The following is a 144,179-nucleotide window of genomic DNA, read 5'->3' as shown; positions in this document are numbered from 1 at the left end:
TGTTTTATTTTTTCACTTCTCATCTCTCTAAAGGACTTCCTGTCTCTCAATAGTACAGGAAGAGAAAGTTTAAAGCAGAAAGCTATCATCCCATATGAAAAAATTCCCTTAGGGAAGAGGTGTGAGTGCTAAGAAGAAAAGACCTAACAAGAATTATTGAGCATTGTGTATTTCAATTTGATGATTTTAAAAATTATTGTGATTTGTGAGTTATTTTGAAAATGGTTAAGTTGAATCAAATGATTGATTTTATTGTATTTCTTTTTTAATTATCAAATAATGTTAAGTACAATCACTACCAGAGATGAAGTAAGTTTTTGAATAAAATTTTTAAAAACTAAACTATTTACATTTTAATTAATGGAAATAACAATGACAACTAAAATTCAACAAAATATTATTAATAATAATGCATTTGCTTTGCCTCCTGAATCAAAGCACTTATAGAGCTCTCACCTTTGTTCATGTTTTTATTGCCAATGTGTGTGATAATGCTAAAATAGAGGGGTGAGGGGGAATGAACTTTTTGCTAGGGATGGGTTTATCTAAGGAGGAGTGGTAAGAATTTATTTGCCTAGAATCTTGCAAGGTCAAGGATAGGAATAAGAACAGATGAGAAAAGTACCTGATAGTTCAGTTGCTTCTCTCCAACTTAACATTTAAGGAAAAGCCTAGAGCACTGAGGAGTTTAAATGACTGGCCCAGAATGACACAGCCAATAAGTATCAGAGACAGGACTTGAAATCAGTTCTTTCTGGTTTCAAGGCTGGCTACTTCACCAATATACTACACTGCCTCTATAATACAGCTAATAAAAGAGGTTTTAAAATAAAAGGGAAAAAAGTCAGAGAAAAACAGTCCATATTATCCATAAAGTTTGAGACCATAATTTAATATTATCAGCAGTGCATGGATCTGAGACAACCCCAAGGGACTCACAATGAAAAATACCATCCATAGCCAACATTCATACCATATACTAAAATAAGGTTAAAGTAAACAGATGAGTTAGTAAATTAGAGAAGCTTAGAAAAATTTATCTATTTAATTTATGCATAATGAAAGAGTTTATGACCAAACAAGAGACAGAGGAGGTTATAGAAAGGAAAATAATTTTGATTACATGAAACTAAAAAGCTTTTGCACAAACAAAACTAGTGCAACCAATATTAGAAAGAGAACAAAAAACAAGGGAGAAAACTGCAACAAATTTATCTGTTAAAGCTTCATTTCTCAAACATATAGGGAATTTAGCCAAATTTATAAAAATCAGTCATTCCCCAGTTGAAAAATTCTCAAAGGAGGCGAACTAACAATATTCAGAAGAAGGAATCAAATCTATCAAAAGTTACATGAAATTTTTTTCTAAATCACAACTGACTAGAGAAACACAAATTAAAACAACTCTTGGGGGGCAGCTGGGTAGCTCAGTGGAGTGAGAGTCAGGCCTAGAGACGGGAGGTCCTAGGTTCAAATCCGGCCTCAGCCACTTCCCAGCTGTGTGACCCTGGGCAAGTCACTTGACCCCCATTGCCCACCCTTACCAATCTTCCACCTATGAGACAATACACCGAAGTACAAGGGTTAAAAAAAAAACAAAAACAAAACAAAACTCTTGGATACCACCTTAACATTTATCAAATTGGCAACCAAGACAAAAGGAAAATGACAAATATAGGTGGTAATAAGGAAGAACTGTGACACAAATGCACTATTGGTGGAGTTGTAAACTAGTTCAGTTATTCTGGAGAACAATTTGGAACTATGCCCAAAGCACTATAAAACTATTCATACCTACCCTTTGACTTAGCAATACCACCACTAGGCCTATATTAGAAAGAGTTCAAAGCAAGAGAAAAGGACTTTATCCAAAATTTATTGCTACTCCTGTGTTTTAAAAAACTCACCTGAAACATAATATATTCTGTTCCATCTTCTTATTTTAACTCTATGTAATTATTTTTGTTTTTAATGTGTTTCTTATAAACATGTTGGATTTTTTCTTTTTAATCTAGTCTGCTACCCTCTTCCAGTTTATTTGCGAGGTCATCCTATTAATGTGTATGGTTATGATTGTTAATTGTATATTTTTATCCTATTTCTTCTTTTGTACTTTTTAAAAATGTTTTGCCCTTTCATCACTTTACAATGAAGGACTGAGAGAATATTTTGCCCAATATCTGTGAACTATAAATGACCCAATCTATTTCCATTCCCTTGTCATTCTTCTCTTTCCTTTGATAGGTCTTTATTGTTTCTTTATTTATTTTCAATTTTGTCTTCAAATCCCCTCTTCTCATATTGGAGTTTGTTTTGCTTATGACTACTCTTTCATTTATCCTAATCTCTTTCTTCAACTCTCCTTAAACTATGAGACAATCAGGTGGTACAGTGGATCAATCCTTGGGTCTAGAGTCAAGAAGTTCAAATCTAGCCTCCAACATTTTCTAGTCATACAATCCTGGATAAGTCACTTAATTTCTATCTATCTATCTATCTATCTTCATGTCCTCAATTGTAAAAGAAAGATCATAACTGTACTTGTCTCAAAGGGTTATTATGGAGACAAAATGAGACAGTATTTGTAAAGCACTTAGCATAGCAACTGGCACTTAATAGGCACTTAATAAATGCTTGCCACCTTCCCTTTCCTCTTTGCTGTCTCTCTGTCCCTTCATTTTTCTTGGTTAAATTTAATGTGTTTCTAAATGTGTGTGTGTGTGTGTGTGTGTGTGTGTGTTCTACCTTCACAGGTCCAATTCAAGTAAAAGTGAAATATATGAGATATCTATTTTTCTCCCATCTCTTCCTTCTTGTTTGCTTACTCTTCATCTCATGTACCTCTACTATATGAGATGAGATCCTTTCCTTTCCTCTTCTTTTTATCCCTTCCCTCCCTGCTTCATTATTGTTCCCTAACCCTACCTTTTTTTACTTCTCCTGAGAATCATCAAAATAGAACAAAACCACCACTAGGTCCAGGCCCAAGAATTCTTTCGGGATGCTTTTGGTGGAGTCTTTCAATTTTGACTTTGTTCCCTGATTCTAAGAGATGTGTTTATAATTATTTTATAATTGAGATTTTTATGATGAAGCAATAAATTATTTTTAAGAGTTTATAATTTTTTGAAATGTGATATCCAAATTCTCTTTCATTTTTGGTTCTGATTTTCAGATAATCTTCTGGTCCTTAAATTATTTCTTCTTTCTTTTTTTCAAGATTCCTTATTTTTTTATATTATTCAGTTTATCCTTTTTTCTATTTTTTTAGTCTTTGATTTTTAGTTGTTTTAACATTTCTGGTTGTCAAATGGACATAATCAAGATTTGCTATTTCTTTTTATTTGTCCCATTCTAAGTTTTAGGGAATTCAATTAAGATTTTCTACCATCTCTGCTAAGGTATTATCTCTTTTCCATTTTTTTCTCCCAAGCTATTCTACTTTGTGTGCCATTTCTCATTATTGAGAACTCATTAGTGTAATTGTCATTTCTGACAAGAAAATGGAGAATAGGATGAGTGACAACCAACTGTTTGGAATTTAGAATTTACCCAGATGCCATGAGCCAGGGGGCAAAAGGCAACTACTGCCAGCACTATAAAAGGCAGGAGCTGAATCAAGATTTTCTCTCACTCTTGAGAAGGTGACCCCAGGTGGCTGGGTGGGTAAGCCAATCAACCTGCTTAAGTTACCTGTATCCTGTTTCATTGATTACCACATCATCAACTACAGAATAGAGCTGAGATATATATCAATTACCTGTATATCAAGAAGAACATCATCAAACCTCAATCCACCTGGTCAAAGCCAAAGGTGCCTGGCCTGACCAGGGCCAGAGAGAGAGGAATCTCTCCAGCCAACAGTTACAACCCGATTAGTCATTGACCAAAAAATCTAATCAATTATAGTCTAGCATAGATTCCCAGCACCTTCTTCCTTCAACCCTGAATTCTTCCTCTGATTTCATTACAATTAAATCCTTAAAGCTTATTTAGGTGAAGGCTATTGCTATTCTAAAGATCAGTTTGATATCCTTTACATCTAAGGGGAAAGGAAATACTCAGGCAAAGACAAAGTTGCAGTCACCCCATTAACCACTTATCATTAACATTTATTCACTCATCATCAACATTATCCATCAACTTAACCCCTGGACAAGTAACCAGAGAAGTTGTGTGATTCAATGCACAGCTTCTCACTTAATCATTTAGTCCTGGGCCCTGTTAGGTGGGGTTTGGTGTTCAGCTGAGCTTCTTGAGGGCAGGGACTTGTCTTTGTTTTCATACCTCTAGGGCATTCACACAGAGCACATACTAAAAACTTAATAAATGATTCTTGACCAAGTGTTCAATTTCTTCCAGGAATATTTTTAATCCTTGTGTCCAGGGCATTCTTTTTTTCTGAAGTTCTCCTTGGTCTTGTAGAATTATTCTCTTCTTCTGGATTTTCTATTCTTGGATTTCTTTCATTTCATGATAGTTCTTTTTATGTTTGATGGTGTGTGTGTCTGTTTTACTCTTGTTTCCATTCTCAGTCTTTGAATTGAGAGCTTGCGCATGGCTCAAATTTGGTCCCCATAGTCTTAGAAAGTGTGGGTAGCCTCTCCCTGATCCTGAGTTCAGTGGCAAAGAGTATTTTCTGTTAGTTGGCCTTACCTCCTGCTGGTGTATTTGGTTGGATATGAGCCTCTTGTCTGCTAGAGAATGGGTTGTGTGAAAAATTGATTATCAATTACTGATTCTTGATTTATAATTAAAAGTTTTGCTAATCACAGTAGAGTCCATTGTAATCAGGCTTTATCACTGTGCTACCCTTTAAGACTTTGAGGTTTAGAGTATTATTGTGCAGATCTAGTGCCAACCTTCTCTAAGCAATCAAAACAAGATGCCATTTGAAGAAGATAAGAAAGATGGGTGAAGGATGATTCAACCTGGTCATAAGTTGTTTTCCCATGCTAGATTCCACTGGTACAGGGAGTGATAGATAAGAGAACTTCTGGGGAATGTTCTGGGAAGAAGACTAATTCTATGTCCTTCTCCATAACAACATGAACTCTGGAAAGTCCCTGCTCTGGGAGGGTATTGTGGGGTTACTTCTTACAAGAGAACATTGGCCTAATCTGGATTTTGATGCCAAGAAATGCTGACCTAATTTGGGTTTTCCAGGCACCATGATTGGTGAAGACTCATGGTCAGGTGGTCAAACAGCATAATTGAGAACCAATCACAATCTTAGTTTAGAGGGCATTTCTGGGCCTTATTTAACCACTAAGCTGTATAAAAAGGTATACTAACAGCATCAGAGGTCTTTAGTTATTAAGAGACCATTGACCACTGGATTCTCCTTTGACTTCTGAATACTAATCTGGCCTTCCCTTCTGATGTTGAACCAGGCTGCTTTTTATTTCACCTTCCACATAACCTACCTTATCTATTTCTAGGTTTCTGCAATATTCTAGAGTCTTTTTGTGCAGACCTGGGCTGGATGGAAAAGTATATATATTTTGCTGTTTTGGGTTTTCTTTATCACTGTTCTTTCTGTAACATTTTTATAAATTTTTTGTTGATATCATTCAATGGCTTCAGTTTTGTCTGACTCTCTATGACCTCATTTGGGATTTTATTTCAAAGATATTAAAATGGATTACCATTTCCTTTTCCAGCTCATAGAGCTAATAAGTGTTTGAAGATAGAATTGAACTCAGGTCTTATAATTGTCTCCAAGTAAAGCCAACAACTTTGTGCACTCTGCCTTACTTAAATCCCATTCCTGCACAAGATAAAAGACATCAGCATAACGTCCTTTTGGACCTCTGCAAATAACAAAGGATAACAACCAACCAACCAACCAAAAATTCCCTCTAATATCCAGACTTTTCCCCAACAAACTTCATGGTTCAGTACATTTCGATGAAGAGTAGTGGATGCTGAAATATAGCAGAAGTCATCTTATTATCACAATGTGTGAAGTAGAAATTTAAGAAGATCTTGAAATAACAAGATGTATCCTTTTTAGTCACTATTCAAAATGAGACCAGGGAGAACCATCCATTAAAATTCAGTGCTTTAGGGGGCAGCTGGGTAGCTCAGTGGAGTGAGAGTCAGGCCTAGAGACAGGAGGTCCTAGGTTCAAACCCGGCCTCAGCCACTTCCCAGCTGTGTGACCCTGGGCAAGTCACTTGACCCCCATTGCCCACCCTTACCACTCTTCCACCTATGAGACAATACACCAAAGTACAAGGGTTTAAAAAAAATTCAGTGCTTTATTGGGGGACAGGGATGGAGAGAGGGAGAGAGAGAGAGAAAGAGAGAGAGAGCGCACTGGGGCACTGTCTCAAGTCATAGACCTAAGATAAATGCCCAAAGATCTAAAGAAAAACTCTTAATTTGTAGGAAAACACAATTCTCAGTTTTAAATGACATCATCCTATAGATTTATTTTATATATTCAAGTCTTTCTGAAGGGAGTATCCTTCAAATTAACATTTTTAAGAAATGGTCAGTGGTTGGAGACAGAGGTTTCCATCTACATATAAACCTAGAACAATTTGTGATACACTCTGGGTGCCAGGGCTCTCTGGGACAAGTCACTATGATGCCTTCCCAAACTTTTATCACCTGGGTCTTTTTAGGCAGGCTCCTTTTGAATGCAGATTGAGCAGGCTGGGCTTGGAGTGAGGTTTACTGAAACTGAGGGAAAGGGCAAAACTTATTCACTAAACCAGTGGTTCCCAAACTTTTTTGGCCTACTGCCCCCTTTCCAGAAAAAATATTACTTAGCCCCCTGGAAATTAATTCTTAAAAATTTTAATAGCAATTAATAGGAAAGATAAATGCACCTGTGGCCATCACCACCTCCATGGATCCCTGCAGCACCCACAAGGGGGTGGTAGTCCCCACGTTGGGAATCACTACAGTAAACTAAGCTTTAATATTTTTTAATTAGTGCTGATTCCACTTTACACAACAGTATACTAGAGACCACATGGACAGAAAGATTAAAAATGGTTCACCAGTATGTTATGGGAGTACAATATAGTAGTTATAACTCTCAAGTTCCTCCCACAGATCCCCCTGGCAGAGACCTAGATGAGAGACAATATACATCCTGTTTCTTACTAAGAATAGGATCAAGCGTGGGACACAAGACTCCCCATGCCTACCCTTTTACAATGGAATGATCTGGAGCAAGTCATAATAATTTGACTTTCCTTACTGATAGTTTTTTATCCTTCAAAAGATAGAGAAGTCAATGAGAAGAATTCTATCCATATGATGATAGCAAGAATTAAGGACATAGCCAAATAAAAAAGAAGTGATTTTTAAAAGGAGGAGAGAGAAAAGATAACAATGAGCCACTGGCAGGAACTGGCACTTTTCACGATGACTGTCCTAATAGGACTGAGGTAGCTCTGCAGTTTGCATCCAATGGAGAAATCCCCCTTACCAGAATATATGGAAGCAAAGATGTAAAATAAATGCATGTTCCTGAGAGAGTTAGAGACTGAAAGCAAAGCCACAATACTGCTAAGTTTCAGGCCAGCCTAAAGATAAAGGTGCAGATACAGTTACTGAAAAGGATGTCAGACCAGGTGCTGGGTAAAATGCTGGTCGTTTTCTTTTATTCCTTTCTAATAGTATAGATTATGCTTAGCTATGCCTGGCTAAGACTTATATACTTGCTGAGCAAGAGCTAGAATGAATGAGGAACCTGACTTAAAAAATTATCCCAGAGTGCCCTCTGGCGTTAAGTAATGAATATGGTTGGTGGAGCCGAGCACTTTATTGACAGTACTTTCTAATTAAGAGGATCCAGTATAGGTCATAGAACTATCTATATCCACCCCCTCAGACAGAGACAGAGGATTTCTGTCATTTGGAGCAGGTAATAAAACTGTTGATTTTCCTTACTGATAGCTGCATCCTTCAAAAGACAGAGGAGTCAGTGAAGAGAATTCTAGCCTGAACTTGATTCTTACTTAGAAGGAATTTTTTGTTGTTGTCCTAAATAATATTTTTTAAATTTATTGATATATTTTGTTTTAACATTTCAAGTATTTACAGATCACCATCATTTTCTGAGAATTTTTCAGCAAAATGTAATTGTTAAATAAAAGCATGTGACCTCATCTGAAATGTCATTTGTAACACTTCCCCAACTGTGGCACTACCTCAATTCTGTATTTAAAAAATAATAATAACAGAAATATTTTTTCTCTCCTTCCCACCCCTCCATCTGATTGAAAAAAAAAGAAAGAAAAAATAAATTTCCTGGAATAAATATGCATAGTCAAATATGTACATGCATTTCTTTGCCTTAAATCCACTCTAAAACCTCTCTAAAATGGTTCTTTATTAATTCTTGGAATAGAAAAGGACCTTTTTTCTCTATAGTGTAAATAATGGGAATCCTGGAAGAATTTTAGGGGCAATGACCATTCCATCTTAGAATTTGTTATACAAAAGAAAAGAAGATGGGCATAGTTTAGTATACACCCTTGGTTTAGGAAGATTAAATTTCAGAGTTTAGTCAGTGAATAAATAGGTAGTATACCATGACAGTTATAGCCTCTTCTAAATCTTCTCTTCTCCAGTCTAAACATCTCCTTCTTCAACATATGTTCATTTATTTTGGTTTTGAGAAATCCCATCATGTTGGTTATCCTCTTTTAGAACTATAAAATCTCAGAATCATAAATTTTCACATGGAATGGACTTTTTGGTCATCAAGTAAAATCCCCTCATTTTGTTTATTTTTAACATTCTTTTTAAATTTTGACTTCCAAATTCTTTTGCTCCCTCCCTCCACACTTCTTCTATCTCACTGAGAAGGCAAACAATATAATATTAATTAGGCATGTGAAATCATGACAAATATAGTTCTATGTTAACCATATTGCCAAAAAAACAACAATGAAGAAATCAAGAAAACTGTACTTCAATCTGGATAGCATTTTTTCATTATGAGACCTTTGGAATTGTCTTGGATCTTTGTATTGGTCAAAGTAGCCAAATCTTTCATTGTTGATCATCATTACAATATTGCTGTTACTATGCACAATGATTTTCTGGTTCTTCTCAGTTCACTTTACATCAGTTCATATAGGTTTTGTCATTTTTTTTTCTGAAACCACCATAGTTGTCATTTTTTTTTTATCACAATAGTACAGCATCACACTCATGTACCACAATTTGTTTAGACATTCTCCAATTAACGGGCATCTTCTCATTCTCCAATTCTTTGCCACCACAAAAAAAGAGCTATAAAACTTTTTTACATAGAGGTCCATTTTGTTTTTCCTTGATCTCTTTGTGATACAGAATTAAAAGTGTTATTGCTGAGTAAAAAAGTATTGATATGGGGGGATAGGTTTCCCATATACACCCCAGAACTCCATAAGTGTTCTAGGTCAAAAGGAGTCATAAGAAATTCCTTTCTAGGAGCAAACCCGCCCCCCCCCCTTTGAACTTTCCCCTAGATCTTCAATTAATATAGATATGCACTTCCTGGTTCCACTCTGATTAGCATTGGGTGGTATCTAATCTAATCATTCTTTGAATTCCACAGATCATTCCTTATACCCACAACCTAAACCAATTACCTCATTCCTGAATCACCCCAACCCCCTTTTTTTATCCTGTAATCCCTAATGTCCAAGGGGTATAAAATCCCTATACTCCATTTCCTCTGGGAGGCAGTGTCTACCCTTGCACATTATCTCCCACATTTTCAACATGACTTCTGTAAGAATTAAAATTAAGAGACTGGTCCTTAGAATTTAATAAAGTTTATTAGAATCACTTGGATAGGTAAAAGTTGAGAAATAGATAGAAAGATAAGAATAAAATAGCCTAATCTAGCTCCCACTTAGGTATTCCCATCATGACCTCCAGCAGCAGCTCCCCTTGGCCAGACAAGAGGGACAGAGAGCAAGCACTTCCTTGTTCAAACCTTTTAAACTCTCCTTTCACATTCAGCAAATTCATGTCCTGATCAGGTTCAGAGTCAGGTAACCTATGCTAGATGATGTAACTAGATGACCAACCTTGGTGATGTAAGTGATGTAGCTCCAGGAATGCAGGGATGCAGGCAGGACAGCATCCCATCTGTGATCCTAGGAAAGGATTCCCTTCACACACTTCCAAATTAATACATTTCTCTATTTATTTTTAAGCTAAGTTTTGGAGTGTTGCATTCTTGAAAAGGGTAACCTGTCCCAAACTTGGGGTTTCACCCCAAAGCTCTCCCACAACAGTATGAGCAATTTAAAATTCTTTGGATATATTTCTAAATTTTTCTTCACAATAGTTAGATCAGTTCACAACTCCATCAGGTTGTTTTTCCCTTGTCTCCTCGAACATTTGTCAGTTCTGATTGGTATAAGGTCACCTCAGAATTGTTTAAATGTGCAGTTCTCTAATCAATAACGATTTAGAGCATTTTTTTAATATCACTACAGATGACTTTGATTTCACCTTCTGAAAATGGCCTGTTAATTTCCATTGACCATTTATCAATTTGGAAATGTCTCTTATTTATATAAATTTAACTCAGTTCCCTATATACTTGAGAAGTAAGGCCTTTATCAAAAAACTTACTATAAGTTTTTTCCATATTAGTTTGTTCATGGTTCTTTCTAACAAAATGTAGTTTCCTTGGCTCTCTTTTGAGGTCTACTTATAGTTTTGCTCTCTCTGAAATCATTATTCCTGTCTCTGCCTTTTTTTAAAAATTTCAGTTCAGACACATAAAAGATTCTGTCAGCCTTTTATTTTAACTCTAGTTATATCTTTTCATTTCAAACATTTCTCTTCTAAACATACTAGAGGACTATAGTCTTCATTCTGCTATCTGCTTCCAGTTTATGGATGAACTCATCCCATTCACATTCATAGTTAGGATTACTATTGTATTTTCCTCCATCCTATTTTGTTCCATCTATCCTTTCCCTCTCTCTCTCTCTCTCTCTCTCTCTCTCTCTCTCTCTCTCTCTCTCTCTCTCTTTGCTTCTGACCATTGACTTCCTTAATCTTCCTTCCCTTTTATCACCTTTCATCTTTATTTCTTACTCCTCTCCCCTCCTGTTTCCCTACTGGGTAAGATAAACTTCTATGCCCTCTAAGTGTATATGTATGTGTGTGTGTGTGTGTGTGTGTGTGTGTGTGTATGTGTGTGTATGTGTGTGTGCCCTCTACTATAAAATCTCTTCCTTGTGCACCCTTTTTATATGAGCAATTTTTTCCCATTCTACCTCTCCCTTTTTCCTTCTCCAGTACACCCTCTTTCTTACTCCTTTATTTTTAGAGATCATTCCAACATCGTGGAGTCATTCTTATGCCCTCTGTCTGTATAGACTCTTTCTAACTGCTCTAATAAAGTTCTTTGGATTTAAATATATTATCTTACTATTTAGAAATGTAAACACAAACCTTAAGTCTCTAATGATAACACTTTCATATCTACTTCCCTTGAGTCTTGTGTTTGAATGTTAAATTTTCCATTCAGTTTCATTGATATAATTTCTTCTTTTCTTAGCTCTAATCCAATGATGGTGAAACTTTTAGAGACCAAGTGCCCAAATTGCAACCCTCATGCCACATGTGAGCCCCCCACCTTATCCCAGACAAGAGAGGGAGGAAGTCCTCCCATTGGGCTGCTGGGCAAAGGGGCAAGTGATGCAAGTATGTGGAGAGGGGGAAGGGAGAAGCCCACGCCAGCATTTTCTGGCATGTGTGCCACAGGTTCACCAACATGTCATCTATCCTATTGAAGTAGGAGAAAAGAGGAGAAAATTCAAAAGATGTTTGTTTTGTTTTTGTAATTGTCAGAAATCTAGAATCTGTGGTTACTGACCATTACAATAAAGAAATAATATTTTTGATTATCATGTAGATAATCTTAGTTAAGAAACATGAAAAATAAAGCAAATGCAAATGAAACCACCTGCAGGTATTTAAATTTCAGTTAACCTCAAGTTAACCTAAAATAACCTTCAGTATTGTGTACATTCCTCCTTATCTCACTTCTTTTAGAACTATTTGGGAGGACAAAGAACTCTCCTCTAACTCGGCTATGATGAAATTATAAAGCAGCTATAGAATCTTAGTTCTCTAGGCATTTCCTGGGAAAAAATGCTTCAGAAGCTCACACGTTTTCAGAGCCATCTTGTACTTCTTTGATCTGAAGAACTGTAAAATGCCAAGGTGATCGCAAATATATTCCCATTCTGGCCTGCCATGCTGCCTGAAATTCTCTTCATTTTCTAAATTTAAGGACTTTGTCAACAAGTACATATTTTAACTATATGAAGGTATTGTTATTTAACTGATGCATCTAGGGTAGCAAGGTGATCCAGTAAAGTGCTGGCCCTGGAGTTAGGAGGACTTAAGCTTAAATCCTTCTTTAGACACCTAGTAACAGTGTGACTCTAGGCAATCACTTAACTTTGCCTCAGTTTCCCAATCTGTAAAATGAGTTGGAGAAGGAAATGGCAAACTACTCCATAGTTTTGTTACCAAGAAAATTCCAAATGGTATCACAAAGAGTTGGACATGACTAATCGACTAAATAATAACAACAAAAGGTAACACTTGATAGGATGTCTGACATAAAGCAGGAAAATTTTATTTCAATTCCTGCTTAAATAATTTTTTTCAACCCTTACCTTCCATCTTAGAATCAATACTGTGCATTGTTTCTAAAGCAAAAGAGCAGTAAGGGCTAGGCAATGGGGGTTAAGTGACTTGCCCAGGGTCACACCTTTCTGAGGCTATATTTGAACCTAGGACCTCCCATCTCTAGGTGTGGCTCTCAATCCACTAAACCACCCAACTTCCCGCTTCAATCATTTTTTAGCTATTTGACCCTGGGTAAGGCACTTAATTTTTTCTCAGCCTTTGTATTCTCATCTATCAGGCTGGGATAATAATAGCACCTACTTCAGAATTAGGAGGAGGATCAAATTTATATCATGTACTGTGCAAACTTAAACTGTTATATGTTGGCTATTTTATATATATATATGAAAATACTTACATAGTTTGAGAAAGTTAGCATAGTTTAATTATTTGATTAGCTATCTCCTAACAGAGAATGAGAGAATGAGACTCTGAAGGAGTGGGATACAGGATGGCTAGGTTGTGCTGAAATGGGAGAGGTAAGGAAAATCTATCAATGTTATATGTTGTTCATTCTAGTAAGAGAGCATAAGGAGCTCCAAGAATTCATGGGACAGCTTGAAAGAAGTAGGTTTCTAGGTGATGTTATGCCATGAAAAATCTTTACCTACTTCATAATTTCATTGAAGGTCAGTCTTGTGTGCTGTTAACTTTCCTTTAACATTCATTTAAGAAATATTGATTGTATTCACTATCTTCTTAGAGAGTATGGATAGCTGAGAGGAAAAGAGTCAAGAAGAATTAATGTTGCCCTTGATTTAAATATTCATAAAGAAGAAGGAATTAGTCTAAAAAACAAGAAAGAGGAAGTCTGGTAAAATGGGATCATCATCTGATGAAAACTGGGGGTTTCAGTATGTGAAAGAAGGAAGAGACCATCAAACCTAAGAGAATTTATTTAATGAAAATAAACATCAACAGTATTGAGAAATTATTTTATTGAAAGCCAAATCCCAAATACAAAACTGGTTTATCTGTAATTTATTAAAAAGGTTCTACTCAAATAGAGAGAAAAGTTTAATTCAAGACTTAACCATCAACCAAAGGTATCATTGTAAAGGGTAAAATTATGGTTGGTTGAACTGAATATTTTATAGGGTGGTTGCCAGAAAATTAATTAATTAATTCCAAATGATTTTTTAGTAATTAATTTATAAAATAGAGGGAAAGAGTGAAAGTAGAAAAATGAGAAGAGGACAGAGTAAGAGATCTAGCTTAATGAGCTAGACTATGTACTCAAGCCCTGGCTTACTCTGGCAGGGCTCCTGTAGCCCCAGCTAGAGGGCCTAAGGGTTAATGACAAGGGTTTTAGTTACAAGGCCTCCTCCAGATGAGGGGCCTCTCTAGAGACTAGTACCTCCAGGAAAAAGCCAAGAAAGTGAGTCAGCCTTTTTCACTCACCCATGTGGTAGTTCTAAGGGAAAGCAGTCCTCAGTCCTCAGCCAGAGCTCCTCCAGGATCAAGTTGAAGGAGAAAAAACTCTCTTCACTGGAGTTTCTTGCAATTTATGAAGACCATTCCTTTTGTCACTTCCTGTGCCTTCCTCCCATTTATGTGTACCAATTATAGTTAAAGCTTTGCTTACAATTGATTCTGATTTGTCACTCACTATTGCACACATGGGTCCCAGACCTCCCCCACTTGAAGATGGGGTGTGTACACTTTTGGTGATTAAATCTAAAAATGGGCAGGGTAGAGTTAATCTCTTCTTCACATCATAACATTGTTATTGATGGTTTGTTGGTTTTTAATTAATGCATTTCCTTTCCCCTACTGATGAGGATACTGAACTTCACAGATGTTAAATGACTTATCTCTGAGGAAATTAGAATAATCATTAAAAATAAGACCTATATACCAGACACCATGCTAAGTACTTTTCAGTAATCTCATTTGATCTTCACAACAACCCTGGTAGGCAGGTGGTATCATTTTCACTGTTTCAAAGTTGAGGAAATCAAGGCAGAATCTAAATTACTTGCCCAGGGTCACACAGCTAGTTAGTATTTAAAGCAGAATTTGAAACCAAGTATTTCTGGCCCTAGGCCTGGCAATAGAACCAATGAATGAGCTAGTTGTTTTCACAGGTAAAAGATGGATATATAAACTGGTTACTTACTATATAGTCTAGACTAGAAAGGGGAAAAAATGAGACCAGAGCAGGAGGATGGACAGAGAGAGTAAGAAAAGGAAAAGTGACTTTAGGTAACAGTAATGGAGGATGAAATAGCAGGAGTGAGGGAGGAATAGAAGTATATGATTATAGGTCATGGTAAAGAGGAAGAGAGAAGGATGAGAGAAGGAGTGGAGAGAGAGAGAGAGAGAGAGAGAGAGAGAGAGAGAGAGAGAGAGAGAGAGAGAGAGAGAGAGAGAGAGAAATGGAAGAAGGATTTTTCTTCTAAGTTCTAGATCATCAAATTAGTATAGATTTGGATAAATAAGGTTATTAACAGCCCTATGTGTAACTGAGGTAAAGTAGAGGAGAGCATGTGAATCTAGGTGGAGACATTTATGTAGCACTTTCCATATTTATAAAGTGTTAAATAAATGCTACCTAGTATTACTATGTAGCAATGTATAATGCTACACAATTATCTTTTTTTTTTAAATCCTTACCTTCTGTCTTAGAATCAATATTGTGTATTGGTTCTAAGGCAGAAGAGTGGTAAGGGCTAGGCAATGGAGGTAAAGTGACTTGCCCAGGGTCACACAGCTAGGAAGAGTCTGATGCTGAAGCCAGATTTAAACCCAAGACCTACCGTCATCTCTGGGCCTGGCTCTCAATCCACTGAGTCACCCAGCTGCCCCTTACACAATGATCTTAAAGATCATTTCCCAAAAGCAGGAGACAAACTCTTTCTTCACTCATTCATTTAATCAATAACTATTAAATGCCAAATATATGCAAAAACTATGCTAGATTCTGAGGAAGATCCAAAGATATTTTACTAGGTGATATGATACACACACACACACACACACACACACACACACACACACACACACACGTGCAATTCTATTAAAATAGCTATAATGTAGAATGGAATATAGTACAAGGAAGACACAAAGTTCTTCCAAAGAAGGAAAGGTAATTGTAAATAAATCCATTTTTTAAAAAAACCTAAAAGAGTAGATTTAATATAGATTTCACACTCACATTCTAATAATAATAAGTAAAGATTATGTCGACTGAATTCTTTATTTTCCTCATGCATTTCCTTATACTCTAATGTCCCTTAGTGTTCTCTATGAACACAACATGCTAGCAGGAAGGAAGGTTGGAGCAGAGGAAAGGAAGGATGGAGGAAAGAAGGAAAAAATCATAAATTCTGAGAAGTGAATAGACATTAAATAATCTAGTCTAGTTTTCCTATTTTCTATATGAAAAAAAAAACAACTGATATCTAAAAAGACTAAATGGTATTCTGGAAAGTCAAACAATGGCAGATCTGTGTAAAGAACTCGAACATAGTGACTTTAAAGTCACTATTCTTTTACAATGCTACTGAATTTTGAAGGGGAGCTAATGAAAGAGATGGTCTGCTTTCAAAAAACATCTAAACAACAGCATTAAGTAATAATAATCATATTGTGATTTTTTTTTATTTTACCCATCTCAAAAAACTCAGTTGCTTTAGGGATGACAAGGGGAAATAGGAAGGGAATCAATATTTATATAATAACCTACTATGTGCCAAGTGCTATGCTAAGCACTTTTTACAAATATATTATATGATCTTTATAACAACCCCATAAGTTTGATACTGTTATTCTCCCCATTTTATAATTGAGAAAACTGAGTTAGTCATTGGTTAACCGACTTGTTCAGGATCACACATCTAAGAATTGTCCAAACCTGAATTTGAACACAAGGATTCCTGATTCTAGGCCCATTCTATTCACTTATAAGCAGTTACCTTCAGGGTAGCAGCAAAATGTAGTAGGAAGAACTCTCTATTTTAAAGTGCTAAAATACTTGAGTGCTGGTTGTTGTCCCTGCACTTATTAGTTTTGTGCCTCTTAAGAAATTTAACCAGAATGACTAAACCTCAAGAAGTCTCAGTTTCTCCATCTATATAAACTATAAATAAGAAGCCAGAGTTAATGTCAGAATCACATGAGATCATATACGAATGCATTTCCAAAGCTATAACTAAATGTAACATGGTCATATTGACATGATTTATTTAATAAAAGGAAGGGCTATCAACTTTTCTGGTATTTATCCCTACCTGCCTACCTTCTGTATTTTTCAAACAGCTTAGAGTTGGTCCCAGTTACTGATGATGCAATAAGAAGTACATCATTATAAAATGGCATAATATTTGTGAAGCACTTAGCACACTGCCTAGAGTGGAATAGTCATTTAATAAATACTTGTTCCTTCTCATCTGGAATTGTTTGCCAGGTCTGGACACACTAAAGACAAGTATCTACCATGTACCCATCTCCTAGAACTTAGAAACCTGAAGGCCAAATTGATATAGTAAAGATACAGTTATTTGTAGTCTGTAGAGACGTAGCCCCGACATGTGCTATAAAGCTATCTTTTGCAAGTGTTTTTCTGTGACTAGAATGGAAATATCACTTGATATCTACAATCCAGTGCTTTAGGATACTCTATATTATCCATTGACATTGTTGAATGAAGCCCTACAAGTCTTAGCTGAAACAACCTATGAATAGACAGTGATGAGGTCAGATTTAGGGTTTTTGTTTTCTGGAGAGATATCTATTCTTGACCAGATCCTCATGAAAGACTCATTTCACTAAATTTCTGATAAAATAACCTCCATTCTCATATGAAATGTACTCAGGTTGTCATGAGTGACCAAATAGTCCATATTGGCTAAAGAAAACAGCTCTACCTCTTTGAAGATGTTTTCCTATTGGGGCTCACTGTTCTGCTACTAAAGTCCTTCCAAAAAATTGCTTTGATCTCTGGTATCGTGGTGCTTGGTCTTTCTAGGAAGAGCAATTTTGTCCATTTTTCCATTTCTCAACAAACTTTCCTCAGACTCCTATACTGAAATCTAAGCCATCAGGGTGGTTCTCTCATCTTGCTTCCATGTCCCACACGTGATTGAAATTGTGACAGTTGGTGACTCTTCTTTCTTGGCAAAACTTGTTGATCTTTTAAATTCTGTTGGAAAAAACTCTACTCTTTGCAGCAATTAGTTGCAATTGAATTAGAATGGTTCTAATTAAATCTGTCTAGCTCAAAGTAGAGTGGATAACTGGAGATTTCATGCTATCTTCCCCTTATCATTTTGTCTTAACTTACAAATACCTATCTACATTCACTTCCTCCAGTTTCCCTTATCTCAAATATTCTACAACTCTTAACAATCTGACTTCCAATTTCAACTAAAAGTATTCACTCCAAAATTACCAGTGCCAAAAATGGTCTTACCTGACAAATTTTATGATCTAGTCTCACTCCTCATTTTCTCAACATATCTGTTGAATTTTACACTGTTGATAGTAATCTCCTCTTAGATACCCTCTTCTTCCTGGATTTTTATGGCATTACTTTCTCCTGGTTCACTTCCTACTTATCTGAACGTCCCTTTTCAATCTCCTTTGCTGACTTACTGTCAATATCATTCCCTGTAACTGTGGATGTTCCACAAGGGTCTATCTTAGTCATTCTCTTCTGCCCCTACACTCTTTCTGTGACTTCATCATCCTAAGTTTATCACCTCTTCAGCCATCAATGAATAAATCAATGAACATAATATATTCAGTATCTACTATATGCCAGGATTCTCATATTTATATATGCAGGTACATTTTCTTCTTTAAGTTTAGACCCACATCAGATATTTGTGTGTGTATATACACATACATATACATATGCATGTATGTGATATACATGTGCATGCATGTGCATATATACACATGTATATCTATTTAGGCATATGTAGACAAATATGTTTTATTGAGCCAAAAAAGCATAGCCACACACCCCCAAGTGAGCTTAGTTGTCATCCCAAGTTAAATAATACTACATACATGTGGGGAGATGTGACTCCTGATTATTTGAGAGACTATTTGAAAACAGAAACAAAAAAGAGAGAGGCAAGGTAAGAACACAGGCATGGGTTTTGAATAGGTTTAGAGAGTTTATAGTATAATGGGAAATAGAATGATAAGAAAGTATGGGCATGAAGAAAGTCAGAGTTTTTCATAACATAAGTAGGTACTGTTAAGTGTGGAATTTGGGTAAATCAAGGATCACTAAGCACTCATCTTGGAAGGTGACTGGAAGCCGACCCCATGGAACCCTGAGAGAATTCCATTTGGGAGAGGACAGCAGCAAGAGGAGTCTAGAAGAGAATTCTGAAGGTCCTAACTGTCAAAAATAGACTCCAGAGAAGACTTGGGCTGGTGCTTGGTGGTAAGGGGGTTGGTGAAGAAGGGTGGCTGGGAGGATCTGGGAGAAGTTAGCTTTTCCAAACCTGAAAATACCTGGCATTTTGGTGTCTACAACAGCAAAACTCTTTCTACAGATCTTCATTACCAACCAGAAGGAATCTGTGATACTCGTGCTTCACTTGGCCATAGTGCCAGGACTCCATTTGGGAGCGGGCATCAGGGGACCTATTCTTGATCCAGCTTGTGCCCCTTCCTTTCAAATATTCCCCTTTTGTTAGTTAGAGTTAAGGTTAAGATATTGTTAGGTGAGAGAGAATCAGTTTCTGAGTTCAAGCTACAGAAGAAACCAGAACTGCTCTCTTGTTGGGGAGTTCATAGGTGATAGAGAAGTTATCCTGATTCTTCCTCATATTTCACCAATATCCATTACCCAAATATCCTTGAATTCCCTTGCTTTGCAATAAATTGTTATTAGTTTTAGAGGTAGCTTGGGGTGTGGCTTGGAGGGGAGGAAGACTGATCTGGAGGCTGAGGGGAAGACCATTACCTGACTCCATCTTGATGGATGGGGAAAAGCTAATTTGAACTTAGGAGTGGGGGAGACTTGTCTCAACACAGCTGGCTCTGAGGGTGGGATCCAACCCATTAGGGTCACAACTGAACCTTAACACCTTCCTTCAACATCCCCACTATAGCTTTGCCAGTTTGGGAACCTCTTTGAGTTTATTCTCTCATAGGTCTTCCCTGGGGTGGGGGTGAGTGATTAGCTGCTCTGGCCCATTGAAAGCTAACAAGGGGGGAGTCTAGATACACAACCCCCTACCATCAATACTCACCCTCATACATTTGTGGTGAGCCAAAACCAAACAAAGAACCTGATTTAATCACAAAAAATCATTTTATTGAACAGAATACTAAAAAGTAGTCAGACGGCAGTCATTTTGGATTAGATCCTCCCAAAAGCTATAGAAGCCTCACAAGGACAGAAAGCAAATAATAGCAAAGCAGAAAACTTTACTACCTAAGCAGATACATTGAAACATGGCCTGGGAAATAGGAAGAGCTTTATTTGTGGTACTGAGTAGCTCTGTTATGCTGTATTCTTTTGGAACTATGATGTATGGACTATGGACAGAGACTATACCGAATTACATATTAAACTTCATTCATTTAATAGATTATTACAACTGGTTAAAGATGGAAATAGAAAAACTGATAGCATTTACTCCATCATTTATGGCAGCTATTGCTTCATTCCTACAAATGTACTGGGCACTAAAAAAGCTGATGGGACAGTTATTGGGACACAAGGCTGAGGAACAAGTAACTTTAGCAACCCTAAAAGCTGAATTAGCTAAAATGATACAGGAAGAAAAAGCCAAGATGGGGAAAAGATGGGAGAAATGACAAATGGCAAGGACAATATATTGATAATGACAGAGACTAATAAAGAGAATACAGACAAAGCAGGGCAATGACAATGAAGGCAAAGACACCACAGTAAAAGGGGTAGAAGCAACCATTCTTCTTCTTCCTTTACATGATAAGGCAATTTTAAAGGGAGACCAGGGGATCATCCATTTAAAAATACATACCTCATTTACCAGCAGTGACCTAGACAGTCTAAAAAAGAGAATGGGAGACTGGAACTCACAGTCCTAACAATGCTTAAGAGTTTAGGTGTGCAATCAAAATTTACGATCCATCTTACCAGGATGTGAAGATTCTTCTAGGAGAATTATTTAGCCCATTCCAAGCCCAACAATTTATTAGGGAGATCAGAGAAAATAATCACCTGACATCATGGCCTAAAGTATATGACAATATGGAGTTGGTGAAACCACAAAACCACACTTATTTGAAATTCTGCAGGCAGGATTTAGTGGAGGGAATGGCGAAATTAGCTAAAAGACCAAATGTCTGGACTCAGTTTGAGGCACTGACAGAGAAAGTTGGAGAACATCCCAATACCTTTCTTGATCAGGTCCTTGAAGCTGGGGAACTCATTCTCAGGTTCATTGATTTGGGGGAGCAAAACTTGCAGCACATATGCAGGCAATTCATCAAGGAAAGTGTGGGAAATATAAGTAAGATAATGGGGTCACGGGATATTATAAATTAACTAAGGGGTTTGTGGGAACATACTCTGAGATTTAAGAGAGACTAAAACTGAACATTGAAGACAGCTAAGCCACTCCCAACTGAAAAATCACAGCCAACTGTCACTCTGGCCCGAGGCATTAAATTCAACTGACAAGGTAACAGGATGAAACTAGGTTTAATAAGGAACAACAAAAGGAGGGATAGGAATGTCTACTCTAAAACCTTAACACCTAATAATAAAACCCCACAGGGAAAGGGAAGGACTTATTACTAAACTAATCTAAGTGATCTAAACTAACAGGGCCCAAGGAGCTATAAATGGAGTCTCTGGGTTTCTGCCTAAAACCTGGAACCTGCCAGGCTTGAGTACGGCTAGGGCTTTGTGGCTTTGGGATTCTCCCTACAATCCACTGATGATCTCTGGATGCCAGGAGCTAGGTTGTCTCAGGAACCAAGTTGAGAAGGTTTTGCTTGAAGCACTGTCCACCAGCTCTCAAACTTCTCCTCCTCCCTTGGCTCTGTAGATTTGTCCTTTTGCTAGATGCCACACTCAGGATCCCAGGGGAAAACAGGAAACAGGGTGTCCTTTGCTCTGAGGTCTCCCAGGCTGGCAACAGTTTTTGCCCACCACTAATGGAGTCCTCACTCAGGGCCAAGTCACCTCTTCTGCTCCTTCATTCCAACCTGGAATTCCCAGTTCCAGCTCCTTCCTGCTATGTACTTAATTCCTAATCACTAGCTAATCTAATCTTCCTCACAACAAAAGTAGTTTACCCATCAAGTCTTACTTCCAGACTCAGTGTCCTGGGTGGGAGGAATTGCTTTGGAGAAATTAAGGAAAATAGTAATCTATATCCAGTCAGGATCACAGGGGATAGTAAAGAATAAGCAGAGTGAGAAATCTAAGGACGAAATCATTAGTGACCTTAAGAAGCAACTAAAAGAAACAAAATCTACACTTAAATGAATAAAGATAGAGGAAATGAAAAATTTAGCAACCCTACAAGCTAGGAACAACATGAATAGGTCACAATACCAACCTAGACAGAACACTGACATAAAAAAATGTTATCTTTGTGGGAGAAGAGGCCATTTTGAAGAAATTGTTGGTATAAATAACAAATTAACTTCAACAACCCAAGGAGCACTAATGACCAAAGGAAAATTTACTCCAATAGGTATTCCAATTCAAAATACAATCAAAATAATTCTTATACCAGGAAAAATGATAGATGCTGTGATCATGAATGTGGAAATGCAAGAAATACACACAAAAAATTACCAGACGTGGGTACAATGGAGAGGTACTTATCACAAGGAGCCAAGCCAAAATTTTCAGGTACACAAGCTAGTACATGAAGCCAGGACTCTGTGTTAGCACTCAAAATCATAGGAAAAGAGTGCAAAGGCAAGAAAGGGACAAAAAGTCAATTAGACAAAAGTTGGGATTTTAAAATAGTGGATGGGGATGGTGGAACAATGACTGAAAGCAAAGAAACCTTAGATGAAGAAATGCAGTTACAGAAAGACTTGCAAAGTATAAAAAATGACATTTATGGGACCGAAATAGCAAAGACAATAGAGGAGAATCAAAACAATATACAAACAGACATGTTTACAAACAAAAGACATGGAAAGAGAATACAAGAAACATGATAATGGGGAAAAGCAAAATCAAACACATAAAGAAAATCACAAGAAAAAGCAAAGACAAACCTCAAATCTGCAACACATACAGAAAAAGAATCCATGGACATGCAAAATCAAAACACGACAGAAACTTCACCACAAAAGCAATTATTGACCAATGACCAGTTGGATGTTCTGATCAATTTAAAACACAAACTGCTACAGAAATAGACAAAACAAAACAAATCATGAACTCTGCAAGAAGGACAAGGAATGGGGCTTGTAAGACTAGTGCGGCGATAGCAGAAAAACACATTAACATTGCACAATAGGGAAAATTGCATCCACATTACATAAAACTCATCAAGGAAGAGAATCTACTCGAGAAGCTAGACAACAGGAAATGAAGAAAAGGTAAGTATGTGCATTCATACAACACAAAAAGGGACGTGAAACTCAACACAAACTGATAACTAGCCAACACTGTGCATAAATAAGCAAGTGTCAAAAGACCGGATCGTAAATATAAATGTATAAGAATGTTCATAAATGTGAATAGTTAGCAACTCAGGAAGGTCTTAGCCAAGTACAAGTACTTACAAGTAATGGTAAGATTCAAGGTATAATGATCCTACATGTGGTTGCTTTTAAATGGCGGAATAGGATTTGGATTCTAAGCAAAAGTTATTTCAACATTGTGTGAAGAGAAAAGGATTAATTTGTTCTTCTCAGGGCGGGATTCCATAGATCCCATTAAACAACTTCTCCCGCATTCTGTTATTCTCATAGGCCCAGTGAGCTGAGAGATTTATTATCTCAGAGAACAAACCATTAGAGGATCCTACCTGTATATTTTAAAAATTTGTACCCTGGGGACTTCATTTCTCAGCATCCTTTACTTTTCCCAGGGTTCCCTTGTCTGGGATCCCTGTGTTCTGCCCTAGCGTGGGTTTATTAATAAATTTGCTGAAAATCTGATACTTCGGGGGCTTTTTGAGTTTTTTTCTTTGGCTCCAGTACTGCAGGCTGGGTCTCTAGAGGGCTCTTTGCTCTGCTCACTCAGCTGAAGGAAGCCCTTTCTCTCTCACTTTTGTTATTAAATCCTATAAAATTTAAATACTTGGAGTATTCATTTTTAGTCTTACACTCCTTATCTCCTCTCACCTTTAGAAATTAGAAGAGTCACTCCTTAGGACTTAGCTACCTCTTCATAACCTCCTCACTACCCCCAGCCTGTTGAAACTCATGACGAAGCCCATGCTATATTGGGGCTCCTGCTGTGTAACCTGTCATTTTCTAATTGGCTAGACTTTTGCACCTAGATTATAAATTTGGTCCCCAGATCGTGGGGTATCAAACAGAGAGGGGAGGGTACCTTGCGGCAGGAATCTATAAAGTGCTTGTATCTGCACCCATGTGTTGGGCATCACTATTAGGGCATGACCCCTTTCTCATGAGAAAGATTAAAACTTGCCTCTGCTAACCTAGATGGTCTCTATTATCTTTAAGCCATGTCATCTCATACAACATGAATTTTGAAGTTCCCTGGTATAAGGATTGGTATTAGTGGAGAAGGGAGAAGACAATGAACCATATATTGAACTCTGAGAAAGGAGGAAAAATGACAAGGGATCCAGAAGACAATAGCCATATGATTTGTATTTAGGGGGAAATTTAATAGAATAAACTTCAAAGGACAAGAGGTTGCCGAATGATTGTAACAAAGGCAAAGTCCAGAAGTGGCAAGGAGGAGCAAAGAGTATTCCTTCTTAATTTCCAGGATTGGGATATTAAGGGGATTGGGAGAAGCTATAATGGGTTCCCGAAGAGATGGCCATTGATGCACTTTGTTCTGAAAGAAGCCAGATTCTGCATATGGAAGTAGATAGAAGAGTGAAACATAGAGGTCTAACATGAGAAGTTTTTTCATCATGTAACCAAAATTCTGAAGGGTATAGTGAAAGAGGCAAGCACAGATGAAGTGAGTCAAGAAAGGGGAAGGACTAGGGAAGATGGAAATGAGAGAAACAGTCTTGTGATTAAGGGTTTGTTTGCTTATATGTGTCTCATGAATAAATAACATGGGGATAAAGAAAGGGATAAATTATGGGGTTTTGGCTAATCATAAGAGTTGAAGTGGGTGGTATAAGAATTTAAATCATCAGTCTTCCTGGTTTCTACTCAGGAGTATTGATTTCTTTGCTCATCAGGTAGAGAAGCAATAAGGGCCAGGACTCTGGGTGTTGGGGTGTTGGGCTGGGGCCAAGATACTTGCTTTTGTACCTATGGGCACAGTCTAGGGCAGTTGATGTTGTTGGCAAGGGACAGGGTTGAGAAGTCTTAGTTGGTGAACTGAGCAGTTCTATTTTTTAAAATAATTTCCTAATTATTATAAACTTGACAAATGTAAGCAAAAATGGACAATTTCTTATACAAAAAAAGACCAAGAAAAAAAAGACAGCATTTGAAATTGAATCTCCATTAGTTTATTGCTATTTAAAAATTTTATATGTGATGTGGTGATTCCATTACCTATCTTGTCTTTGCCACTTATGAGTTCCTCTATTCTTCTATTATTTTTAAATGATTTATTGACTATGAAAAATGAAATGAGTAGAACCAAGAGAATATTATATATATCTACAGAGTGAATGTTTGAAGAATAACTTGTGAACGTCCACCTCTGATAAATGGAAACAAGAAAGACATAGTTATATATACAGAGATATGCATATAAATTTTCTAATCAGAAGGTGCCAAATGACTTCTCTATTATGTGTGTGGGGAGAGATAAGGAGGGAGATATCTGGGAATTTTAATGTAACCAACAAATTTTTTTTATAAATAAATGATTCATTGATATTTTTCTGATTTTCCCTTTTTAAAAGTTTTTTTTAAAAATCACTATTCTCTACTCTTTCCCTTTTTGAGTTCCCAAAAATGTTATGAATATTTTAGTCTAATTCTCTCCAGTGTTAATTTTTTTTTGTGAAGTGATATTGCCTCTAATATTCTTGGCTACATTTATGATATTTCACAATTAACTTTATATTTTTATAAATGATTGTTCATTTTAAAACCTATAAGAAATAAAAGAAGCAAAGTGTATACACATATATATACTGATTTATTCATTCTCCATTTTTTACACGCAACTTGTTTGAATGGATCATGTTGTAGTCATCTCATTTTTATTGTTTCTTTTTTAATTGATTTTGACTATTTCTTCAACTCGGTAATTCTCAAGATTTTTCTCAGGATCCCTTTATATTCTTAAAAAGTATTGAGAAACATATAGCTTTTCTTTTGTAAAAATTAAACTAGGTTTTGACTCAATATGAGTTATTAAAGTGGTCCCCATTTATAAAATATTAGCCCTTAAGGAAAAAATGACTGTAAGCAGCTTTTATTTACGATTAGGTAGTGATAGTGAAAGTGGGAAATATAGGAAGTGTAAGGAGTAAAAAGGGGTTTTGGTTGGGTGAATATTAAAAGGTTTGGTTGCCAGGGAATTAAATAATTATCAATCCCCAATTAAAAAATAACCTCAAGTCAAAATGGCTTTTATGGAAGTTTATTTACAAGTTAAAAGAGGAAGAAAAAATAAGAAAATCAGAGAGATAATAGGATAAGTAATGTAACACACTGAGTAATTTGCTCCTGCCCCCTAGTTTAAGCCAGGTAGATCTAATTAGTCCTCAACCAGAGGAGGCTCAGCCTTGAGCTCAAGGCTGGAGGGCCCCAGAGGTGAATGAAGTAGAAGCTTCAGTCACTGAGTCCTTTTGAAAGAACAGTTCCTTTTGAGAAGTCCAAGAAGATTTAGTATTTACACTCACCAGGTGTAATTCCAAAGGAGAAATTAACAGCAGTCTCACTTAACAAGGTCTCAGCCGGGTGTCAGAACTTCTCCAGGTCCTAGTCACCCACCACCAGGAGAATGGAGCAGCCAAGAGCCATTGGGGCAAGTCCAGGAAGTTCTTTCAATTTATTTATGCCATTTCTTTCATCACTTCCTGTGCCTTCCTCTTAGTTTATGTGTCTCATCACAACAGATGCTTTTCTTAGGACTGCCTAGGGGGCAGTCAGTCAATTCTGATTCATCATCCATTCTTGCACAGGTGGGTCACAGACCTCCCCACTTGAGATTTAAGTGGAGTTGTTTACTCTTTTGGTGATTAGATTTGAGAATAGGCAGGGTAGATTTAATCTCATTATCACAAAAGGAGAAAAAGCCTGGTCTAGCCTACCAGCCCTAAGTGCTCCTCTGGTGAAATCCAGCTCAGCCCCTGGCAGTGGCTTCCCCAAGTCCTGATCTCTATGTGGATTTCCTGGTAGTCCTCAGCCGGAAGTCCCAGTGGTGTCTTCAGCCAGAGTTCCATCAATGCAGAATGACTCCAAGGAAAAGCATGTCTCTTCAGCTCTACTCACCAAAGCGGAATCCAAGGGAAGAATCTCTCCAAAAGACAAGGAAGGAAGGAATCCTTCCTCTAGCCCACCTTACCAGTGCAGAGAGAATCCCAGAATGCTTGGGCTGGTTTTCTGGATGTCATTTCCTGTTGTTCCCCTACTTCAAGGGACCCAATCACAGCCTCCCAATTTGCCAAGCACTGCCCCCAGGTAGGGGAGAAGGGAAGTACTTGTGGCCTTTGGAAGTGTGAGCTAATAAATAACTTGTGAACTCTCTTACTTAATGGTTAGCTTGGTGCTAAAAAGGGGTACTTTAAGTTCTTGATTTGATTAATTAAAAATAGACAAAAGGAGAATTAATTCTATCTTCATACTTTATATGGGTGATCTTTGTCAATATCATATTAGAAATTAAAACTGATACAATTTTAAGATATTTATCAATTCAAAAATAATAATAAAATAAAAAATAGCATTATATGATATAACATTTTTAATGAAAAGAATTAAATTTTCCATCAAAAAATTAAGGAGAGGAATTGTTATTGTTTTTAAATAATCTCTTGTACATTTTGAAAAATCTTTTAAATATCTGGTTCAATAGAAAATAAATGGATTCTCATATCTAATTCTGAATTTATTCTATTGTTAGGTGTTATCATGGTTGAAGTGATTGAATAAAATTCAGCCTCACACAAATGTATTTGGAAAAGAGAAAAGCATTTGATAACTGGATATTTTTTTTTTAAACCCTTACCTTCCATCTTGGAGTCAATACTGTGTATTGGCTCCAAGGCAGAAGAGTGGTAAAGATAGGCAATAGGGGTCAAGTGACTTGCCCAGGGTCACACAGCTGGGAAGTGCCTGAGGTCATATTTGAACCTAGGACCTCCCATCTCTAGGTCTGGCTCTCAATCCACTGAGCTACCCAGCTGCCCCCAACTGGATATTTTTTGATGTTACCTCAAAACTCGACAAGTTGTAGTTACAAAGGTAGTGGTAGATGACAAAAGTTAGTTGTGAATCTGAAACATTATATAATATAGGAAGTGTAAGGGGTAAAAAGGGGTTTTGGTTGGGTGAATATTAAAAGGTTTGGTTGCCAGGGAATTGAATAATTATCAATCCCCAATTCATTAATTTCTGAGAAAATGCTATCCAACATGCAAGTCTGAAAAACCAAAGTGTTTCTGATAGTCATGGTTTCCAGTAAAAATGGTGATCTATGAAAAAAGCTGGCAATTCACATGATTGCACAAGTGGTTTTCCTGGAGACAACCATCACCCTTTAGTATGCAACAGAGTGCTTTATGTGTACTTCCCATTTTTGTTACACAGAATATTAAAAAGATATATATTCGAGTGTTGAGATTTAATAAAGTCAAAACCTTCTATTACTTCAACAAGGATGTTTTTAAGTTAAACTGTGTTGTTGTTGTTTTTTTCATTGCAAATGTATGGGGATGATAAATATAATGACTACTAGTACAATATGGAGTCCATCCCTTCATTTATGGTATGATACTAGGAGTTCTACTCAAGATTACTTTTGTACCATCAGCACAAAAGTCAATACAGTTGCTTCTGGATAAGCATAAGATTTTTTTTTTTTTTAATTTAAAACCCTTACCTTCCATCTTGGAGTCAGTACTGTGTATTGGCTCCAGGGCAGAAGAGTGGTAAGGGTAGGCAATGGGGGTCAAGTGACTTGCCCAGGGTCACACAGCTGGGAAGCATAAGATTTTTAAAAAATGATTTAACACTGTGTATTTCAACACCACTTGTGTTTGTTGTCAAGAATTCACATAAAAGTTCTTCAGTGATTTGTTGATCCCAAATGAATAGAAGCAAAACATGGAGCCTAGTCATATTCAGACATTTGTCCAATTGAAAGGCAAAAATGCAATTCTATAGACAAGATTCTCTTCATTATTGCAGCCAACTCTTTATTTCACAAAAATCAATGGAAAATTCTATTGTACACTTGTGAGAGGAAAGTGAAAAAAAGACAAATAACATCTTATTATTATTGTGAAAACAGTTTTGATCATGCAAACCACTTGAAATCTAACTCTAGAACTCCTAGGAATCCTTGGATAATAATTTGAGAATAGCTATTCTAATAAGTTCATGATAAGATTGAACAGACAGCTGTTTTTAAAAATGAATCTGAGATTGTGACCAGTTACTTCCTTTCTAATAAGACACAGTCAGTTTCACAGAATTATAGAACTTGAGAGTTGGAAGGAAGCTCATTGGTCATGTAAAAGTGCTCATCAAAAAAATATTTCCTCTTTTTTTTTTTAAAGAAAGAGTTCCTACCATACAACCATGAAACTTCTGAATAGTCTATAAATATCTGTGCCTTTTGATTTATTATTATACAATATTCTCCCTTATTTTACCATTCCCCCAGGATCTACTTTTGTCTTGAAGTCAGTGAATCAACACTGAGAATTAATCCATAGATATATATTCATTGTTGATATAAAGTGACCTTTCTCTGTCTCTCTCCCCCTTCATCTTCATGCATAATACAATATGTATGTGTGTATTTATGTATATTTCAGCTTCATCTACATCATTTTACAACAAATATTAGTTCATAACTTCCATCTCCATGATGAAAGTTAACAATTAATTAAATTAATTCATTGAATATTAATTTATTGATTAATATTTTGTTTATGCTTGTTATGTGCACTTTAGGACTGGATTCAAGCAGGAAATATTTCTTGTTGCCCCCTTTACTAATAGATGGCCACAAGGAGGTATCAATGGATATGTCTTACCTTCTATGGGGAGAAGCAATCAAAATAGTTTTTCAATCAGGCACAATGAGCCTTTACCCAAGGTCCCAGACAGTGACCTCACTCCTGTAACCTTTCCAAGTTGACCACCTCACCAACTATCTACATTTTATTCACGTCAAGCAAAACATCTATTATCTTTATATTTCAGACAGCATTTCTCAAAAAAAACAAAGCCCTGTCTGACCTACCTGAATTTCCAGGCATTAGGATTAGAAAAAGACTTGCCTATCTCAGGTCATCTAAAGCCTTGGCGACCTGACCTTTTATATCTTTCCAGTCTTCTGACATTTTTCCCCGACTGTTCACTCTGACCCAACTACACAGGACTGCCACTTACGCACAAGTAGCATATTCTATCTTCCATTTCACTGGCTCTCCCCCAAGCTCTGTTCCCTCACTCCTACTTCTTAGTCCACTCCCCCACCTCCTGACCCTTTCCTTCGAGACACCTCAAATTCTGCTTTCTACAGGAGGGCTTTGCCTGTTCCTCGCATTTGCTAATGCAGATTACACTTTCAGATTACAGACACACACGTAGGGAGACACACACATATTTTGTATCTTATATTTACTTAGTTAATTATATGTTTCCTCTTCCTGCCCCACCTCCCTTTAGACTGAGCTTTCTGAGATCAGGAGTTGTTTTTTGGCCTTTGTGTCCCTAGCATCTGGCATTTGGAAAGAATTTAATAAATAAATGTTTATTGGCTATCTTTCTATAGTCACACCATAGATTATTACTTTTCATTTAACCATGCAGTTCGGCTTCTGGGATGGTGCGTGCCCTTACATTTTTCGAGAGAAAACTGAAATCTTAAGTCTCCGTCAGCACAAAGTCAAAAAACAATAGTAGCTGTCTTCCTATTTATAGGAGGAGAAAAATGAGCAGATAGGGCGGGATCTCTGACTCCACCCTGGGCCTCGGCGGCGGCGTTTTCCCTAACTAATGGTGAATTTGTGAATGGAAGTTCTGGATGTTTATTGCCGTAACTACAAGAGGGTCCATGAAAAATAGATATTTTTAGCAATGAAATGCAATTTAGTCACAGCAAGGATTATACAAACAGGTTAGGGCCTTTTGTGTCCTCCAAGGGCGGAGGCTGCTTTCTTTCTGGTAAAGGAGACCGACTGATAACCTTCTTGTTCCTTTTGGCAAATATCTGAACAGCACGCAAGGAGAGAAGGGCTAAAATATGTTCCCTGCACTCGCGCTCAGGTCGCGTACCCTTTGGCTTCGCACAGAAAAAAGGGAGGGCCAGGAGGGAAAGGGAGGATGTCACTCAGCGCTCGGGGCCAATGAGAGAGGCCGAGGCCCCGCCTCTTTTCCTGGGCTCTGCAGCAGGGCGAACGCAGCAGGGAGGCGGCTGCTGTCTGAACCACCGCCCATCAGCTGAGAAATTCAGCCGGGTGCCTTCCGGGACGCATAAGGGTGGCCGCCGGTGGAGGAGAAGGAGGAAAAGGTGGAGGTCTTGGTAAGAGGACATCGGGGGGCCCCTGGACGTCAGTGCGCCCGCGGGGCGGTGCCGATGCCTTTGCGGCCTGCCTGGTGTCTGCGGGGGTCTCTGCGGCGTTCCTCCTGGTTTGGGTAGTGTTGTGTACGTTGACCGCCGCCCTGGGTTTTGCCGCAGCAGCAGGAGCTGATGCGAGAAGGGCTAGCTGAGCCTCCGGGAGTCGCAGCTCCAGAGAGAGCTCCCCTTCTCTCCGCCTCCCTTCCCCCTTCCCGGTTGCTGGGGCGGAGGAGGCCTGAGCTTTTTCTAGCACTATCGGCGCCGAGGGGCGTTCTTTCTTGATCTGACAGAAGGCGGGGTGTGTTGGGGGGGCGCTAGTTCCGCATTCCTGGCGAGCTCAGCTGGCCCCGGGACTGCGGACTCGCCTGCCTCTCCCTCCCCGGGTTAGCCAGCGCTATCCTCAATTATATTCTCAGCGCTCTCTGTGGGTCTCTTTCGGGTTGCCTTCGTATTCCCAAAGCCCTGCCATCTGAACCTGTTGCTCAGAGAGGACGCTAGAGAGCACAGTCAGTGCCCACTAAGGCACCAGGGGAATATGAATATAATCTAACACGCCTATCCCTTCCTGAGCCATCCACATCTATTCTTTCTTAGCTCATCCGGGCATAAGCACCATGCACAAAGACAAGTGCACGCGTGAAATTGGGAGACAAGGAAATAGCTCATGGTGCACTTTCCAGCGATTGAAAGTTCTACTGGGAACCATTGCCATGAATAATAAGATGAACCAGAGATTCATAATCGTGTCCATAAGGGATGGAGTTGATCTCTTCCTCTTTTTAACCCATGTCTTTAATAAACAAGTTTTAAAGTATTCTTTCTCAACAAACAGGAACTGAAAAAAAAATAGAATACTGTACTGAAATAAATGAACCATAGTTTATATTGTCAGGAAGTCACACATAAGTTTATTATTGACTTCGATTGAAAATTTTCATTTTCCATTTTTAAAAGATTAGTTAATTATCAAGTATTTTTTGAACACAAAGAAAATAGCCCTTCACTAAGAGACAGTCACTTTTCCCTTTGTATTTCTTTTCAGTAGAAAAATCCATTGCTCAGCCATAAGTTTTCATATTATTTTAAATTGAAATATACATTCAGTGTATTGAAATTGAACTTATTTGCACTGCTTCCAACACATTCCATCAAGGCTTTTTGAGAACAATTTCCTGACTTTATACAGATTTAAGCAAATCATTTTGCAGGTTTGTGAAATACTTTCCAGTTTGGTAATGTATTTTAAGTTAAGTAGGCAATCCTTCTAGTCTAGCCTATGCCACACCTGTGCAAAGATTGATAATGGATCTGACTTATGTCTTGTGATTTGGAATGAGCCTCAATAGCAGATTGTCTTCTGGAGTTTAGTTGCTTCAGACTTATGACTATAAAATACTCTAGTTTCTTAGTTTCCACATCAATTAATAAGAAACAGTATTAGCTCACTAACTTCCTGTCCCATCTTTTCCCTGTCTCTGGTCATTTTACTTTTACTCTCTTTATGATACAAATCCTATAAAGTCTAGACTTTAGTTTTGTCTAAGTTTCAGATTTGGGTGCACAAAAGTAATATAGTTATTAATAGTTTAAGCAAGTATGAACCTAAATGGAATTTTAGTTGATCCAGAAATTGGGTGTTTGTTGGAGAGTTCAGTGAACATGAAAAAATCCTGTAGTAATATAAACTGGGATGGAATCAGACTTGATGCTAGAAGAATTCCAGAGTGAAGTGAAATTAAACAAAAGTTTTAGAGAGAGGATCCCCAAAGAGTTTGTGGTGGTTTCCATATTGGGAAGCAAATTTGTCAACTACCTATTGTTACTGAATGATAGCAATGAGGGATTAATACTGGAGCTATTGTTTTATTGGTGTAGGGAACTTCTTCTAGGTGTGGAAATTGCTTCTATCAATAGAGATCGGTTTTATAGAGTTGCCTAGAGCAGTGATTGAATTGTTCTGGGTATGTGTATCATAGGTGTGACTTGAACCCAGATCTTCCTGATGCCACGTTCAGCTTTATCCACTATGCCAGGTTGCCACAGTAACAACAGTAATAAATACTAGAAGGACCAGGCACAATTGATGTATTTTTTAAGAAACTTGAAACTTGATAAGGCATAGGTATTTCTACATTATACTTCATGCCCTTTTTTCTGTCTTTATTATGAATGTTCCATAGCATTCTAAAGATTTCAAATTAAGAAACAAAACAAAATAATACCTATCAGAACCAGATGCATCAAATGACATAGTTTGGGGCCTTCTTAAATTCTGATCCTTCTGTTTGTTGTCATTGTTCTGTCTTTCATTCCCTTCCAACTCTGTGACCTTATTTAGAATTTTTTTTGGCAAAGATATTGCCATTTCCTTCTCCAGCTCATTTGTATATATAAGGAAATGAATGCAAATAGAGTTAAGTGACTTGCCCAGGTCAAAATATCTAGTATTTTCTGAAATCAGATTTGAACCCAGGTCTTCCTGATTCTGTGCCTTGCTTCTCTATTCATTGTGCCACCTAGCTTTCCCTTAAAAAAAAAATAACCCTTACTTTCAATAATAAGTATTAGTTCCAAGGCTGAAGAGTGGTAAGGGCTAGACATTTGGAGTTAAGTGACTTGCCTAGGGTCACTTATCTAAGAAGTGTTTGTGTCCATACTTGAAACCAGGACCTCTTGTCCCCAGGCCTAGCTCTCTATCCACTGAGACACCTCGCTGCCCTTTCTCTGTCTTTCTTTAGTTGTTATGAATTCACAGTGCCCTAAAAGGGGATGAGGAACATAAATCCTGCCTTCATTCTGGTTTTGGTGTTCTAATCAATCACCAAACATTTATTATGTGTTAACTGTGACATAAACTGTATTATTATGTGTTAACTGGTCACAAAAAGTTGGACAAGACTAACAATGACTGAAGAACTGGGTGGCAGGCCCTTTAACAACTGCTGGAATACTAAGAAAATGAACAGGCCCCATAGTGCTAGAATCTAATGAATCAGTAAAATTAATTTATTGCCATTGTCTAAACTCCTTTAAGTACATTTGTTTATGTTTGTAAACAAGCACCTAATCTAGTGAACTGTCTGTCCTTCACTACTTAAAAGATCAATAATTAATTGCTCAGAGAATTCCTTCCTCTGTCACTGGTCACAAGTCTTTTATGCCAAGGTAGTCTTCATAAGTTTCTGTAGTCAAATAATTTATCATTCTACCTCCAGTAATTTTGTGACAGCTCTGAAGATTTAAATACAGTGATCCCACCTATTGTGGGAGTTATGTTCCCGGGACCCCCTCGATAACTAAAAATCCAGGAAGTAGCAGTGTTATGTTTATTTTATTATTTATATATATATTTTAAGGCTTTATAAGGCCTTCCCACTCTCCTGTAAACATTTTCCATACTCTTATTAACCTACAGTCACTGAGCCAATCAGCACCCAGGATACAGAACACAGCACTGTGGTTGGTAGCCTTTCATTCTAGTAGACCAAAGTATGCCACGATAAGTGTAACTCTGGAATACAGAATTAGATATATGCATTTTTAAAAATCCAATTCAGTGAAACCTGATAAGTGAACCGCAATAAAAGGAGGGATGATTGTAGTCTTTTTCTCATCCAGCAGACATATAGTCTATGCCCAAATCCATACCAAAAACCTTTTAAGATACTATATTGGCATGGCCTTTAAGAAACTTGGATTATCTTGGTATCATGATGAGAGCTTACTTTAGGCCTCTAATGGGGGAATTCCACATAGTAAACACAATAAATGCTTTTGAATTGGAGTGCCCATGCAGATTTTATACCCCACCATAAATATGCCTGTACCCTAATTTTAAAACTTCATTGTCTAATAACTAAAAGTGCTATTTATATTTTTATTTGAAAAATCTAATTTCAACATACAATATCTTTAAAATGCTCTTTAGAAATGGCTTAAGAAAAAAAAGATCAGGGGGCAGCTGGGTAGCTCAGTGGATTGATAGCCCGGCCTAGAGATGGGAGGTCCTAGGTTCAGATCTGGCCTCAGACACTTCCCAGCTGTGTGACCCTGGGCAAGTCACTTGATCCCCATTGCCTACCCTTACCACTCTTATGCCTTGGAACCAATACACAGAGTTGACTCCAGGATGGAAGGTAAGGGTTTAAAAAAAAAAAAGAAAAAGAAAAAAAGATCAAAGATTGATATTTGTTGCCTGAAAGAAACCTCATTCAGTTTTTTATTCTTTCCCTTGGCATCTTTGTATCCTCAAGTTTGTTTGGAAAAAATGATGAATTTGGAATTAAAGAACCTTAGTTCAAGACTCCAGTTTTTAATTTCAGATTAGGCAAGTCACTTAACTTGTCTAGGATGTTCATTTCTAAAATGAGGAGATAAATTAGTTTTTTTTGTTTTTTGTTTTTTTTTTAGTTTTAAAGCTAGTGTAGGAACTGGGGCTGGACGTTGTTTCCTAAACTGATTAGTTTGTTTGTCATAAGAGAAGAGATCTTGTTTCTAAATAAAATATTTCCAAAAGTTATGACAGAAAAAAAAATCTCTAGGTTTAAATATTTTTCTTTTTTAAATTATTGAGTCCCCAGACAGGTAGGCTCAGTAGATAATCAGGCCCAGAGATTTTTGTGACCTCAGACACTTCCTAGCTTTGTGACCCTGAGCAAATCACTTAACCCCATTTGCCCTGTCTTTACCACTCTTCTGCCTTGGAACTGATACTTAGTATAGATTCTAAAACAGAAGGTAAGGGTTTTTTAAAAGTAATAAAATAATAAAAAAAAAACTTTTTAAAGAAATTAATGAACCTAAGGATTCTTAGGGAGGTGTTTTTTTTTTTTTTAAGGGGGATGATGTTTGAATTTTCTTCTCTCACACACATAATTGGTGCTTAATAAATGTTTTTCCAAGTGAACTTCTTCTACCAGCCATGGCAGATCATTCATTTCATCATAAATCCAAGTAAACAAGAGAAATAATGACTTGTATACATTGATCAGGGGGGTAGTTACTTACAGTGACTTGCAGCAGTGGATAGTGTTGGGTCTGAAGTCAGGAGGACTCATCTTTCTGAGTTTAAATTTGACCCCAAGCACTTACTAGCTGTGTGACCCTGGGCAAGTCATTTAACTATGTTTGCTTCAGATTCTTCATTCATAAAGTGAGCTGGGGAAGGAAACTCCAGTTTCTCTGCCAAGAAAAACTCAAATATGGTCATGAAGAGTTGGATGTGACTGAAAACCACTGAACAACAACAAATACATGAGAACAATCTTTGTTTAAATTATATTTAATCATTTCTTCTCCTTATTGATAATTTTCTGACTGAAATTCTTCCAGCTTTTGGAATTCCTTGTATTCAATTTCCCAGAACTTTGATCTTTTAGATTTTTATCCTCACCTACTTTTTTTCTTTGAGCAGCTGCTTTGTGTAAAAAAAAAAAAAAATTGTTCCTTTTTCTATTTTTGAACATTGTCTCTTTTCCTTCCACCATCACTTACTTATTTTGAGATGATCAGTTCTTTGCTTGTATTCTAAAGACATAGAGAACACTTCAAACAACAGTAGCTAAGGTAGATAACATCCAATAGCTTAACACTATATGCAATACACATTCATTGCATAACTAAAGAAAAATTAGCAGTATTAGTAAAGGAGGAAATGGGGTGAAACTGATGGTGGATGGGTAGCAAATGGCATTTGCATTTATGGTCCATTTTGCTCCATGCTCTGCTGTGTTTCATGAACATTAGCTTAGCACAGTGGGCCCTCAACAAACTGCCCAGTTCCTCATCCTGTTGCTTACCTAGGCAGCCACCCTTGACCTTGAACTGTAGCCAAATGAAAATACAACCTAGTTAAACTGTTTGAGGGGAAATTTGTTCTCAAGCTTTAATAGAACATATTACTAATGTCTCGATTGATTACATCTGTTTTGTTTCTTTTGTCAACTAACTTGGTAACTTTATCTTCTACCAAGTAACAGGCTCTGTCTGATAAGTGCTCCTTATATGATACTTTATTACTTTGGAATTCTGCCTAATATATTAATTCCCTCAGAGCAAAAACTTGGGGATGTTATGGGGCTTACTGATTTTCCATTTAATATGAAAGTTGATAATTTAATTAAAAAATTTTTAATCTAAGAATAAAAGATTCTAAGAGCTTAGAGTTCTTTATTGTTTATGACTGGCTGAAGTGTTAACCAGTTTAGGAGATAATGTGTACTAGAATATGTGAAAAAAATGACTCCTTTTTCCTCTCCACTCTTGTCTGATATGGCCTATCTTATAGGTCTCTAACTTCCTTTTCCCTCTCCTTACCATCTAAATTTTCCACAAAGGAAAAGTGGAAGCATTTTAAATTTAAAAAAAAATGCATTTAGAAGCTATAAATAGACCAGAGTAACTACATAAATGTCCATTCTTTTTTATGAGAAGCTTATAATTACCAATCCTTTTATGTTCTTAAAAAAAAACAACTAGATATGACTGATACTATTTCTTTATTGAAGATGATAGCAACATTAGTTATATAGAATTCTCTCCTTCCCTGGCTCTGTCTCTTTCCCTCCTCTTTTTATTTCCCCCATTTTATCCTCTCATTCCTCTCTTCTCCTCTCCCTCTTCCCCTTTCTTCCCTCCTTTTTGTCTCCGTCTCTGTCCTTTCCTCTATCTTGCTTGCTTCTCTGCCTGTGAATCAGAAAACCCAGGTTCAGATCCTGACTCAGCAACTTATTACCTATGTGACCTTAGGCTGCTAGCTTGTGCCTGAGTGTTCTAATGGGAGTCATAATATTTCTATCACCCATCTCACAGGATTATTGTGAAGGTAAAATGAAAATAATGCATGTAAAATACTTTCAAAACCAAAGAATGCTATATAAGTAAATTTCCATGTATATACACACATATGAAGAAAAGATCATATTTTAAGTGATTATTCTCTGCTAGAACTGTTTCTCTCACATTCTAGTTCCTATAGATTACAAAACACAAACACACACACACCTTTTTGCTTTTTAAAATTTTTTAAATTGCTTCAGTCTTCCTGCTGATAGCTCATTTAGCTTTAAAATATCTCAGGAAGTACTTTTAAGTAGAAATTTCTCTGACCAATCAGTGCATTTTATGGAGTGTGAACTATGCAGACATTCAATAATAGACTGCCATATGATAATGTAAATTTTTATGTCTATTTTTTAATCAGAGAAACAAATATATGAACTTAGTTTAAATGACTTGCCTGGTGTCCTCTAAGCTATCTGTTCTTTTATTCAGTATTACTGCTAGCCATAGATTTGTTCTGAATCCCACTAGTTTTAATTAGCTCCTTGTTTCCTGTTAAGCTTCAAATAACACTTCATAAAAAGGACAGGGTGTAGTATAAGGACCATATAAGGACCAATTCTGGGGTCAAAAATTGAAACTGTATGTTAAAGATGTTGGGGAATCATCATAGGGTTATCAACAAGTGGTCCAGAGGGTCTTGAATTCTCTCTGTATAAAATGAACCTCCCCCCATTATTCTCCGAATTAGACTTTATACTAAAGTAAAAAGAATCCCACTGTCCAAATAACAAACCATACCCAGCTCATGCCCTTTTTAGTTTCTGCTTACTTTCTGTCCTCTGCCTTTCTGAATCCTGCTTATGAAGGCCCATTTTTCAAGAATCCAACTTGAATCATGTTCTCTATGAGGCTCCACCTGTGACTCTCCCAGAAACTTCCAAATTATTATACTTTTCACCACAGCATTAACATTACATTATTTTTTCCCTTTTGTATTCTGTTCATGTTTTATTTCCTCAAGCGAAAAGCAGAATCTTTGAAGTCAGGGACTTTGTTCCCCATAGTTCAGCCCATGTGTGTGCTAAGTAAGGAGCTGTTGGTTAAAGGGCAGGGGGAGAGGTTGGAGAAAATAGTCAGAAGGCTAACCAGCCATGAAGCTTGATGGAGTTTGGTTATGAAGGGACAAAAACCTAGGTTTGTCCTGTCAGCTTGAAAATTAAGAGAAATGCTTTAAGTTTGTAAAATGTAGGTAAAAAAATGAATTCATAGGAAAGAAATATAACTCCAAGTTTATAGACCTAGGATATTGGCATATCTATGTTATCAGTAGTTTGGATGTTAAAAGTGAGAGAAAGGTTCTAAGAAGATATTGATGATGGATGTGTACAAGGCTAAGGGAAGTGAGAGAAGAAAAGATATTGAATCAAGACTGCAGGAAAAGGGGAAGATCTTGAGAGAAGAAAAGATATTGAATCAAGACTGCAGGAAAAATGACTGGGGAGAAATGGGCTTAGGGAAATTATTTGCCCCCATTTTACTAAGAAATGGACCAGCTGAATTCTTCTGAAGGAACCTCAGTAGAGAAGGGAATAAGCAATTTGACCTTCTATGTGTCAGACATTGTACTTAGTGCTTTAGAAATATTATTTCATTTTATCTTCACAACAACCCTTTGAATTTGGTATGATCATTATCCTCATATTACAGTAGAGTCCACTGAGACAGACAAAAGTTAAATGACTTGCCCAAAGTTACATAGCTAAGAAGTAGCTGAGGCTGGATTTGAATTCATGTCTTCAGATTCTAGCCCAGTGCTTAATCCATTTTCATCACTCAACTGCCTCTAAGTGGTTCTGGTTCAGTTTGAAATAGGCCAAGGATACTTGGCAGCTTTTGAATCATTGTTCAATCATTGACCCAATTAACCCTGCTAAGTAGTCACCCTAAATCTCAAAGATAGATCCCATATCAACTTCATTGTGGAGGCCCTTGTGGTGAATTAGCCATCTTGGTACACATTACAACAAAAATTCTACACATTGCAGAACTTTGACCTGTACTGACACTAGCCTAGCCCCATGGAGTCCAAGTAGAAATAGACTTGTCTTGGAGGTTTGGTGGAGTGACACATTTGATCCATTCAACTGCAAATTATTAGTTTTGATTTGTTTAAAGACTGCCTCAAACTTTGTTATTTATTAGATGACTGGTAGATTTGTCCTTAAAAAACCACAATTATGCCTCTAGGACCTAAAGTCATGCGGGATAGAATCTTCTTTTTGCAAATAGCTCTGGACTAGGTTGAATGGAACATGCTTTCATCTTTTTTATATGATTCATATCTTAACACTTTGAACATTTTGTTAATGATCTTGTCTCTGTTGCTTCTTTCTTTTAAAATTTAATCTCTGAAGAAAAATGAATTTCCATAGTGACTATGGAAAATGTTTGTTTCAATGACTTCTTCTTAGGCAAAATTAATGTTTTCTTTTCTAGTCAGAATTTCCAGTGTCTCTGCTCTTTGTGAATCTTAAGACAATCCTCATTTCCTGACATTTTTTTTAGACTTGATTTTTGGGGACAACATCTCTAATGTTTCTCCTAGTAAGGTGTCCTTATGGGTTTCTTTTCTCTCCAGAGTTCATCTGGAAGTGTCTCATAAAATGAGACCTTAGCTCTGTTTTTGTTTTGTTTTTTTTAAACTCTTACCTTCCGTCTTAGAATCAATACTGGCAGAAGAGCTGTAAGGGCTAGGTGGCAAAGGGCGTCAAGTGACTTGCCCGGGGTCGCACAGCTAGGAAATGTTTAAGGCCAGATTTGAACCTAGGGCCTCCTGTCTCTAGGTCTGGCTCTTAATCCACTGAGCTACCTAGCTGCCTCCTTTAACTCTGTTTTTAAATGATTCTACGTATTATTTGCATTCACCCAATTTGATTTCAATTAATCCTGTATATTAAAAGACACTTGGATTTATATCTCCAGTCCTTGATTTTTCATTCTTTCTGTTCTGAACTTCTCATTATATAAGAAAGTCAACCTTTGACTTTCTAGTTGAATCATATACTTACCAAATTAGAGTTTTTAATTTCTTCATCTTATAACTTTTAAATCATTTATAACACTAGTCTTTCCAATGTCATTTATAATCCTTTTACTACTTTGTAAAGTTCTTAACATTAAACAGTATGAGAAGGGGGAAACCCATTTTTTTTTTTATTACAGTATGTCACTGGTAGTTACCTTTGAAATCCTTCCTGAAACTTGTAACCTGCAAAGCTACTCCTCCAGCCTAGAACTATTGCCCTGATTCCTTCTTTCCAGCTGCTTTTAGGGCATTTCTACTTGAACGACTTGTTATAGCCTCTGGCTTATACTGCCAAAAATTACTTTTTTCTAAAACTCGACTTCCCCGTTAGTAACCTGCCTATTCCTATTCATGGCAAAGCTAGTCTTTCTGATCCCTAATCTTTAAATTCATTTTTGACTCCATGCTTTTATTCCCTATTTCAATTTTCCCCATCTTTGCCACCCCCGTAATCTACACTCTTATCCCAACACTTCTTAACATAGGAACACTACATTTAGGAATACCAAGTTAAACTACAAAGGAGCATGGAGAGCAAAATTAGAGTGGCTGAGTGTGTTAAGTACTCTATAAGCAAAAATCTATGTTGATTGAGTGAATTGTGTGGGGTATGAGAAACATGCCATATTTGATGTTTGTGTGTGTGTGTGTGTGTGTGTGTGTGTGTGTGTGTGTGTGTGTGTGTGTTTTCATGTGTCCATTGGTGACCACATTTAGTTAATTTACCCAGAATGGAGGGATTGTATGAGTTTTCTGTTATTAACTAGCAGTCATCTGTCTTGGATACTCTTCTTTTGCAAATGTACGGAATCAGTAACTACATATTAAAGAGACTTTGTCTTCAAACATAATTCATTGGAGGCAGTAGTTTGAAGTGTTTTGCTTAAGATCAAGTATATAAAATCAAACGTTCAAATCAAGCATTTTTAATTTGATTCTTTTCTTTAGATATCAGTTTCCTTTCCTCTTAACATTTTTTTTTTTGCACTTGGGCATACTGTATAGTTTAGATTATTAGCTATTCAGTATTTCTGTATCTTTACACCATGAAGTGATTTGAGGAAATCAATTTCACTTTTCTGATTGATGTTTTTAAAAAAAATCATTTTGTAAAGGAATTTTTTTCCATGTAATCACGCAGCTTGATTTTACTTTTATTCTAGGTAAACATTTAGAGGAAACTTCTAATCTTTCTTCCAACATCTGATGAGATTGGCCAATGAACAGATCAGCTATGTCTTATACTCCAGGAATTGGTGGAGACCCAGCTCAATTAGCTCAGCGCATCTCTTCTAATATTCAGAAGATCACACAATGTTGTAAGTTAGAATTTGGAATATTTTGGGGGGGGGGAATGCATTTGAAACATTTATCCTGACTTAAATATCAAGAAGGAGCATTTTCCTATACACAGTAGAACACAAAAAAGAAGATTCTTCATGAAATCACAAATTTCTATTTCATACTATTTGCAATACAGTAAATTCTATACATTACTTTTGAAATAGTCCTGCTTATCTATTATTTCTTCTAAATTTTCTTCTGCTTTGTGTATTAAATTTTTTTAAATTGTTCTCTCTTTTCTAGTTATTTATTTTTATGAAAAACACTTACCTTCTGTATTAGAACCAATACTGTGTTTTGGTTCTAAGGCAGAAGAGTGGTAATGGCTAGGCAGTGAGGGGTTATGTGACTTGCCAGGGTCAAATAGCTAGGAAGTATTTGAGGCCACATTTTGAACCCAGGACCTCATATCTATAGGATTGTCCCTCTCTCTGTGTTCGCAACACTGTTACTAGCTCACTGAACTCTTAAATCCCTTCTCCTATTCTGATCCAATACAAAACCAAGAAAAAGGCGAAAAAATCCTTGTAAAAATTATTATAGTAAAGCAAAACTGATATACACAATGACTGCAACCTAAAGAAAAATATGTCCTTTTCTGTTTATTTATGAAACATATTTATTGTATTGATAAAAGTGAAATCACAGTGTTGCTTTCTTTATATAAATTGTTGTGCTTACTTGACTTTGCTTCAGTTCCTACCACCCAAGATTCTCTGAAATTTTCTCAGGTCGCTTTTTTATGAGTCAGCAGTATTTCATGCTGAATTTTAAAAATGCTCTCTTTTGTTTTCAGTTCATAACCACATAGGAAGAGATTCAAAGGAGGATAGTAGATAATTGAGAAGATGATAGTATAGAAGAGTATGTGAGAAAATACTAAAATATCCATGACTCAGGCTTAAAAAGTAAAATCTTTAGAAGAGACACAAAAGAGATGCCAATTGTGAAAGGTCTGGCCAGGATGAATATGGAATGTACTTAATATCAGACGTTTCTAATGCTAATCTTCCTCTCAAAAGAGTTAAGTTTAGGATAATGCAACATTTGAAATGTGTCCTACTAAGAATTGTGTGAGCAAAATATATGATGAGTTTGGAGGAACGTTTTGATCGACTCCTGGATCATAGATATATAAGGCTGTTGAAAAAAAGTACATATATTTTTATAATTATGTGCATTTATCACCAATGCAGTTAATGTTATAGGTGACTATAAGGTTCCTCCTAAATCATTGCCTGCCAACATTGTTAGACATAATAATATTAATAATGATAATGATAGCTAACATTTATAGAGCAATGACTATGTGCCAGGCAATGTAATAAGGGCTTTTCAATTATTATCTCACTTGGTCCTTACAATAACCCAGGGAGGCAGGTGCTGTTACCATCTCCATTTTATATTTTATAGATGAGGAAATGGAAACAAATCGAATTTAGTGGCCAGTGTGTCTGAAGCCAGATTTTAAGCCTTCCTGCCATTGGAGTGATCCAATAGAACATTTTGATACTTTTTTTTTAACCCTTACCTTCCATCTTAGAATCAGTATTGTATACTGGTTCTAAGGCAGAAGAGTGAGTGGTAAGGTCTCTAGGCAGTGGGGTTTGAGTGACTTGCCCAGGATCACACAGCTAAGCAGTGTCTGATTCCAAATTTGAAGCCAGGACCTCCTGTTTCTAAGCCTAGCTCTCAATCCACTGAACCACTCAGCTGCCCCCCATTTCAATATTCTTAAAAATAGTTTTTAGTATAATTTTACAGCTCGTGTATATGTGTGTGTGTGTGTGTGTGTGTGTGTGTGTGTGTGTGTGTAAAAGTAAACATGGAAGACTTGAATTTATATCAATGTAGCTAATGAGTGAATTAATATTTAAACCATTGTTCATTTTCATGTTAATATCATTATTGTTATCTCTTATAGATCAGATTCTATTTTCCACTTGAAAAATTTTATTTAATTAATTAATTTAGAATATTTTCCCATGATTACATGATTCATGTTCTTTCCCTCCCCTCCTTCCATTCCCCTCCCATAGCCAACGAGCAATTCCACTGGGTTTTACATGTATCATTGATCAAGACCCATTTATTTCCATATTATTAATATTGGACCAGATTTTTAATGAAATTCAGCAGCCATTAAGAATCTACTATTGTGTTCTGGGGTTATGACATGGTTCCTGTTCTTAAGAAGCCTTTATCCCATCAGGATAAATATGGCACATAAGATAAATACATAATGGAGGTACAAACTAGGTACCCTATAAAGTGAGATCCAAGGGACAGAAGAAATTATCGACAGAAATGGACCATAGGAAAGACTTCCTGTAGGAGATGACTTTTGAATTGGGCTTTAAAGGAGGGGGTTAAAATCAACAAGGGTATTGGAGGAAGGAAGGGCATGGCAAGCATAGAGAATAATGAAAATAGAGCCATAAAGGCAAGGGAGCATGGAGTTCCTACAAGGTATAAAGAGAATTCCTTTTTTCCTGAGAAATACTGTGAAAGAATATTAGATAGATAGGTGGTGTCAGAAGCCTTGAACCCCAGGCTTAAAAAAATGTGACCATTATCCTTTAGGCATCAAGAAGTCATAAGCAAATTTGAATAAAGGAGTGAGTAATGCATTCAGATCTGTTCATAAGGAAGATTAATCAGGAACCCATAAGAAAGATGATTGGAAAGGAGAGAGGACGTATGGATGATTGCCAGTTAGAAAAGTATTATAATAAGCCTGTCATGGTCATAAAGAGGGACTATTTTAGAGTCATGAGAATGGAATAAGCTGGAAGACACAGACATATGGGTTATTGTATAGGAAAAGTCAATGGAAATTGGTAGCAAATGAGGTATGACAGATGAGAAAGAAGGTTTCAAGCAGGATGTCAGTAGGAAATTGAGTAAATGATGTTGCCATTAACACAAATAATGAAGTAAACTTAGGAAAAGAGTGGGTTGAGGGTCAGGGATGTGGAGAAATATGTTCTGTTTTCCCTTGATATTGGAAGTTGTAGTAGAACATCCAGTCGGCAAAATGTCCTGTCAGAAGCTGGAGATCTGAGTTTGGTGCTGCAATAGAGAGGTCAGGATTAGAGCAGTAGTTCAGGTATTAGTTATTTGTAAGGAGGTGATAAATAAAGATGTTGATAAAAGGAGTTTACCAAGGGAGATGGTGAGAATCATTGAATATCAGATTTCAGAAGGACCTCCAAGATCATTTAGTTCAATGAATCACAGAAGTCAAGTCAACAACACCTCCTATATGCCAGGGACTATGCTAAGCGCTGGGAATACAAAGATAGGTGAAAAATGCAATCCTTATTTTCAGTGAGATAAGTGTCTAACAGAAGAGATAATATGAAAACAACTATGTGCAAACAAAAATATAGAGAGACAAATTGGAGATAATTAGAGGGAAGGCAGATGGTTGATTAAGTATTCAGTAAGTGCTTACTATATGCTGGAGACTATGCTAAGCATTCTACAACACTAGCTTTATGAGGGATTAAAAAGGACTTGTATGGGCATTTAGGTGGCTCAGTGGGTGGAGAGTCAAGTCTTGGAGACAGGAGATCTTGGGTTCAAATATGGCCTTGGATACTTCCTAGCTGTGACCTTTGGGCAAGTTTCATAACCCTTACTGCCCTTATGCCTTAGAACCATTTGAATCTAACACAGAAAGTAAGAGTTTTTGTTTTGTTTTGTTTTGTTTTTTAAAGAAGGCTTATAAAGGTAGTGTTTTAGCTGGGACTTGAATTGGAAGGGACCTTGGGGGCCAGCTAGTCTATCCCATACATAAAAAGAATCCCACCAAGTCAGAGAACCTTGGAGAGCAGACATCTGGTGGGGTTAGAAAAAGGAGTCAACAAAGGAGACAAAGAAGTAAGTTAAAGAAATAAGAGAACCTAGATGTTGTGGTCACTTGTGAAAGCCAAGGGAAGAATAAATATCCAGATGGATGGAGTGTTCAACAGTACCAAATGATAGAGAAGCTTATATGAATGAATACTGAAAAGAAGTCCTTGGGTTTGGCAACAATTGGGTCATTAGTAACTAAGATTAAGAGATTAAGGGAGTAATATGGAATGGAGGCACTGTGTGTAGGTAGCTTTTAAGAAGTTTAGATGTATATGGAAAATGGAGGAGCAAGAGATGGGAAGATAACTAAAAAACATTTATAAAGTGCCTATATTGTGCCAGGCCCTAGGTTAAGTGCTGGGGATTCAAAAGGAGGCAAAGGATAGTCCTTCCCTAAGGAGTTTCTGAGCTAATGAGAGAGACCATCTACACAAAGCAAGCTACATACAGGATAAATAAGAAATAATTTTCAGAGGGAGATTTTAAGAATAAAGAAGTTGGAAAAGGTTTCCTATAGAAGATGGGATTTTAGATTAGGATCTTTAGTTAAAAGAAAGCCAGGGAGGTCAATAGCCAGAGCAGAGAAAAGAGAGCACGAAGGAGAGAGCCAAAGAGAAAGGCCAGAGCCTTTCTTATTCTTGGTTGATGGAATAAAAGGGTCAAAATAGGACTTTTTAAGGTTGAAGAGATCTAAACACATTTGTATATCATAAGAAAGAGTAAGTAGAATGGAATAGTCTGAAGATGTCTTAAGAGAAAAGGAATAATTTTTGGAGCAAAGTCCTGGAGCAGATGGGAGGGGATAATCACTTACGTTTTTTAAAAAAATGTATTTATTTATTTAGAATATTTTTCCATGACTACAAAATTTATGTTCTTTCCCTCCCCTGTTCTCTCCCTCCTCCTGGAGCTGATGAGCAATTCCATTGGTTTATACATTGTTCAAAATCTATTTCCATGTTATTCATATTTGCAATAGAGAATCACTCACATTTAAGGATTATATAGCTCTTCAGTAAGCTAATAAGGTTAAAGCCTAACCTTACTGATAAGTAGAGACAGGAGGAACTGCAGGTAATGAGTAGTAAAGAAATTTTCTGGTGTTGCGGAAGGGAATTCAGTTAACTTTTTTATTGGCCTTAATCTTTTTAATGAGCTAGGACATCTGCTTTGGATTTCAGGGTAAGAGTATAGTTTGTTTGTTTTTTAGGGGGTGCAGGGGGTGTTTGCAGCAGGTGGTGCAGCTAGGGCAGAACACTGGCCCTGGAATCAGGAAGACCTGAGTTCAAATCCAACCTTAGTCATTTACTAGCTGTGTGACCTTGGGCAAGTTATTTAACCCTATTCACCCCAGTTTCCTCATCTGTAAAATGAACTGGAGAAGGGAAATAGCAAGAAAACCCGAAATGGAGTCAGACATAACCAAAAAATGACTGAATAACAACATAGTTAAGGGCTTAAATAAGCAGGAAAAAATCTGAATCAGTCTCTGGGCAGTCATTCAGAGGGGGGAGTTAACAAGAAGACTAAATTGGTTTTTGCTAGGAAAATTTGGGGATATAAGTGCTATTTTAATTCCTAGAGATTAAAATAGTATTATTGATTTCCCTAGAATACTCAAATGCTACTCTAGAAGGTGGAAAGTGTTACTACACTGCCTAATTATTTCACTTGCAGGTTTCATATTACCAAAGAATGATTTCTAAAGATGATGACCTTCAACTTGGTCAATAATATTAGCTATCACATGCTTCTGTGATTTAGATAAGATAATGAGTGTCAGTACTTATAATGACTGCACAGATACAAACATAGGCTATTTAGGATCAGGAGGAAAAGACTTGGTCCTAATCAGACCCCTTTTTCACTGTTTTATATATATTCCAGGAAGACCTTCTCTCTCAGTCCTTACTGGTCTCTGTTCTTTTGGTCTCTCTCTCCAATCTCTTCTCTGCAAAGCTGATTAAATAATCTTCCTAAGGATAAGTTTTCCCATATTTTCTTCCTGTCACAAAACTTATATGTGATATTACATATGGGATAAAATGCATCTTCTTATCCTGACATTCAAGACTCCATAATCTTACTCCCTTTTACCTTATTTCAGAGTTATTTCATATTACACCCTGTCCAAACCTTCCTATAAACAAAAGGGACAATTATTTATACCCTCAGTTCCCACCTTTGTGCAATTGCACAAGCCATCCATGATATTTAGTGTTCTCTTTCATCTCTTTCTTCTGAGTAGTTGCCTTCTTTCTGAAACCTTTGTGTATCACCTCAGTTATCTGTGTTCTTTCCTCCTTCAATTTTCATTGTACTATACTTATTTATGACTATGTTATATATCTCTAGCAGAATATAAGGTTATTCATAATGGGAACTCTTTTTTTTCTTATTTTGTGTTCCTAGAACGTAACCTAGTGCATTACATACAACAGGCACTTAATAAATAATCGTGGAACTGAATTTACAGTATGTGTCCTGGCCCTAATCCAATTTTATCTCATCTTCCCAAACTTTGTTCTAGTCTAGTAGATGATAGAGAAATATAATCTTTATACTTTCCAGTCTATTCATTAGCAGTAGAAATAGCTGCTTTGGTAGGTCCTTTATTTTGATGTTAGGGAAAGGAGAATATTTTTGTTATTTAGCTAAAATATGTTTGAATTTAATGGTGAGGTGTCCAGATAAAAGAGGCCAGTTGTCATTCCAAAGTATGTATTTCCTTATTAGTAGAAAAATGGCTATATTAGGAAGAAAAAATCACTTCAGGAATATCCAGAGAGAAAATGTGTCTTCCCCAGGTAAGTATGTTAGGGGGTGAGATTATTGAAGGAGGCTTTTGGTGTGTATGAAATATATTGGAATTGAAACTTATATGGGGGACAGGTCCTAGAAAGGAGGACAATTTGGTATTTTCTCATTAATATTTCATAAGGGAAGGAATTAACTGGGTGGTAACTGTCCCTAGGAAGGTATTTCCCATAGTACTTACTTGTTGATGTAATCACTATATAAGGGGCTTATGATTTCAAAAAGGATAAAGACTCTTGAAATTGAAATGAATTACTATCAACATAAAAGGGATGAAATACTATAGAAACATTCCCACCCTAAGTGATTAGTTTGTAAATATATTCTTGGTAATAAAATTATGGTATCTTCCAGATCTCATAACTTTTAAGATAAGATGTGAACTGCCAGGTGTGATGGGATAAGCCCATAATATTTTTAATTACTGCACCTTGGGAGGCAGAGACTGGTGGGTCCCTTCAGCTCAGTGGTTCAGAGTCAAAGTAGGCCAAAGCCAGTTCGATATCTACACTAAATCAAGCACCACTATGGTGAGCCCCTGAAAGTAGAAGCCAACAAAGAGCTTAAGGAAATGAATGCCTGTCACAGAAACTAAACAGGTCAAAACTCACATCTTTATCATTTTATAAGGAGACCTAATCTCATCTCAGTCATAATCTTAACTAAAATCATACCAGTGATAATTTTCAAGCAGTCTAGAAGAAAGGCAAAGCCTGGATTATAAGGACTGGTCTGGGTGTTTCTAGTATTCTAGTTTCTAGTATCTAGTCCCCAATGGAAAAGGAAATCAGAGAGGGGTGACTTCTTTACACTGAACTACTTGGTAGAAAGAGTGTACTATATTGTTTAGCACCTAAGTATTTACCATTACGTATTTCTAGGTCTACTACTTCCTTCTGACTTTACCTTGGATGAGTAACCTAATCATTGGGAAGCCTTAATTTTCTTTTATATAAAATGAGAGATTGTGACTCAGTGATTCCTAAGGTTTCTGCTAGCTCTAAGACCTATAATTAATTATGTGGGAAGAGCACTTTAATTCTAATGAATAGGATTAGTAATCCAATTAATCTACAAGCCTCTATTAAGCATCTACTATCTGGTGAGGTATTGTGCTATTCCTGGGGGGGATACAAAGACAGGAGTGGGAATAGACACTCTCCTCAAGTTTACATATCTACAAGCCTAGAGTTAGAAGATGACAATTATTAGAAGAAACTCTTCCTTTATGATATTCAGGTCACTTGGTTCTAAATCTGTATTTTCCATGAGTGGACCTGTCCTAGGGACAGGTGCAGCAGATAAATTTTTCAGACTCAGTTTCCTTAATTATAAAATGGGTATGGAGAATAAGAAGTCGTATCTTAGTTTTTATGAGAATGAGCTAACATGCAAAGTGTCATGCCAATCTTAAAGCATTAAGTAAATGTTAATTGTTATCATCTCCCAATTTAAATTGGCATTCTGAGTAATCTATCTTTTATGAGTTGGTTAGCATAATCCACTGCCCCCCACCCCCTCTGGCCTGTTCATTAACTAGTGAACTGGGAAAAAATCAAGTTTCTGACCCTGTGGAGTTGACCAGTTTCAGAACTGTCTTTAAGCCACCAAAACCCAGATATCCTGTAAGGTCCAACCTGATCCACAAGCCAGTTTTCTCTTTTATTTACTGCCTCTCAGTTATAACATGCACCAGAATTGAGTTCATGGGGGAGGCTTAGATAAGTTATTCAGTTATAATTTTTTAAGTGCTATATGCCAGACATTGTGCTATTTGCTGGTATAGAATAAATATTCTAACATGTAGCATAAATTCACTGTTGAAACTTTGTGGAAATGAGAGACAGAAGTGTGAACTTTCACTTCACTTTTTGAGAGGAAAAAAACCACCCACAAAACAAAAAATAAATACCTCAGAACTTTTAAAGTGCCTTCTTCACAAAATCTGTATCTTCTAAGCCCTTTTGAATAAATACTTATAAAAGAAACTTGAAAACGATATGTAGATAATATTTATGCTTATAATGATCTCTTGATAGGAGATGTGAATCAGAGAATTTGAGTGGGAAAGAATCTCTAAAGCCAACCATCCTGTAATGATAAAGAATTCTTCCCACAGTATTCCCAAGTGGTCATCCCACCTCCAAGACATCTGTTGGAGGGGAACCTTCCTCCTTCTGAGGGGGCTTATTCTAACTAATTGTTAGTAAGCTTTTTCTTGAGTCAAACCTGCCTAATTTTGCCTTCTGGGACAGAAAGCCTCTTAATCTTTTAGGTCTCAACTACTAGTTAGTCATTTAAATATTATAATTAGATCAATTAGCTTTTCAAACTGTTTTTAGAAAGCATATGACAACTGATATAATTTTTCTCAGTATAAAACACTGGTTTTATATAGAAGATTAGAAAGTCAGGTTGCATGAAGATAACTTAGGAGAAATTCTATCCAAAAATATTGGATATTTAGGTTTCTTGGACATTGAATCCTGAAGAAATATCATGTATAAATACCCTTTGTGGGCAAAACACAGGGCAAATAATCATATACAAAAAACATATATATATATATATATATATATAATGTGAATAATATTCATATATATGTGCATATATACATAGATATGTATACATGTGTATATTTTAAGTTGAAGATTTTAATTAACCTCTTTTGGGAGTAAAAAAAATCCTACATACATTTGTTTATAAATCATTATTAAATAGGCATTACAATAATGTCATTAAATTATTCGAAATGTTATCTCTAGACAGATTAAGCTTTTTTTTAACAACTGAGAATTTACTTCACACCCAACAAATTGGCAAAGATTGCAAAAGGTAGATGTATTCAATGTTGGAAAAGCTATAAGAAAATATTACTTTTAATGTGACAAGATAACTTTTTAAGGAGAATTTTCTTTAAAGGTTATAAGATGACTATATTAGATATCTGGTTTTATGGCATTTTGAGAGGCTCTTCTATAGATTTTTTTTTTCATTTTTTTTTTTTTTAATTTTAAACCCATAACTTCTGTGTATTGACTTATAGGTGGAAGAGTAGTAAGGGTAGGCAATGGGGGTCAAGTGACTTGCCCAGGGTCCCACAGCTGGGAAGTGTCTAAGGCCGGATTTGAACCTAGGACCTCCCGTCTCTAGGCCAGGCTCTCAGTCCACTGAGCTACCAGCTGCCCCTCTTCTATAGATTTTCACCAAAAACTAAAGAAAATGATTATTCCCAATGGGAGTTAGAGTTCTTTTACCCCAGAAACTCTTATATAACAATAAATATTTAACTTAAGTTCTTAAAACTATATATTTGAGTCTCTAGAAAATGATAACTTGTCTATTTTCCTATAAGTATGGATAATTGACCTAATCAATGTTCTTTTTTTCCATGTAAATTTATGTTAAGTCAAGATTTTACTGAATAAGATAAGGTTTGTAAAAAGTAAAATTTGAAGTGCTTATAAATATTATGCACATGTCCATAATTTGAAAAGTATATGTTGTATAACCCAGATCAGACAGCATACCATCTCCAGGAAGAGTAAGCGACAGGAGTGAGGGAGACAATTTGGATCATATAACTTCAGAACACTTATACGGAAAATTGTCATTGGAAAAATAAAATATCTTTTAAAATGAGTAAAAACATCATATTAGATTTGTACCAATTTTATTGTTCTTTTAAAAAAAAGTGTTGGAGTAAAAAAAAAAGAGAAAATTAAGTGTGCCTATAAGTAGAAATAGGGTCTCCCTCTGAAATGTGGTGTATAAGATTTGACTAAAATGGAAAAAAAATTAGGTTATTGATAATTATCCCTACCAGAGAAACTGTTTATACTTATTGCTGGGGCAGCAGTCAAAATTGAAGTTAAGCCTTGGAGATAAATATACCGATGTGAACTATTCTAACTATGGAATGCTGCCTCTGAGGCAAAATTTCATTCCATCCAAAGGTGCTTGTTATATTGTGTTATTAATCATGTTAATGAGTATTCTAGCATTGAGGCAAGTGAAGTAGAATTTTATTGTAGGAGGAACCCTGGATTTAGGGTGAGAAGAAAGGAGTTTAAATCTTAGCCTGACCATGTAATTCTAATTTGACTTTGGGGATTTAACTTCGCTCCCTGGAACTATTTCCATATCTATAAAGTTGAAGAGAGTGAATTAGAAAAAAAAGTAAAGGAGGAAATCTTTGCATCAAATATATGAGAAAAACCAGATATCCAAATGTGTATATGTATTTAGATATCTGTTTGAGTGTGTATATTTACCTCTATGTTATATATGTGTGTCTGTCTAGCTAGCACTAGCTAGCTACCTATATATATTCGTTGTGAAGAGTCATTCCCCAAAAGATAAGTGATCAAAGGATATGAATAGTTTTCACAAGAATTGCACATTATAAATACCCATATGAAAACATGTTCAAAATCACTAATTTGTAAGAGAAATACAGAACAATTCTGCATTGTGTAGTCTATGACACTTAAGAATTATTTGAAGGAATGAGGTATTTTTAGACTGGATAAGAGAGTTAGGGAGGAAATCATACCTGCCTTCTGGTATATTAAAGGCTGTCATGTGAAGGAGATACTAACAAAATAATTAATTAAAATTAAGCACTTACTATGTGTCAGGCACTGTGCTAAGTGCTGGGGATACAGAAAGAGACCAGTGGTACTCCCTGCCTTCAAGGAACTTACAATTTAATGGGAGAGACCACAAGCAAGCAAATATGTATAATTAAGCTATATACAGGAGAAAGAGAAAAAAATTAGGACAAAGAATCTACTAAAATTAAGAGGGGTTGAGATAGGCTTTTTGTAAAAGATAGGATTTTACTTGGGACTTAAAAGGCAACCAGGTAAGGGAGTAGATAGAGATGAGGAAGGAAAGTATTCCAGGTATAGGAGATAGAGAAAACACCCAGTGCTGAGAGGAATGTCTTCTTTATGGAAAGGTAGGTAGAATGAGGCTAGGTAATGAAGGGTTTTAAACACTGTGGATTTTGTATTTCATCCTGGAGGCCACTTGCTTGTGGAGCCTATGTGTGCAGGCTGGGCCACAGCCTGAAAATACTTCAGCCACTATTTATCTTAGTTACAAATTTCCTATCCATTTATCATCTATAAAGCTACACTACCATTTTTATTATGTTCTCTTTTTTAATGTCGTTGATGAAGTTTTTGAACATTGTGACACTAACTCATTTTTCCCCATAAACTCTGTTGTTTTATTGTGCAATTCTACATAATGTGGAGGTTTGGGGGAATGAATATTATATGTTTACAAATGAATATGTACATCCTATTATCACAACAGCCTATATTTTGTCTCATTACATTCACATAAAACAATAGGAGCATTCAATGTCAGTGGGAAGATAGACTTACTGATATGCTATTTATCAGTAGGGCCATGGGTTGTTCCAACCACTTTAGAAATAAGTTTGGAATTTTATCCTTGGATCTAATGATTCCAGTACTAGTGATGGGTTTGGGAGATTGGATTTATTTTTTATTTTTTCATATCCCCCTCCCCCCCAAGTAATTTTGAAATGGAGACAAAGGGTATCAGATAGTAATGCTTTTTAAAAAATATTCCATGAGAATTGGACTTGATGATATGTTACGTACCTTCTAGCTTTTAATCCTATGTGCTCCTAGTAAATTAAAGTAGGTTTAGAGTTCCTTTTCTTCACTTCCCTCTCTCCTCCCTTTTTCTTTTTCCCTCTTTCTTTCCTCCCTCCCTTCCTTTTTTTTTCCTTTCTTTCTGGGAGAGAGAAAAACAAAGTGCCTATATTTTGGAATTTTTGTGAAGCTAAATTAGAACTGTGGTTATTATTTGTTTGTTTCAGGAGTGAATATAAATGAAAATAATCCTCTTTGAAGAGAGACAATGTCTTTCTTCTGTATTTGACTGCAAAAAAAAAAAAGCTCAGGTTATTAATTCTTATAATATTAAAAAAAGAAATTCCAACCCCATTCACAACGACCCCTATCAAAAAGTTGGGGAGACTGCATATATACATACAGGTTGAGTTATTTATGTTTGAGCAGGTGGGTATTGAAGAGAGGAAGAAAGATGGTTAGATAAAGAAGTTTGAAAAAGGATATGTTTTCCAAAGAACTCACTTTGGACATTAATTCTGAAAAATACTGATTGGATTTTTAAGTCTCCTTGGGAAGCAACAGTAATTCAACAAGCTTCATTGGCTCAATGGGCAGGATTTTCTTCATGACTAATTACAGATGCTGATTTAGATCAATGATAATCATGAAAATGAATTTGTTAACCTAGGGAATATAAACCACTTCCTCTCCCCAACTTTTCCCTTAAAAACCTATTTCAACCTATCCTTCTAGGTTTTTTCCTCCCACAAGAGAAGAAGAGTCTTTAACTCATGAGATTAAAGAGTATCATAAAACTAGAGGTTCAAGGAACCTTGCAGTTCATTTAGTCATACCCTTTCATTGTATAGATAAGAAAGCTGGGACCTAAGGAGGTAAATTGATTTGTCTGACATCATACAAGTAGTCAGAGACAAGATTTAAAGCTGAGTCCTCTGAGGAAATTTGTTGTTAACTGTTAAAAATCATTTGACCTTGAAGATGAAAAAACCTTGGGTTCTTTATCTTTAAAATGAATTTAAGCTAAATGATTTCTAAGCCTTGTACCTCTGAGATTCTGTGCTTCAGTTCACTAAACATTTATTGTCTCTATGTTAAAGGCCTTATACTGAGACAATAGAGGTGGGAACAAGATAATCTTCATCTTCAAGTAGCATTCATTCTACTGGCAGGAAGAGAGAATACAACACACAAATTAATATGAGATAATTTGAGGAAGGAAAAGCAGTCAGAATTGGGCTGACCCCAATCATTTCTGCTCAAGAAAGTATTTAAGTCCATCCTTTTAATGAGGACTAGTAACTGTCATAAAGTATTGAGTTTTCAGAGAGTAGAGTTTTACCTTAGGTTTATAATTTCTCTGAAAATTGAATTAATAATTTTTCCGCTGAGACTTTTGTTATATAGGTGTATATTGCCATACAGAATAGACTTATTCTTTTAAGTTTTATGTTTTTAATTAGCAAAAATACCTATTTTTTCTTCATTCTACCTTTCTCCCCATTAGAGAAAAATAAAGGAAAAACCAAAGCAAAACCTTGTAACAAATATATGTAGCAGAACTAATTATCTCATTTTCAAAGTTCAAGTAGTCTTATGCTTGAATTAAATCATTTCTTAAAAATATTAGCAGATTTTTTTTTATTTAGAAGAATGACAGTTAATTCTTTCACTAAGTTTTTTACTTTGACAGATAAACTATGGAATATATATCCTCATTGTTTTGTAATTCTTGAACTCTTCATCCTCACTATGACCTAAATTCCTACCTGTACTTACCTGTGCTCTTTACTTTGTGTCCGGATTATTGCAAGAACATCCTAATTGGTCTTCTTGATTCCATTCTCTCCTTTCTCTAAGTCATTTTCTACATAACTGCCAGAATGATATTCCCAACCTTTTGTTCCTAAAGCACATGTCATTACCATGTGTAGGAATTTTCAGTTGTTTCCTTTTGCTTCTGGAATAAAACATAAATTCTTCTGTATTTGATTTTTTTTCTCTTTATAACATTTAAAACCAAACTATATTTACTTTTTTCATATGTGTTTCTTCCACCAAGAGTATAAACTCCTTGAGATCAAGGTCAGTTTATCTCTCTTTTTGTATACTTCACACCTAGTATAGTATCTGGAATGCAATAGGTACTTAATAAATATTCCTTGAAGGAATGAAACAAGTAAGCATGAAAAAGGAGGCCTCATTCTCTTGGGGTTCCTTATTACTCTTTCAGTAATGGTGATATTGGTGTTAAAAAATTATGGAAGACATGACGCTAAGAACTAAGTTATTAGATCGTCTACAGTCATTAGTTTAATGTGAAATGTGAAATTTTTGTCTAATGATTAAGGAAATGATTCACCAAGAATCAAGATTAGTAGAATGACATGGACTAGATTAAGAATAAACAGATTGGTAGTATTCTATTTAAGCTGAAAAGAGTATGATGAGATCGAGATTTTATTGATATATTGTCATGTTAACATTTGTGAAATACTCATAAGAGGGAGAGATATACAATTCACATGGAATGCATGATTTTTGTTTATCTGATGTGTTCTTTGTACCTCAGATATAACAGTGAATTGATGACATTCAGTTTGTAGATTTGACTATGGGCCAAAGAGCTCATTTTATACCAAAAGTATAATAGTAGAGTTTGACTTCCAATTATCCTGACTCCCTGTTATTTGCTTAGTTACTTCAATGTTTTTTAATCAGTGCAATACACCTCAAAACAATGGCTCCTATCTTAATTCTGTAAAAAAATTTAAAGGGAAAATGGTGATCTGAATTTTAGCAAATTGGATATTTCATCAAATGACTTAAATGGAGTATTTAACAGTGATTTTCTGTAAATGTGCCTTTTACTTTAGGTTCTCCAGAAATTGCTTACAGCTCAACATTATAAGCTAGTTTTTAATGCAATTTTAATTCCACTGCAGTAATGAGATTTTGTTTTTTAATTTAAAATGCCAGTTACATATTTTCTATGTTGGATTTGCAAGGCAATCTGATTACACATTTCCAGAATGACATCCCTTTTTCTTCTTAAAAAACTATGGGAGAAGTAAGTCTAATTGTACCTCAATCTGGTTTTACATACTGATTTAATTTTCGACTTTTAAAGAAATTTACAACATTCCTGCCCCAGCAAAGAAAAAACAAAATTACCTCTACCTCATCAGAGCTGTTTTCTTATCCTAGCATCCAAATGTGGCAAACCATGCACTTAGTTTCTTTAAAATTTTAGGTTATCTTTTCCCAAGCCATTTTGGCTCTGGAACATTTTTTCAGCTTGAATATATTTACAAGGCTTTTATAAATGCTTGCATATATTTTCAAGACTTACAGATGCTTATTTTAAGAGTGGCATAAAGGGAGTATTGCAGAAAATTTGAAACTATTGAAGAAAGGATTTTTTTTTATGCTAAGGAAAAATGGTACATGCAATGAACACTGATATACACATAATTTCTACAGTTATTATTCTAGAGGAGAAAGATTTTATTTGCAAAGAAGTTTTCTCAATGGAGTTACTATTCATGTTGTTGAGAAACCTCAAAGTTATAGAGTATTGCATTGGGAATGAGGAAAACCTGAGTGCTTCAGGTACTTACTAGTTATGTAAACCTGGACAAATCATTTAAGCTATCACCTTTAGCTTTCTCATCTGGAAAATAGGAATAATAGTCATATTTACTTCATAAGGATATTATTGTTAGGATCAAGTGGGATAATATGTAAAATGTTTTTTAAATCTTAATTTTAAAAAAAAATTATTTATTTGGCTATTGGTTACATTAAAATCTTCAGGAATTTCACCCCTTCCCTCCCCTCTCTGCATTCTAGAAGGCTTCACCCAACCAAAAAAAAATATGTATATATATATATATAAATAAAAATTATGTCTTTCTGTTTATGCCTTTCTTTTTATCAGTTCTTTCTCCGAAGGTACACATTCACAATTATTCTTCAAATGTTAATTCTGTAGACCTATTGATTTTTTATTCTTGCTTTCATAATTTTATGTAGGTCTTCCAAGTTTTAAAAAATTAAAACATTCATCATATCTTACGGTATAGTAATATTCCATCACAATCTTATACCACAACTTGATGAGCCTTTCCCCAATGATGGAAATTCCCTCTTTTTCCAGTTCTTTGCCACCACAAAGTGAGTGGCTATAACTATTTGGGAACATAAAGTTTCTTTTCCTTTTTCCGTGATCTTCAGACCCAACAGTGGAATTGTTGGATCTAAGGGTATATACAGTTTTATAATTCTCTGGACATAATTCCATATTGCTCTCCAAAATGGTTGAATTAGCTCACTGTTCCACCAACAGTTTATTAGTGTTCTTATTGTTCCACATCCCCTCTAACATTTGTCATTTTGCCCTTTTATCATTTTAGCCAGTTTGACAGGAATGACTTTCAGAATTGTTTTGATTTATATTTCTTTACTTAATGATTAATAGCATTTTTTCATGTGACTACATCTGGCTTTGATTTCTTCATTCAAAAGCCATCTGTTCATATATTTTGACTACTTATCAATTTGGGAATGGTTTTTATTTTTATAAATTTGACAAAGATTTTTTTATTTATTTTAGATATGAGACCTCATCCATGAAACTGTGTATAAATCCCACCCCCCAATTTTCTACTTTCCTTCTAATCTTGGCTATATTAGTTTTATTTATACAAAACCTTTTTAATTTATTACAATATAAATTGTCCATTTTATACTTCACAATGCTCTCTCTTGTTTATTCATAAATTCCTCTCTGTCCCATAAATCTAATAAGTAATATATTTTTCTGTTCTTCTAACTTCTTATGCTATCTTCTTTAATTTCTAGGTCATATATCCATTTTTATCTTATCTTAATGAATGTTGTAAGATATTGGTCCATACCTAGTTTCTGCCACATTACTTTTCAGTTGCCCCAGAAATTTTTTGCCAAAAAAGTGAGTTCTTATCCCCAAAACATGGATCTATACTTTTGTCATATATAAGGTGACTGTAATGTATTTTGCAAATCTTAAATCCCTATGTAAATGTTAATTATTATTGTAATTCCTACTAGTGTTCAAAAACATGAGTTTTATAGAATAAAGTTTAGGAAGCATTATCTTTGTGAATTAAAAGAGAACATCCTTTGTCTTGTGATTGGGTCATTGGCTTGGTCATGTATCATGGAATAAAAATTATTATCAGAGTTGATCAGTCATTAGGTAGAGAAACTTAAAAATTATCTGAATTTTTATCACATCATTAATTCTGATCTATAATTCCATGTGAAGTGCCCTTTGGATATACAAACAAATATAATTTTTATTTATTCAGGTTTAAACAACTAAAGGAATCTTTCATTCAAAATAGATTACATATCACATAGTATCACAGGGTCTTTGCGTCATAGATTTAGGAAAGGACCTCAGATGCCATCTAGTCCAAGCCTCTCAATTTACAGGTCAGTAAATTGAGATTTCCAAACAAGGTGCTTCAGTTTTCTCAGATAGCATTAATTTCCAGAGTACCATACTGCCACATGAAGATGATGATAACTTTCATCAAATACATGAAGGCCTGTTTTGTGGAGGAAGGAGTGCACTTGTGCTTGGTTTCAGTGAGCAAAACTGAGACCAGTGAGTGGGAGTTGTTACAGCGACTGATTCAGGCTTAATGCCAGGAAAAACTTCCCATTATAACTATATCCAAAATGGTATCTGTTGCCTTAGGAGGTAATTGGAATATGAGCACATGGTATTCTTGTTCAGGTACAGGTTGGACCAGATGAACTCTTAGGCTCCTTCTAGCTCTTAGATTCTTTAAGCCATGGAAGGCATGGAGAAAGTTATAAGGACATTAAATATTCTGATGCTTGGAGGGAGCAGACAGTATTGAAGAAGAATAGTTAGAGAAAAGGGATATGTGTTATTGGTAGTTGGCCTTGAAGTAGATGGTTGGGAGTTTAGATTTGCTATAGCAGGCAATTATTAAAATTGAAAAAAAAACGGTGATTTAGAAAAATGATTCTTATGAATATAAATAAATTACATTGAAATCCACGGAGATCCAGGAGACATTGTCGGCACGTGGGAGACTGTATAGCTACCTGAGAAAAGTTAGTGTATCCACAATTTAGTTACTAGTGCTTTTCCCTTCATCTCTGATTTATCTTCAATTTTTTTTCCCTCATCTTAGCCTTTTGCCTTCAGATGTCTTGTTTTAAACCTTCCTAGGATCCTGAAACCCCTCAGAGATACTCTTCTCATTTTTTCTTTCACTGAAGTTGCCCTCCTACTTGTCACATCTTCATAGCTACCTATTCTTTAGGATCATTAATGGTTTAGAGCTATTGGTGGTCTTTGAGATTACATAGTAAGCAATCCCTCTTTGATCTGACAGCCTTTCTTACTGCTCTAAATGAACTGCTTTCTCAAAGTTTACCACACACTTTAAACAGGCAACAAAATAACACCTACTGTTTGTCTTACTGTTTTGTTTAGCTTTTGATACCAAACCCTAAAATAACAACCTTCTGTTAGTGGTACCATTGTTTTTTCTGATCTATAGTCTCAAAATTTTGTAGTTATCCTTGATTTTCTCTTCTCATATCCATTCTCCAGAGCTACTTCTCTTTAGGATTCTAAGGTACTCTGAAAAGTTGATATTGGAGTGTCTCTGCCATAGGCTTGAATCTTCACTGGCTTTATTCCCTCCATTTGTTGGGGGCCTGAATTTCTTTTAACCACTTAACACTGGGAAGTTTTTATAAAGGGAGCTTTACTTTAAAACTATATCTAGAAGACATGCATGTTTTCCCCAACACCATCTTGGGATGATAGTGGTGATTGAACACAAAACTTAATTATGTTCTTACGTAGAATTGTTCTCACAAAACGTATGTGTATAAGTGACACCACCGTCAGATGAGTCCTTTTGTTGAGTGAGAAGGAAGGAATGAGGAAGGGAAGAAGAAAGAAGGAGATAGGAAGAGAGAGAGAGAGAGAGCAACAGAGCCAACCAGAGAGAGAGAGGGAAAATTACTTACATTCTCCCTCCCCTCTATGACAAAATATTTTGTTCTATCACCCTTGGGAAAGATAGTGGATAGATTGCTGGGACTGGACTCTGGAAGATCTTAGTTCAGATTTGGTCTCAGACATTCTGTTAACCTAGACAAGTCTCTTTGCCTTAATTCACTAAAGAAGGAAATGGCAAATCACTCCAATAGATTTGCCAGGAGAGCTCCATATGGTTTAAGAAGAGTGAGGCATGACTAAAAGACTAAATTATCATCCTTAATCTTTACCTAAATTCCCTACTAAATCATACATCCTATGCTTCTCATTTTTGGTTAACAGGATTACTTACATGAGTAAACCTTGATATACAGTTCTACTCTACACTGCCCTACTCTCTTTGCCACTTCATGAAATCTTTTGTTTTTAATAAATTATACATTATATTTTTTATCATGGGTCCTGTTTGCCAATGACACCTATGAAGCCAAATTTTCTCCCTTGTATTGCTTACTAACTCAGGTGTATTTTGTACATTCATGTGTGGATAAGTGTGGGACAGCTTTGGGGCACAATGGTTAGAATGCCAAGCCTTGAGTCAGGAAGACCTGAGTTTAAATCTAGCCTGAGACACTTGCTATGTTACTGAGCAAGTCATTTCACCCTATTTGCCTCAGTTTCCTCATCTATAAAATGAGCTGGAGAAGGAACCCCTCCAGTATCTTTGCCAAGAAAACTCCAAATGGGGTCACAAAGAGTTGGCTATGACTGAAATGACTAAACAACAACAAAATGTGTGTTCACAAGTTTTATTGCTTATTTATTTCTTATTTTTATTCTTTTATGAAGTTCTGGGCATTTCTGTTGTTTCTCTTCCAATGTTGTAACTATTTTTGATTGTGTCTTTAGACTGTTACATAGGAAGTTTTCTCCACTCTGTTCCTTTTCCCTCTTTCCTTTGTTATTAGATTCACAAAACTCTTAGCAAGCACATTTTTTTTTTTACCAACTTTTTGCTGAATGCAGCCCAATATTGGCAAGATGGTCATTATCCTACATTTTAAAACCAGATGATCTTCATGCTTCCTTCTAATATAATATCAGTACTATGTGTGTGTAGTACTATAAATGTGTAATATATAGGTCCTATGTTTTCTACCTAAGTGGAGGAATTTATGAGGTAAGAAGTAGAGATAATTTTTTCTTATTGTTAGTATTCAGTTGAGATGGTAATTGATTCCCAGTTGGCAGATTGCAATTCCTTCCTCTGGCAGAAAAATCCATCCGGATTGAGCCTAGAGGTGGCCACATTTAATGGATTGAGTTAAAATAGGCTTCCATCAAGGAAATCAGGGACAAAAAACAGAAGGCTCTTCCAACTATGTCATCCTACCCTATTTATCCTTGAAATCATCTATTTTCTTTTGCTGCAAAGCATTGAGTTGATAACAGTCAACTATTTCCTTTTCTTGGACCCTTCCTCCCCTCTAAGCAATAAATTCCAGAAATTACCCTGAAGTAACTTTAGAATTGGAATATCCATGCTAGGAAGAGGTACAGTTATCGTAAGTAATATCCAAATTGCATGTCTTTAAGTGATTTTTTTCGATGAAAACCTCAATTATCTATAATTTCATGTTCAAACATAGACTTTCTTAGAGACTCAGTCCTGTCATGTTTTACCTGGATTTGTAATTTCATTAATTAAAGAAATTCCCTCTACCATTGCAAATTCTCAATTTATATTTTCAATTTATATTCTTAGAATGTTACTTGGGACAATGGGAGATTAAGTGATTTATTTGCCTGATAAATGAGTCAGGTGTAAAACTTGAATCCAGGGCATTCCCGATTGTTAGACCTGGGAGGCCAACTCTCTATCCACTATGTTATGCTGACTGTTACACGCATAGTAATTTTAAAATTTTTTTAAAAAGTCCTTTTAAGTAACCATTTCCCTTCCTTCCCTCCCCCTCCCCCCCAATTTCTAGAAGGAATCAAGTAACTTTAAACTGGTTGCCTTCTTCTATAACAAAATTTAGTTTGCTTGGGTGGAAAAACAAACAAAAAACCACTGCTTAGATAAGAGTATTGTTTTACTCCAAAGAGTTAGGTGTTTCCTTTTGAGACCTAGCATATAGATAGCAGCCTATAATTCAGTAAATTTGAACACTGGGATTTTGCAATCTTTACTCTCTTCCTTATTCAAGATTACTTTTTTTTTTTTAATCACTAAACAAGTCAGGCCAGTTCTTTGAGATAAAGATGGCAAGTTGTTGCTCCCTGATAGTGTCACAAGACCCGATCATGGGATAGAGATAGTACTGAAGGAATTGCAATTGTTTCAATAGTAAGCTTTCAGATTCTTCAACAAATGTTCCTCTGTTCTTTGAAAGTTTTTCCACTTGTAAAAGGTTTTGAAATAGAATGAATTTCTTTTATATTGATAACCTGAATGAGTTCTGAATTTATCTTTATTATCTTCAGAATATTTAAAAAATTTTAAAATACTAACTTATGGTTTTTTAACTTGATATATTATGATTTTTTATAGAATAGACTGGTCTTAAATTAATTTCAGACATTTATTAAGAATCTATTGCATACAAACTACTATTGCAGGTAATTGGAGATACAAGTACAATGTGGTAGTTTCTTTCTTCAAGAAATTCACATTCTGAGGATTTGGAGAGTAAGGGATACAACATATATACTAAAATAATAGAGAGTAATTCCCAGTGTCAGAATGTACTAAAAAGGGAATGGAAGGAAATAGAGATCAGGGTAGGCTTTTTTGTAGGAGTTGTTGCCAGAGCTGTGCTTTGAAGAAAGCCAGAAATTCTGTGAAGCAGAGGCTAGAAGGGAGTAGACTCCAACAAACCTCTTTATATGTATATTTATGGAAAAAAAAAACATAGTTGACTGTCAAAAACAACCACTACAACAAAAGATAAAAAAAAGGTCATGTCTTTTAACCTTGATATTATAGTACTTCAGAATTTCATTGCCTTTGAAATGCTGATTTTAAGTTGTTGCAGAGCCAGTGTAGATTGATTTCCATTAAAAAATAATAATAGATAGCAACAGTCTCTATTTACTTTCAGTAGGCTATCTAGAAGCAGATAATTTTCTCCTTAGACAGAATACTGGGCCTGGATTCAATCTCAAACATTTATCAGCTGTATAATCCTGCACAAATCCCTTAGGCTCTTCCTCAATTTCCTCTACTGTAAAATGGACATAATAACAGCATCCCTCTTTACATGTTTGTTGTGAGGCTCAAATAAGATTAAGCCCTTAGCAGGTAGGAAGTTAGGGATGTATTTCCTTGCACCCTTCCTTAGATAAAGCCCTCAAGACTTACTCATGAAGTAATTTAGTGTTAGTAAAGTTACTATTTAGAAAGATTTGAATTTTGAGGCCACTGGGTAACACGATGGAGAAAGAAAGCACTGGGACAGAAGTAAGGAAGACCTGAGTTCAAATTTGAGCTTCTTATTCTTCAGTAGTTTCAGACCCGATTGACTCTTCTTAACCTTACAAAGTTTTCTTGGCAAAGATAATGGAATGATTTGCCATTTCCATCTCCAGCTAATTTTACAGATGAGGAAACTGAGGCAAATAGGTTAAAGTGACTTGTCCAGGGCCACCAAGCTAGTAAATATATAAGGAATTGCTTGAATGAGTTTTGAATTTTAACTTTATCATCTCCAGAATATTTTTTAAATTGTTAAATACTGACATGTTTTTTCAACTTAATATATTATGATATATGAGTCTAAATTTGAATTCAGTTCTTCCTGACTCCAAGTCCAGAATTCTATCTACTACACCCACCTGGCTGCTTTTCTTATAGTAAATTATTACTGGCAAGTTTTCTTTGTCAGCAGCCAACGTAGTGTTTCTTTAGTTACGCCACCAGATGGCAGCAGACACACATACAAGGCTTCATTGAACAGTATATTCTTTAAAATACTAACAGTGATAGAATGGCAAAAGAATATTTTTATGGATTATTGTGTATATGAATTTGTGTTAAACTTTTAATCTTAAAATAAGTATTCTTAATTCTGGTAGAACAAAGATGTAACAAAGAAATAATCCACAATGTTCTGAAAAACCTTTAACCCATTAGTTTTAAATTCTTTATAACACAGATGAACATAGACACTACAACATAGCAAAATTGAGAGAATCCATTTGACTGCATATTTCATTTGCCTCACTGTCATTTATTTGATAACTGTGACATAATACTTTGAAAGCTTTTTATTGCTATAGTAAGTGTTCTACATAAAATAATTTATTGATGGGTTTCCCTCCCCCCCCCCCTTCATTTTTCCTAAAAGCTGGGGAAATACAAAGGTCTTTGAATCAACTTGGAACACCACAAGACTCACCTGAATTGAGGCAACAACTGTAAGTTTTTTTTTAACTCTATAACAACCAAAGAAATGCATTTTTGGTGTTATTTAAAATGTAGTATATTATTTGCAGCGTACAGTATTTAGTCCTTAATTTAAGGAAAAAATACACACAAATATGAAATGAAATGCATTAAAGTCCATTATTGATCTTTACTTAATTACATCATTCCTAAATTTGTTAAAATTTTATATTTGGGAAATGTTTTAGGATAAGTAGTCTTACTAACAAGTGATTGTGACACCCATGGACCTTAGTGGACCTTTGCTTTTGGAACAGGTGGTTTCAGGTTCTTATAGTAGAACCACAGGCATCTTGAGTCACCTCCAGGGCAAGTTCTCATCTAGTTCTGGGACTGCTTTGAAGAACCATCTAGAAGACTTCTGGTAGGTTCCAGAGAAACTTGTCATGCCTGAGGGGGCTGAAGGGTGCTCTCTATGTAGGCTGCTACAGGCTTGATGGGGGAGAAATTAGATTCTGGAAAAGGATCTAAAGATCAAAAGACAGCACTCAGAGGAGAATGGAAGTACACGGCTCCCTCCTTTTACTTTCTTCATATCCAAAGTAGTGGTGCTGCTCTTTCACTTTGTTTGGCAAGGGTAGAGGGTAGCTGGGAGCTGTCTTACTAATCACACCCATAAATGTTTCTTTTCATTTACATTTTATTATGATGGTACTATATGACCTTACAACTACCAGATAGGTTTGTTTGCTCTAGCCTAAAATGTTGCTTTTTGACACTAGAAGACACTACATTTTTAATTAGTTAGAAAACATATTCAGTGTTAATAATCCCAAGAGAATTTCTGATTTCATATTATTGGTGTTTTCAAGAAAATGACTTGTTTATAGAACACCATTTGGAATAGATAATAGGAGATTTATTCTCTATATAATATCCCCTTCACACACACACACACACACACACACACACACACACACACACACAAAATTGTTGTCTTTAATACTAAGATAGGAGTAAATCAAATATTGATTTTTTATTTTATATTTGATTCCATTATAATTGCCTGAGCCATGTTTCTTTGTCTCTGAGTTAAGTTTATCAGTCCAGAAATTAACTTTTCTTCTCTAAGTTTAAAAATTATTTCCCTATAAATCATTTTAATCAAAATAAATTTTTATTGCTATACCACTAGCTGCCCTGGTATAATTAGAAGAACTCTGTTTTCCTTGAAGGGTTCAGATGGATGTCAGAGAATCCGGTCTGTTATCTTTGAAACACCCACCGGCTGTCCTTCAAGAAAGTCTGTTCTGTCATTGTTGCAACACTAACTGGTCAAACATGTAGATGCCACCAATGACCTTCCATAGAAATAAGATGGAAGGAGGGGTTGTTGCTAGCCCTGCTTTGGAGTTTTCCATTGTTCTCCATTAGCTATGTTACTTCAGACTTTGTAACCAGTTATATTGTTTTCCACCTGTAATGCTTCCTGTTCTTGTTTGCTTGTACTTTCAAAAACTGTACAAAGGCTAGTAAGTCTCCTTCTACTAACTAGTAAGTCTTGGCTCGCTAAAGAGTCCAGTTCCCATTTTGTTGTTGACAGTTACTAGTTTGACCAATAAAATAAAAAATAAAAACTTTGTTGCCTCAAATAATGTATTTGCCTCAGCAAGTATAAGGTCCTGGAGATTGTCTTCATTGTCATTTTATTTCCAATAGGCACATATTTAGTCACTTAATTCAATATTTGTTGAGTGATTAATGGAATCCAAGTCTGGCAGTCAAGATGCTTGTTCCCTTTCTCTCTTGATAACTCCTTTTGATAAGTCATTTCACTGCTCTAGGCCTTAGTTTTTTATTTGTAAAATGAGAGACCGAATCTCTTACATTCCTTCCCTATTCTACTGCAATTCAAATAAAATGTTTCATAGAATTCAGGTAATTTTAGAAATTATTTTTCAAAGAAATAATCTTAAGTAAACAAAATGGCATTTCATAGTCAAATATAGACAAAGAAGTAAAACTTGTAAGGAAGAGAAAAAAGGAAAGGATAAATTATAAGGCCAAGTGTGATTTGACAGTTTGACTGCTTTGACCCTATCATCCTAAGTAAAGGATGAGTGTTCCAGGGGCTGTATTAGGTGCTGGGATCACAAATACAAAAGCCAAAATAATTCCTGTCGAAAAGGAACTTATACTCTGTTGAAAGAAAACAGTGCATATATAGAAAATTAAATATAATATAAATTTGCAATAGACTCAAAGGTATTTTGAGGTGCAAGTTCAAACAACCGGAGACAATAAAAAGAGTGTGAGGAGAATTTCACTCTGAAGTTTTAGGAGAAAGCTCATGAAAAGAAAGGAAAATTTAATGGGAATGATAAACTTTATGATTAAAATTGTTTCAGTGAAGTAAATAAGGAACTGATGTTGTGAGGTTAGTATTGATCTCCAAGGAATCATTAATAAATTATAGGATTTTACAATTTTGTAACTTTTAAAAATTGAAAGATGATGTCAGAATTTAAATCCAGATTAGACTTTATTCCTTATATTCTATTCATGTCTATGAACCATTTGTGTGTTTATAGATGTATGTGTATGTTGACTGCTAGGGATCATCCAGGGAAACTGCTTTATTTTATAGGAGAGGATACTGAGTAAGATTAAATGCTTTGTCCAAAGTAACAAAGATAACATTTGAGACAAAATCATAACTGGCCTCTTAACTCCAAATCCAAGATTAATTATATCCTACCACTCTCACTAAAAGAGAAGTGGTTTTCCTACAGTTTAATTTTTATCAGGAATTTTAATATGAATAGTGTCTAGGACTGTGTCAGGTCCTAAGGATTAAAATAAAAAACAGTGAATGAAATAATCTCTTACATTCTAATGGAGATGATGATTACATATGAATATATAAAGAGTAAACTCTATATTCTATCTCAAATTTTAAAAATTAAGTGTTTTGTGTACAAGTAAGGGGCAGCTGGGTGGCACAATAGATAGTGCTGGGCCTGGAGTCAGGAAGACTCATCTTTCTGGGTTCAAATCTGGTCTCAGACACTTACTATGAGGCAAGCCACTTAACCTTGTTTACCTCAGTTTTCTCATCTGTAAAAAGAGCTGGAGAAGGAAATGCAAACTTCTGTACTATCCTTGTCAAGAAAACCTTAAAAGGGGTCACGAAGGGTTAGACAGGACTAAAAATAACTGAACAAAAACACAATTAATTCTCTTGAAAGCACTAATATTAAGCCAGCACTTTTCTCAGTATTACTTACATTGAACATATATTCCAACTAATTAAAAATGCATTTACTTCTGCTGTTTAAAACAGCATTTGGGGCTAGATCAAACAAATCTACCAGCTAGCTGTAGGTTGCTGGAGTACCACACAAGTAAAATGTATGCAGGTGACAAGAAACATTTGATGGGATGCTTCTCAGAAGTTGTTTAAGCTATCTTTCATCTCTTTTTCCTGTTGGGCTTTCTTGGCAAGATTGGGAAATGCTAACAAAACTTTAGCAAGTTGATTAACATTTTCATGTAGCAACTCATCAATCACCTTTTTTGTGTTTAGTTTGTATGTGACAATGAGTGGAAATCTTTCCCAAGAATTTCTACCCTGGAGCCTTGAATTTTAATTAAAAAGATTCTAAACTGGAAAAAGGAAGGAGAAAACTATAGAGAAAATTGCAGTCATGATTTCTAGAAATCATAAAAGTAAAATTCCAAAGAAGTTAAATCAATCCCATGAACTTAATTGTTGGTATACAGATACATCTTGACAGAGAGAAAAAAAGAAGAGTTTGGGAAACGGATTACAAGCCCCACTGAAAAACATGATAGAACATTGATCATGGATTTCAGTTGTCTGTTTACTTACTGTACCTCTCACTACCAAAAATAGAATAACTAATAATTACTTGACTTTCTTCAATGATTGTTTTATCTCTCAAAAGAGAGAAGATTGCCTACAAGGAGTAATTCTATTCTGGGTTTGATTCTCAGCAAGGAAGATTATTGGGGTGATGAAAATGAAAATATGGATCGGGAAAAAGAGCATTCTGCTTTACAATTTGTACTAGAGAAAGAGAATATATACAGATATAATATTAACAGATATAGTAAATTTACACACACCCTAGATCAGTGATTCCCAAAATGGGTGCCACCGCCCCCTGGTGGGTGCTGCAGTGATCCAGGGAGGTGGTGATGGCCACAGGTGCATTTGGGGGTGGTGAATAACGCGTCTCAGTATGTGACTGGGGGCGCCAAGTAATATTTTTTCTAGAAAGGAGGTAGGCCAAAAAAGTTTGGGAACCACTGCCCTAGATTATGAGAGATCAGTTTCCAAAATGTTTAAATAGAGGATAGATTGGCTCTTTGTGCTTGAATTTTGCCAGGAATGTTAGTCTAGGAACAATGAGAAAGTCTTAAGAATGAGTTTCTACAGATACAAAAAAAGAAGAAATGAAAAGAAGTATAAAGAGATTTGTGAGGTTGCACTGAGAAATTTTCGGTCATTTTAGGTAATTTTTAGACATATACACAAGATGGAAGCAATTGCAGTTAATGGAAGATGATCACAAAAACGTGAATTGGGCTTGTGATCATAGCAGCAGGTTTAGTAAAAGAATGAGCTATAGCTGGAGGAAACCTTAGGACCAAAAGGTATTTTTAAAAAGCTCTTTTGGGGAAAACAAAGAGACAGGACCATTGCTCAGGATGGATGTGTCAATAACAAGTGACTGACAGAAGGAAAAGCTGCTCCTCTCATACTTTGTTTCTATTTGCTATGGATAACATTTTTAATGTAGCACTTTAAGCTTTACCAATATATTTATTAACTCATTTGATTTTTACACTACCCTAGAAGGAAGGCACCATATTCCCATTTTACAGATAAGGAAACTGAAGCACCAATATTGACTTGCTCAGGGTCTCATACATAGTCAGTGTCTGAGGCCAGATTTGAATTTAGATCTTCTTGGCTTCAAGTTCAGCATTCTAGGTGTGGTGCCACCTAGTTTCTTTGCAAAAAAAAAAAACCAAACAAACAAAAAACTTCTTTACATAGGATATGATAGAATAAAAAACACCGATAGGTCATGAAAGAGAGATAGATGCAGACCTAGATTCCTCTTAATGAGTTTAAGTTGCCTAGTCAAACTCTCCTTTCTAAATTGCCCTTTCTCTTTATTCTCCTAGATTCTTAGCCTTGCCATTATGTTCTCACTTCCCCTGACTATCCAATCAGTAGTTAAATCTTACCATTTCTAACTCCTTAATATCTCTTACATCCAACCCCTTTTCCCTAATGACTTTAGTTTAGGTCTTTTTCATTTCTCACCTAGATTACTGCAGTGATCCCCTAATGTGTCTCTCAGTCTCATCTCTACCTACTCCAGTCCACCTTTGACAAATAACTTCCAAAATGATTTTTCCTTTGTGCAATTTTGGCCATCTCATTTCTCTATTCATTAAACTTCATTGTCTTCTTGTTTACTCAAGGATACAATATAAACTCCTCTGTTTAAGTTTCTAAATCCCTTTAGATTTAGAACTTGGCCTCTACCTATCTTTATAGTCTCTTTGGAAGTTACTTCCCTTTGCCTGGCCAAATATTCCATCTCCCATGTTTTCCCCTTGTACTCATTCACTGTCTCTCATGCCTGGGATACACCTCTTTTTTACATTTGGTTCCTAGAATCTCTCTCTTTCAGCAAGATATAACTTTAACTCACCTTTTACGTAAAACTTTTTCTGTTCCTCTTAACTCCTATTTGTTTTCTTTTCTGATGTTTTTTGATACTAGTGTCTTTCTGTGTTGATTATCCCTGCTCCCAATTTATCCTGTATATATCTTATTTGGATGATGTTTCCCTCATTAGACTCTGAGTTCTTTGAGAATAGAGACAGTATTTTACTTTTTAAAAATATCTTCAGCACTTAACACAGTGTTGCTTAATAAATGGTTGTTGACTGATTGATTAACTGTGTTTATTCTGTGTTTTTGTATGTGTATATTTGTTGCTTCTCTCATTAGAATGTAAATTCCCTGGGAGCATTATTTAATTCATTGTATTTTTATCCCCAATGTCTAACACTATCTCTGGCACACTTAATTAACTATCTTTTTGTTGACTTACTCCTCAAAAATTTCTAGAATATATTATTAAAGGAATGGCTAATGAATTTTTAGAGAAGTTTGGTCTTTTTCAAGAACAATGTAGGTCTACCAACCCCATTCCCCTTCTGATTAGACTTTTAGATTGAAAGATCAGGGGAATCCTATACCTAGGCTTTGGTAAAGCATCTCATAATATCACCACATATTTGTGGAAGAGATGGAGAGATATTGGCAGTTATACCGTTAGATAGATTTGGAATTAGTTGAATGGTGAGATTCAGAAAGTAGTTATTAATGGCTTAAAATCTTCTCACTAGAAAATCCTAAGTGTTGTACCCTGAACTCTAGTAGAATACAACAGCAGTCTCTTCTTGGCCCTGTACTGTTTAGTCATCAGTGAATATGGCATGTTTATATTACTTTCAGATAATTCAAAGCTAGATGGTATAGCAACCACATTAGTGACATTAGTGACAGCATTAGGATCCAGAAAAGAGCTGGCAGGCTGCAACCTAAAGTCAAATATAACAAGATGTGATTTAAAAACAAAGGTCAAATTTTACTCATGTTCAAATTCTCAGTATAATCTCAATCTAATGATATATTTATAGGTATGAGATAGGAAAAGTATCGTATGATACTTCTAGTGAAAAAAAAACTTAAGGGGTTATAATAGACAGTAAGCTCAATAAAACTCAGTAATGTGATAAGGCAGCCAGAAAAGATAAAATATTCTGTATAACACAGGTTTGTATGTGATAGGGAGTTGCCTTGAGAGTATGTCAACTGAAGATTAATTTAAGGAACTAAACATTCTTTAGTTGAAGAATAGAGATAAGAACACAAAGCTGGGATGTGATAGTTGTCTACAAGTATTTAAAGAACTATCAGATGGAAGAGGGACCAGTGGCTTGTCCTTCTTGGCCCCAGGGAACAAGAGTTAGAACAATTAGTTGTAGGAGTTCTAGAGAGAAATATTTCAGTTGCATGTAAAGAAAAGCTTATTAACAGAGCTGTATAAAAGTGGAAGCTGTATAAAATTGTCCTAGAGATAGTAGGCTCACTCATTGGGAAGGGGGTCTTTAAATAAAAATAAAGGATAGCCACTTGTTAGAGGTAACAACATGGTATAGCTTATAAATTGTTGGACTTGGAGTAAGGAAGACCTGTATCCAAATCCTTCCTTTGACATTGTCTGTGGGACCATGAGCAAGTCATTTAAACTCTGAGCCTCAGTTTCTTCATCTGTTTGATGGAGGTATTACCTGTAGTACTACATCCTCCAGGTTTATTGAGATAATGCACACAAAATATTTAACAGACTTAAAAATACATGTCAGCTATCTTCATTATTACCACAAAGTACCCAGCTTTAGCCAACTGGGATAACTTCCTGCCACCATGGACAGCTGCTCAAGTTATAAAGAGATTATACAGGAAATGGGCACCCATGAATGCTATAACTTTGAATATTCTAATATCATCATGGTTTACATTTGAATTAGTATAACTCAAATAATTTAGTTTTTAGAAATGCATAGAAAATTATAGTTCTGAGTTTTCTTATTACCGTAATGGTTCCATTAGGACTACAATCTAAATCAAAATAACTTAGTGTTTAGAAATTCAGTACACTTCCTGAATGTTTTCATTTTGGCAAATTGAAGTATAAGGTCCAAAGATTAGGAGTTGTTGTCTAGCTACAGGAACTACCAGGTACACTCCAAAAAGTTCCCTAAACATGCATTTTTTAACATCAGTCTCCAGCTTTATGGGCTCTTTCCCCCTAATTCTCATCTCCTTACAAGTTATATTTTTCTTTTATCACTGTCAATGAACAGGTATTATAAATGCAATCTTAATTATTGGCAAACATTGCACAAATAAAATAATAACTTAGATAATTCCTCTGAAAGTCAAGTAGAAAAAGGAATTTTGAATCTTGAGATCTAGCTTCAGTACAGGTTTTGCTGCCAACAAGATGCTTGTACTCAGGTAAGTCACTTGTCCTATTTGGCCCATAGTTTCTTTGTCAATAAAATGGCAGAGTTAATCTAGGTGCCACCTCTGATGTTCTTAGGTCACTGACTAGTTTTTATTTCTACTTTGAAGTGGCTACTTCCTATTTATCATGTAATAGACCTAGCAATATGATTTTCTATACTATTTTAGGGCAATCTTTAAACAATTCTGCTGTAGAAAACTATTTATTGGAGTTGGTTTGAGTAGCAGCATTTTAACTTAAATGTGTTTCTGGACTCTAACTTATAGTCAAATATTTTTGTTTTCTCACTAGGCAGCAGAAGCAACAGTATACCAACCAACTTGCCAAAGAAACAGATAAGTACATAAAAGAATTTGGATCTCTGCCCACCACCCCAAGTGAACAGGTATTAAGCTTTTTGATAGATTGGTAATGTATTTAAAACAAAATAAATTATTAAAATGTGTTATGATCGGCTTTAATAGTACATTGGTCTGTGCCATAAGAAACAATAAACAGGTTAATTAAAAAAAAACTTGGAAAGAACTACATGAGATAATGAAGAATGAAATGAGTAGAACTAAGAGAATATTATATACATCTCCAGATTTAATATTTGAAGATTGACTTGTGAACATTCACTTCCAGAGAATGAACTGACATGGAAACACAATAGACATAATTGATACATTCCCAGATGGTGCCTTCTGTGTTGTGGGGAGGAGAGGAAGAGGCTGAGATACCTGGAAATAAATTTTATTAATAATTTTTTAAAAATAATATATCAACCACCATTTAAAAAAAATCTTGTTTGAATTTAGTTCACAAAGAAAAATCTTACTATTAAGCAGTAACCCTGGTCTATAATTAACCATACACTTCATGTTTCCTTTCCTGGTTCTCCAAAAACTGTTATTCAAGCCTTATAGATTAGAGATTCAGTTTTTTGCTTATATTTTTCTCTTTGTATAATGTGGAGTTGGAAGGTATTACCAAGCTAAGATGATTGTGTGTTTGTCTTTTAAGAAAAGGCTCTTAAACCATTTGTAACAATCAAGAAATTCACAGCAGCAACTAGCTTTTACATAGAAAATTTAAGTTTGCAAAGAGTTTTCTATGTCATTTCATTTTATTCTCATAATATATCGGTGAGGTAGGTGCAATTATTATCCTCTTTTCCAGATTAAGGAATAGATGCCTCAGAAGGTTAAGTAACTTAGTCTGAGACAGAATTTGAACTCAAATCTTCCTGACACCAAGTTCAGTTCTTTAATCACTGTGCCACTCAGGGAAGGAGAAAAAGCATTTATAGAGTGCCTACTATGTGTCAGACACTGTGCTAAGTATTTACAGAAATATTATCTCATTTGATCCTCTCACAACAACCTTGTTGTTATTATCCTTATTTTACAGTTGAGGAAACTGAGGCAAACAGAGGTTAAATCACTTGCCCAGAGTCACACAGCTACTAAGTGTCTGAGGTCAGATTTGCACATAGGTCTTCCTGATTCCAGGCCCAGCACTTTATCTACTGTAACATCCACCTACCTAGTAGGCATGAGGTGAGAAATCCAACTTACCTGGAAATGCACAGCACATGGCAATGCTAATAAAACATCATTCATTCATTTCTTCATTCAACAAAAAGTTAAGAAATCCTTTCTACATAAAAAGTAATGTACTAGATGCAAAAGGCATTTCAAAGCTAAATGGTGACCCCATGTTCTTAAGAATTACTCTATATTTTGCCAATGGAAAGTTGCTTCATTAAATGACTAGATATGAACTTGGAAATAATAAAAAACAGAACAAAATCCTAGCACATCTTGTAGACTAGACAGTTCAGTTCTAATAAACTACTTCTCTTTTTTGCAGCGTCAAAGAAAAATACAGAAAGATCGTCTTGTTGCTGAATTCACAACATCACTAACAAACTTCCAGAAGGTCCAAAGACAGGCTGCTGAAAAAGAAAAAGATTTTGTTGCCAGAGTCAGAGCTAGTTCCAGGGTTTCTGTAAGTTTCTGAAAATTCATGACCTTTTCTAATTATTCCTTAGTGCATATAGCAGTCTTTAATCATTTTGTATAGGGGTGAATTTTTTTAAATTCTGGCGTATTCTGCATAAACTAAGTATCTGTTTACAATAACTTCCATAATTTTAGTAAAAAAAAATCCATAACTTTTTTCTTAACTTCCTTTTTTTCTCTTTGGTCTTCTTTTTCCCCCTTCACATTCAATCTTATTAAATCATACAGGGTGGTTTTCCTGAAGATGGTTCTAAAGATGGGAAACTTGTGTCTTGGGAAAGGTAAGTGAGAATCCGTCCATTATGTTAATTAAAAGATTATGTTCAAATTTGTAACTATTGTAGTGAAATGAAACCCTCTGAGTTAAATTAAAACCTTCAATGTAACATCTCATAAAGATGATAATAAATTGAAGCCATATTTTAAGCATTCATTTCTTATAGAAAACTTTTCACAATTATTATCTGTAAAACACTTTAAAAACACTTGGATGTAATGGACTTTGCTAATACAGGACAATCCCAAGGGACCTATGAGAAAGAATGCTATCCACATCAAGAAAAAGAACTGTGGGAGTAGAAACACAAAAGAAAAACAAATGACTTATTTGTTATTTGTTTGTATGGATATATGATTTGGGGTTCTGGTTTCAAAAGATTGCTTGATTGCAAAAATGAATGATAGGGAAATAGGAATGAGTGATAACATTTGTATAACCTAGTGGAAATCGTAGTTGGATGTGGGAGAGGGGAAGGGAAAGGAGAGGGGGAAAAAATCAAATATGGAAATATGGAAAGATATTTTAAAAATAAAAGAAGATGAATCCTGAAAAAAAACAAACACTGGGATGAAAAGCATTTTTGGTTTAGTGGAAATGAATAAGTTCCAAATAAGTTATTGTTGAAGTTACATGGTAACTGTTCCTGTTCCTTTAAATTAAAAGTATTCTAAATCTGTGATGATTTAAATCATTAGGAAATAATCAGTTTTCAAATATACTTATTAGAATTATAAAAATGAAACTTAAATCAATATGAATTGAATTAACATGATGTGTCCATGAAAAGACAGATTAGTTTGGTATATTAAGAAAACTTTTATATATTCTTTATGATAGCTCATGTTTTGCCTATATCAGATTACTGTCTCAGGGAAGAGAAAAGAGAACGGAGTGAGGGAGAGAACTTGGAACTCAAAATGTTAGAAAACAAATGCCAAAAATTGTCTTTTGTTATATGATTGGGGAAAAAATAAAATATTATTAAAGAGTTAAAAAAATGTTCACACAAGTAATTCTCTGACTTTGGCAAAGGAAAAGTTTCTAAACAAGTCAGTCTTCTTACATAAAATGGGAGTCTAATTTATTTTTGTTTTGTTTTTAATCCAAACTGTGTTTTCCCTCCCATTTTTCTGTAGTCAAACTCAAACACAAACTCAACTGCAGGATGAAGACATTACGGAAGATGATCTCCGCCTTATTCATGAGAGGGAATCCTCTATTAGGCAACTTGAAGTAAGTCGTGTTATCTTTTTCACCCATGACAGCCAAATCTACTTGCAGTATTGTCCACACAGGGCTGTTTTATTATCTTAAAGAGTAGTGAGTTAAAAGAGAAAAGGAAGCAAAACAGTATCAGGGAAAAACATAAGCAAGTCACCTTTAAAGTTTAGATGTTAAAATTATTCCTTTTGTTTTTGAAGAAATGCACCATTTTTTGCTTAGAAAAGAAATCTGTACTTAGACAAAAGATATAAAGCCAAAAGAGTATTAATGAAAAAAATTCAAGGGTCAAGTTTCAGATGTTCTTTAGCCAGCTATGTGTAGTAGCTTCTAGTGATTTAGAATCATAAGAAAATAATTGCAAGGAATGCAGAAGAAGAGGATATGGATCCTGGGTGGTTCCTAGTATCACATGCCTCCACTGGATTACTTGGATCTGGAACTATATAAAATACTTCTGTGGCTTCCTTTATGTCCTATATGTATGTATGTATACGTATGTCTGTGTATGTATGTGTATACCTTCATAATGCTATGGTGCTATGGTGTCATATATTTATAACTTAACTAAAGTAAAATAAATGTAAAGTATAATAAAATATAAAATTTTCCAAATGACCTCTAGTTGAATGTATTTTTCTTTTACTAGTAGAAGAAAAGTATTGTTTACAAACACTTTTTAATTGTTTTTCATATAGTGGGTGCTTAAAAAGTGTTTGGAAACAATAATTGGGTCGCTAGTAGAAAAAAATATATTCCTCAAAAATTGTTTCTAAATGTAACTGAAAAAATAATTAAAAAAAGAAAAATACATTCCACTAAAGATCATTTAGAAATTTTAATATTTTGTTATACCATAGTTAAGTTATATATAGTACTGAGTAACATGCAGCATTATGAAGATGTATACATGCTAATCAGGACCTCAGTAAGTACACACACAATCTATCTATCTAAATTGATTATAATCTCAAAAGTAAGTCATTTTCATTAATATAGTTAACATGGATAGATACAGCCCATATTAAGAAAAAGGGGTACTCCAATTTTAAAAGTGTAAAGGGATTCTGGGAACCAAAAAGTTGAGAGCTACTGTTCTAGATATAATGCTTTTATCATTGGAAACAAAGATGGACTTCACTTTTTTTGGCTTCCTTTTTAATATTATTGATTTATGTTGAGCTTTTTGTTGTTCATTTTTAATTATGTCTGATCTGTGACCCCATGTGGGATTTTCTTGGCATTATATTGTATTACATTACATCACATCACATCATATCATATCATATTATATTATATTGGAATGCTTTGCCATTTCCTTCACCAACTCATTTTAGTAATGAGGAAACTGAGGCATATTAAATGACTTGCCCAGGGTCACAGAGCTACTAAGTGTCTGAAGCCAAATTTAAACTCATGGAGATGAGTTTTCTTTATTCCAAATCCAGTGTTCTATCCATTATACCTCCTAGCTGCTCCATATTTAGTTCATAATGCCGCCCCCCCCCCCAAAAAACAAAAAAATGCCCCCTTTTTCACATTAACTATCATCGACCATACTATATACTTTCCCCATCCTTATTGCCCAACTGATTTGTTTTTAACCCAAGTATGTTACACACCATGGTCCAGAAATCCAAATCTTGTTCTCAGACACCACATTCCTAATTAATTGTTCTGATCTTGAAATATGAGTTTGTTTATGAAGCCTCTCTCTTCATTTGGCAGTGATGAAGAAAGCTCCTCCTGTGTGTCCTTATAATCTTGGTTTTTTTGTTCATAACTTTATAATCCCTTAATAGTGCTTTCTGAATTCCTTCTGGCAATATCATTTATCCCCATATGAATCATCAAGTTGGGTACTGGTTATTCCATTTTAGAAGAATCACCATGTTCTTTATTATGCCCCAGATATGTACCCTCTTTGAGCAAGGCTTATAGTCCGAGCCATCTCCGTAGTTGCTGAAATCTATAAGGATGATAGTAGGGGATGTGGTAGAAGTATATTGTGGAGGTCATTTGATCATGAGGCTTTAAAGAGAGTTAATATAAGTATGGCTCAGTGTATAGAGTGCTGGACCTGGAGTCTAGGAAGACCCATCTTCCTCCATTCAAATCTGGCCTCAAAACACTTACTTAGCTGTGTGACCTTGGGCAAATCACCTCACTCTTTTTGCCTCAGTTTCCTTATCTTTAAAATGATATGGATTGCTTCTTGGCTTTTTGCTAAGATCAAGTGGGGAGGAGGAAATGGGAAACCATTTAGTATTTTTGCCAAGAAAACCCGCCATGGGGTCATAAAGAATTGGACAAAATGAAAAAATGACTGAAAAGCAATGTAAGTGTACATGGTTTCCAAAGAGGGTAAAGTTGTTGGATGAGAGTAATAAAACAAGTTCCAAAAGGGGTATAAATAAGGTTAATACTTCTTTATGATAGAGGAAGAGAAAGTATTGGATGGTCAGTGGAGTCCCAAGAATTTCCATCATGGTGGAGTGTTATGAACAAGATGATAAAAAACCACTTTATACCACACCTCAGGAGAACTGGGCTCTGATGATAAGTGGCTTCTCAATTATTCAGTAGTAACTTTTCCCCTGGAATCATCTATGTTATCTTTGGAATTATATATGTTCTGTCCAAATCTATAGATTAAGCATATGTTGATACATGTTCTTTCATGTATTTTTTGTAGAGGTGGGGCAAGAGGATGGGAATGGGGTGGTGTGAGGTCTTCTTTTCTGCTGCTAACCAGCTACTATATCCTTTCCCTTCAGGCTGATATTATGGATATAAATGAAATATTTAAGGATTTAGGAATGATGATTCATGAACAAGGAGATGTGATAGGTAAGTATATGTAATTTAGAAGTGTCAACATAAGGTTGACTTTACAAATGGTTTTTCCCCAACCTTCCTTTTCCTCTCCTTTGGCTCCCTCGGGGAAATATATTCACCCCATTCCTGCACCCTTCCTTTATGATGACTGTGCTGTTTAGATCCTAGACTTTGCTAGGGACAGACTTTGTTTGGGCTTGTATTTGTTGGAGGCACCAGTAATTATTGCCGACAGTAGTGAAGGGCAGCAGTCAGGAGGTTCAGTGAGGGAGCCTTTTCCTGATGTCGCTGTTTCTAAGAGAGCACAGTCTTAACTGCCTTTAAGTAGCCCTAAGTTTGGTTTTCTCAAAGCCCCCTAACATCCATTCCAAGCTCTATTTGAATTAATCTAACAATTAATTTTGTCCTGATCACTCTGACTAAAATTTGACTGGAAACTTGAAATTTGGTGGATTAATCCAGATTTCTTTTGAAAGAAGAAAATTATTTATTTATATTTAAACTACATTTGTCTTTAAAAAAAAATAAACATGATTTCTTATTGACTTAAAATGATTTTTAAATTGTTCATTCTTGTGAAAGTCCTGTAACTGACTTATTTCCATCGTATTTAAAATAGACCAGATAATGTATTAGAGGTAACATGGTACAAAGGGAAGAATCCTGCCTGTACTATTCACCTTAGCAAATCAGCTTTACCTCTTGTGTTTCCTCATTTGTAAAATGAGAAGATTAAATTAAATGAGCTGAGGGGACGTCCCTTCCAGCTCTAATCTGTGATCTGATCTATGATTCAAAAACAGATCCAATTTGTGTTTGATGCCACATTATTCACTTTATAACACTTGCTGTGTGACATACACACTAAGACTGGTCACCGTAGCTCCCTTTCGCTACTTCTGCAGGACCCTAAGAAAAATACTGAGGATTTAAGGCTTAGTCAGAGGCCAATCACCTAGTGAATGACACATTTCTCTCTTCTTTTTATTCTTAACTAATTATTAAGTATCTCTCTACATGAGATTCTATGAGGGGGAATCTGAACAAGCAAATTTTATAGAACATGTCTACTTCAGGGATTTGCCATCAGAAATAGACTACATTTACATGGGCAGATATTTAGTTATTAAAATCAAATAAGATAGTATATGGCACTACATAAATTATAGCTATTATATCTCTCAAATTATAGCTATTATATCTCTCAAAGTCTAAAAGCATTATGTAAATTATAGCTATTATATCTATTATTATTAAAACCAGGTGTGGTCTAGATTCTGCTGTTTGCTGCAATTAAACATTTACATTTGGTGTCCATATTTTCTTTGTCCTGAGTGAGGTGTCATTCTTGGGAGGGATCACATTTCTATTCAGTAAAGTTTTCAATTATGGGAATGATATGGGAATGATTTATTAGATTCCATGTGGTAATAAGCCTTGATATTAATTACCACATTTGGTATTTTATTTTGAGAGAGTTACTAGAGATTGTTAGGAGCCCATTACAAATCTAGGCAATCAGATTTTATTCTTTATTCATTTTATTTAGTATCAGCCTTGAGACATGTAAATGATAAATAATAACCACTAGATTTTCAAAACCAGAAATCAGAACTCCTCAAACTGAGGTCAGCTTTGAATAAAGCTGTTGTTTTTGAAAATCAAAGACCTCGGTGACATTGGTTGAGTGAGGAGGCCACTCTAGGTTTGGAAAATACACAACTGGAGAGTATAATTAATGTATGCTTGTATGTGTTTTTCTAAAGACAGCATAGAAGCCAATGTAGAAAATGCTGAGGTACACATCCAGCAGGCAAACCAGCAGCTGTCAAGAGCTGCAAATTATCAGGTAATGATGCAAATTCATATGTTTCTGTCTGTTATACTGTCTAATATTAATCTAATTATATTTTTGGTTGGTTTCTCTTTTTTAAATCAAATTTTAAATAAAAAACTTACAGAAGAGGGAACTTGGAGGTTTTGAGTTTAATGGAATAGAAAAGAACGGGTAGAGAAGATTGATCAGTGTCATAACATTTCTTTTTATGCCATCAGAGTGGCTGCTGACTGTAGGCATAATTATTTCCATTAAGAGAGGCTCCTTGGAAGTAAAAGCTGAATTGGACAAGTGTAGCTCATTTAACTATAGCAAATACAGATGACACTCCACTACTCCCTATCAATATATCACCATCATTTCTCTTTTCTCTCCTTCTTCTCCATTTTCTTACTTAAAAAACCAAAAACCCTTACTTTCCATCTTAGAATAGACTTGAGTGTAAGTGTTAAAATTAATGGTTTGGCTAAATATGTGAAAATTATAAATCTTTTATTTATAAAAGAGGTGGAAAGAGTGAAAGTACAAAAGGACAGAAAAGACATTAACCTATCTCACTAAATATTATTCCAGTGCTTGGTTCAGCCAGGACTTGTTAACCTTCAATCAGAATTAAACTATCTTCAGAAGACAGGAAGGGAAAACCAGCTATCCACTCACCCAAGACAATGACTGGAGCTGAAGGTGACTCCTGAGGCCTACTTTCTTCTTTGAGCTGACTTCCTTCTTGGGGTTCACTCTGTACTAGCCTCCTTCACCAGCCTGCCTTCATGGCTTTTATGGTGGTTTCCTCTCCCTGCCCCTTTTCACAGCTTCCAAATTGTCCAAGTTCTCACCTTTGGAATCACACCTTTCTGAGGATGTGAACTCTCAAGTTTCTGGCTTGTTCTCACCTAGCATCAAGTAAGGCGTGAACTTACTAAGTGGTTTTCAAGCTTCTCCCACCTAGTTTAAGTTTCTGTCAATTCAAAGTTATTGCCAACAAAAGTGTTAACTGAGCAAAGAGAACAAAAGATTCCCTTTTCACAAGTGTGACCTCAAGGAGAACCAAGAATTCCCTTTTACAATAGAAACCGTATTTGTCTGATAGGAAGTCTTCTCAGTACTAAGTATTGGTGCCAAGGCGGATGAACAATAAGAGCTAGGCAATTGGGGTTAAGTGACTTGCCCAGGGTTGTACACCAGAATTGGCTGAGGCTAGATTTGAACCCAGGTCCTCCTGTCTCCAGGCCTGGCTTTATATCCACTGCACCACCTAGCCTTCTCTCTCCCCTCTTCTTTTGTTTATTTCCTTGGGCATTATAGTGGCACTCATAGCCCTGATTAAAGCCTGAGGAGCCTCTCTTGCTGCTCTCTAACTAGAGTGATTCCTCTGGGTTTTTACATGTACAATGGCAGACAGACGGAAAGATAAGTGGGTAAACTCTGTGGTACCCAAACAAGCATTACTGGTTTGGTCATTGAATAGTGGACATTTTACTCGTTCATATTTTAAATGGGAAAAGACCAGTGTCATTCATATGTAAATGGTAGTACATATTAGATTATTTATGCAAAGAAAAATCACTGCTTCAGGAGGGTTGGAGAAACATGTTAGTCTCTTTCTTTGAATAATTCCAAATTGCTTTCCAGAATGACTGGAAAGATAACTGAACTTAGAATCATAGGAATTGAGTTCAAATTCCAGCTTTGCCTTTTCCTGCCCCACTGGAATTTGAATTTAATTCCTTTTATTCCAAGTCTCTTAAAACCCTGTAGGATTGTCTCAGGTTGGACTAAACTCCTTCCTCTTCCAGCTCTCAGTATATAGTTTTGATTCTTTAAATCAGAGGTATCAGATAAAACCCATTTCTTGAACCTCGGTGTCTCCTAGTATCCCTGTTTCTCTCCTTCTTCTTAAAACAAAATTGAAGGGGGGATGTTAAGGACAAGTTCTTATTCAAGGCTTTAAGTTCTTGTCAAGCATTCCTTGAAATGTTGAGAATCTCTGTCCCCATTCCAACCAGCCAAAAGAACCAAATCACTCCACTTTGATTCAAGAGTTCCAGAGAGGATATAATCAAAAGTGGAATAACAGAACGTCAGTGAATCATTGGAGCAGAGGGGCCTGAATTCTGACTCATACATATGCAAATAACTGTACAGTATTGTAACCTGAGAAATTTGGTCCTAGAGAATTCTTAAAAGTAGCTAGAGAAAAGACCATACTTGTTCGATTGGAACTTTTCTCAGTCAGTGTGCATCTGGTACAATGGGTCACTCAAAGCCCTAGGGTTCAAGCTAGAAGTCCCTTTATTTTAAAAAATTATATATACGTACATATATAATTTTTAATGCCCTCAAATATAAAAGCAGTTTTCTAGGAAGTTAAAAGCAATTCAGGCAGATAAAATAAAAATCATTTTAGGATTTGAAAGAGGTGACAATGGCCAATTGAACTTGGAAGGAGAAGGTTTTTCAATAATTTATTTTTCCTTTAGAGCTCTTGATTTTAAATCCATTCTGCTTTGAATGATCTCTGATGATGTGAAAGTTGCTATAAATCCTCATTACAATAATAGTCAAAAACTTTCCCTAGCGAAGTTAAGAATAAAATAGAAAGCTGTTCACATAGTCATGAACCTTAGTGTAAGTTTAGCATCTGAAAGAAAAACAGACTACATGAGTGCAGATTAAGGATCATTATCTCTTGAAATACTGTTGTTTATTCACAAAGGGTCATTATTTCTCTGATCTTAGCAAATGGTAGCATTTTATTTAAAAAATAACATTTTGGGAAATTTCATTAGATTTAATACATTTGGTTCTTTCAGGTAGAGGGGAGAGGGTTGAATTAATTTTATTTCTGGGATTCTGAAAGTCCTTATAATTTTAAGGCTTATCTTTGGCCTTTGTAGCATTCCCGTTCCCCTTGGAGTAAATTAACATATCTTTCTACTCTTTTTAAAAATAAGAAAAATGACTCCTGCATATTGGTGTGATATTTCAAGACATGGAAGAATGTGAAATCTGTTTCTGAGTCCAGAAGAAATGGAACACAATTTCTAACCTTGGACATGAGAAAGGGCAGCCTCATAGTCTTTTGCTATCTGATGTATCACCTAGGAATTTTTTGTTTTGCACTTTTATTTGTGGGTTACAACGTTTAAGTTGACTTCTGTAGGGTTGATGGGATGGATGTTGACAAACAGTATATTTACATTAGAAAAAATGATTGATTTTGACATTACAGCTCTTTGCCTGTTCATGGGCCAGAATTTAAGAACCTGGATTCTAATGTTTCACTGTGGTTCTTTCATTCCATTCTTTTCTCTGCTCTTTGTGCAAATGCTAATATTTTAAGGAAAAGCACTTTTTTCCCCAAGTAATTTCTTAAGAACATTAAATTTTAAAAGTTAGTAATGAATATTATTAAGGGAGTTTAATGAAAACACTTAAGTTTTTTCTCTTTATAATGAACTTATCTAACAAGCATAAGATACAAAGATGGACAAAATGGATTATACATGAAACCATGAGCTTTTGTTTATGTACATTTTGTTTTTGTATGCATTTTGTATTCATTCACATTTAGTAAGGCAATAATAAAATTATTCTATTTGTCCCTTCCAGAACTTTTTTATGACTTTAAAAAATATTGATTTTTTTTTTCTTTGCAACTCTCTACCACTTCCTACTAATTCATCCCCTTCTCCTAAAAAGAAACCCTCTCTTATAACAAGCATAATCAGACAAATTCCTTTAACACATTGGCTATGTCTAAAAATATATGCCTTGTTCTGAATTTCTAGCCCATCTTATCTCTGCCAAAAAAATGGGAAAAATGCTTCATTACTCATCTTTTGAAGTGGTCATGATTGCTCATGGCATTGATTGGAGTTATGAAATTTTTCAAAGTTGTTTTCCTTTACATACCTCATCTGTTCCATTTATCAACTTTTCTATTTTTGAAGCAGTATTAAGTAGTTCTGATAATTATTTTATTAAAGCATAATTTGAAATCTGATATTAGGATCCCATCATTTCTACTTTTGAAAAAAAATTTCTTCTAGAGATTCTTGATCTTTTATTCTTTCAGATTAATTTGATTATTTTATCTAGTTTTTTAAAGTAACTTATTGGTATTTCACTAAACCTGTGACTTAGGTAATTTTATCTTTTATTATATTAAGATGGTCCAGGCATTTAATTAGTATCTTCTTTATTAAATCTTCTTTTACTTCTATAAGTTTGTAGTTTTATTCATTTAAATCCTAAATTTGTCTTGATAGGTTGACTCTAGGTATTTTAAAGGTTGTATAGCTTATTTTGAATGGATTTTTTTTTTCAATTGCTCCCTGCTGAACTTTGTTAGTAATATACAAAAAAAAGCTACCAATTATTGTGGGGAAGTTGTTGTTTCAGTTAATTTTTTTCATTAAATCTCTAAGGTACTCTAAGTATGCTGTTATATTGCCATCAGATGACAGTAATTTTGTTTCTTCTTTGTGTATGCTTATTCCTTTTGTCTTATCATTATAGCTAACATTTTCATAAAGGTAATCATGGTGATATGAGCATCCTTACGTTATAGGCGGGATATTATTGGGAGAATGTCTAGTATTTCTTCATACAGATAATCTTAATTTGGATTCTAATATTTATCTTAAGCAAATTATGCTTAACTTTAAAAACATAAGTAATTTCAACCCAAGTCTGACACCATTCAAGTGTTTCCTAAATTCTTTTTTTAAAAATTGAGCTCACTTGGTTCTTCTGAGAAGTTTCTTAAATTTGAAGAATTTTTGCAGTGAAAAATCAGAAAGTTGATTTTAATTTTAACTCAGAATATTTTAATAAAGCGATGACAATACAGAAATCAAAGAGGTTTTCTAAATGTTATTTGAAAAGATAGTTAAGTGTAATCATATTGCCTTTTCTCTAAATAAGACAGAATTGGTATCTAAGGTTTATTTTTTTGTTAACTGCAATTAAGGACTGTATTCCAGGTTTACAAAGATAAACCACAAGATGACTGTTTTCATCTTGTGTTTTTGTTTTCTACCTACAGCGCAAGTCCCGAAAAACCCTGTGCATCATCATTTTTATTGTTGTCATTGGACTGGTAATTCTTGGAGTCATCATTTGGGGAGCTTTGAAAAGTAATTAGAAGGACGGCATTGTTCCACTACACCATCTAAATTATGTAGGAAAATTCCTATAATTGTAGTTTTTATCATTGTATAGCTGTTGAGTAAATGATGGTTTCCATCCTTTGTCATTTTTATTTGAGGGAAAGTTTCCTTTGGTTTAAATACAATGTTTTCTAATATTGAAACATTTTCTAAATTTGCTATTGTAGTCTTCAGATGAACAGTTATTGAATTTTGGTCCATATGCAAATTGACCCATTATTTGAGTTGTTGATTCTTAACTTAGTTTTTTTGTTATTAAAAATTCTTCTTCTGTATGTACATCTCTATTGCCATATATACATACTTGTACCTAATTTTCTTTTGGCCCAAGGAAAATATTCAATTTTGTTTTCTTTTCAGAATAGTGAAGAAAATATTATCACACAACTTAAAAAATTGGTTAACATATCTCTGTGCTCCTTAGTTCAAGACATAAGTTGCCAGTATATTCTTTCTTAAATGATACATTCTTTTGATACTTATATTTGACCCTGAAAAACAATATATGGACATGTTGTTAATTTGTCTCATACTTCTGGTGTGTATTTATTAAGCATTTGCAATAGCGTGCCTGGTAAATACCTTTACAGTGAAGGGCAGTGGTGATTACATAGACCATATTTAGCTCTTAAGTCTATTTGGAAAAGTATAATCTTTGTATATGTTTACTGTGCATTTGGAGAAAAACTATGAAAATGCTATAGCTAATAATTTTTGGATTCCAGAGAGCTCAACTTGCTGTATGACTGACTACCCTGAAAACAACCCCCAAGTTTTTTGGTGGGTTCTTATTTATCTTCCCTCATACCTGGCTGGGGTGTGACTATTTTCATGGATCAAAATTGCTGTTGATAAGTAACACACTGACAAGTTTACCCCAGTTTAATTGTTTTGTTTTTTCTTGTTTGTGCCATTTTGTACCATCCTTTTATTAGAATGGGGATTGAGTGTTTTGCCAATGAACCCACTAGCCTTTTTAATCAATGTTGTTTTAGTGCAATTATCTGAAATATTGTAAAGTGAATACTTTCAATTCTGATTCTGTATTTTATAATATTCTTGTACAGCAGTTTAATAGTGAATGCACTGTTTACATGACAAGCTATGAGACTTTAATTGGAAACAAATAAAATTAACTAATTTAGTGAAATGTAACTATGCAGCCAAAATAAATATAATTTAAATTGTGTCTTGGATTCAGTTTTTTTACTCTTTTCTTCTTTAAAAATAAAAGGGATGCAATATAACATTGCTGTTTAATTGTACTTAGAGGCCCAGTTTACCTGGAGTCTCCTCCTGTTCTCTCTTAGTCACATATATAATAATGTATAAATAATAATAATAATAATAATAATAATAACAATAATAATAAAATCACATACTTATATAAACAAGTGGCAAATCACATGCTTTCTTCTGGATTTTTATTTCCACAGTTCTTTCTCTAGATGTGGATAGCTGAATGAATACTGTTGAAGGATTTTAGAATGATTTTCTTAGTTAAAATTTTATCTGAAATGCATTTTACACTAATTTGTTTAGCAAATACTTTTTCAAAGCTGGATCAAAGATCTAGTCTAGGTAGAATATTATTTTTTAGTTAAATGTATTTATTTGTTATGTTAAAATACCCAGTTAGCTTCCTCCTTTTCTACCCTCTCCCTTTAGAGAAGACATCATTTGACAAAAAGATATATAAAACTATGTCTTCCTTATTTCTCTTTATTAGTTCTTTTTTCTGGAATTGGACACAAAAGTCATTCTTTAAGCAATATTTCTGTTGCTGTATATAATAGTCTCTGGATTGTTTGGCTTTCAATATTGGTTGCATTGATTTTGTTTTTGCAGAAGCTTTTAAATTTAATATAGTCAGAGTTATTTATTTTCCCTCTCAGTATGTTATCTACATCTTGCTTACTCTAAATTCTTTCCTTATCCATAGATCTGTCAGGTAAACTATTTTGTTTTCCAATTTGTTTATGGTATCACCCTTTATTTCTAAATCCTATATCCATTTTGACTTCATTTTGATATACAGCATGAGGTGTTGTTCTATGCTTAATATCTGCCATATTACTTTCCAGTTTTCCTAATAGTTTTTGTCATAAAAGAGTTTTTCCAAAAGCTTGTTGGTTGCCTCATTTATTCCTCTGGTCCTCTATTCTAATTCTTAGCCAATACCAGATTGTTTTGATAGTTGCTTCTTTGTAATATAGTAATTTGAGATGTTACAGTTAAGCTACCTTCCTTCAAATTTTCCATTAATACCTTTGATATTCTAGGTCTTTTGTTCTTTCATATGAATTTTATTAATATTTTTTCTTACTATGAAATGATTTTTGGGTAGTTTGATTGACATGGCACTGAAAAGGAAATTAAGTAGAATTGTCATTTTTATTATATTGGTTCGGCCTACCCATGTAGCAGTTAATTGCTTTCCAGTTGTTTAGATCTGACTTTATTTGTGTGAAAAGTGTTTTGTAGTTGTGATCATATAGTTCCTAACTTTGTCTTGGCAGGTCAATTCCCTGGAATTTTATATTGTGGACAATTATTTTAAATGAGATTTCTCTTTCTCTTTCTTGTTATTAGGCTTTATTGGCAGTATAGAGAAATGCTGATGATTTATATGGGTTTATTTTTATATTATACAACTTTGCTAAATTGTTAATTGGTTCAGTTAGTTTTTTTGGGTTTATTTCCTAGGTGTCTCTAAGTATACCATCATGTCATCTTCAAAGAGTAATAGCTTTATTTCCTTGTTGCCTATTCTAATTCCTCTAATTTTCTTCTTTTCTTATTGCTAAACCTAGCATTTCTAGTACAATATCAAATAGTGGTGATAATGGACATTCTTGTATCACCCCTGATCTTATTGACTAGTCTTCAAGCTTATCCCCATTACAGACAGTGTTTGGTGATGGTTTCAGATAAATGCTATTTATCATTTTGAGGAATGTTCCATTTATTCCAATATTCTCTGGTATTTTTAATAGGAATAGGTGTTGTATTTTCCCAAAAGCTTTTTCAGCATCTATTGAAATAATCATATTGTTTATTTTGGTTTTGTTATTGATATTGTCAATAATATTGAACCATCCTGCATTCCTGGTATAAAACCCACCCAGTCATAGTATACGATCCTTGTGACTGAGTGCTGTTATACTTTTGTTCCCAGTTCTACTGTGCAAATACTTAGGTGATTTTGGAAAAGTCCTTGAACCTCTCTGGGTCTCAGTTTTCTCATTCATGAAATAAAGAGGTAGGACTGGTGATCTCTAAGGTATTTTCAGTCCTTGAATCCTATAATTTACCATTATGATCACAGTCACCAATATAGAATTCTAAGGTTTATAGAGCATTTCATCTGTATTTGATCTTTACAACAGCCCTACAAGGTAGGGCCTGGTATTATCCTCATTTTATGGATTAGAAAATTCAATGCAGTTAGGTGATTTCCTTTGAATGCATGAAGTGGAGTGATCCTAAAACATATTCTCTGACCTTTCAACTTTGACTAATTAAAAACCTTCTTTAGTTCAATAATTGTTTTGTGCATGTTATTTTTTTCTCCCAGAAGACTTCTTTTCATTGCATAGGTAATAGTTTTCTCTTTAGAGATTTGTTTTTGTTTTTAATGTCCTCTCCCTATGCTTTGTTAAGTATAGTATCTACAGCAAGGTGTAAAAAAGATGGGGCACTAGGGATGTTAAAATATAACATTGGTGGTGGTGTCTTAGTTATGTAGTCAAAACTAAGAGGTTCTTTAGTTTGAGATCCAAATCAAAACTCAGTTTTCCACTTAAGAAAAATATATTTATGCTTTGAATTTAGGTTTAGCCTGGAGAGTAGAAGAGACTTAGTGGGACATTGTAGAAGTCTTTAAGTATTTGAAGGGTATCATGTGGAAGAAGGATTAGACTTATTTTGCTGGGGCCCTGAGGGCAGAAGTAAGAATGACATGTGAAAGCTAGGAAGAGACAAATTTAGACTTGAAGACTGGAAAACGTTCCTCACCACTAGAGTGACACAAATGTAGAAATGAGGTGCCTTTGGAGGAAATGGATTCCCCCCCTTCAGTGGAAGCTTTAAAACAAAGGCTGGATGATGACTTTGGGGAAATGCTGTAGAGGGTATTGATGTTCTAGTGGGCACTGGCTTAGTTAGGTGGTCTCAGATCCAATACAATGCTGGGTATTTGTGCTTCTTTGAGTCAAGAATCCTTCCCAAAGGGGAATTCATGACTTTAAAGCACTGTGACTTGGGACTTGTTTGGGTGAAAAGTTTTCCTGTGTATACCTCCTTCTAGAAAAAGTTTTAATTCTTTGCATTTGTTGTTGTTCGGGAATTTCATTCGTGTCTGACTCTTCATTGACCCTGTCTGGGATTTTCTTGGTAAAGAGACTGAAGTAGTTTGCCATTTCTTTCACCAGCTCTTTTTATAAATAAGGAGACTAAGGCAAACAGGGTTAAGTGACCTGCTCAGAGTCTTGAAGCTAGTGCCATCTAGCTGCCCCAATTCCCTTCATACAAGAAATCAAAATATAGACATTAACTTGACTTGATTAACTCTTCTTAAAATGAATGATAATTTGTGTGTTAAATCCGGATGCTACCAACTGCAACAGCTGATCCACCACTGAGGCAAAAACAGTTGATGAAGTGGTGAATGAAAAACAATCTGAATGAAGGTAGCTGGAGTGTCCAATCCATACCAACTTGGGGAAAATTAAAGAGTAGGTGGTCCTCTTGAGAAAAGTAATCCCATGGTGTGCAGATGCTAGAGTGGGGGAGTGATGGTGCCAAGCAGCAGAAAATTTTGAGGACAGGCATGAGACACAGGGATGGTGATTTCTTCCCTGTAGTAACTAGCAGGAAGAAACATGATTCCCCTTAGATATTGGAGCTCATAGGCAAAGGGCCATCTCTCCCATACTAACTAGTTTCAGCTCTATCTACAGGCAGTAGCCAAAATTTAGGATTAGAGGATCATAGTGGTTAGCATGTTTACTGAATAAGTCTTCAGAGTGGTAGGTAGAGAATTAGGGACCAGGAATAACCCTGCTACACTGATGTTTGAAACACATGGAAAAAAATGTACAGGCAGAGAAGCTGGAATAAGTTGTTGGCAAAATATGCCTAAAATTATTTTAGCTTCTTTTGGGTAAGATTTAAGATAAATGGATATAATTTCATTTTGCCTAAACAAAATGACTTGAAATAAATACTTGTGATAGTCAATGGCAATTTAATCTTTCTCAAAGTTAAACACTGCATCAATGCAAAACATCCATTTTTTTGGTTTCACTTTTTAAAAAAATGACACTTTTTAAAAAATGACACTTTTCCCACTTTACAATTATAATAGCTCCTACAAGCAACTACTATCTCCATATCAATACTGTTTTCTTCACAAAAATCTTAGCAGTAAATACCAAAAAAACAAAAACAAAAACAAAAAACCCCAACCATATTAGAACTGAATAACTAACACATTGTGCTTTCTTTTTTAAAAAAAAAAAAGAAAGAAAAAAGAAAAACCAGGCACCATTGATCTTGGCAAGCTCTTAAGAGGTTGGTCAGTTAATTAGTGAGAGTTGGCTTCTTGTTGGTTTTGTGTAGGAAAGGCATTTTTTGTGTCAAACGTAAGTGGTGGAAAGTAAACCCAATTTCCTGTGCTCTCTGTATGTGAAGAAAACCTCGATTTGTTTTAGAAGGAGAACTTCTAGGACTAAACTGGGTCTTTAAGTAAATGTTGAAGGGTAGTAATTCCCACTTTGGCCAGCCCTAAGTACAAATTTTTAAGGGTTTACAGTAAATATTGTAAGAAATGTAGTTGCTAGCTCCAAAATCTTTGACTCATCTCTGGAAAATTTAGAAGAGTGATTATTTAAATTACAAGTAAGGCTCTCTAATGCTGATTTCTTTTTCTGTTGTAATGATAAGTTAAGACATCAAATCATTCATATGTATCTTCTGAAGAAAAACATATCCAAAAAAGTGTAGGTAGGTATCCAAAGAGAAGAGTAGGATATAAATTACTATTTTTTGAAGTGGTTTGACCAGCTGAAAGATAGATTATTAAGAATTTTCAAGGCAGCTAGGTGGCTCAGTGGATAGAGTGTGGCAAGCCTACAATCAGGAAGATCTGTGTTCAAATTTGACCTCAGACACTTTCTAGCTGTGAGGTCCTAGGAAAACCACATAATCCTGATTGCATAGCCCTTACCACTCTTCTGCTTTAGAACTGACATTTAGTATCAATTTTAAGACAGAAGATAAAGGGCTTAAAAAAAGGAATTTTAAAGCCACAACAGATACTTTTTGTCAAAACTGACACTTGGAGCAAAAAACCAAAATATAATTCAAGAGCAAGCTGAATACTTCATTTTCTCCCTGCCTAGACCCAGGTGCCATGGTTAGTGATGAATAATTTTAAGGAATTCACACTATGACCACAGCTCATTTACTTTCACATTGCCAAATTAAATTTCTTAATCTCCATGAAAGTTACCCTTATTCTAACATTCATCAGTGTTTTACTGTGAGAGATTTATGGAAGTTTATTAAGATAATTGTATATACACACAAGTATTATAGTATTTTTTTCTATTGATCTTGGTTTCAGTTAAGATTTGGCTTATCCTAAGTCAGAGGTAGTTTTACTTTGTTCAAACCATTTTCTGGTCGCTGCCCAAATCTTTTTCTCAGTAATTTGAGAATCCCCCATGTTGCAACAAACTTTTCCTTAGCCAGGAATACGACCCATGATACTCTTTGTTTTCCTTTGGAATAGTATTGAACCTTTAGAACAAAGGGCTCGTTCTTTATGAAGAAGAGAAAACATTAATAAAATGGATTCCAAAATAATCTAAGGTTTTACTTTTTTCTAGTTCCAAAAGAAGTCTCCCATCATTTTAAAAAAAGAGTAACAACAACAATGACAACAATGATCTGGCCATTGTGAGGGAAACTTAATTGATCTTATTTCATCATTTCTCTCCCTACACTTTATCCCCCAGAGAAGATCCAAATTAATATTCCTAAGCTACTAGTGTATCGTTTTATTTCTCTATTCAAGAAAATTCAGCAGCTTCCCAAGGCTTCTGAAAAAAAAATTGTAAATTCTTCAGTTGGTGATTTAAAGCTCTTCACAATCCAACAGCACCTATCTTTCCAGACTGACCACCTTTCCTACCTCAATCTCTCTTCTCTCTGCTGACCTCTAATCTCACATTTCCAACTGCCTTTCAGACATCTTGAAGTGGTTGTCCAGTAGATATCTTAAATTCAGTTTACCCAAAACAGAACTTATTGTTCCTGCTAATTCTTCCCTTCCTCCTTTTCTTATTACTGTAGATGCCAATACCTCTCTGTCTCTCAGGTTCACAACCTAAGGGTCATCCTAGATTTCTCATTATCTCTCACCCTTATATCCAAATTGTTGCCAAGGTCTTTGCAACATGCCTCCAGTAGCCTTTTCTCCTCTGAAATTGCCAACCACTCCAATGCAAGCCCTCATGGTCCCATACCTTGATTTTTGCAGTGGCCTGCTTGTGGGTTAGTCTTCCTCAAGACTCTGTCTAATCCATCTTCTATTTAGCCACTAAAATTTCCTAAAGCATAGGTTCGATCATGTTACTTCTTTTTAATAAATTCCAGTGACTTCCTATTGACTCCAGGAGCAAAAATGAAATGCTTTGTTTAGCATTTATTCTAGGCATTCAGTCAGAATAAATAAAACGCCCACCTTGCCAGGCTTCTTACACATTATTCCTGATCTGTAACCTGGCAATGGCCAACATGAATAAGAGATTTCATCTCCTGGCTCTGGACATTCCTTATGGCTGTCCCTTTTGCTTGGAACTCTCTCCCTCTTTTCTGACTGCTGACCTCAGCTTCCATTAAGACTTAGCTAAAATCTCACCATCTACAGAAAGTCTTCCCCAGCCCCTCTTAATCCTAGTGCCTTCCCTTTGTTAATTATTTCCTATTTATCCTGTATATAGCTGACTTTGTATATATTTGTTTGCCTATTGTCTTCTCCACTAGATTACAAACTCCTTGAGGGTAGGGACTAGCACATAGTTTAGCAGAATGCCTTGCACATAATAGATGCTTAATAAGTGCTTATTGATTGATTGACTTCATCAGCTCACATGAATTCAGTTATCACCACTATGCAGATGACTACTCTTTCCTGAGCATCAGTGCCATAACACCAACAACCTACTGGACATTTTAAAACATTGTAGAATAGATATCTTTTATTGCTACTTGAGAAAAAGAGACAGATCAAACCTAGAGTGAAACCAATGCCACTCCCTCTCCCCCAAGTCTGAGGTTAGATTTTGATCCCCAGCACAGAGTCACTTACAGTGATCTGAGCCTGTAAGCCATCAGCAGAATCAGGGGTGATTAAATCAGCAGCAGGAGGTGATTTTCAGATCCAGCCCAAAGGCAATCATACCACCTGGGAAGAACTAAAACTTGCAGAAACTCAGAAATAGAACTAAGGGTAGCATGAAGGAAAAACTGAAGTTTAAGAGAATGCCCTCTCTACTCTGAGAACAGAACCCACTTTTAGACTAAAAGTGAAAGTCAAGAAAAAGTCTGGGAAAATGAGCAAACATTAAAATCAAAACACCTAACCATAGGAGAAGGCACAAACAGATCAGGACAGTGAAAGCAAAGCAAACACATGCAAAGCTTAAAAATTAACTCTGAATTGGTCTTTGGCTCTGAAAGAGCTCAGAAAGGATTTCAAAAAACAATAAAAAGAGACAAGGAAAAAATGGGGAAGAGAAATGAAATCAATGCAAGAAGAAAATAAAACCAGAATTGGCCATGGAAGAAAATCATTTCTTAATAATTAGGATAGGATAACTAGAAGCTAATGACTTCATGAGACATCAAGAAAAGCTAAAGCAAAAAATGATCTTATTAAAAGAGGTAAGGAAGGAAATTAAATCTTGCTAAAAGATATTATAGACAATAAAGTAATATCAATTCTAAATATATATGCACTAAATGGTGTGAGCTCCAGATTTTTATTTTTTTATTTTTTAATTTTTTTAAAACTCTTACCTTCCTTCTTAGAGTCATTACTGTGTGTTGGCTCCAAGGCAGAAGAGTGGTAAGGGTAGGCAATGGGGGTCAAGTGACTTGCCCAGGGTCACACAGCTGGGAAGTATCTGAGGTCAGATTTGAATTTAGCACCTCCCATCTCTAGGCCTGGCTCTCAATCCACTGAGCTACCCAGCTGCCCCCCTCCAGATTTTTAACTGAGTAATTAAGTGTGCTTCAGGAGGAAATAGTAAAAATATATTAGTGGGAGTCCTCAACTTCCCTCTTTCAGATCTACATAAATCAAATTAAAAAATAAACAAGAAAGAAGTAAAGGAAATGAATGAAATTTTTAGAAAAGCTAGAACTAATAGATCTCTGGAGAAAATTGAATGAGAATTGAAAGGAATATACCTTCTTTTTAGCAGTGTATGGTTCCTACACAAAAATTGGCCACATATTAGGGCACAAAAACTCCACAACCAAATGCAGAAAAGCAGAAATAAGAAATGCACCTTTTTTAGATTTAATGCATCCTTTTCAAATCATAATGCAATACAAATTATAATCAACAAGGGTCCATGGAAAGACAAATAAAAAATTAACTGGAAACTAAATAATATAATGCTAAAAAATGAGGTGGGTCAAAGAACAAGTTATAAAAAAATTCATTAAAAACAATAATCATGAAAATGATAATAAAGTGTGAGTATACTCTGAGTGACCATCTCACAGCTATCAGATTGGCTAATATGACAGTAAAGGAAAGTCATAAATATTGGAGGGGAGGTTGCAAAATTGGGACATTAATACATTGTTGGAGTTGTGAACTAATCCAACCTCTGTGGAGGCAATTTGGAACTATACCCAAAGGGCTATAAAACTCTGTGTACCCCTTTGATCCTGTAATATCATTACTGGGTCTGCATCTCAAAGCAATCTTAAAAAAAGGAAAGGACCTACTTGTACAAAAATATTTATAGCAGTTTTTTTTTTGTGGTGGCAAAGAAATGGAAATTGAGGGGATATCTAGAAATTGGAGAATGGCTGAAATATTCATGATACATATTGGTGATGGAATACTATTGTGTTTTAAGAAATGATAAGGAAGATGATTTCAGAAAAAGCTGTAAAGATTTGCATGAATGAATGCAGAGCAAAATAAGCAAAACTAGGAGAATATTATACAAAGTAACAGCGATATTGTATGATGACCAATGGTGAAAACTTGACTACACTCAATGATCTGAGACAATCCTGAAAGACTTATGACAGGGAATGCTATCCACCTCCAGAGGAAAAAAACTGTTGGAGTAAGATGGATATGGATCAAAGCATACTATCTTTCACACAAATTTATTTATGGTTTTATTTTGGGTTTTTTGTTTTGGATGAGTGTGCTCTTACAATAATGACCAACATGGAAGTATGTTTTTCAGGATAATAAAAATCAAATTTAAAAAATTATTTGAGACACTAATTACTTTTTTCCTATCTCATCATTAGATAATACTTCAGAGATTGTATCAAGTATTGATTTTTAATGCCTTCAATTTCTTCTGCATTATTAGACAATTTCCCCAGCAGTTTTGGTCTAAATGAGTCCTTATAATATCATTGCACTAAACACTTCTGTTGTTGTTCAGTAATTTTTCAGTCATGACCAACTCTTAGTAGCCTCCTTTGGGGTTTTCTTGGAAAAGATCCTGGGGTGGTTTGTCATTTACTTCTCAGCTCATTTTATAGATGTGGAAACTGAGGTAAACAGGGGTAATTTGCCCAGGGTCACCCAATTAGTAAGAATCTGAGGCTGGATTTAAACTGAGGGAGAGTAGCCTTCCTGATTCCAGAAGTGGCACTTTATCTATTATTGCTATTTATATGTATTAGCTACACTAAACACTGGAAACCCAAAATTTAAAAAAAAAAGTAAAAGAAAAGAATAAAGACTGTTGTCCTCAAAGAGATTATAGTCCACTGAGGGAAGACAATGCAAAAGTAAACTGAGAAGATTGTATCTGGAAAAAGGAAAGAAAGTGGGATAAAGATATTAAAGCTCATTTCAAGTAAAAAAAAAGTAATACAAAATAAAACCAAAAAAAGCCCATTTCATATAATAACTAGTTGATGATATGAGGGATTTTGAATCTAGAGAAAAGAAGAGTTATTAGGAATGTCATAGCCATCTTTAAGAATTTAAGGGCTGTCATGAAGAAGAGGGAATATGCTTGTTTTGAATAAGATTAATAAATGGAAGTTGTGAGAGATAAATTTATTCTTGATATTGGGAATTGGACTTATATCAAGGGGAATGAACTGACTTGGAAGGTAGTAGAATCTCTTTTGCTAAAGTCTTCAAAAAGATCCCTTATGGGCTACATAGTAGAAGAGATTCTTTTTCAGGAGCAGACTAATCTAGATGACCTTTGCACTTCTTTTTAACTCTGAGATCCTATGACACATAATTAAAGATAAAATGATCATATACACTGAATTAATAACTGATATATATGAAGACAATAATTAAATAACAACAATCTGCATACTTTGAATTAATTGACATCTGTAGAACAGTCTTTCTCTTTCCAAAGTATTTCATATACATTTTCTCATTTGAACCTCACAACTGCCCTGTGAATTAGATTAGATAGGTATTATTATCCCTTTTTTACTGATGAGGAAACTGAGGCTTATAGAGGTTAAATTATTTGTGAGCGAATGAGACAAGAGATAAATAAGCATTCAAGCACTTTACAAATATTCTCTCATCCATCCTCATGGCAACACTCTGAGGTAAGTGCTGTTCTTATTCCCATTTTACAAGTGAGGAAACTGAGGCAAACTGAGGTGAAGTGACTTGTCCAGGGTCACACAGCTAGCAAGCATCTGAGTATGGATTTTAACTTAGGTGCTCGTGATTCCAGGACCAATGCTCTACTCACTGTGTCACCTGGCCCCCATGGTCAGCATGGTACAGTGGAATGAGAATTTCTGGATTCAGAGAATCCATGTTCAAATACCATGTCTGAGACACCACCTGTGTGACACTGGACAAGTAGCTTAGCTTTCCTGGCCCTCCATTTCCTGATCTATAAAGCTGTATTAAATGACCTCTAACTCTATGATTCTATGATCCCTATAGGAAAGATTCACACCCAGGTTTTTCTGATTCCAAGTTTAGTTCTTTACCATTTCTTCCCTCTTCTCCACTTCCAGGCACAGTCCCAGTTACATAAGCAAACTGGTAGGAAGAAATGGTGGTGGCTGTGTTCTTTAAACATAAGCAGTGAGTTTTAATTATGATTTTACTAAAGGTCTTAGATCCTGCCAAATAGAACAAGACTGATAGATCTGTGAAAGTGAGGAGGACTAGGTAAGAGTTTGAGGGCAGGGTGTACATACTAGTGACATGAAAATAGGATGTACCTAGCAGAAAAGAGTGCTGGGAAAGAAAGAGGATGGGAAATATGCAATGTCTGATGGGCTTTTCTCCTCCTCTGTTAAGAAGGTTTTGTTCCAATTATCATGAAACCTGAGTGGCTTTAGGAACCCTGCGAACAGAATGTCCAGACAGAATGTTTCCCACAGAAAGAAGAAAGATCAGAGCTAGGCACTACATGATATGATTTCACTGTTTAGTCATTTCAGTTTTGCCCAACTCTTCCTGACCCTGCTTGGATTTTTCTTGATAAAGATACTCAAGTGGTTTGCTATTTCCTTCTCCAACTCATTAGACAGATGAGGAAACTGAGGCAAATGGTGACAAGACAGGATCATAGGGCTAGTATCTGAGGCCAATTTGAACTCAGGTCTTCCTGACTATAAGCTTGGTGCTCTATCTGTTGCACCACTTAGTTGCTCTATTTTCCTCTGTACTATCTTGAGAGATAGTACAGAGTATCCTGTAATGGAAAAAGGCCAAGACTTGGAGTCAGAAGATTTAAGTGGATCTTGGCTCAAATTCACAGTGATCTGATTGGGTCATTTAATTTCTTTAAGACTTGATTTCCTCTTGTGTACAATGGAGATAATAATTTCCCCAACTATGTCAAAGGGATGTTGAGAATATCAACTTCTCAAGAAATACTTCTCAAAGAAGATAATATAACTTCTCAAAATGCTCTATAATCATAAATGACTATTAAATGTAAGCTTTTTATTATCAATGAAGAAACTGAGGCTCAGAGAAGATAAATGGCTTTGCCCAAGGTCATTCATCAAAGTAACAACAAAAATCTTTTGACTTCCAGACCTGTTTTGTTTGTACTCCCTAACCTCTTACTTTGATGTGGTTGAGAGAATAAGGATTAAAGAGAGTTGGAACAAGGAATAGACATAGAGACCGTAGCAGTTATGCTAGTCTAAAGAAAGATGCCATATTATTAAAGATGAATGACTAAAACACTCCTTTAGTGATTTAGATAAGTGAAAATTCTTTTTTTTTTTGCAGTTAGCTACATGTCTTACTGAATATTTCATTTTTATGTGGTGTTCATCACCCAATTAATCCCTTTCCCCTCTGTTACCCAGGGAGTCATATCTTGTAACAATAATTATTTTTTTAAAATGAAGAAAAAAAGAGTTCAGCAAAACTAACCAGCATATCAATTGAATTGTCCAGTTTTACACACATCCAAAGAAGGAAGGGAGATGCATTCTCTGGTCTCTTCTCTTGTGCCAGGCATGGTCATTATAATTATACAGTGTTCAGTATCAATTTTTTAAAAGTAAATTTCCAGTGGTGATTTCAGCAGGAAAACTGAGCTTTTTGCACGTAATCTCAAGTTGGTTGTTAATATTTTCTTGTAAGAGAAAAAACTTTTTTTAACACAAAAGAATAAAACTCTTGAATCATGGTTTAAATATCAACTAAAAGCATTGAATGCAATAGAAATTAAGGAAAATGGTAATAAGAGTAGGATGTAAAAATATTTTGTATGTGGGTAGATTCATGATATAATTTATGTTCAAATGTTTCTTCTATTGATGCAGATTGTGACTCTTCAATATCTCCTCATATTGCATAATTCTTGTATTTTCATATATTTCCAACTCAATATGTGAATACTTTCTTATATTAAAATATTAAAGATACATATGTGTGTTATCCAGATTTTCCATCTATTGTTCATTCTTATTACATATGATATTATATTTTATGCCACATCTCCAATATATTTTACTGTATGTAGCCTGCTTATGTCCACTATGCTTCTTTCTCTGGGTTATTTGCAATTTTGATTTTCCTAAGATCATGATGTCCTGAAATTCATGACCCTTCCTGGAAGAATACTGATAAAAGAGATGAGCTTTTGCAGAAGTATTTTGTATTCATTGAAAGCATCATTCAGTCTCCCAAATGTAATCCAACCTAGCCTTCTCCTTCTCAATTTTGGATCCATTTAAGTCACCTTGACAAGAAATACATACTTATTTTTATTGAAAATAATGCTTATCTATGTTCCATAGACTGAGTAATGTACTTTTTATCCACACTATTTCTCAAGTGTGGAAAACCAACCAATTGACCAACCACCAACAATAAAAATCTTGTATTTTGATGGAATAACATGAGGGCATTCCCTACCTAGGTTGTTATCATTTGGGAGGCATCATGGTATAATGAAAAGAGAGAACTGGCTTGCAACAGTCAGAGAATCTGGGTTCAAATTGTGCTTCTGACCTAATCTTTATTATGTCTCTTAAACCCCCAGTACCTCAATTTCTTCACCTAAAATTTGGAGAGCAGATTCAGTTGCCTTCTTAGGTCCCTTCAAGTACTGGACCAAAAAGTATAAAATTTACTTTCCTAGTAAGGAAAAATTTACTTTCTTTCTAGTGGGATTTAGGTGAAAAGTAGATAAGAGTGCTGGAGTCAGGAAGATCTCAGTTCAAATCTTGCCTGAGAAAGTCATAGAGCAGCTGTCTACCTCAGTTTCCCCCACTGTAAAATTGGGATAATAATTGCATCTACCTCTCAGGATTCTTGTGAGAATATGAAAATCTTTGTGAAGAACTTGACACAGTGCATGGCACATAGTAGGAACTTGGAATTTTCTTTCCTTCCTTCCTTCCTTCCTTCCTTCCTTCCTTCCTTCCTTCCTTCCTTCCTTCCTTCCTTCTTCCTTCCTTCTGTTTTCCACAAATTTTTGTTCTGCCTTTTGGTATAGTCACAAAAGAGCTAGAAATTTTACCAAACCTCATGCATGAATGACTAGATAAGGTTGTGTCTGCTGCCTGGCAAATGCTGCACCCCTCTTCTCCCTCCCACCCCCACCCCAGTACAACAGAAATCAACATTCTGAAAGCAAAGTGAAACCAGGAGCAAATTAGTTTCCAGGTTATGGGCAATTATTTTGGTTGGTTAGAGCTTGGTATTAATGATACTAAAATCACAAGTTGTTTCTCAGTGGTGAAAGTTGGCTTAATGAGGTTTTATGGCCACTTGCACCCTTAACCTTAGCCAATCATCTTACAAATGCGGATGTGGGTTTGGCATTTTGGTGAAATGACAGAAATCCATCATCACCTTTAAAAAAGTAATTAAAAGCATATGATCTTCTTTAGAAAGATCAGTAACATCATCTTTACCTACAAAGGGAAGCATTCAGACTTCTTCCCAAGTTAATTTAATTGCCTCCCACGATCACATGCACACATTGATTCCTTGCCAGAGCATTTGTGTTTTCACTAGCAAGACAACGTTCGTCACATTCCAGTCATGACAATTGCCTTGACATGTTTTTCTCCCCCAGGCACAAGACAGCAATCATCTGAGGACCTGAAAACTCAAATTAAACACTCTTTTAGCTTTGTGTCTTAAAAAAAAGATATGCAAAACAAAAAAATTTCATCTTTCATAGAGATTTTAATATATATGCATCTGCAAACATGTATGTATGTGAATATATAGTTGTATAAGTGTGAATTTATAGCATTGTGAATGTAAAGTATTAATAACTATATTTTCCAAACCTGTATTTGTTTGTTATCTTTTAGGGCTCTCCAAAAGAAAAAATAAATTCATTGTCTTCCTTTTCTATTTTCTAGAATCCTCTGTGTCGTTCATAACAACCTTTTTGGTTATATTTTAAAGAGTTGAAAGCTTCAGTCGACATGTAAATGTTCATGAAGATGTATTTGAAAGACCAAATAATGCAAGTAAGAAAATATGGAGATCAGTCAGGTTTGGGGCTACTCAACACAACCAGATTCAAATGGAGGCTTTGTTGCTAGTATATATACACATTTCAGGTAAAAATAAGAACTTTGATTCCCTTGGCTTCATTTTCAAGACTATCAAAGAATATCTTAATAGCAAACCTACTGTAGCACCCTATGTTCCATTTACATATTATGAGTGCTTCCTAGATAAAATGCTTGAAAGAAGATTTGGGGATGGAGTAAGTTGAAGAAAATATTAAATGACTACCACATGCAAGGCATTGTGCTAACTTCTGTTGATACAAGTTTTAAAGGCCAGGAGGATGAGCCTGGATATCTTAGAGTCTGAAAATCATCTTCATGATGAACTTTGCAGCTAATAGAGCATCTATACTAAGAAGTAAAGAATGATCTTTGGGACCCGACAGAGAGGATTCTTCTAACCACAATGTCATATTTGAACATGAGTTTTATGGGAGCAATGATATATAGAAATTGTGTTAAGTCTGATCTCTAAGGCGGTTTAAATAATTGAACTTGCTTAAGACAAATATACTTATTTCAATAGTTGGTATAAAGTTTATTTTTAAAGATAGAGACCTTTCTTTTAAGCCTCTGGGGAAGAAAACTTGAAAACTTGAATGGTGAGTTAAATTGCCCTTTTCTGGTCATAAATGCTAAATATTTCCTTTCATTTAGGGTCAAAAATCAATATTATCAAACTTGGATTAAACAAAAAATTAGTAAAAGCAAGTATTACAGAAAATATAAAAAGTTTATATTTATGTATATAACTTGGCCACTGAGTTAACATCAGAGAGTTATGAAATACCAAGTTCCTATGATAAAATAAAATAAAAAGAGCCCCCACCCTCTACCAAATGGAAACTTTCAAACTTGTCTTAAAACTCTTTTGAAAGATTATCTTTAATGAAAAGAAGAAATAATGAGAAAGCAGCTGTTGGAGATCGTAGCATGATATTTAGTTCAGAACAACATTTTTCAATGGTAACTGCTAGATCAGAGGGGCCAACTCCCTTTAAATGAGTATGATGACTAAGAGCAACAATTGACATTGGAAAACCAACATTGTTTACATTCAAGAAAATGTACTGTCGATTGTTTAATGGATTTAACAAGACCCACAAATATTTATGTAAACTATAGCCCATGTTCATATTACTTTCCTTCAATTATGAATTTGTTTCCAAAACTCAATAACAATCAGTACCATAAATGAATCCATATGTATAGACTAAGCAAATAGTATCATTCTCGCTCATATTATAATCCAGTTCAGAATTTCCCCCCCAACAAACACACAAATCATAAATTCAGAGCTGATAGGAAACTTACAGGTATTCTAATCTGATAAATCCATTTTATCCATGAAGAAATTAAGGACTAAAGATGTTAGATGACTGACGATTATTAAAGTTAACAAAGATATAAAAAACAAGAACAGTGCGAAAAAGGAACATTTAGAAACTAAGTGGAAATAGCAATGATGCAATATTTTAAAATAAGTTTTGAATGTAGAGACTTGCTAGACTGAAATGGATGACATAAAAAAAAGAAAGCTTAACACTGCTAACTTATAGGAGTAGGAAGTCTACTTACTTGCAGTTTCATTGTTATGGAAAATGTCCATATGATATGTGTCAACTCACTGCTAATTCTCAGTATTAGTTGCTTATTGGCACTAAGTGATTATATGATGTACTCAAGGTCACACAGCTTAAGCAGCTAGGTTCCACAGTGGATAGAGTGTTGGACTTGGAGTCAGGAAATTTTTCAGTCATTTTTTTCAGTCACATCTCACTCTTGTGACCTCATTTGGGGTTTTCTTGGCAGTGATTCTGAAGTGGTTTCCCATTTCCTTTTCAAGGTAATTTTATAGATGAGGAAACTGAGGCAAACAGGATTAAGTGACTTGCTCAGGGTCACACAGTTAGCGTCTGAGGTCAGACTTGAAGTCATGAAAATGAATCTTTCTGGCTTTAGCATGTATCACTTAGTTGTCCAGAAGGCAAGAAGACTTGAGTTTAATTAATATTTTTGCCTAAAAAACCCCAAATGGAGTCACAAAGAGTTAAATATGACTAAAGCACCTGAACAACCAGAAGAACTTGAACTCCCATCTTACTGACTGCTACCTATACTGTTTCTCTTCTAGTTTCATATATAGCCAGCAATTCTAATGATTGGAAAAATAATTTGTAAGTGCAGGAACTGAAGCATTCTGGCCTTTTCTTGGGTTTACGATTTTCCACTTAAGTCAGAATGCAGAATTTGGAGTGGCAATTGAATGTCTGAGGCATGTTTTAACCTGCATCTAGCATATAGCTCTCCATGTGACTACTCTTTCTCCTTTGACTCTTCTGGGTTCACTGACCCTTTTCTTTCTTCTTCCCTGCAAGCTTGAGAGAGGAAAGGAAAAAAAAATCCTCCCTGTCACCCATCCAGAAATCTTCATGGTAGTTAAGAGTTTAAAGTTAGTTATACCCAAAGCAATGAGTGTTAGACTCTTTTGCTTCCTGTCTTGGCTGCTATTATCCAAAAGCTTGGGACTCCTTCATGGGATCAGGCTTTAGAAATGGAACCCTTCTTTACTTCTTGTCACCAAGAACAATGCTTCTAGTACAGTTGTTTTGAGAGCAATAAGAGGAGACAGAGGAAACGGAGGGAATAAGCATTATATAATTTCTTCTTTATACCAGAAACTGTGCTAAGAACTTTTAAAACTATTATCTCATCTGATCCTCACAACAATCCTGTGAAGCAGGTGCTTTTATTATTCTCATCTTACATTTCAGGAAATTGAGGCAAACAGAAGAGATATGACTTGCATAAGGTAACTCAGACAGTAAACGTATGAGGATGGATTTGAACTTTGGTCTTTCTGACTCCCAGTTCAGTGCTTTATCCACCCCACCAAGTAGCCACAACTATGAATAGAATCATGAAGATTCTTAATAGGACAAAATAGATAGTCCATCAGATAAATAGATAGATGCAATGTCCAAATTTGTTGAGTTTTGGAGACTTCTTAATTAGAAATCCCTGAATAATTCTAATCAGGCACTAGAGTCCAGCCTACTCCTGACTAAATGAAATGTCTATTCTCTTTCAAGCTCCAGCCAACTTGTCCTTTTTTGTGGAAGCAAGCTTTCTCTTAACTCTTTTTTTTTTGTTTATTTGTTTGGTTCTTTAATTTTTATTTTTAGAAAATTTCTCCATGGTTACATGATTCATGTTCTTACTCTCCCCTCCATCCATCCCCCCATAGCTGAAGAGTATTTCCATTGGTTTTTACAGGTGTCATTGATCAAGACCTATTTCCATGTTATTGATAGTTGCCCTGGGGTGGTCATTTATCTCAAATCATATCTGCTTCAACCCATGATTTAAGCAGTTGTTTATCTTCTGTGTTTCTACTGCCATTGTTCATCTTCTGAATATAGATAGAGTTCTTTTTCATAAATCGCTCAGAATTGTCCAGGATCATTGCATTGCTGCTAGTACAGGAGTCCATTACATTCGATTTTACCACAGTGTATCTGTCTCTGTGTACAATGTTCTCCTGGTTCTGCTCCTTTTATTCTGCACCAATTCCTGGAGGTCATTCCAGTTCACATGGAATTCCTCCAGTTTGTTATTCCTTTGAGCAAGTAGTATTCCATCACTAGCAGACAACCACAATTTGTTCAGCTATTCCCCAATTGAAGGGCATACCCTTATTTTCCAGGTTTTTGTCACTACAAAGAGTGTGGCTATAAATATTTTTGTGCATATCTTTTTCCTTATGATCTCTTTGGGGTAAAAACCCAGCAGTGGTATGACTGGATCAGAGGGCAAAGAGATTTTTAAATCCCTTTGGGCATAGTTCCAAATTGCCATCCAGAATGGTTGATCAATTCACAACTCCACCAGCAATGCATCAATGTTCTGATTTTGCTACATCAACATTCACCATTTTCTTTTGCTGTCATGTTAGCCAATCTGCTAGGTGTGAGGTGGTACCTCAGAGTTGTTTTAATTTTCATCTCTCTAATCAGGAGGGATTTAGAACACTTTTTGAGTGTTTTTTTATTTCATTGTATGAAAACTGCCTATTCATGTCCCTCAACCATTTGGGGAATGGCTTAATTTTTTTTTTGCAATTTTGACTTAGTTCCTCATATTTTTTGGGAAATTAAACCTTTGTCAGGGAGTTTTGTTACAGAAATGTTCTCCCAATTTGTTGATTTCCTTCTAATTTTGGTTGCATTGGTTTTGTTTGTACAAACTCTTTAATTTAATGTAATCAAAATTATTTATTTTACATTTTTTAATTTTTTCTTACTCTTGCTTGGTTTTAAAATCTTTCCTTTCCCAAAGATCTGACAAGTATACTATTCTGTGTTCACCTAATTTACTTATAGTTTTCTTCTTTGTAGTTAAGTCATTCATCTATTCTGAATTTATCTTGGTGTAGGGTGTGAGATGTTGATGGAAACCTAATCTCTCTCATATTGCTTTTTCTCTTAACTCTTGTGCCCTCTAAGTAAATAGAAGTTCTTGCTATATTATAAAAAAGCAAGCAAAACAAAACATTAGATTTGAATCAGGGTTCAAGATCTGACTCTACTTTTATAATATTAGGCATGTCACTTAAATTTTCCAAATCTCATTTTCATCATTTCACAATTTATAAGAGTATTTTGAGGAACATAATTTTTTACATTTTAAAGTGCCATATAAATATGAGCTATCATTATTATCCAGTTTCGGTTTCCTCCCATCTCCCCCATATTTCTGGGTCAGACTAATTTAAACGTTAGGCTACACTCTATCTTCCTTAACTCTTGATCTTCCTCCCCATCATCTACTAAACTGCCTAACTTATTCTCTTAGAATTTGATGGTTGGCAACCTTTTTGGCCATGAGAGCCATAAATGCCTTCGGAAGGAGGAGGATGGAAGGTGCTGGAATATGGGGCGGGTGCTGAAGGGCCCCCTGGGGCACATCCTGGGGCTCTGCCTGGACTGGCAGGTCAGGAGGTGGAGCCAGATATGGCTCAAGAGCCATATGTCAACCCCTGTCTTAGATTATCAATCATCTCTACATCCTAGGTACCTAAGTCCATTATAGTTGTTTTGTTCACACTGATATCTTGCATTTCTCTGTCTGTCTTTGTCTCTCTCTGGCTCTACCTTTGTCTCTTTATCTATCTGTCTATCTTTGGCTCTCTTTCACAAACACACACACACACACACACACATACATATACTACACCTCACACATCCCCATCTTTAATTATCACCTCTAGGCGGTTGGTTTTCAGATGCTTATCTAAAACCTAAGCTTCTCCTATAGTTTCAGTCTCCTTTCCAAATAAGATCTCCACTTGGCTATCTTTGTGGTTCTCTAGTGTCATCATCTTCTATTCCCACTAAACTAGCTCTTCTTAGTGTCTTCCCTATTTCTTTTAGTAGCATTGTGATCTTTCCTGTCACCCATATTAAAAAAGCTAGTTACCGTCTTTCTTATTTCCTAATCATCCCTAGTGCCTGTTAGTTCTACCTACAAAGTAGCTTTAAGACCATTCTTATAGTGCTTCAAACCTGGACTGTTGCAAGGATCTCTTATTTAACCGCCCCTTGTCTGTTGTCTTTCCTTGTACCAATGCATCCAACACACTGCTGTCAAATTAAGTTCCTAAAACATAACTCTGCTCCTCTCACTCTCTTGTCAAAAACCTTCAATGTCTGGCATTCAAGAAGGAGGAGGAGGAAGGAAAAGGGGGAGGAAAAATAAAGAAACAGAGAAAAGAGACAGACATAAAGATAGAGACACAGACAGTAATATGGAGAGAAGAGGCAAGAATAGAATGTGAGGGAAGATAATATTTAGACATTCAGGTTGTGGAAAGAGGAAAAGAAATCACTAAAAAAAAGGATTACTGAGAATGCTAGGTGTACTGGATAAGTTCTGAATTTGGAGTCAGGATGACATGAATTTGAATTCTTCTTCAGAAACTGGCTATCTGTACAACTCAGGTCATGCCATTTAGCCTCTCTTAACTTGTTCCTTCATCTGTTAAATGGGGATAACAACAGTACCTATCTCATAGAATTGTTGTAAGGGTCAAAGGAGATAACATATACAAAGCGTTTTGGAAATATTAAGGTTTCAAATAAATGTTAGACAGGAAGAAAACCAGAAGAGCATATTGTCCTGGAATCCAAGGGAAAAGAGAACATTTTTTTAAAATTTTATGAGTTTGACAAACACAAGCAACCACAAGCATTTTATATACAAAGAACATAAAAAGTGGCTTGTATGTGAAACTGTCTCTCTATTTTATGATGCTTGTTTTTAAAATAAATATAAAGCTATTACATTTAAGCTATTAAAGTTTCAAAACTGCACCAAGATTTCTGGGATGTGTTCTATATGCTAACTTTAACACAGTGATATAGATTGTTCCAGTTGTCTATTTCCTCTTCTAAGCTTCTTTCTGGTCTCTTATTTTTGCTGTTGTTGTTGGTTTCTTTGTTTCATTGATGCTTTTAAAAATTTCTTTACTCTTTTTAAAAAATATATCCTCAATATTCCCCAGTTCTCCTACCCAACTTTCCTCCCATCAAAAAAAGTGCAAAAAACCAAACAAAACAAAGCAAATGAAAGCCTTCTCTTATAACAAATAAGCATAATAGCCAAGTAAAACAAATTCACATATTGGTCATGTCTGAAAATGTCTCCTTCAGCACTTTTAGTTCATCATTTTCTGCCTAGAGGTAGAAAACATGATTCATCATGAGTTTTCATGAGTTGTGATTAGTCATTGAACAGTTAAGAGTTCTTAAGTCTTTCAAAGTTGTTTTCCTTTAAAATATTGTAGCATTGCATAAGTTGTTTTCTAGATGCTATTCATGTTATTTTGTATCATTTCAGAAAGATCTTCCCACTTTCCATTTCATTTTTAAACTCCAATTTGTTCATTCATTCCTTAGTTGATAGGCATGACCTCTTTGTTTCTACTTCTTTCATACAACAAAAAATTCTGTTAAAATATTTTGATATATACTGATTTTTTTACTGTCTTTGATCTCTTTGGGATATGTGACTAGTATTAATATCATTGGATCAAAGGAGGTACACAATTTAATGGCTTTTGGAGAATAGTTCCTAATTGCTTTCCAGAATACTTGTACTAAGTCACAGCTGCACCAACAATGCATTAATATATATCTGCCTTTTCACAATCCCTCTAACAATTGTTATTTTCTTTTTCTTTGGTCATTTTGGATAATTTTCTGGGTATGATATAGAAACTCAATTGCTTTCATTTGTATTTGTTACATTGGCTCAAGGCATTTTTTCAAGTGGTTATTGATTGCTTGCATTTTTATTTTGAGGTCTTTCTTTTCATAGACTCTGACAACTTAACCATTAGAGAATGATTTTCTTTATTATAAATATGGATACATACATGTGATAACTATCATATATGGATATTTATATAAATTTTAATATATCGTGGATAGCAGATCTTTATCAAATACATTTGCTACAAAGATTTTCTTTTCCCTTTGACTATTTTCCTCATAATTCTAACTGCATTGATATTTGCACAAAAAATATTTCAATTGTATATAATCCTAACTCCTGTGATTTTCTCTAGGCCTTGTATGGTCAAGAATTTAATAGAAGAGTTTCAAGGTAAGGAATAATCAATGCAAATAAAAATCAATGTCAAGGAAGATTGAAGATAGGGTTGAGTCTTGTTTCAGTAGAGTGGTAGGAGGTAGGGAAGTGGAGGGCAGATGGCAAAGGTTTGAGGTGTATAGGAAGAGTGATGAAGTGGATATATTAGGCATACTCTTTCAAAGCAATTGTTCCGAAAAAAGAGACAAGAGATGGGATGATAGCCTGAGACAGTAACAGTGTGTCTAGGCTATTTTTCTTATTTTAGGATAAAGAAAAGTGGTGTGTGTGTGTGTGTGTGTGTGTGTGTGTGTGTGTGTGTGTGTGTTTGGATAGAGGAGAAAGTGGGAAATTTTAAAGCTGCAGGACGGAAAAAGGTAGTTAATGAAATAAGGACTTGGAGGATGAAGGAGGAGGAAATTAGAGAACCCAAGTTAAGGAAGGGGTAGTTTTGAAAAGATTAATGAGACACTCTTTCTTCACAGAGAAAAGAACATGCTGACCACATAACAGAAGAAAGCAGGTTGAAGCATGAATATACTCGGAGGCTTTTTTTTCCCCCCATAACAGAAGAATCACTTGAATTATATTCTGGCTGCATAGAACTTGAACAAAAACCCCGTATGCTGAAAAGCAATTTGTAGAAAAGAGAGGCCTGGTGTCTTAAATTATCAGGGTGGAATGAAGATATTAGTGTCCACATACTCTATCTAGATATGCTCACACATTTTTGGTTTCCATGTAAACTCTCAAAGGATTTCTCTACATGAGTTTATGATTGCTTGATCTCCTCCCACAAGGAGAGAATGAAGCTCAATAAATTTTAAGCACAGGGAACCTTAAAAGAAAAAAACACCATCACCAAACTTTAGTCTCATATATAATTGTAGATTGTAAAACGTGTCTGAACTGTTCCATTTGGTCTGACAGTACTAACGAGAAAAAGTCCCTCCTTTGACTGAAAATTAAAATCCCTTCTTCAAACTATCATTTCTCAGGTCACATTTGAAAATATCAAAGATTAATTAAAAACCTACGTGAGAACTTTATCTAAGTTGCAAGACATACTAACATCAATCATTGGCATTTCTATATACTACCAATAAAATCCAGGAGGAAGAAATAGAAAGAAGAATTCCATTTAAAATAACTGCAGACATAGGGGAAGCCAGATGGCTCAATGGATAGAGGACCAAGCCTGGAGATGGAAGATCCTAGGTTCAGAATGTCCTTGGACACTTCCTAGCTGTGTAACCCTGGACAAGTTACTTAACCCCCATTGCCTAGTCCTTATCATTCTTCTGCTGTAGAACAAAATATATAGTATTGATCCTAAGAAAAGGTAAGGTTTTTTTTTAAATAAATAGGCAAATAATTGCAGGCAATATAAAATACTTGGAAGTCTACCTGTCAAGACAAATTCAAAGATTATATAAACATAATTACAAAATACTTCTCACACAAAAAAAGATAGATTTAAACAATTACAGAAATATTAATTGCTTGTGGATAGACAGAGCCAATACAATAAAAATGACAATGCTACATAATTTCATTTACTCATTCAGTACAATATCAATCAAACTAGCAAATAATTATTTTATAAAGCTAGAAAATACGATAACAAAATTCCTCTAGAAGAGGTAAAAGATATTGAGGGAATCAATGAAAGGTGGCCTAGCGATTCCAGATTTCAAACTGTATTACAAAGCAATAATCATCAAAAAAATCTAGTACTGGCTAAGAAATAAAGTGGCACATGAATGGAACAGGTTAGGTATATGATACATAGTATAACGTGATCATAGTAATCTAATGTTTGATAAAATCAAAGATTCAAGTTTTGGGAATAACTCACCATTTGAGAAAAATTACTGGTAAAACTGGAATGCTGTTTGGCAGAAAGGCATAGACCAACATTTCACACTGTATGCCAAGTTATAGTCAAAATGTATAAATGATTTAGGCATAAAGGGTGACATAAATGAATTAGAGGAACATGGAAAAATATTCCTTCAGATGTATGGATAAGGAAAGAATCTATGACAAAACAAGAGATAGAGAAGATCTAGAGAAGTAAAATGGATAATTTTGATTACATGAAACTAAATAGATTTGGTACAAACAAAATCAAATGAAGCCAGAATTAGAAGGAAAACAGGAAAATGGGGGGAATTTTTATAGCAAGTTCCTCTGATAAAGGCCTCATTTCTCAAAAATATAGGTAACTGAACCAATTTTATGAAAGTTTATTAAATTAATAAAAATAAGTCATAAAAATAAGAATGAGTTGATAAATGGTCAAAGGATATCAACAAGTAGTTTAAAGAAGATGAAATCAAATGAGGGGATGCCCTCCGATTGGGGAATAGTTGAACAAATTGTGGTATCTGTTGGTGATGGTACTATTGTGTTGAAAGGAATAATGAACTGGAGGAATTCCATGTGAATTGGAATGACCTCCAGGAATTGATGCAGAGTGAAAGGAGCAGAACCAGGAGAACATTATACACAGAGACAGATACACTGTGGTACAATTAAAAGTAATGGACTTCTCTACTAGCAGCAATGCAATGACCCAGGACAACTCTGAGGAACTTATAAGAAAGAACACTATCCATATTCAAAGGAAGAATGGTGGGAATAGAAACACAGAAGAAAAATAACTGCTTGAACACATGAGTTGATGGGGATATGTTTGGGGATGTAGACTCTAAGCAATCACCCTAGTGCAAATATCAATAATATGGAAATAGGTCTTGATCAATGACACTTGTAAAACCCAGTGGAATTGTGTGTCGGCTATAGGAAGTGGGGAGGGCAGGGAAATAACATGAATAACCATGGAAAAATATTCTAAATTAATTAATTAAATTAAATTTTTTTTAAAAAGAAGAATTCAAAGCTATCAATAGCCACATAAAAAGTGCTCTAAATTAGTAATGATTAGAGAAATGTAAACTAGAACAACTTTGAGGTACTATCTCATACTTACCAGACTGGCTAACAAATCAGAAAAGGAAAATGAGAATGTGGATAAAATTAGAATACTAATAAACTGTTAGTGAGATTATGAATTTAGTCTAACCATTCTGGAAAACAATTTGGAAATAGTCCCAAAGGGCTATAAAACTGTGCATGTGTTTTGACCCAGCCCACTTACTAGGTCTGCATCCCAAAGAGATCAAAGTAAAGGGAAAAGGACTAATTTGTGCAAAAATATTTATAACAACTCTTTTTGTGGTGATAAATAATTAGAAATGGAGGGCATGCCCATCAATTGTGAAATCACTGAATAAATTGTGTTTATACAATTGTGATAGAATATTATTGCATTAAAATGTAGTATAAATATAGTACTATAAGAAATGACAAGCAAGATCCTTTCAGAAAAACCTGATTGATGCCAAGTAAAGTCAGAAGAATGAGGAGAACACTGTATACAACAATATATTAAGGATATAGTAAGGATTATCAACTATACAAAACTTGGTTATTCTAATCAAGATAATGATGCAAGATAATTCCAAAAGACCCATAATGAAAATTATACCTCACCTATAGAGAGAGAGCTGATTTGAAGTCTCAGTGTAGATTGAAGAATATTTTTTTCTATTTTTTGTTTTGTCTGTGTTTTTTCAGCAACACGGATACTATGGAAATGACTTGCATGATATCACATATATAATCAATACCAAATTGCTTTCATTTTCTAAAAGGGGTAAGGAGCTGGAGGGAGGGAGAGAATTTGAAACCCAAAATGCTCTAATATGTGATTGAAAATGTTTAACAAAATAAAATTTTAAAATTTTAAAAAGAAGATTTAACACTTTTAACTAACACTTCATTTCTAATATGGACATTTACAGATCTAATCAAAGGAATGAAGAAAATATCTTGGTAAGGAAACTTTAATAAGTCTTTGAAAACATATGAAATGGAAAACAGTAAGAATAAATAAAGAAAACATATAACTGTTATGTGTCTTCAGAGAAGAGCTGTAGGATTTGTGTGTGAGGTTATTCCCCTAATCCTAACTTTTTAGAGACTTAAGATATTTAGCATTTAAAAATCATTACATTTATTTAAGGCTTTATGATGCATCTAACACTTACTTCACTACTTTCCTTCCTATCCAAGGGAAGGAGAGCAGAAAAAGAAACACCGATGTAACATTTGTGTCAGTTTGGCCAGGACATTAGTAGTCATGCACTGTCTATATTTTAAGGCACCAAACAGATGAGAAGTATAATGCTGGGAAGCTTCAAGGGGTCCTAATAAGAAGATACAATGAAGAAACATTTAAAAGCAATGCTCTTCACCTATTGATACATTTTTCCTTTTTACCAAAGATTATTGACATTTGACATGTCTTAGGAGAGGGAGAATCAAATCTGGAAGTGATCTAGCTGCCAGAAACACTGGGAGAGGATGAGGAGAAAGAAATTGATATATGAATAGAGAAGTAAACCACTAAATGCATACCAATGGAGGCAAATAGGGTCAGACAAGAGAATCTGTCTTCCTCATTTCATGTGGTCTTTGTTTTTTTTTAAACTAAAATGCCTTCTGAGAATCAATTCTAAGTAGCAGTTTCAAGGCAGAAGAGCAGCAAGGACTAAGCAATTGGGATGTGGGGGGAGGAGGAGAAGTACTCCACTTGCTCTTGCCCCTCCCATCCAGTCAAGCTAACCTGCTTCTCCTCTGCTCTGGGACTAGGGAGAATCCATTGCCATCTGACCCTAATCCTACAGTAACTTGCCCAGAATCACATAGCTAGGAAGGGTCGGAGGCCAGATTTGTTCCCATGTGGTCTCCAAGGGCTCTTTCTACCTCAGCTCCACTTTTCCCTCTCACTACCTCCAATCTTTCTAGGTATTGCTGGAGGAGCTGAGATTCCAGATGCTGTTTAGGAGCAGTCCCACTATTCTGGAATTCAAAATCTATATTTTTATTTTTCAATTTCAATTCAGTAAATATATTTTGATTTGTGTGTGAATAATCATTTTAGGCTCAAGTTGATATGGAAAAAAATTAAGAACCCATAGAAATGAGGGTTAGCACCACCTGATGTTATGAATTATTGTAGGAAATATTCATAATCTTAGATAGAAGCATAGTCTGGAACTGTAAGAGAAAAGCTGGGAAAATGAGACCAAATCAATCCTTTCCCCACAGGCAAAGGCCCTTAGAAAGAGCAGAGGGGTGGAGGTCTACTAGTACCTGTCCTCCCATATGCAGTTACTGAATTTGGTAGCTCAGGGTCTGAAGTGTCATCTGATGACTTAACCAGAAATAGCTATAAAAAGGCTCTGTGTAGAATATCTTCCCATTACATATCTAGCAAGGATTGGCCAATGAGAATGCAGACATTGTAGCATATCTGGTGGATCCAAGTGGCTATTTAATTAGTTTGCTTCCAGACTGGAATGTATTTCTTCCATACTCCACCCTCATTTAAGATTGTAATGGTTAGAATGGGTTTGGCTAAATTATAAGAGTAAAAAAAATGTTGTGGTCGCCATTTATAGAACTTAGCCCTTAAGTCACAAGACTGTTAATAGCTCTAATAGATTTATTATAGTAAGATAAAGATAATAAGAGAGGGAAATATAGAAGGGAGGCAAAGAATTACCTAGCCTAACAACCTAAAGCCTAACCACCCAGAGTCTGTCTCCAAATCTCAGCCTCAGAAACAACCCTTACCCCCTTCCTGCTGGGTCTCACCTTATATGCCATTCCCTTCACCCACTAGCTCTCCTACATCACCCCCAGGAACCAATCACAATTCTTCAATTAGCCTGGCACCACCCAGGGGGGCAGTGCCTGTGAGATCAATTTCCTGGTTGCTGATTGACTCAAATTCAAAACAAATGGAAGGGAAGTCTAAATCTCTGATTAATCAAATCAAAATACCAATTGCCTTCTCACAAGATGTAGCTCAGATGCCATCTTCAGCATGAATTCTTTCTTGATCTCCCACCTGCTAGTTCCCCCCTTCCCTTAATAACTTGTATTTAACCACTTTGTTTATATATTTATATGTATGTCAGCTAATAATTATTCCGTACACATTTTATATTCATTGTTTTCCTGCATTAGAATATGAGCTCATTGTAGAGATCATTTTAATATATCCTAAACCCTTAGTACAATACCTGGAAGATAATGTGAACTTAATACATACTTTGTGATTAAGTGATTTTTATTTCATTGTCTGATAGAATCAAATCCCAGATGTGGTCTGATCACTTCTCTATCTTTGTGTTGGGACCCAGTTATTTTCTAGTTTCTAAGCTTAATTGTACTCAACCAACTCTGCTGGTCTTGGGAGGGAACAAAAACCACTTCTTTCCTTATGCCAAGTGAAACACAGTAGGCTTAAAAATTACAATCCCAAACATGCTAGTGTTTTACATTGAGCAAAATTAGGTGCAAAGGCTATTTTGGTCAAATTTATGTAAACACAGCTTTTGTTCAGCTCTCTCTAATCTTGTCCAAATCAAAGCCAATTTGTCCATCTTTATCTTTTAGGAACATTCCTTTTGCCCTTCCCAAATTGTTGGAGGTCTGGGTTAGGGAAGAAGACTATATTCAAGTAGTCTTTGCATCTTCCTTTCTGAAAGTTGGGGCAATTAGTGGTTAAGGAGCCATTGGGTACCTTTGATCAGGACAATACATGTCAAATGAAGATAATTCTAATAAGAAAGGAACAAGGTAGAGAAAAAGCTCAAATAATTACTCCTTATCTAGTTCCAGGATATAATAAAGAGGGACAACATAGAAACTACTTTCACTCTGTTTAGAGGAAGGAGAGAGTACATTCAGTGAAGGACAAAGGCATTCTGAATAGTGGTTAGATTTCTGATAATTTATCTCATTGGGCTTTCTTTGCATATGCACTCCATAACTAAATCCAAATAGTGGAACAGGTATAACTCTCTGGTATAGATAGCTCTTGGTCTCATTGACCTTGAATGACATTTGAAAATAAGTATCTGAGGAAAATTTGGACTGATTTGTAGCCAAAGAACCAGTCTGAAATAAATAGTGTGATTTATGAGAATAATTACTGTTTACTCCCCATGTGCAAAGGAGCCACTGTTAGCAGAAACAAGCGATTGTCTCAAATAGTTCTTTGCCAGGATTCTTCTGACAAAGTGAAATATTGAGCTGAAACAATAACCTACTTCAAATCAAGTATTTGTCTTTACCTCAGAAATCCGGGAAACTGAGCAGAAAGTATCTGTGCTGGGTGAGAGGGTGGCTTGGATTTCTGGAAATACTTGTAGACTAAGAAACTAGTCTCACAGATTTTTAAATATTCATTAAATAGAAAAGAGTCCTTAAGGATACCCATTTTCTGGGAATATGGTAGCTTTTATGCACATTAGATTTATTTTTAATTGTTTATCATGCCTGAAAAATGTTACGATACAGTCAAATTCCAATGATCTCTTTATGGATTATTCATTTTATGGTTTCTTTGAAACAAATTTGTAACCCTTGACTTCTGCCCACAATTCTTTCTGTCACATTGTGAGATTATTTCCCCCTTCTATATGTATGTTTCTGGGATCTAAAGTAATATTAGACTACAAAAGCATAATTTGTACCTTAAAATGACCACCTAAAAGAATAACCACAGGATATTCTAAAGCCCAGTAAAAGTAGCTTCAGCATTACTCCATTGTTTGATATTATCTGTCCCTTACCATTAGCAAAAATGAAAGCTGGCGATAGACCTAAATATTTAAGCCTGTCTACTTTCATGATGATTAGCCCAGGGCCTTACAAATAATTCCTAGTGTCCATTTATACAATTATATTACATTGATAACCAACCAGGGAAAACTGAAGCAAAGAACATTTCTTGGTCTTGCTTTGGTTAATTTGTCATTTGAAGACATGACTTTGGTGACTGAATTAGCAAGCCAAAAAGGATATAAGTATAGCTATGTATAAAGGTAAAGCAGAGAATAAGATCACCTCCTATTCTCTGAACAAGTTCAAATTTTAACAATACTCTTAGAGCACAGAATTTCTTAGTCTTATTTTTATTAATAACTTTAAAAAGTCACTTTCATTTCTGTTATAAATGTTTCTCATGCCCTACTCAATGAGCCAGCTATAATAACAAGGAAAATAAAAGATTAAAAAAAAAGTAGTTCAGTAATACCCATGAGCATATTTAATAGTACAGGTCCTCCAGCTCTTAAAGAGAGAGACAGAGATAGAGAGAGATAATTGTTCTCAAAAGTGGGGCCAAATTTTGTCATTATAACTACATAGAATTCAATTTCACTTTATTGTTCTTTCCACTTACATTTCTTACATTTATGTATATTGTTTTCTTGGTGTTTTTTTCTATCTCACTATGCATCAATTTATGTTTTCCAGTGTTTCTCTTAATTCTTCATATTCATTGTTCATGGCAGAGTAATGCATTTATATAATTTGTTTAAGGATTCACCAACTGATACTTTCTAGTTATTATCTATGGTGGAAAAGGTCTGTTTTTCAATAAAAAAGAATAATTTCTCCTCTTTCTTTGTAGTCCAAGTCATAGTACAATCAGCAACATATTGCAAATAATCCTCTTAACAGACATTGTAAGAGAAAAATGGAGAACAAGTCCAGTGAGATAAAAATGGCCTTCTTATTGGAATATTAGCATTCTTCTCCTTTTTCACATTACAAAAACAAACCCAATTCTTTTTGAATGAAATCTGCTCAAATAAACAGTTCTTTCCAAGGACTCATTTAAATAAAATGAACATCAAAGTTAAAACTATAGGAATAAATAGAAGTATTGAAAGTCAATGTGACTTTCTTCAATAGGCCTTTTGTCTGTGTTTCATCTTTATTATTTTTTTATCTATTTATTTGTTTTGAAAGTAAGTTTTAGTAATGGCTTTTTAAAAATCTAGACTACCAGATTCTTTTTTCCCCACAATTATCCAGTTGTGAACCTGGGTAATTGGGAAAATGTTGTATTTTATTTTTATGTTATTAATAAGCTAGTGATGTCAGGGAAAGAAAATGTGTTGAGGGGACAGTAAAATGAGTTCAGGTTCTGATATGTTGAAGTTAAGGTGATGGCAGTACATCCTAGTAAAACAATGCATGAACCATTAGAAAGTATACAACTAGAGAAGGGATATATAAAAATAAAGGAATCTTTCACATAGTTTCATCTGAGATTTTACAAATCATTTTTAACTGAAGTAATGAAAGAAGATGAATTTTTATAAAAATCTTTATTGTCTCTCTTAGAATTAATACTTAATATTGGTTCCAAGGCAGAAAAGTGGTAAAAGTTAGGCACAGGCAATCATGGTTAAAGGACTTTTCCAAGGTCACAAAGCTAGGAAGTATCTGAGATCAGATTTCAACCCAGGACCTTCCATTTCCAGGCCTGGCTTTCTAACCCAGAAGCCCCAATTCAGAAACTGAAGCAAAAGGATGACTAAATCAAAGAAAGACTTAATGAGTATAAAAACTATTGTAAATCTAGAGATCCTCCAAAAGTAGCAAGTAATAACAAAAATCATAAATGACTCAAGAGGGGAAAAAGTATGATTTTCCTTAAGAGGCATTTAAGTACTTAGGACAAATAAAACAAAAGAAAAAACTACAGAAAGGATTAGAAGGAGAGTAGGCATCTTAACAGAAGTGGCAAGCCCTTTTCAAAAAATGGATTCCCTGAAAAAAAGAATAGTTAACTATAAATCAATGGCTATAAAACAGCAAGGGATATTGGAACAGAATCAAAAGACTTTTTTAAAAATAGAAGAAAATGTAAGATATCTGATATAAGAAAGTAACAGATCAGGAAAACAAATAAAAGATAGATCATTTAAGAATTATTGGATTGGGGGGTAACTAGGTATCTCAATGGTTTGAGAGCCAGACCTAGATATGAGAGGTCCTGGGTTTAAATCAGGACATTTTCCATCTTCCTAGACCTATAACCTTGGGCAAGTCATTTAACCCCCATTGCCTAGCCCTTGCCATTCTTCTGCCTTGAAACCAATATCCAGTGTTGATTCTAAGAAGGAAGGCAAAATTAAAAAAAAATTATTGGATGCCTAGAAATAGCTCTCCAAAGCATAGACATTACACTTCAAGAAATCACAAATGAAAGTTACTCAAATATATTAGAACTAGCAGGTAGAGAAAAGATAGGAGGAATGTACTGAAATCCCCAAAGAAAATTCCCAGAAATGCCAGTCAATATTGAGAATTCCCATTACAAAAAAACCCAAAGCAAACAAAAAAAAAATGGCAAAAATCCAGAAAAAAATTGTTGCAGTATTAAAAAATCAGTCAGAATCAAAGATGTAGAAGTTTCTGCCATAAATGAGAGGTCTTAGAATACATGATTCTAAAAAGCATAATGCATAGACTTACAATCAAGAATCACTTACTTTGCAAAGCATAATTCTGTGAGAAAAAAATAGATATTTAATGCAATAGAGGACTTTAAAGCATTTTTAATGGAAAACTGAGACCTGAGTAGGAACTCTAAAATATAAACACATATCTGTAGTCAACTGAAAAGGTAAATATATTTGAATAATTTGAAGGTTTTTCATGGTGATTTAGTGCTCACATTTAAATAGGAGAAAAAGAAACAAGAAACTCTTCAGAACCTTTATTTCTCCAAAGAGTATTGAGGGAGTTCAATAAGAAAAAAAAAGACACTTTCTGGGAGATGGATTGATTATGTTCTGAGAATTTGAAGACAAGAAATAGAAGGGGAAGTTGAAAAGGAATTCACTAATTCACTAGAAAGGAGAAAGGAGGAGAAGAGGGCAGAAATGAATGTTTCTTATAATTGGATTTGTGTGATAGAGGATACAAATTTGGAGGAAAGAGAGAGGGAAATAGGCATCATATGAGTTTCACTTATCTAAAATAGACAAAGGAAGGTTTAATACACACGTAGTTTGGCGTAGAAGTATTTCAAATTCAACAGGGAAACAAGGGGGAGGAAATGAAGGGATAGGTGTGATTTAAGAAGAAATATAATCCCAGGAAGGAAATAGTAATGAATGAAGCAAACTTCCTGATCCTGAAGGGAAAGGATTAAAAAAAGAAAACAAGAAATGAAAGAAGGCTAGAATTTAAAAAGCTGCCTTAGATTGTTTCTTTGGTATTTGGGGAATGGCTGAACAAATTCTGTACCCCTTCACCTCTGCAGGAACTCAATATAACTTTATTTTGTCATAAGAAAGGAGGGAAGATGATATCAGAGACTCCCAGCTATTATGAACTGAAGTGGAATGGAGTGAACATAATCAAGGTAATTTATGTAAGCACAGCAACATTATGAAGCAAAACAATTTTGAAAGATTTAAGAACTCTTAATATGGTGATCAATAATGTCTCCAAAGGACCTAGGATTAAACATATTACTCACTTCCAAGAAAGAGATAGTGAACATAAGATGCAGAGACACATTTCTGAACATGCAGAAGGAAATAAAACAAGGGATAGAGATGAGAAAAAAGCTAAAGCCCCTGTACTAAAGAATGGCCACAGGAGGGAATGGAGAGAGATAGAGAGACCTTTTATGGAGACAGAGAAAAAGTTATTGAGGATTAAAAAAGAAAACGAAGCTTGAAGTTAAGGAAAAAGAATTTTAAGTATTTAAGAAATCTTAAGCAGACAAATGGTACAGAGAGGAAGAACTGAGGGTGAAGAAAAAAAGTCATTGAAAATAAAGGGGTTGGCTTAGCTGATTATGAATGTCTCTTTACATTCTATAATTTTGATTATACAATTTGGTGATTAACATTGTTAACTTTGATGGTGCAGTTTCAAGAAAATGGTAAGGACAGAAATAATAAAAAGATTTAGATATTTGTACTGAGCCCAGATCATACTTACTATTTCTACCTACTGTCCAAGAAAGCCTCAGGACCACAAATAGCTATACTTAAGTCAAGCTATTAGAACTATTGAATGGACATAGGCATGGAGTTTGGAAATGTGTCCTTTTATAGACTATCACCCTCAAAGAATTAAGATAGGATCTTAAGTCACTGAGTCATTCATTTTAGAGCAGTTTGTAAAGTGGGTGATTGTTCTAACAGTTTACGCTTTTACTGAAACATTGCATTTGGATAGATTAATATTTCACAATTAGACCACCATGTCAATTGTAGTAATTGTAGCAGATGTTGACTTCAATTGTCTAGATTTTAGGTGAAACATTTATTTAATTTGAAATCGATAATTGTTCTGCTTCCTTACTTCACTTTATCAGAGGAATTCTGTCAAAGTCTATCTCAAAGCAATACCCCTCAAGTCCATTATAGTTCTTATGAACTGGTTACAAAATATCAAGCACAAAATTTAAATTAAAAAAAGATAAACTTTTAAAATGAGAATTATTAAAACTTATGTGCATAAACATGATATTTTCAAGTTCATTTGAAAGTTATTGTCTTCAAAACTTGTACTAACAAATTATAGTTAATATTAGGTAGGGTAAGTCAGACCAGCAAGATGGCTAAGTGGACAGAATGCTGGGCCTGGACAGGAAGACCTGCATTCAAATTTGACTTCATATATTCACTAGCTATGTGACCCTGAGCAAATCATTTAATCTCTGGTTGCCTTGCAGGCAGCTTGGTGGCTTCAAAGACTCACTAGCTGTTGACCTTGGGCAAGTCACTTAACTTCTATTTGCCTTTATTCATTGGAGAAAGAAATAGCAAACCTCTCCAGCATCTTTGCCAAGAAAACCCCAAACAGGGTTACAAAGAGTTAGACACCATTAAACAACAGTCATAGTTCAGGGACCGAAGTAGGATAGGTATTTAGGAGAGTAATAATAAGTTGCTGGTGGTAAATGTATGTACTTGTGGAAATGCTTAATCATGATTTCAGTGAGCCACTTCAACCCATCTGATAGATGAATGTAATAGGTGTATTCCTCCTAATTTTTCAGTGAAGTTCCATAACTTACTTTTTCTAAATTTCCAGTTAATTTCTTAGCCTCATGGGTTGGGGTAAGTGGGAGATAAGAGAAAGAAATAGTAATTAAGTTAATTAAATGTGGTTACCCAGAAAAATAAAAAGACTAGATCACTGTGATTTAAAATAATCATTTCCCTTCACCAACCAGTAAATGTCCATTTTCCTTTTTTTTTTTTATAAGCCCCTGGCTGAGGAGGGTTTTCTCAAACACTCTATTCTGACTCCTTGGTCAAAGGTCAGTATCAGTGTTCAGTGACTCACAAAAAAATGTGTGTACTGCAAGGGATGTCAAAAGCCTTAGGTCATATTTGAAAGTTTGAGAATGACTCTCTTTATCCCCAAGGAAATTACTTTTAAGCAAGCCAGAAAAAACTAGTCTTCCTGTAATTTCAGTCATCATCCTGGAAATGACATTCTGTGCGGTGGAGGGAAGAGAGGGTTGGATTTGGAGTCAAATGACTTGAATTCAAATTTTCTCTCTACTAATTACAGTCTAGGTTACCTTCGTATCTTCAAGCCTCAGTTTCTTCATCTGCAAAGAGGGAAGACAGCTTAGATGATCTTAAAAGCCCCTTCCAGCTCTAAATCTTAGTTGGGTTTAGTAGAGAGTGGAAGGTCTCATAAGAGCAGGTAAGATTTCGCAATTAGAAATTCAAGCTCTTATAGCCGTGTCTTGAACCTACTGGAAAGCGGGGATAAAGGCTATCCCTAGTAGTGTTTGTGTGGGGTCCTCTCATCCCATCACACTTTCCCTGCCCTTTGATCTTATTTGCCCTGGACCTCTTCACCTCTGTATTTACTGTTAATGACATGTTGGTAGTATAACAGTTGCCTTGTAACCATGTTATTGGAGTCAGCTGAGGTTAACAGGACCCTTTGCATGTTTTTAATTATAGGGATCTTAAATGGTTTTGCTGCTTTTCCATGCTTCATTTTTAGACATGCTTTGTTGCACTTTCCTTCTTTCCTCCATGCTTTTTGCACAGTTAGGTCATTTCAGCATGAATCCTCCCTTTTCATATTTTATGGGGCAATAGCAAAAGTTATTTTCCAGAATTCTTATTTTCAAAAGTGAATCAGATAGACCTTTCTCAAAGCAGAATGAATTGGTTTATCCCGAGACAAGTGTGATAGGAGAAAACCAGAGGCAGCCTCACTAACTTTCCACAATCTTGTCCCTAAGTGATTATTTCTAGACCAAAGGGCAGCTCAGTTTCTGGACATTATTTTCTTGCCTTCTCTTTTTTTTCAAATTAAATGATGCAAAATCCTATCTCTTTTTTTCTTTATATATATGAACACACAATATGTTTACTTACTTGAGTATTAATATATGATTATTATAAAACATGTAAATAAATGTTAGATGTATATGTACATACATATACATATGTTTATATGTATATAAAGACATATGTACACACACATACACACTTCTATATATAGCTGGCATACAATTATTCTTCCAGTGATGACATAAGGCTCTGAATCATGGACAATTTCAAATGCAAAAGAATCACAATTTTTTTCATTTGTTTGTTTGTTTATAAACCCTTACCTTCTGTATAGGAGTCAATACTGTGTATTGGCTCCAAGGCAGAAGAGTGGTAAGGGCTACGCCAGTGATTCCCAAACTTTTTTGGCCTACCGCCCCCTTTCCAGAAAAAATATTACTTAGCCCCCTGGAAATTAATTTTTAAAAATTTTAATAGCAATTAATAGGAAAGATAAATGCACCTTTGGTCATCATTGCCCCTCTGGATCACTTCAGCACCCACCAGGGGGCAGTAGTGCCCTCTTTGGGAATCACTGGGCTAGGCAATGGGGGTTAAGTGACTTGCCCAGGGTCACACAGCTAGGAAGTGTCTGAGGTCAAATTTGAACCTAGGGCCTCCTGTCTCTAGGCCTGACTCTCAATCCACTGAGCTACCCAGCTGCCCCCCAAAATTACAATTTTAGAGAACTCAGTGGACAGTGGGAAAAGACCCATGATGGAATGAAGAGGTCTGTACTATATTGCCAATGATAATTTGCATGTGAGAAGTAGCAAACAGACACTATACAAAAAATGTGGTAGGATGACCTTTAATTGAATCATATGTTGGAGTTCATATATATATTGGAGGAAGGATTTCTCTTTAAGCATGTTTTGCAAGTAGAGGGGCTAAAAGGCCATCTAAGGCCAACTCTTAGATTCTGGGTGCCTCTGTGTAAGCAATCTGGAGAAAATTCTCGTCCTTACCTCCCCACATATTTTTACAAATTAGTCTAGTTTTTCCTCAAAAGGCATTTCTATTATCCTTAATATTTAATTTTCTTAGTATAATAAGATTTGGGTGATGGATAGATTCCTTTTCACATACATAAAAAAAAAAATCCAAAGCACAAGGAATTTGAGCACCTCTCTGAGACTCCAGACTCTAGACCAGAGGCATGAATAACATTATGAAGATGCACTTAACTAAATCAACACTTTATTCTGGATAGACATCCTTTCTTGTTCTGATCTTATTTCCCTTATTATAAAAATAAGTATAACGTCTTTTAGTAACTATCAGATGGATTATGAATGTCTCATTTTGTTCCAATTTTGCCGTGAAACTATTGTCCTGGGTCAGGACCAATTCATTACAATTTAAAAAGGTGGTGATCTATTCAACTAACAAGAGGCAGAAACAACAGATAGCCTGTATGATCCACTGGCTTTCACAAATTATTTGAAATACTTAAAGAAGACCTCTAGCATGATGCTTATATCACCTGTGAAAAGCTCTCTAGAATGATATTTAGACTGTCTCAAAAAGGCTAATGGAAAGACAGGGACAAGAATCATGCAAGCTAAAAGGGAATGGATGGTTCACAGTCTGCAGCAGTGGACCATACTAATGATATTCCAAATCAATCAAAGCATTAAGCACCTGAGCTGATATTCATAGGTATAACATGTTCAACATAAACTAGATAAAGACGATAACTTTGACCACATTAAATTAAGTTTCTGCACAAACAAAAGCAATGCAACCAAGATTAAGAGACACCCAATAAACTGGGAAAAGTTTTTATGGCAAGTCTCTGACAAAGGCTTCGTTTTTCAAATATATAGAGAACTAAGTCAAATTTATAAGAATACAAAAATATTTCATTTGGAAAATGGTCAAAGTATATGAGCAGGCAATTCTCAGATGAAGAAATTAAAACTTTCTTCAGTCATGTGAAAAAATGCTCCAAACCACTATTGCTTAGAGAAATATCAATTAAAACAACTTTAAGGTACTGATTCACACCTATCAGATGGCTAACATTACAAAAAAGAAAACTGATAAATGCTGGAAGGTAGGTAGAAAAATTGGGAAACTGATACACTGCTGTCGATGCTATGAACTTCTACAACTATTCTGGAGAGCAATCTGGAGCCATGCCCAAACTGCACATACCCTTTGACCTAACAATACCACTACTAGATCTGTATCCCAAAGAGATTAAAAATAGGGGAAAAATACCCATCTGCACAAAATATTTATAGGAGCTTTTATTATTATAGCAATAAACTAGACATTGAAGCAATATTCATCAATTCAAGAATGGCTGAGAAAGTTGTGGTACATGCTTGAAATGGAATACTCTTTGCCATAAGAAGTGACAAACAAGATGATCACCATCCCCCCAAAAATGCCTGCAAAGACTTGTATGAAGTTATACAAATTAAATGAACAGAACCAGAAGAACATTGTACATTGTAACAACAACAATGCACAATGTTCAACTATGAATAACTTAATTATTATCAACCAGGCAAGGCTCTAGGACAACTCCAAGAATATCATTACCAAAAAAAAAAAGGATATACTTAGCCATAGAAGGAACAAATAGAATTCTGAATGTGAAGTGAAACATAATATTGTTTACTTTATTTCCTCCATAAATTTTCTTCCAGTGTAAGGAATATGTGTCTTCTTTCACAACATGATGAACATGGAAATATATATTATAATATGCATACAATCCATACCTACTTAGGGAGGCAGAGAGAGAACATGGATTTAAAAAATCAGAAAATGAATATTAAGGAGTTCTATTTACATGTAATCTGGAATAATTAAGTTTATATTACTAAAACTCAATAGAAACATCTAACTCAATTAACTTAGATCACATGTGACCATATAGGTTCTGAATATTGACTGGGCAAAGAATGGATATCAATCATCATTACTCTTGATGTGAGCTTGACCTAAACCAGAGCAGGGTTAAAAGTTATCTTTTCATGGTCCCTGAAATATTCATTCATCCTGGACATTGTACAAAATTGTAGGAAAGTGGATTATTAATAAAAGTGAGTTTTCCCTTACAACAATTCACTTAGATATAATATCGAAAAGAGCAGAAACAGGATTTCATCAGCTAGTTGAGAAGACATATGGGTGGTTTTGAGTCTATGGCAGAGTTAAGAAGATGAAGGAAGCTGACATCTAATTTATAATTTTGCAAAACTTTTCATGCAACAGTAGGCTCTCAGTTGGAGTATCAGATTTGAAATCAGAATGACTAGTTTTCAAATTTGGCCATGTAACCTTGAGTCAGTCACTTCACTTCTGAGTGTACCAGACACCTCTTTAAGATTCTAAATTGGCGAACAAGCAGTTGCTGATCTAGGTTGGTAGAAAGAGTTTCCTTATCAGAATTACTATGCCAATGTAATCATAGATCTGAAATCATAGGCCACTCTATCTGTCTTCTTCTCTCCCACTCCCCTAAAAGAACCTAAGGACTAAAATTCTGAATTTTTTTCTAACTCAACAAGCATTGTTTTAGGTCTTTCCTATAAATAACAGTTTGTCTGACAAGTATCTTGTGGTTCCCACACAGAAGTTTGGAAAAAAATTGATGATAGACCAAAATTCTCTCTTTCAACTCTTCCCACCTCCCCAATTAGCTTGTTATAAAATTAAAGATGTGCCCTGTATCTTTTTGGAGTTACAAGGTCAAGAGAAGGGATTGAGGGAAATATAGTAGAAAGAAAGGGGTCAGATTAGAGAAATGGTCATGAGGAAGCATGAAGGGAGAACAAATGGGTATAAATAAAATAGAGAAGAGGAGATATGAGCTATAGGATTGATTTGAAATTTTATGCATTCAAATCCCAAGGTAACATTGTTTTCCTGTGATTTCTTGGTTTAACAAGTTTGCATTTATGGAGTATTGATATGAAAAGACACATGTATTACCAAATGCAATCTGATATAGTGAAAAAAGATGTAGATGTGAGTCAGGGGGGAATTGTGTTTGGGCTCTTCTTTTGACACTAGCTGGGAGAGTTAATAAACTCTCTGAATCCAGAATTATTGAAAATCTTTCCTGTAAATTGGTGTGTATGTGTGTGGGTGTGGGTGTTTATGTGCACGTGCCCATAAAAGCATGAGTATGTGAGACCATGCCTATAATACTTATAGATTTGTGGTGCTGCTCAAATATGTAAAGTGCTTTATCAATGCCAAACTATTGCCATTATTATTTCCAATCTTGGTGATTATTATCCTACAGTTAATTTCAAATAGGTAACTATTCATTTGTCTATTCAGTATTGGATGTAGTTTTCAAGCTTAGTGGTTTACACACTATTTGTTTCTTGCTTTTATGGAGAATATCCTGAAGTTGTTCTTCCCTGTAAATATGTTCCTCTCTTCCCTTTTATTTTGTTTTGTTTTAATTATTCTATATTTTTCTCTGATTCTTACCACATGGGAAAAATATTTTATTAGAGTGAAGGCAGTTCTGGTCTTTGTTTCAGCCTGAAACTGTCATTTAAAAAATGGTTTTATATTCGTGGAAATGTGGATTCCATACCAGACTTAGAAAAGAGAATAGGGGTCGGAAGATGAGAAGATTGGCAGATCTGTAGTTATCTATATTTTGACTCTTCTTTTAATCTCACTAATATGTTGTGTCAAATACAACATGATAAAATTATTCTCTAAAAATACAATAATTTTTTTCCTATTTCTTTCCTTTAGAAACCCTTACCTTCTACCTTAGAATTAATATGAAGTATTGGTTCCAAGGCAGAAAAGTGCTAAGGGAAAGACAATTGAGGGTAAAGTGTCTTGCTCAGGGTCATATAGCTAGGAGGTGTCTGAGACCAAATTTGAACCCAAGACCTCCTGCCTCTAGGCCTGGTTCTCCATTCACTGAGACACCTAACTGTCCCCTTCCCCCCCCCCCCCCATTTCTAGATGTCTAGTCTTTAAAGAACTGAGGAAATGGAGAAATCAAGTCACAGAATTTTAGGTCCAAAAGTAAATATTACATATAGTGTTCACATGACACTATTGCCTTACATATGCATTTTAAAACATTTTGAAGATTTCAAATATGTTTTTGCCTTTTTCTGTTTAGGAATAGTTTGATTATTTGAGAAAATGTTAACAGAGCAACTTAAGTCATCTGTGAGTATAAGCTATTTGACATTCTCACAACATAATGGAAAAAATTGTTACTGAATTCAGAATATAAAGGTTGTCGTATTTTATTTGTTAAAATTTAAAAAGGTAGTTTTCCTTTTAACTTGTAAATCACCTTACACTTGAAAATTACCTTTTGTAGTTCTGTTTTTGGAAATCTTCAGTTTTTCCAGAATAATTTTCTAGCATCATCTAGCTGGCTAACTGCCAGCATAGGGTCCTTTACCCACCCCCCACCCCATTTAGTTCTCTAATGATGGTTTGGTTAGACAATAAGGATGTATGACAACTTATTCATTTTTCTATAGCATCTTAAGATTTTCAATGTGCTTTCCTTATAATCACTCTGTGAGCTAAGTAGTACGAATATACTAATTTTGTTATAGGATCATTGATCAAGAGTTAGAAGGGACAGAAGAAGCCATTTATTACAATTCCATAATTTTACAGTTAAGGAAAAAAGAGGCTGAGAGAGATGACTCAGTATGTATGAAAGCTAGAATTTAAATTCAGGTTTCCCATTTTCCCTTTAACATCATTCTTTCTTAGTGATAATTAATGGAAGAAAGTCTTCTTTCTCCTTAAAACTCTCATTCCATTTTCTGTTTGCAGCTCTTTTTGTATTCAACTCTAGGAACAAGATGCCCCTCCCAGGATTAGCTGATTATTTCATAACATATCACATCCCCGTGCTAATAACTCAGTCTTGTGTGAATGTGAAATCTTTTACCCCTTTTTATGATTATAATAGTAATGGCTTTTATGATTATTTATAACACAATTTTTATAACACAATTAAGAGTCAAATAATATAGTTAGTTTTATGAATTATAAGCTATAACTAGGAAAAATATGGCTTAGTATTAAATCTTGCTGACAAGCACTTTGACCTTAAACCTGTAACCCAAAAGTTCCTACCAAGCAAGTACCACATGCTGCTGCATGTAGGACATAAGGTGGTCATTTGGGAGGTGGAGGGCTGTTTTGGGGGGCTTGACACAAGGCAATCAGTCAGGAGTATAGGATGCCCATCTACCAGATGTGATGGCTTAGATCAGTCATCCTTAGATACCTTCTTTAGAAGAGAGTACAGGAGGTGACTGACTCCCAACAGGGATAAGAATTGTCAGCAAAACCAGACCTTATCCCCTTATTACAGAGGTCTTGCAAAGGTCAGATTGGACAACAGATATTAGTTACCATCCCTAGTGATGATTTCTGTACTTTCCAGCTTATTCTGCATTTGCATCATTAATTAAGACCTACCCATGTGGAAGATTTATGTTCATTCTATTTTAATTTTAACTGTATTTTCTGTCTTTAATCTGACACTGTATCATCAGATTTCTAATCCTTGGGGTCTCTGGTCTTGACCAGGGTCCAGTCTGGCTTTATTGTAAAACTGGCCCTCTCTCAATAAACCTATTTCTTTTCTGGCTTGGAGATTTTGTTTCCCTTATTGGTGTTTCTAACAAATTTTCCCAACACTTGGATACTCAAACTCTTTTCCACCTCCATTAGCCTCTTCTTCCCTCTAATTTGAGAACTAGAAGGTAAATCACTAAATTCTTCCCAAGTTTTCCTTTATAGGGACCAGCATTTGGACTTTTCAGCTCACTCTATTTTCCATCTGTATCTCTGCTTGGTTTAAGATCCGAGGGGAAAAATGCAGGCATCTTCTCTACCTTTACAATGAACTAAGTAATTCCCAGTGTCCCCCACTCCCTCGCTTTTACCTTCCTTTTGTAAATTACCTTCCCTATTGAGATCATCGAGAGTGAGAATTTACTTTATGTTTTGAATCCTTACTTTCTGTCTTAGAATCAATACTATGTATTGGTTCCAAGGCAGAAGAGTGGTAAGGTCTTGACAATGGGGGTTAAGTGACTTGACCAGGGTCACATAGCTAGGAAGTCCCTAAGGTCAGATTTGAACCTAGGAACTCTCATCTCTAAGCTTGGCTCTCAATCTACCTACCTACCCCCACCCCCATTTTATTTTTTTATTTGTATCTCAAGTGCTTAAAACCGTTTTTAGTACCTAGTAGTTGCTTAATAATGTTTATTAAATTTAATTAAGCTTCATAATCCTTTTCACATTTCAAAAATAAAAACCTACAACAAATATTTGAAAGTATATGCTTTTTTAGTTTTATTTTTCTAAATTACCTATCTGTACAATTTTTAGTATTCATTGTCTGACATTTTGCAATCCATATTTTCTCCCTTCTTCCTCACTGAAGGAAGTTAATGATATAGGTTGTACATATTAATGTTTAATATGTATTTCATTTATATGTTTATTATTTATTCATTATTGCATATTTCAAAATTATATACTTTAAAACTTTTGCTTTCTCCCCCTCTCAACTTTCCTCTTTAGGTTATGTCTTCACTAGGCAAGTAAAATCATGTGTTTGGTTGTTTAGATTGTGTCTGACTCTTCATGATTCCATTTGGGTTTTCTTGGCAGAGATATTGGAGTGGTTTGCCATTTCCTTCTCCAGTTCAATTGACAAATGAAAAAATTGAAGTAAACAGGGTTAAGTGACTTGGCCAGGATCACAAAGCTGGTAAATATCTGATGCCAGATTTGATTTTATGATGATGGGTCTTCTTGATTCCAGGCCTGGCACTCTATCCACTATGCCACCTAGCTGTGCTGTAAAACCATAAAGACCATTAAAATCTAGAATGACTAGTAATGCATTTTGTGAGAATTTAATGTCAGTTTCAATAAACATCTAGTGGTACATTCTATGCTTTTTTAGATAAGGAAGATAAAAAAGTGATAAATTTGAATATTTAAAAATAAAGCATAATCTATGATCTAAAGAGCCTGTACATACCTTCATACCTTGGAACTTTATATCTTCTTTAATATTAAGACCAAGAAAGAGAGCTGTCTTATATATACCAATCAGTCATTTGCTCATTATCTCTTCAGATACTAGAAGCATCTATTTTTTGCAATCCAAAATCTTTACAACCAACTACTTACAAAAAGGTCAAGCCAGGAAAAGTAGATTGCTCAACTCTCATGATAGCCAAGAATGTAACTGAACCAAACCATGATACATAGAGATAAAGCCTTCAAATGAGAAAAGTGAAAGGACATCTATTTGGGTTTTTAATTATTGGAATCATATTAGTAGTAGTGATTCTTTTCTCTTGCTCATCTATAGAGTCAGAGACTTCACTAGGAATTTTTGGACCTGAGGTAGGCATCAAAAATCATGTCAGGGAAAAAATGAGTAGCCATCCTCAATTGAGGAAGAAACTAGAGTGTTACCATGTTGGATGGGGGTGTATGAGCAAGAAAGAGCCTGGGAATTTGCAAAAGGTTGCTTATGAGGAAGAAGTCTTGGAGGTGGGATCAGAGCCCAGATGGTAGAGAAAAGGCAAGGGACTCACCTGAGCACTGCCAAATTCCTTTTCATACAACTTTAAAATAGCACTTCAAAATGGTGCTGCAGAACCCCCAAAAGAACAGAGTAAAACAAATTTCCAAACTAAAACAACTCAGAAAGTTGGCAAGAAAGGTCTGTCCTACTGGATTAAAAGTGCAAGCCAGCAGCAGCTTATAGGACCAACTGAAATAGCAATTTCCAGAGCTCTCAGACCACATAAGTTAAGGAGGTCAGAAAATTAGTCAGAAGAAGATTATAGGGGTCCCTTTCTGGTCTGGGGAGCAGGACTCTTTTGCCTTGCCCATATATGGATCTGGGTTGCAGTCCTGGGTCATAGTCTAAGGGCAAGGAGGAGACTGGCACATTAGAGTTTGTAACCATATAGGAGTGAGGACCCTGGTCACAGTTTAAGGTTTCAAAAGATTACTAGTGGTCACTCATAGAGTAGGATACAGGCCAGAAGAGTAATAAACATAATGTCTCCTTAGATCATAACACCTTGAAAGAATGAAAAGTTACAGATCCTCAAAACTAGCTCTCAAAATAGCTGCACAAAAATTCTGAACCCCAGGGGCAAAGCCCAACTATAACATAAAGTTAAAACTCAAGAAATAGGCTGGGGAAATGAGTAAATAATAAAAAAGAACCTGATCATAAAAAGTTACTATAGTGGTGAGGAAGTTTAAAATATAAACTCAGAAGAAGATAACAACGTCAAAGATGCTATATCCAAAGCCTCAAAGAAAAAATATGAATTGTTTTGGGGCCTCAAAATAATTCTTGGAAGACCTCAAAAAGGGTTTTAAAAACCAAATAAAAGAGATAGAGGAAAAATTGGGAAAAGAAGTGAAAGTGATGTGAGAAAATTATGGAAAAAAAAAACCAACAGCTTGGTAAAAGAGGCACAAAAATTCACTGAAGAAAAGAACTTCCAAAAAGGTAGGATTGGTCAAATGTTAAAAAAAGAGAAGGGGTACAAAAGTTAATTGAAGGAAATAATTCTTTAAAAATTAAAATTAAATAAGTGGAAGCTAATGACTCTATAAAACATTAAGAAACAGTAAAAAAAATCAAAAGAATGAAAAAATAAGAGAAAATATGAAATGCCTCATTGGAAAAATAATTGACCTAGAAAATAGAACAAGGAGAGATAACTTAAGAATTGTTAGACAATTTTTCAATCATAAAATAGAGACAATAATAGTATCTAAATCATATGGTCATTGTGAGGATGAAAAGAGTTAAATATTTAAAGCACTTTGTAAACCTGAAGGGGACTCATGTTGGGTGTGCTGGCTAGAATAGGTCAGAAAGTCCTTAACCACAACCCCCCTCATCACTCCCTCTCCTTTTTTTTTCTATATACTTGCACATAGAATAGGTCAGTCAGTCTCTAACTACAGATCCCCTCATTGCTCCCTTCATACCCTGCCATGTAGGCTAAATCTGCTCTGCAACAAAACCAAGTGTGCACGAGGATGGAAGAGGGTGAAGATTGGTTTTAGGAAGGTGATCACGCATTAGGAGGAGGACAGGATTGATTGTTAGATTCTGAGCCTCTCTGGTGTGTGAGGAAAATCCCCCACTTGCAACTATACTTAAACACCTCTCTCAAGTTCAGTGGCGTTTACCAACTGAATTGCATCTCTGTTGCAGATGCCCTCTTCTGGAAGAGAAATAAACTGGCTTGCTTCTTTGTAATCTCAGTCTTATCTTTTCATTTTGAGTCAGTGGGTTCACATCCCACATGAACTTTAAAACACTATATAAATGCCACTTATTATTTTTGATGTTATTATAATCCACATTGCGACAATAAACATTGACAAATGTTCTTTATCCATTTGTACTTTCCAGTAAAGATGAATAATTCAAACCCATTCGAGTTATTACAGATTTCTTCTAGGAGTTTCTCTAAAATCTTAGTGGCAGAACATCATCCATAAATGGGAGAATTCAGAGTATTTCACTGTTTGCAGAGAATATTTCCTTGACCTTAACTATGTGCAGGATTTCTTTTAGCATGGTAGTTCCCCCCAAATCTCCTTGTTTTGGATCTCATTAGAAATTTATTTTTGTTTTTATCTTCCAACAATTCTTAAATGATTTTTGATGTGTAGATGGGAGACAACTTGCAATAATAGAACCTATAAAGTAATATTTTGTTCTATTAAGTTAAATTTTTTTTAAAAATACAGTCAGTTAACACAATGGGATCTCATTCTCTACCACTTTCAGTCAATTGTGACATGATAAAGATATGGTTTATTATTGAATAATATTTGCAAAACCCTGCTTGTTCCCAAATACCTATATCAAGGAGGCCGTCAATTGGCATATAGATAATTATTATAAAGATGAGATAACAGGCATGTAGGTTGGTAATTGTTGATAATTTATTGGTCATCTTTAGTGGTAATAAAGTCTTGATTTTTTCCCTGTCATCACTCTTGTCAGTTTCTCTTTAATTTTTTTCTCAACAGCTTATTAAAATAACTCAGTATTAGATCTTCTTAATATACTTTGTACATTTTCATCATTATTATTCTTTGTTTTTGTTTAATTTGAATACTGATCTTAGCTATGATGATTTGATAATGCGAAGATATAGACTGCAGACTTGAGAATAATTTCCACATTCATAACACATCTTTTCTTATCTATTAAAATGGAGTCAGTTTAATTCTTTGTGATTTTTTTGATGCTTGACACATATAGCATATTATATTTCTTCTTTTTTGTTTCTTTTTTTAAATTTAAATTTGTTTAATTGTTACATTAAAATATCTGTGTAATGCCCTCCCTTCCTCCTTTCCCTCTATTAGAAGAAGGCATTATTTGACAAAAAGATAGACATTTATATAAAACCGTCTTGCTTATTGCTTTTGAAAAAAGTGTTTCTCATGCAGAGACATGAAATTTCTTTGTAATACACAAGCCTTTGACTTCTCTCTTTTCTTTCACCAGAACCACACTTTGCTGCATACGTCTTTTTAAAACTAATTAATTAATTAATTAAGAGTATTTTTCCATGGTTCCATGATTCATGATTTTTCCCACCTCTTTCCCTTCCCCACCTCCAGGAGCTGACAAGCTATTCCGCTGGGTTATACATGTATCATTGTTCAAAATCTATTTCCATATTATTCATATTTGCAGTAGTGATCTTTTAACATTAAAACCCTAATCATATTCCTATTGAACCAGGTGATCGATCATAATTTTTCTTCTGTGTTTCTACTCCCCCATTTCTTTCTCTGGATATGGATAACATTCTTTTCTCATAAGTTCCTCTGGATTTTCTTGAATCATTGCATTGCTGCTAGCAGAAAAGTCCATTACATTCAATTGTGCCACAGTGTATCAGTCTCTGTGTACCATGTTCTCCTGGTTCTGCTCCTTTTGTTCTGCATCAATTCCTGGAGGTCTTTCTAGTTCATATTGCCACATACTTCTTACCACTCTCATTTTTCCTGATCTCTGCATTGAAGTTACCCAGTATCAGAATGTATGTTGATTTGGTTAAGAAAGTCTCATCAGAGATTCAGGAATTGGAAATTCTTCATCTTTAATTGATGCTGGTACATAAGCTTCAATTCTGTCTTTGGTGATCTTTTTGTAAATACTTATAATTAGTATTGCAATATATGATAACCAAATGTCCCTTGAAATGGTATTTATTATAACTTTGGGCCATAAAATTAAATCTACCTTGTTAACTACTTTTTAATATCTTTCCAGGTAATACTTGCTAGCTACCCTTCCATTTAGTTGCAAATTCCTTTTTTATTTCTTCTAGTTTTGTTTATAGCAAAAATGTCACAATTGAGATGATTCAGCCCATCTCATTGCTAAAAATCTATATAATTCTTAATATCTGCTGATTCCCTTCTCACACCATTCTGCTACAATCACCTCAGAAACCTCAGAAAGAAGTAGCAGATGACTGATGTACATTTTAGATCTTTCCTCCAAAACAATACCATTCTGATATCTCATTGTGGCCTAGAGGTAACCCTGGGTTCTCAAAGGTCACGCCAGTGGAAAACCACTGAAATATTCTACCATACTAGAATGTTTTTGAATATGACTCCTAAAAATAGAAAAAAGTCTGTTTTTGAGAATCAGTCTATAGGATCATGGAGAAGCATGTCATCTCTAAGCTGGTCACCTAGGGTTAAAACATTTTTGTTGATGGCAATTCATGAAATAAGATGACAAAATGAAATTGGCAATGAATATTTTTAAGACCAATAGAATATTTTGCTTATTTTCCCCCTACATAATCCTCATTATCATTAGAGTCCCTTCATCCAACATTACAACATAACTGCACTTAGTTTGCCCTTGCTAGATATGTAATTAATATTGATTAAGAAATTACATGCCAGAAAGCTTTATATGTTGCTAATTAAAAAAATACATTGCTTACAACTGGTCAGTATTAATTGTTGTTCTTTTGGGGAACATACTTGCCCAAGCATATTAACAAAGTTTACTCATCATCTAGTTTAAAAGGATAAAGTTAAGATTGGAGGCCAGTTTGTAGACTAACTATTCTGTATTCATGAGAGGAAATTCAAAGCTATAGTCATAAATGAAGGGGAAGAGGAAAGAGGAAGATACCCTTTTTTGAACACTGAGCTAATCCTTCCCAAGCATAAACTTACCTCATAAGGGATTGGTTGGCCCAAAGAAATACTTTGCTATAAGAAAGCATTATGTTAACTATAATAGTCTTCTCTGTAGCAGTATTGGAGAAGGTTGGGCCATTTTTTTCATTATCATAACTTTTTGTCATATATTACAAAAAGGAAATATTGGCTATAAACATTATTTTGACTGATGTGACAGTTAAAAAATAAAAACACACAATAGTGAAGTCAGTTATAAAATAGACAAATCTACTCTTTTTTTTTTGCAGCCAATTTAATTGATTAAGTCAGTCAAAATACTCAGGCTAATTTGTATGTAACACTCATTTCAAATTACCTTGATGATTATCTTTACTCAAGTACTTACTAATATCATTTAGGGCCACAGAATTACTCAACAATTTAAAGAAAATGTGTTCATTGTAATTTTCTCCCTAATACTTTACAGCTGTAATTTCCAAGGATCGGTTATAGCCTTGGAAAAGAGAGAACTTATTTATCTATTTGTTTTAAGTTTGTTAGAAGTCTATTCTCATTTCATCTTGAAAAGAATTCAGGACTCCGTCCTATACAGCTCTCCATCCCCTGGTGTGAACAGGAAAATGGATAAGATAATTGTTTTGATTTTTTTTTACTCCCACCGGTAAAGAAGAAATTATGAATATTTTGCTTCTTCTCACTCCCACCGTGTGGGACGTATGCCCACCGACTCAAAGTGAAAAGACAAGACTGAGATTACAAAGCAGCAAGCTGGTTTTATTTCTCTTCCAGAAGAGGGCGTCTGCAAAAGAATTGCCACTCAGTTGGGAAGCGCCCACTGAATGTGAGACAGGTGTTTAAGAATAGTTTCAATGTGGGATTTTCCTCATGCCCAGGAAGGGTTCACAATCTAGCAACCAATCTTGTTCTCCTCCTAGCGTGTGATCACCTTTCTAAACCCAATCCCCACCCTCTTGTATTCGCATGGACACCTGGTTCTCTTGCAAGCAGTGAGGGAGATTGTGCCTATTCTATTTGGAGTTAGGAACTTTTTGCCCTATTTTATGTGGCAGGTGTAAAATAAAAGAAGAAAAAGAAAAAAGGGAGTGGGGGAATGTGGTTAGGGACTTTCTGACCTATTCTAGCGACACAACCTAGTATGAGTCCCCTTCACCCCTACAATTTCAACATTATATTAAGTATGTGAGCTTTAAGGACCAATAAATAAAATGCCAGTATATGGTACTGGAAATGCTCAGGTAAAAGCAAAATTTATAACCCACAATTTTGGAACCTTATTTCAAGGAACTTCCCAACTAGATTGTTTCCTAACAGGAAGATTTGCAACTATTGCTTTCCTTCAGGCACAGAAAAGTTTGTTTACTTTTAAAAGTTTTTCATGGCTTCCTACTAGGAAAGGCTTAAGGATGGGAAACTTTAACCTTCCATGGTTCAAAAGAATACCATTATTCTCTTTATTGTGTGTGAAAACCTTTACTTTAATGATGACAGTATCCAGGAGGTTAATTTAGTGATATTTTGGTGTTATGTTAAGCCCACTATAATGAAATCAATGCAAATTGTAATGAAAGGATAAAAATCATTGGTCAATATTAGAGACAATCCAGATAATTTGCTTTAAAAAATCAGTTTCCCCCTCTACATTATCAAATAATATGGGGTAATAACATCATTCTGGCTTTATAAACCCAACATAGTGATCCAATTTGGAGCTTTTGACATGGAAAATATCTAATGTTTAAATCTGGAGTTGAGTGGTAGGAGAAAGGGCGTAGCATTTTTAAGGATATGTTTATGAACTTATGACATATCCTAGATCTCATTTTTGAGTTAATTTTTAAAAATTCTAGCATATATAAAATACTTTCCAGAGTTCTGTTAAACACATCTGCTAAAATGTTTCATATTTAACTTTTCCAAAATCACTAAATTAATTTCTCCTTGTTTGAGCTTCTCTTTGTAACATATCCTCAGTTATTTATTTAATATCAATACCTAAGATTTAGATTGAAGTTTTTGGTTTTTTTTATAGTTAGCTTTACTTTTTCCCTCTCCATTCCTTCTGATCTATTGTAATGAATTTTCCCTAAAATTACTCATTGAGGTCTAGAATCACTTGGATTAATGTTCCTTTCATAGAACTCTCTGGTTGAGGTTTTGATTTGAATTGAGTTTTGAATTGCTACTAGAGGCACATTTTGACTAAAAAGAAGTCCTGCATTTGAATTAATGGGCAATTCATTTTAGTCTATAGAACCATACTCATTCAAACACTAAATTCACCGATTTTCTTCGTTTTCATAAAATTAATGCACTACTTCCTCTCACTGGCAATCAAATATCCATTTAAGCTTAGATTGTCCTGATATACTGGGAATGCATTCAAATTTACAACATTGCTGTAATTTTCTAGAGTTTTTTTTTTCCATTTTAAAATTAGACTTGTAATCTAGCAAGTATATAATTTCTGGGAAAAATCTGAGACATCTATAATATTCAGAATTTTGAGGGGTGAAATTTTTATTTAAATTAAAATAAATAATTGTCAGAAATGTCAGTGACCTGTGATAATGATTTTAGTTTAATTATTTGAGTATAGACTTTTGAAGTCACTGCTGTTCAACTCACTGCTCTCAGGTTCTGTTCACAAGGACCAGGGAGGTAGAGGAAGGGAGGTATCATAGTGGGAAAAATAGAGAGAAAGGTGGAGGTAAACAACAGAAGAATCATAAAAATATATCAAATTTAGTAGTAAAAATATAGATAGAAGAATGAGAAAATTCCTTTGCTCCTTCCTATACATAAACAAATACTCCCAAGCACCAGATCAGTCAGTGATTTTTGAGTGACTGCTACTTCAGTCCCATATGGTACCTAATAATTATATTTCAAAAAATACTTTTAGAGAAACATAATTGTGATTTTGGGAAACATTTATCAGAATATTCTGTATCTCTTAAGAGGTTCTGAATTTTGCTGAACTGTCATCAGATTGCACATTTTTGTAGAGGAGGAAAGAGCAAATCGAGTAAAAAATTTACAACTGTTTTAGTAATTTCAATTTTGATTTTTCTCAGTTAAGTAGGAATCAGTCAGTCAATAAACATTGATTAAGTGCCCACTATATGCCAGGTCCTACACTAAGTATTGGGGATAGAAAGAAAGGTGAATAGTTCCAGCCCTCAAGGGACTCATAGTCTAATGGTACAGTACGTGTGGAAAGATAACACAAAAAAATGAAGCTGAAAAGAAGGGGAGGGGAGAAGGTAACTAACTGGTACAGAGAATGATGAAGTCCTGCACTATTCTGGGAAATTATTAGGCCAAAATTGATTTCATGAAAGTTATTTGAATGTATCATTAGCAAAAGATTTTAAATCAAGGTAGTTCTTAACCAACCAAACAACCAATAGACCAATCAATTAACAAACCTACTTATTAAGTTCCTACTCTATGCTCTGTATTATTCTGCGCACTGGAACTACAAACACAAAAATTAAGCATTCTCTGCATTCCAGGAGCTTCCATTCCACTAAGGGAGATAACATATAGCAGAACACAGGTACATACAGATATACGCAAAATCAACAAGAAGTAATTTGGGGAATGAAGTCACTAGCAGTGCCACTAGCAGGAAGGTATGAAAAAGAATCTCACTGAGAAGATGGCACTTGAGCTGAGTCTTGAAGGAAAGAAGGAATTCTTAAAGGCAGAGCTAAGGAGGGAGTGGAGTCCAAACCTTTCCAAAGCAATTCAAGTAAAAGCAATACATAGTATATAAAGCATAAATATGTATTATATTTATTACATTATAAACATATCATAATTCTATTAAATATATCACATTAATTACATGTATTATATTAAATAATATATCTTATAACCTATATAATACATATATATCACATTACATTAATATAAATATAATATGCCATATAATACATACAAAACATATATGATATCCCCAAAGTTTTACTTCACTAAGACTTTGGGTACACCATGTATATTATGTACATGTAATTACATTATATGTTATATGCATATTATATGCCCTTATCGTATCTATATATGTATATATGTACAGGCATACATATACTGCTTTCCCCCACAAAATATAAGTTCTTTAATGAGAGGGAAAGTTTTAAAAATTTTGTTTTGATTTTTGTCTTTGTATTCCAAATGCCTTAGTACAATGCCTGCTTGAAGAGGAGTCATTTAACCAATCTTTGTTTACTATTTGATTACCATCTTCATCTACTATGAATTGTTGAACATACCTAGAGTCCATGATACTTTTCTATTCATGAGTAATACTTTCTTGTTCTCATAAAAAAATCCTTATGAAAAAAGTTATCACAACGATCATCTAGTAACTTTTAAAGCTATATTTTTTAAAAGAATGGATAGTGAGGAATGGAGAAAATATTTTACATCAGGTAAAAAAGAAACCAAAGCTCTATTCTTAGCACTGACTCACTGGATGAATTTGGACAAGTAGAATGACATCATAATTGTGCCTCAGTTTGTTAACTAGACATGAGACAGTGTTATGCTTTCTCTGTAAGTGTTGAAGAATCATTGAGGTTACCTATGTAAATATTTCTCTTTGAGTTCCCTAGAAGATGGGAATTTTGTAAACATTAAGTATTATTGTTACACCTTTGGTATTTTGAGGAAAAAATGCTGACACTTATGCTATTCCAAAAGAGAAGTGACCTACTTTAGACACTCCTAACCCTCATCAAGTGGCTTTGGTTTGACTCTCGACTGCTCTTGGAGATTTTTT

The 144,179-nt window shown here is 35.1% G+C and overlaps 1 protein-coding gene across 1 annotated transcript; it reads left to right on the top strand.

Annotated features, from left to right (window-relative positions):
- Positions 1–31,426: 31,426 nt before the first annotated feature.
- On the top strand, positions 31,427–89,148 carry STX7 (syntaxin 7). The gene is made up of 10 exons (XM_044676996.1): positions 31,427–31,480; positions 42,548–42,703; positions 66,422–66,491; positions 74,895–74,988; positions 76,458–76,595; positions 76,838–76,890; positions 78,026–78,122; positions 80,888–80,960; positions 82,715–82,797; positions 87,836–89,148. Exons 2-10 carry the CDS (start codon positions 42,604–42,606, stop codon positions 87,932–87,934), a joined length of 807 nt encoding a protein of 268 aa, XP_044532931.1. The 5' UTR covers positions 31,427–31,480; positions 42,548–42,603; the 3' UTR covers positions 87,935–89,148.
- Positions 89,149–144,179: the final 55,031 nt, after the last annotated feature.

Source organism: Gracilinanus agilis, chromosome 4 (assembly GCF_016433145.1).
Source record: "Gracilinanus agilis isolate LMUSP501 chromosome 4, AgileGrace, whole genome shotgun sequence".
In the NCBI taxonomy this organism is placed as follows: Eukaryota; Metazoa; Chordata; class Mammalia; order Didelphimorphia; family Didelphidae; genus Gracilinanus; species Gracilinanus agilis.
The sequence above is the reverse complement of the archived record's forward strand: the minus strand, read 5'-3'. Positions and strand labels throughout refer to the sequence as shown.

Excerpts from the sequence above, each read along its gene's own strand:
- STX7 (XM_044676996.1), top strand. The coding sequence starts at position 42,604 with ATGAACAGATCAGCTATGTCTTATACTCCAGGAATTGGTGGAGACCCA. Across the intron at positions 66,492-74,894 it reads CCTGAATTGAGGCAACAACT|GCAGCAGAAGCAACAGTATA; the intron begins GTAAGTTTTTTT and ends TTTTCTCACTAG. Across the intron at positions 82,798-87,835 it reads CAAGAGCTGCAAATTATCAG|CGCAAGTCCCGAAAAACCCT; the intron begins GTAATGATGCAA and ends TTCTACCTACAG.